We start from the raw sequence: 144,179 nt of genomic DNA on the forward strand, positions 1-144,179 counted from the left end.
TTTGGGACTGGCGTCTGAGGTTGGGGGCAGGGGGCAGTCTTCTGGGACTGATATCTTAACTTGTGGGCTCTGACACTACCTTCCAGGTAGATAGTGTTAGACTTGAGTTAAATTGTAGGACACCTAGCTGATGTCAGAAACTTGCTTGTTGTTTGTGGGGAAAAAACCCTTCAATATTTGGTGACTACAAGTGTCAGAAGGAAGTGTTCTCTGTGAAGGTAAAGGAGACACACAGGAAAGAAATAGTAGAGAAGAACTGGATTTCCCCCTACATTGGAAGGAAAAAGTAGAGTTTCCCCCTTTTTAGTACTAAAAAGGCTGTGAAAAAATAGAGGATTTCCCTTTCCTACCCCGCCTTACTTTCTTCACTCCTCCTCTCTAGAGGCATCTAATTTTTACTCTTTTACCTGTCTGCTCTGGCTTTTTGTGTCCTCTAGCTCTTTGCCAATAATATGCACATGCTACCTTTAGATATTACCTATCGACTTCACATTACGATAGATGAGAATTTATTCTCTTATAGTGCCACTCCCTTTCCTATTATCCTTCATCTTCCGAATATAGTTATAAGATTTGGTCAAATCAATATTTATATTGCTATATATGCAAATGTAATTTCCAGCAGAGCATCCATGTTGAAAAAGTGGAAACAGTCTACATACTAAAACTAGTGAAAATCACTCCTATGACAATAGGATATTTTAGCAGAATCTATATATATAAAAGGCTAATATGCAAAGTGTCCCTGCAGGAGTTTGACCGGGAGTTCTATCACTAGCTATGGCGTGCACTGACTACCAGGGGGCGGCATGGAACAAAGGCAGGCCCCGGTTGGCGGTTGGCGGTTGGCAGCCGGGGAAGAGAGGCCCTGGCCAGGAGCCGGAAGGAAGACCCTGGTCAGCAGCTGGAAGGCCCCAATCAGTCCTGATCACCAGCCAGGGCTAGGGACCCTACCTGTGCACGAATTTCATGCCCTGGGACTTTAGTATAGTTGTAAATTTATAGTATAATAAGTGATCACTATTGGTAAGAAGTTGATTCCTGGGTAACGGAAATGAGATTTACTACCATTTAAAATTGACAGCTGCATCTCTATAGTGGAGGTCCCCAATAACCCTTGGTTCTGGAAGAGGGTTCTTTTTAATTGGGTAGATGGAAGGCAGGTAGGGGAAGGGTGTAGCTGGACACGTTGGGAGTTGTCAATGCTGCTCTTTTCATCATGCTCTTTGGTATAAGGAGTTTGAAGTTTGCCAGAAGAAAGTCAGCCAATTTTCCCCAAAGACTAAGGAGCCCTCTGAGAAGGAAGTTATTGAAGCCTTGAGCACTTTCTTCAGGAAGGTCAGCGTTACTACATCACCTCTGATTCCCTGAAGTAACACTGAGAGCGCAGCAAAGGATACCAGGGGCTTACCCAGGAGAAATTCACCATGAAGGGGAGAGAACCTTGGTCTGCTTAACTGGGCATAACATGGCTGGCTGGGAGGACAAGGGCAGGGAATATAAATTTTACTCTAGCATCACAGGTGTGTCCCAGAAAAGAGAGGCCTTGGCATTTTTTTAAACATTGGAATTGCAGACTACCCGAGCACTTAAGTTTTAAGAGCTCCATCTTGTGAACAGGCTTGGCTATAGCAGATCTTCCGTGTTTCAACAGTGACACCTTGTGGGGCAGCGGTAGGAGAGACTGGGGTCTATGAGGGCTAGAGCAGTTTTCCATCTTTCATTTTTCCAGATATATATACCTACGTGTGTGTGTGTGTAATTGACAAGTAAAATTGTAGTTTATTTTAAGTGTACAATGTGATATTTGATATACGTATACAGTTAGATTCCCACTATTGAGTTAGTCCATCCATCATTTTGTTTTGTGAGAACACTAAAGTTCTACTCTCTCATAAATTTTCAGTTATACAATACAGTACTTGAACTATATTCACCACATTATCATTAGATCCTCAGACCTTACTCATCTTATAACTGAAAGTTTGGAATCATTTACCAACTTCCCCCTAATTTCCCTACCCCTAATCCCCTGGAAATCACCATTCTGCTCTCTGTTTAGATGAGTTAGACTTTTTTCTTTATTCCACATATAAGTGATACTATGCAGTATTTGTCTTTCTCTGTCTGGTTTTTATAACTTTGAGATAATGCTCTCCAGATTCATCTATGTTGTCAAAAATGGCAGGATTACCTTCTTTGTTGTTGTTGTTAATCCTCACCTGAGGATATTTTTTCCGTTGATTTTTAGAGAGAGTGGAAGGGGGGGAAGGGGGGGAGGGAGAGAGATGTGAGAGAGACATATCGATTAGTTGCCTTCTGCATGCTCATCAACCTGGGCAGGTATCAAACCTGCAACCTTGACCAGAAATCAAACTCGAGAGCCTCTGTGCCACGAGCCAGCACTCTAACCACTTAGTAACACCAGCCAGGGCAGGGTTACCTTTTTATGAATGCATAATATTCCATTAAATATCTATATCTATGTAAATGTAGATATATATTACATTCATCCATCAACAGACACTAAGTTGTTTCCATATCTTGGCTATTGTGAATAATCCTGCAATGAACATGGGGGTACAGATCTCTTTGAGATTATGATTTCATTACTTTAGATATATACTCAGAAGTAGGATTGCTGAATCATATAGTAGGTCTATTTTTAATTTCTTGAGGAACCTCCATAGTGTTTTTCAAAGTGGCTGTACTAGTTTACATTCCCACCAACAGTGCACAATGGTTTTTGCTCCATATCCTCACTAGCATTTGAAATCTCTCGTCTTTTTTATAATAGCCATTTTAACAGGTGTGGAACAATATCTCATTGTTTTCATTTGTACTTCTCTGATGATGAGTGAGCACTTTTTCATATACCTGTTGGCCATTTGTATGTCTTCTTTGGAAAAATGTTTATTCAGATGTATCCCCCATTTTTTAATGTTTTCTTTGGGGTGGGCTATTGAGATGTATGAATTTCTTGCAGTTTTTGGATATTAACCCCTTATTGGATATGTGGTTTGCAAATATTTTCTCCCAATCTATAGATTGCTTTTTCATTTAAAAAATATATATTTTATTGATTTCAGAGAGGAGGGGAGAGGGAGAGAGAGAGAAATATCAACAATGAGAGAGAATCATTGATTGGCTGCCTTCTGAACACCCCCTACTGGGGATGGAGCCCGCAACCTGGGCATGTGCCTTTGACTGGAATTGAACCCGGGACCCTTCAGGCTGCAGGCTGACGCTCTATCCACTGAGCCAAACCAGCTAGGGTGGTTGCCTTTTCATTCTGTTGATGGTTTCTTTTGCTGTGTTGAAGCTCTTTGGTTTGATGTAGTCCACTGGTTTATTTTTGCTTTTGTTGACTTTGCTCTGGGTGTCAAATCCAAAAAAATCACTGCAAAGACCAATGTGAAGGAGCTAACCCCTATGTTTTCTCCTAGGAGTTTTATGGTTTCAGGTATTACAGTCTTGAACCATTTTGAGTTGATGTTTGTATATGGTATAAGACAGGAGCACAGCTTCTTTTTTTTTTTTTTTTTCCTGCATGTGGACATCCAGTTTTCCCAGAACCACTTAATGAAGATACTATCCTGTTTTCCCAGCACCACTATTGAAGAAACTATTCTGTTCCATTATCTATATATCTGTCTCTATACCACACTGTTTTGATTATTATAGTTTTGTAATATATTCTGAGTGATACCTCCAGCTTTGTTTTTTCTCCAGATTTTTTTTTTTTTTTTTTTGATATTTGGGGTCTTTTGTGATTTCATACAAATATCAGGATTGTTTTTCTATTTCTGTGAAAATATCGTTGGAATTTTGATAGGGATTGTATTGAATTTATAGATGGCTCTGAGTAGTATGAACATTATTGATTTTAGAGAGAGAGAAACATTGATTTGTTGTTCCACTTATTTATGCACTCATTGGTTAATTCTTATATGTGCCCTGACCAGGGATCAAACCCACAACCTTGGCATATTGGGACAATGCTCTAACCAACTGAATTACACAGCCAGGGCCTAGAATGGACATTTTAACAACACTAACTCTTCCAATCTCGGTATCTTGTTCAATTTCTTTCATCAATGTTTTATAGTTGTTAGTATACAGATCTTTCACCTACTTGGTTAAATTTATTTCTAAGTATTTTATTGTTTTTGATGCTATGGTAAATAGCATTGTTTTCTTATTTCCTCTTTGATAGTTCATTGTTTGATAGTTCATAGAAATCCAACAGATTTTTATAAATTGGTTTTGCAGCTGTACTGAATTTGTCCATCTTTTATTCTTTTTTGTTGTTGTTAATCCTCAGCCAAGGATATTTTTCCATTGATTTCTAGAGAGTGGAAGAGAGAGGGAGAGACAGAGAGAAACATCCATATGAGAGACACACATCGATTGGTTGCCTCTTGCACACACCCCAACCAGGGTTGGGGATGTGCCTGCAACCGAGGTACATGCCCTTGACCGGAATTGAACCTGGGACCCTTCAGTCCACAGGCCAACGCTCTATCCACTGGGCCAAACCACCTAGGGCCATCTTTTACTCTTAAAGCCAGTTATAAACAGGATTTATCTTCTGCACTCTTCCTAAGCCTACATGGAAGGACACAAACACACAGTACACACGATGTACTATGTGACTTTTTCCTTAGTGTAATGGCAAAGTCCTCAAGAAATTCAAGTTCTTAATTTCTCCCCCCTAATCTTAGACACCAATCTCTCTGCAACAATGCTTCATTCTCATCTGTCAAAGGAAGCCTTCATTCATTCTTTGGAACAACCCACTCCTTCAAGATGGATTGTACTGTACTCCCAGCAGTTATTTCCTCAAATTTTGGAGACTGAACGGTATGCTTCCCATGAGTGAATACACCCTCAGTACGACTGACATTTTAGACCGAATAAGTTTTTGTTGTGGAGGAGTGTCTTATGCATTGTAGGTAGCATTCCTGGCCTCTACCCACTAGATGCCAAACTCTATTTTGAAACTCAAAGTTGTTTCCAGCAGGGTTCTGTTCTTCCAAAGAGGCAATTATTTCTATTGGTTCAATCAGTGGGGGTAAGGATGGGCCTACCAGAACTAGAGATTATCAGGGAGGAAAAATCTTTGAATTTAATATCCTCCCTAAATATTACACTGAGAATACATCCTAAGAACATAATGTATGAAGTTTTGAGTACACGGATGGAAAAGCAATGTTACCATAAGCAAGTTGGGAAGCATGAAACTCACTTTTGGAAAGTATCACTAGTGCTCCCCAATATCCAATTCTCCCTTCCTTCCAGGGCATTTAGAAGACTGGACTTCCCAGTCCCCCTGCCGTTTGGTGGGGCCGGGTGAGAGGTCTAGCCAGTGAAACGTGAGTGGATCGGAGAGGGTCGAGACAGTGAAAAGCTGCTGTGTGGTGCTATAGAGTTCCTTTTTCCTTTGAATATGGAGTCTCATGTTGAGATGGCTGAGCTAAAAGATCAATTAGTCTGGTTTATTGAGATACTGCTTAAAGTACAGTTACCCTGGACAGTTGCCTTGACTTTGTGTGAGCAAGAAACAACTCTTTATTATGTTAAGACACTGCGATTTTGCAATTGTTTATTACCAGAGCACAAGCTAGACTATTTCAATATAACATCCTCTTTCGGTCACTGGCCTATTTCCTAATTAATGAAGGTAACTGTGATTAGGGAAGGTGAGGTGTTTTGCTAGAAGAAATCTATATATTTTTTTATAAATAATAAAATAATTACTCATTCAAATATATTTACTGAGTGCTTAGAATGTGCCAGATACTGGACATATAACAGTATATCAAACAAACACAATTTTTGCCCTCATGGAGCTTATATTCTAGTAGGAAAGTCAGCAAAAAAGTAAATCAGCAAACAACATACTTGCGAGTTAGGATAAGTTTATGAAGGAAATAAACAATGGCGGAGTTAAATATTAACAAATGGGAGGTCTACTTGACTGAACCCTTTTCTTCCCTTTTCTATCCTGTTTATCAGTAAATTCTTCAATGTTTAACTCAAAAATATATCAAAGTGGTTCACTCCTGCTAATGTTAGCTTTCATGATCTCCTACCTGGATTTTTGAAATGGTCTCATGATTTGCCTCCCAGGTTCCATCTGAAAGCATTCCTCTGAAAGCATTCGCTACACAGTAGCTATTTTATTTTAACCTAGAATATTTTAATTAAAATAAAAATTTAAAAATTGTGATAAAAATAAATGTATATAGCGAAAGTAGTATGTATGCTGTAAAAATTACATAAAAAGATAGGCAATGACCTAGCGGGTGATGGCGAGAACTGTAAGCAGCATGTTGACTGTTGTCCTTGTTGCTGTGGGACTGGAACCAGGAGATGGAAAGCTGGAGACCTTAATACTGAAGCCCTGGATGTGCCGTTGCGAGGCCTCCTCCAGGGCTCCCATATATTTTTATGTTACTTATTATAGCATAGATTTACAATGTATTCATTAAAAATAGTCTTTTTTTTTTTTTAGATTTTAGGCGACATAAAAAAAAAAAGATAGGCAAAAATAAAATACACATTTCCACTTTCAAAGATTATAACTGCTAACTCCTTGGGGTATAATGCTACATCTTTTCTTTTATAGTACCTAAAAGCACTGCATTTTGTAATCAAAATGAGATATTGTAACATATAAAGGGGTGGGCAAAATAGGTTTACAGTTGTATGGGTAAGTCTATTCTTGTATTATTATTTATGAGTTATTGTATTATCTATTTGTATTACAACTGTTCTGTGGCTTGTTCGTCCCATTTAATGATCTCCACCTTCCATGGCAATGCATTTTCAGCATACACTCAGTCCATTTACATTAACATTTCCTCAAGTGTCTTGAAAAATGCATTTTATAGGTGGCCTGTTCAAACTAGAATTTAATCCAGACTCTATGTCCCTTAAAATTCTTTTCATAGAGTAGTGGCTTTATACATAACAATAAATTATTGAAGAGATGGGGCCAGTTACCCTGCAGAATGTTTCACCTTCTGGATTTGTTAGGTTACTTCCTATGGTGTCATTTACTTTGCTCCAATAGATGATATTGTGTACTTCATACTACATCTCATCAAGAGATACAATATCAGAGTGATGCAAAGGATGGCCTTTTAAAATTGCATAATGTCACTATTGCTTAAATGCCATTTATAGCTTTCTTTGCTTTATTCTACAATACAAATTCTTTAAGTTGGCATACAAGGTTCTGAAGGATTTAATGCTGGCTAATGTTAGGTCTGATTCAGCCTTTTTGCTTTATGGAATAGGGACGGAGGTCATTTCTTCCATCTGAGAGGAGATATCAAGATCATATGGGGATGGGATTTAATTGTAGTTGGCTGAAACACTGCACAGATTCCTCGTGGTTGGAATAAGGGGTTGCAATAGCATGATTTCCCCAAGACTGGTTTGGTGAAAGCTGGAAAGCGGTCCTGAAGGAAAGATGAAAAATGACGCAGAATACGTGAGCCAAAAATGAGGATGAGGAACAGGAATGTTAATGGTCCTATGAAGGGAAGTAGCCAGGTATACCCATTTATATTTTTTGGCCAGTAGTCCCATGAAGTCGATTGACGTTCCCTAATCTTTGTGGCCCTTTCTGTTAATTTTTGGGTGGCATCCCTAACTAGGCCAGACTGATTGACATCTTCCAGAAAGAGGCATAGACTCACTTTCTCCGCAGTTAGGAGGTCTAGTCCTCTCTGATTTTGGAGGGTGACAGTCGCTAGTGAGTCTATCTAATCCTGAATTTGAACTAAACTTTTGGCAATTTCTTCTAGGCTTTTCTGTAGGTCCTGAGACAGAAGTTCAAAAGTTCACAGGTAGGATCGGGCCTAAATGGGCAGTCAGACATCCCTCTCACAATCCAGGACTGCTGGCTCCCAACTGCTCGCCTGCCTGCCTTCCTGATTGCCCCTAACCGCTTCTGCCTGCCAGCCTAATCAACCCCTAACCACTCCCCTGCCAGCCTGATTGATGCCTAACTGCTCCCCTGCCAGCCTGTTTGCCCCTAACAACCCTCCCCTGCAGGCCTGGTCACCCCTAACTACCCTCCCCTGCAGGCCTTGGTCCCCCCCAACTGCCCTTCCCTGCAGGCCCGGTTACTCCCAACTTCCCTCCTCTGTCGGCCTAGTCACCCTTAACTGCCCTCCCCTGTAGGCTTGATCACTCCCAATTGCCCTCCCTTGCAGGCCTGGTCCCTCCCAACTGCCCTCCCCTGCTGGCCATCTTGTGTCCACATGGGGGCATTCATCTTGTGTGGAGTGACAGTCAATTTGCATATTATTCTTTTATTAGATAGGATTAGATAGGATAGAGGCCTGGTGCACTGGTGGGGGCTGGCTGGTTTGCCCTGAAGGGTGTCCCGGATTAGGGTGGGGGTTCCCTTGGGGCATGGGGTGGCCTGGGTGAGGGGCCTGTGGTGGTTTGCAGGCCGGTCACGGCCCCTGGTGACCCAAGCAGAGGCCCTGGTATCTGGGATTTATTTATCTTCTATAATTGAAACTTTGTAGCCTTGAGCGGAGCCAAGCCTCCTGCTTGCTGGGTAGCCACAGGCATTTTTGTTGGAATTTATTTATCTTCTATAATTGAAACTTTGTAGCCATAAGCGAAGGCCAAGGCAGGCCAGGGCAGGCAGAAAGCTTGGCTTCCTCCATTGCCGGGGAAACCCAAGCCTCCTGCTCTCTCTGTGGCCGTAGCCATCTTAGTTGGGTTAATTTGCATACCTGCTCCTGATTGGCTGGTGGGTATAGTGGAGGTATGGTCAATTTGCATATTACTCTTTTATTAGCTAGGATTATATAGGAGGATTAGGTTATTATATAGGTTTTCTGGAAAACCAGATGGGCTGAGCCCCAAAATGGCACCAGCCTACAGGGATGGGGAGGCAGAGATTTCAAAGGACTCTAAGTGGGCTTTTTCAGCTGGGAATTCTCTGGGCAGGTCTAGATCTTGCGTAAATCCGAGAGGAAAATTACTGGTCTTAGCAAATGAATGTGGTCTAAGCTAAAGGAAATGTCAGTTGCAAAATGATCTAAAAGTTAAGTTTCCCAGAGGGAGAGGGTTTCAATTTGATTATTTGATCAGACCTAACAGCTTACTCTTCCAACGTTATTTCATTCCATTCTTTACTTGCTTTTTAGGTTTTCCCCACAGTGTTGGCTTCACCTCCCTGCACCTGGGAAGTGCTACCTCCAAGGGCCTCTGCACTTGCTGCCCCTTGCTCTGGGAAGCTCTCCCTTGCCACTACTCTCCTTGCCATTTCCCCCTTCTTCCAATGTCAGGCATCTTATCAAACTGGTCATTTTACCTTTGCCTTTTCAGGAAAGCCTTCTCTAACTTATCTTGTTTAAATTAGGTTCTTCCAAGGGATCCTAATATCCCACATCCCAAGAATCCTGATTTTTGTTTCATGAAACTCTTTTTTGGTCACTTTAGCATTTGAGTCCTTACCTGAAGTGTGAATGGTAAGGACCTTGCTTCCTAGGCTTACCGTGCACTCAGTACTTGTGCACAGCAGCCGGGAATGAAGTACCATAGGTCTTGCCCAGGTCGCCGCAAACTCTAACAGGACCTCCCCGAGTTGTTTGAGTGAAGGAATGAATGGTTACTTTTACATGAAAGCGTTTGTCCACCCGTCGCGGCGACGAGGAAGCCCAGGATTCCACCCGATAAGAAAGCCAAGATTTCCTCGCGCAGCCCAGGCCCGTTTGGGCCCAGGTGAGCTGAGCCACCGCCCAGACGCCCTCACGTGACAGCGAGCGGCACGCGGACGGCGCCTGCGCGCGATCTCCCGGAAGTGGCCGGACCGAAGCGCAAGCGGAGCGCTAGTCCGTCAACCGGTGGGTCCGCCAGTCCGCCAGCCCGGTACTCGGCACTCCTCAGCCTCGTCGCTGTCCCGCAGTTTCTTTGGCCGGAACGGCGACGGAGGAGCTCGCCATGGCGACGTTCATCTCGGTACAGCTGAAAAAGACCTCGGAGGTGGACCTGGCCAAACCGCTGGTGAAGTTCATCCAGCAGACGTACCCGAGCGGCGGGGAGGAGCAGGCCCAGTACTGCCGCGCGGCCGAGGAGCTCAGCAAGCTTCGCCGCGCCGCGCTCGGCCGCCCGCTGGACAAGCACGAGGGCGCGCTGGAGACGCTCTTGAGGTGGGCCTGGGGCCGGGCTCGGGCCGTCTGCAGCCTGCCGCCCCCTCCTTCCTCCTCCTTTCCTACTTCCCTCCCTCACACCCTGGGCCCAGACCCGGCCGCCCCGCTGGCCTGTTGGGGCGCGTAGGTGTGGTCTGCATTCCTTCCTGGTGAGCAGGAGCCGCCCCACTGGCTGCCGCTGGCTCTGCCCGGGCTCGGGGGATCGGTCCTGCCGGTTCGCCGCAGCCCTCGGTCCTCCCGCCTCGGAGGATCGGATATCTCGGAGGAACCGTCTGCCGCGTACTGATCCATCTCTCTCGCTACATTTACTCAGAACTAGTTTTCTTTCCATTTTTTTTTTTGGTGGGGAGGAATGTCTTTAACTAAAGACTCTCCTCCCCCCACCCCCTTTTTTGTATTTCTTGGCCAGATTTCAATTTCAAAATAGAGGTTGCTTGAGGGTTGTAGGAGAATTGGGACACTGTGGATAAATGTCTGTTACTTATTACATTGTCCACTTGAAATGAGCCATCTTCCTAAGTTCCTCATAATCAAATGACAGATGGAAAATTCCAAAGGTTAGGAGCTACCGTTCTTTGAAATTACACGTGAGTGACATAATAGAAGGTGCAAGAGAAATAGCTTAAAATCACTTGGTTAAAAAAATAAAATCACTTTGTTCACAAGCAGGTATGCACACCATGGAGTAAATTTGTTATTTTACAAATGCTTATTGAGCTGTGCTATCTTTAATGAGAGCTCTTTTTGCAGTTAGAATAACAGAACATTTCTAGGGCACTTTAAAGTTAAAATATCTCTTTCGCCTAATCTTATTTTCTACGTGTAACACGTTCTCCTTGTTTAACAGGGCAAACACAGCTGTATTAGGTTGTAAGTACAAGCCCAGGTTAAACCAGCTGATTTGTTCTGAGAAGTCCAGTCATATTGCTTCCTTAGCTGTAGGGATCACTGGATAGCGTCTTGCCTCCATGTTGATTCCTTCGTAGCTGAGCTTTGTTCCTGTACTGGGAGAGATGGCCACCGGTGGGTCTACTGTAATTACAGAGTCATTACACTCAGGATCTTACATACGAGCGTGCCTTTTCTCCTTAGCTCTGGTGGAAGGCCCTGGGAAGCTCCTCTGTTTGGGTTGGCGTGTGCCCATTTATGATGGTGGTTAAATGCGCTAATTTAATTGCCAGTCACTCAGGGGTTTAATTTCTCCATCCCCCATGGATCAAAGCAATAGAGAATGAGGAAGACCTGGTTCCCCCAAAAGGAAGATACTGAATAGATTGCTTAGAGAGATGATGATCTCTTGGTGTCAGTTTTAAAGAGAATACTGTTGGGCTGTAATGATCATTAATTTGATATTTAATATGAGCATTAAAAAAAAAAAGTTAATGCCATAGCTGGTTTGGCTCAGTGGATAGAGCGTCGGCCTGCCGACTGAAGGGTCCCGGGTTCGATTCCAGTCAAGGGCACATGCCTGGGTTTCGGGCTCCGTCCCCAGTGGGGGGCGTTCAGGAGGCAGCGGATTGATGCTTCTCTCTCATCATTGATATTTCTATCTCTCTCTCCCTCTTCCCTTCCTCTCTGAAATGGATAAAAGTATATTTTAAAAAATTAATAAAAAAATGTTAACCTAGGAATACTTAGGCATCCTTTAGAATTAACAAACTTTAACAAAAATTTCCAAAGCAATTTTTATGTAGTCATGCAGAGCATTCAGTGCGGGTTTTCCATTAGTAATATTAAAAAAACATGGGTATAATGAACACTACGATAACAATCTTCTTGAATAGAGTGTTTATTTTGGTACCAACCCTTAAGGAGCTTGGAGTTTTCAGTGACAATTGATGCACGGATTTAAGACTAACAAGAAAGAATGAATAGTGGATTGTGGTACGGTTAGGGTTCTGGTGTGAACTTTAAACCTTCATTCATTTGTTTATCCCTTTATTCTTTTCCCAGGCATAAATGTGAAAACTGTTCCTAGGTACAGGGCTGTTGCATAAATAGCCTCCTTGAAACTAACCATGTTTCTTCAGTCTCCGTTATATTGTCCTCTCCTCGCTCATTTATTATCAACTACTTTTTTTTCCCCCCCTCTCACTTCTTACTCTTCTAGTGGGGTTAGGATAAGTTAATAGATATACTACAGGCTATTACATTTTATAATGGAGATCTGTACAAAAGTTTTTTGGGTATATATCTGTAAAAATCAAACATTTGTGAGATATGTATTCCAAACAAAATATCGTTTAATAATTATGTTGGATAATTGTGTAAATAACATTAATTTACATATTTTTAACTTAATGAACTTTTAAATACAATTTTCAGAAAGGAGGGGTTAAGCTAATTCCTAAAGAATAGAAGCTAGCTTGATTAGTACTGGTACACTGCTCTACAAATAGGCCCAGTGATGGAGCTGCCTTTTTATTATTACTCACATGGAGATATTCCAGTAAAATTTCCTAAAATACACATTTATGTGTATTATGTTGAGAATGAGTGTCATCCTGTATAAAGTGGCTTTAACTAAAAATTGATTAGAAGAGCCTTGATCAATGGTGAACTTGAGGGTGATCAGATGGGAATCCTGTATTATAATTTTTTGTGTGTGTGGGGGGGAGAGGAAGCTCCAGTGTTCATGTCTTTTGTGGTGATTAGTATTTTTAGAGAGAAAGCTTGTGGTCTCTTTCCATGAAAAAGTTTGGTTGTCAGCTTTCTGAAATTTTATTGGGGAATTGAATGTTGGGATCTCAACAATCATGTATGCAGTCTTTTATACCATCTATTTTTAGTGTGGCACTTGTATTAGCTTTGGATTCAGCTGCATGTGGTAGATCTCAAGTTATCAGGGAATTAAATTATGATTTTACTAGTGACCTGGTGCACGAAATTCGTGCACATTAAAAGGGGATTAATTAGAGGAAATAATTTAATATTGCTATTTGCCCTTTCTCTATAATAGAAGTGTCAGAGATGAAAGAAAATTAGTAAAATGTATATGAAAACCTTCCTCCTGTCAGAGTCTGGGACACATTACGGGACCCAGAGTCAAGTCCCTGCCCACCCACATGCACCTCAAAATCGTGTGAGTCCCAGACCTGGCCAGCCCCCCCCCCCCCCCCCCCGCCATTGGGCTAGATCCAGATCCCGGCCAGTCCCACCCTTGTCAAGCCCTGCCGGGCAGGGGGCGTAGTGTCAGGTCCCCTGGCCCGGCGCCAGGATGGGGGGCGTGGCCTGAAGTCTCCCAGCTCGGATGGGGGGGGGGGCGCGTGCCTTGAGCTCCTCCATCAAGCCCCGCCAGGTGGGGGACACAGCCTGAGACCCCCTGTCAAGTCCAGCTGGGTGGGGGGCATGGCCTGAGGTCCCCCGTCAAGCCCTGCTGGGTGGGGCGCGGCCTGAGTTCCCCTGACCCAGCACTGGGGGTGCACCTTGAGGTCCCCCGTCAAGCCCCGCTGGGTGGGGGGCATGGCCTGAAGTCCCCTGTCAAGGCCAGCCAGGCAGGGGGGCTCAGCCTCAGGTCTCCTGGCCCGGTAATGGGGCGGGGGGAGCTGCCTGAGGTCCCCTGTGAAACCCCGCTGGGTGGGGGGTGCAGTCTGAGGTCCCCTGGCCTGGTGCTGGGGTGGGGGGCGTGGCCTGAGGTCCCCTGTCAAGCCCCATGGGGGCGGGTGAGGGTGTAGTCTCAGGTCCCTGCTGATTGCTCGTTAAGGCTCCTTATGGGAACTTGGCCTCAGTTGTGGGTGCAGCCATCTTTGTGACGGAGTGATGGTCAATTAGCATATTCCCCTCTTTATTAGATAGGATTCCTGTGTAAACAGTTGGTAGAGAGGTAGTTCTGATAGTCCAGGGCTGGTTTAGTGATTCTGTGAAGTTCATCAGGCTCAGGCTCCATCCAGCTTTCCACTCTATACAACCTAGAATCCTTTTCCTCAGGGTCCAGACAGCAGTCATACCCAAGTTTAAGATAGCAGGAAGGGAGAAAGGAGATAGTGCGGAAACTGCCCCACAATACCCTGCTCATATGTCATTGGCCATTATGTATGTCTACATCTCATGGAAGGGTAGGATAAGAAAAGGAATTTTTATTAAAGGCAGCCGCATACCCAGCTAAAATTTGGGTTTTGTTGGTAAGGAAGGAGGAGAGAGAATGATGTTGACAGCTTTCCTAACCAAAGCTTCTCAATACCCATCCTCTCCACTTAGCTGTGCTTGATATCCCTAACATTTCCTGTAAGTCTGCTCTCCGAATAGAGGCTCTGGTAGTCAAAGGTTTCAGAGAGTTTTCCACTGCACTTTCTCTTCCCAGCCTCATTGAAATCCTGTCTTCAGTGGTACCTCATGTTTCTTAATTCAGATTCTTGTTGGCTTCTCTGACATGATTTGACTTATATTTTGTTAGCTCCCTGCCCTCCAGGCAGTTAGATTTTCAGCTTTATCTGCTTCATTCACTTTTTACCTTTTACAAAATTTCACTGAAACCTCTTGTATGCTGTTGTGCCCTTTCCCATTCTTCTTTGTGCATTTATATCTTTTTAATTTTAATTAATTTTTTAGCCCTAGCCAGTTTGACTCAATGGATAGAGTGTCGGCCTGTGGACTGAAGGGTCCCGGGTTTGATTCTGGTCAAGGGCACATGCCCAGGTTGCCAGCTCGATCCCCAGTGCGGGGCATGCAGGAGGCAGCCTATCAATGATTCTCTCTCATCATTGATGTTTCTATCTTTCTCTCCCTCTCCCTTCCTCTCTGAAATCAATAAAATATATTTAAAAAAAGAAACCACAACACTAAAAAAAATAAAAAATAAAAAATATTTAGTGGCATTTTGGGAGAGAGTGGAAAAGGGTGTTTTTTTCAGATCTCTTTGTTTAAGTGAGTAGGGTGTCTGCATTTTCAACTCTCCACAGTGGTTGCATCAATATCCATTTCCAGTAGCAGGTATATGTGAGTTTTTTATTCTTCCATGTCCATCCTAATACTCACTGGTTAATAATTCAAATTAATTGTTTTTTTTTTGCTATACTGATGGATGAGAGATGGTAGTACCTTGTTTTAGGTCGCAGTGCCCTGATTTCTCAGAGGTCCAGCATCTTATATTTACTGGTCACTTTAGTTTCTTTTTCTGTGAATTGCCTGTTTTTGTTTTTTCTCTGCTCATTTTCTAGGTTGCTAGTTTTTTCCTTACTAATTTTTAGGAGTTATTTACCTTTTCTGGCTATCCCTTCCCCTTAATGAATATTGCAAATATATCTCTGTTTCTTGTCTCTTAATTGTATTTATGTTGTCTTTAGTCACACAGAAGTTCTTGCAAAATGTTTTATTCTTCTTATAATCTGTTTTTATAATTTTTTTCTTGTTCCTAATGTTATGAATGTGTTATATATGATTTTTCCCCTTGATCAGATTTGTTAAAGGTTTGTAGCCACCTCTTTTTTTAAGAAAACATATTTTTATTGATTTCAGAGAGGAAGGGAGAGGGAGAGAGAGATAGAAACATCATTGATGAGAGAAAATCATTGATTGGCTGCCCCCTCTGCAAACCCTGTACTGGAGATCGTCTGCAACCTGGGCATGTGCCCTGACCCAGAATCAAACCACGACCTCCAGTGTGACTTCCTGGTTCACAGGTTGATGCTCAACCACTGAGCGATCTCTTTTTAAACACTAAGTCTAGTTTTATTTTAGGACTGTATGTTTTTTTCTGAGTCTGCTTTTGGCTGTATCCAGCTGGTTTTGATATATAGTACTCTCATTGATGTTTTTAATAATTTGTAATTTTTAGTTCTGTTTTCATTAACTTGAGTCATTTATATAGATTTTGTAAATTTCTAAATAGATTTGTCTGTCATCCTTTTGTGGTTTAAAATTTAGTTTTGTTGTATTATGGAAATAACTTTTCATTTGAAAAATAAAGTTGATGGAACTAGACTCACGATTTCTGAAGTTTTTTTCAAGCACTAGTGCTTTATAGATCAGGAAAGAAAATATTGCAGTTCCATTTTGCTTACATTCTGATTGTTGGTTTGGGGGTGAAGATGCTGAGATAATGTTAGCACTAATGATGTTAGTGTGTTAATCAAATAATGTGGAGGATGCAAAGATATACACACACCTTATCCCTCTTACATCTTTGTTTTTCTCCATAGTACTTACCACTACCTACTATACTATATTTTAACTTACGTTGTTTGTTTCCCACCGTCACCCCCAAAACTTTTAGAACATTCCAATTTCCTAAAACTGTGTTTGTTGCATAGTAAGCTCTTAGTATATATTTGTTGGATGAATGAATGAGGAAAGGCTTCTTTGATGACATGTCAGCCTAGATAAGAAAGGTGGGAAATTGTGATGGGAAAAGTTTCCAGGTACAGAGGGGAAAAAAAAAGTAAAAAAGTGTGTGAAAGCTTAGGGCCAAGAGAGAGCACAGACTTTAGTGACTATAATGCATAGTGAATATTCTGAGATGAGGTTGAGAGTGTTGAATGATGGCCAGGTAATGCCAGACCTTGTCACATTTTTGGATACAGTTTTAAAAATAATGGGACTTCATTATAGGTTTGAGCACTTAACACTTCAGTGTTTGTTTCCTAAGTACAAGAATACTCTCCTATATAATAACCACAGTACAACTTTCAAAATCAGGAAATTAACATTGATTGAATATTACCATTTAATTCATAGAATTCATTAAAATTTTGTTTATTCTCCCAGTAATGTTTATAGGTTCAGGATCCTGCATTGCTTTTATTTTTTATTTTATTTTTTAAAAGGAATCCACTTTTTAAAAATTTTTTATTGATTTTTTTACAGAGAGGAAGGAGAGGGATAGAGAGTTAGAAACATCGATGAGAGAGAAACATGGATCAGCTGCCTCCTGCACACTCCCCACTGGGGATGTGCCTGCAACCAAGGTACATGCCCTTGACCAGAATCGAACCTGGGACCCTTCAGTCTGCAGGCCAACGCTCTATCCATCGAGCCAAACTGGTTTCGACCCTGCATTGCTTTTAATTGTTATCTCTCTAGTTAGTTCTCTAATCTGGAACAGTTCCTCTATTTTTCCTTGTTTTTCCCAGCCTTAACATTTTTGAAGAGTGCAGGGTAGTTACTTTGTAGAACGTTGCTCAATAGGGTTTTGTCTCATATTTTTTCCTGATTCATGCATTTTGGGCAGTAGTACCACCAAAGTGATGCTGTGTTATTTTCAGTGCATATCAGGAAGAACACTATTTGATTTGTCCTGTTGCTGGTAATGTTAACTTTCATCACTTAAGATGGTATTTCCCAGGTTTCTTAACCTTACAATTAATAAGTGTGTTGTATTAATTAGTAAGTATTTTGTGGGAAGATACTTTGAGACTATGTATGCAATATCCTATTTCCATCAAACTTGTTTTAGTATCATTGATGACTCTTACCTGAATCAGGCATTGTATTCTGAAAGGTGTCAGATGATGATTTTCCTAACTCCATTATTCTACATTTATTATTTGGCATTGTACAGTAGGGTAGAGCTTTTCCTGTTCATTTGTTTATATTATATACTTCAGAATAATGATCTTATTTTCCTGAATGGGTTATGATTTGTTATTTTATTTAAATTTTTCTAGACTTGGCTAGTGGGAACCCCTTAAAGCTAGTTCCTGTGTCCTTTTGACATGTTCTCATAATTTTTTAAATACTTCTTAACTTTCTGGCATAGCAAGATGTTTTAGGCTTGAATCTTCAGTTTTCTCAGTCTCAGCCATGGAATCACTCACATGTCTAAGGAGCACTGGCTCCTTTTAATGGAGAGCATTATTTGGGCATTAGGTTTACTTATTGCTTCTGGACCCCCTCAACATACACATTTAGGAAATATACACACATACACCCCCTACACCTGTTTTTTGTATTTTTCTACTATATTAAAAAATAAGTTCACGCCGAAACTGGTTTGGCTCAGTGGATAGAGCGTCGGCCTGCGGACTGAGGGGTCCCGGGTTCGATTCCGGTCAAGGGCATGTACCTTGGTTGCGGGCACGTCCCCAATAGGGGGTGTGCAGGAGGCAGCTGATCGATGTTTCTCTCTCATCGATGTTTCTAGCTCTCTATCCCTCTCCCTTCCTCTCTGTGGAAAATCAATAAAATATATTAAAAAAAAAAAAGATTTCTTTAAAAAAAAAAAAAAATAAGTTCACATTGATACCTCCAATTCCAGTCCAAAGCCACAGAATTTATTCTCCCTTTAATAGTAACTCCTTTCTCTGATATTTAGAAGTCTGATTCCTGTTATCTTCAGTGCATTTACTTAACTGTTCAGTTCTTCCTGTTTGTAACCAAACTTATGGCTGTGCCAGCCAATAACTTGATCTCAGGCACGTTGCCCTTCCTCAAAAAACTGACCTCAGAAATAACCATTGGAAAGATAGCCCTCATGAAGGGGTGGAGGGTTAGGAGATGATAAGGGAAGGGGGAAATATTAGAGGCCCGTTAGAACGCTTACCTTTGGATACCTCCTCATCCCTTTTGCTAGCTCAAAGGTCATACTGATGAGGGGAAAGACTGCTTATGTGTATATATATGTATATATATATGTATATATATATTTTTATTGATTTCAGAGAGGAAGGGAGAGGTAGAGATAGAAACATCAATGAGGAGAGAGAATTATTGATTGGCTGCTTCCTGCATGCCTCACACTGGGCATGTGCCCTTGACCAGAATCGAACCTGGGGTACCCTTAATCGCAGGCTGAAGCTCTATCCACTGAGCCATATCAGCTAGGGCTAGACTGCTTCATATTTGAAGATCATTCTGGCTGCTCTGTAGAGAATACATTGAAAAGAATGAGGAAGGCCCTGACTCAGTTGGTTGGAGTGTTGTCTGATACACCAAAAGGTTGCAGGTTTGGTCCCCAGTTGGGGGGCACTTACAGGAGGCAACCGATCAATGTTTCTCTTTCACATCGATGTTTCTCTCTCTCTCTCTCTCTCTCTCTCTCTCTCTCTCTCTCTCACTTTCAAAAAAATCAATGAAAACATCCTTGGGTGAGGATTAAAAAAAAAAAAAAAAAAGGAAAGAATGAGAAAGGAGAAAATGAGACAGGTTGACCAGGAAACTTGGATTAGACTACCTTGAAGGGAGGTAGTAGCTTTGATGAATTTTGTGGCAGTGGTGCAGATGGACAGAAGTACGCATACCCAAAACACATTTAAATATGTATTTTTATTGATTTCAGAGAGGAAGAAAGAGGGAGAAGGAGATAGAAACAGTTATGATGAGAGAGAATCATTGATTGGCTGCCTCCTTCACGCCCCCTACTGGAAATAGAACCCGCAACCAGGGCATGTGCCCTTGACTGGAATTGAACCTGGGACCCTTCAGTCCACAGGTTGACGCTCTATCCACTGAGCCAAACCAGCTAGGGCCCCAAAACATATTTAAAAGTTGGCAAACCTGTTCTTACTGAGAAGTTTACCAGAGATGTTAATTTGCTCAATGGATATAACCAGTTATCCTAATAAGAAATAGTATTTTAAGAAATATTTTGGTTTTTCTGTTTAGATATTTGCCTATAGGTAATAATAGTTGATAAGTATTTTTCTTTGGAGGGAGGATGAGTTTTTGTTCAGTTTTTTCATTGCATGCATTTAGCTCTTGGTTTACACGTTAAAAGATTACGTTCAGAAACTTCAAAATGGCTGATTAATTTGTGGGCCACTCAAGGTAAGTGTGAATAATGTTAGTGTACTCTTTCACCAGTTGTATTTACATAAATGTGCATAATATTTAACTCTGCTAATTTTAACTTTTGCTCTGTGCTTTAGATATTATGATCAGATTTGTTCCATTGAACCTAAGTTCCCATTTTCTGAAAATCAGGTAAGTCATTTGTTTAATTTGTAAAGTTATATGATAATGGCAAGTCACCCATTTCCTCCCACTCATGGTATCATTTTATTAAAATAAATGGTACCTGTTTACTACCTTTAGGTTTTTAATACAAATTAGTTTAGGCCCATCTGATACAAATTTATGTCTTTTTGAAGAATGTTTCCTAGAATTCTATTCATGTCATTCCTCAGTAACTTCTGTATATATATTTAACTGCATTTTATGTCCACTATTGACTGATTAATCGAGTGTTCTTAACTTTGGCTTTTACAGAATTAAGAGAGAAACTATAATTCAGGAAGTATTAGTTTTAGTTTATGTACTTTAAAAAAGTATGTGTGTGTTTGGGGTGGGAGGTGGGTGGACAGGGAAAAGGGGTGGTGGTAGATCAGTGGTTGGCAAACTGTGGCTCGCGAGCCACATGCGGCTCTTTGGCCCCTTGAGTGTGGCTCTTCCACAAAATACCACAGCCTGGGCGAGTCTATTTTGAAGAAGGGGCATTAGAAGAAGTTTAAGTTTAAAAAATTTGGCTCTCAAAAGAAATTTCAATCGCTGTACTGTTGCTATTTGGCTCTGTTGACTAATGAGTTTGCCGACCACTGTGGTAGATGAACCAAAAAAGGCAAAAGGCTAAAAACTGGTGATAGGTATATTGGGGGTTCGTTATGTTATTCTCTCTTAGTTTTGTGTATATTGAAAATAACCTAGCGTTAAAAAGTTAGATTGCAACACATAATTTAAAAGAAGCTAACTTCTTTTAAATCGTCATATGCAGAATATTTTAGAAGCATGAGATGCAGTGTTTTAAAATTTATGACGGAAACTCTTTGTTCATGTATAACATGCATACAGAAAAGTGAAAGAAAATAGTGTATAGCTTGAATCTTCATAAAGTGAATATACATGTATAACAACTACCCAAATCAAGAAGTAGATTATCTTATGCCATCCACCAAAGATAAACATTCTCTTACTTTTGTCATCATGGAATAGTTTTTATTTTATCTTCTGGGAATCCATTTGACAATGAAGTTCATATTCTCTTCAATCCATTGTGTGTTTACAAAGATGAATAAGATTGTGTGTTTTGAAGAAGACAATATGTGTACAATTACTGAAGCAGAGTGACCAATTGAAATAACTTAGTGCCAGTATTTTACTTAAAAAAAAAATTATGGCCAAGAAAGGAAAAGGAGTTGGTTGGTTAGAGAAGATAATGTTTTAGATAGGTTGAAGCTTTTGTCTTTTTCCTCATTGTGAATTTTTCTCTGAAAGAGACTTAATGAGGTTCAAGAAGGTAACATATTTTTTTGTTTTCTCTTTATCAAGATCTGCTTGACATTTACCTGGAAAGATGCTTTTGATAAAGGTTCACTTTTTGGAGGGTCTGTAAAGTTGGGTATGTAATTTTTTAATAATAAATGATGGGAAACTTAGTCTAAACACTTCGTTTTAGGTTTTTAAAATTGCTCTTGTAATGATTCTTTTTAAATAAGAAACATTTCTACATTTTCTTTTTTTTTCAACATCAACTTTTAATGCAATTTAAAAAATTTTGTAGAGAGTCTATGCCTTGCCAGGCACTGTCCTAGTTATAAAAGTGAATAAGGCAGTTGTATTCACACGGATTGGGAAGAAAGTTGATCAGCCTATGAACAAAGGGGAGCATGGATGAGGAAGTTAATTCTGCCTGTTGAAAGTAAGCAATGTTTGAGTTAGCCTTTGAAGGATGAATTTGGTTTTTCCAGATAGAAAATAACATTATAGATAGAACATTTTAATCAAAGGTCAGAAGAGTGAGGCTTTTTTATCTGCTGCTCAGCATATAACCTCTCTGTGCCTTAATTTTCTCATCTGTGTGAAGTAGGAAATAGTACTGTTTATCTCATTGGGTTCTGGTGTGGATTAAATGAGTGAATTAATGTAAAGTCCTTAGAACAGTGCTCAGTAAATATGAGCTACAATGAATATTAATATTACATATAACCATATATATGTTATATATACTACATATGTATTATAGAATATATGCTATGTACTATTACATAACAGTTTTATTCACTATAAATTACATCCAATACATGTTAGTATAATACTAAACATTGTTAAGGCTTGAAACCATAGGTTGAGTTGAGGGTTATGGAGGGAGAAGACATTGGAAAGTAGATTGTGAAGTTGTAAATAGTATACTCATGAGTTTTGTACTCTTCCTTCTTACATATATTTTTTAAAAAATATATTTTTATTGATCTCAGATAGGAAGGGAGAGGGAGAGAGAGACAGAAACATCAACGATGAGAGAGAATGATTGATCGGCTGCCTCCCACACACCCCTCACTGGGGACCAAGCCACAACTGGGCATGTGCCCTTGACCGGAATCAAACCTGGGACCCTTCAGTCCGCAGACTGACGCTCTATCCACTGAGCCAAACCGGCTAGGGCTCTTCTTACATATTAATAGCTAACATTTATTGAGTACATATTCCATCCAGGCACTGAATTCCCCAGGAGCCTAATGAGGAAAGGCACTGTTATTAACAGTTGAGCAAACTAATTTAGAAAGATTAAATGACTTTCTAAGGTTATAGGGCAGGGATTTAATGAAGCCAGATATGAATCCAGAAAGCCTAACTCCTGAAACTAGGGAAAAACTGACCAGTTAAGTGTCTTGTGAGAGTCATTATGGATGAAATGCGATAAGTGTATGTGGGTCAGAGGAGAAGGGGTGGGATTGAGAGACACTTCAGAGGTGAAACTGACTGGATCTACTATTAGAGGAAAGAGTAGGAATTAAGGATGGATGCTAATTAAGATTTATAACTTGGTTTGACCTGTTAATTTATTCCTTTCAATAGATAGGTTGAGTTTGAGTTTTCTGTGTTATGTCTGGTAGAAACTTTTCTTTGGCATTTGGAAAAAATGGATTTAAAGCTCAAAAGAGGTAGATTTGGGAACAATTACCACTAAATGATAACAAATTTATCCCCTCTGGTAGAGTATAGATTGGGAAAAGTGTGAAAGCCAGAGCTAGAGAATACGACATTCAGGGGAAATAGTGGAAGAGATTCCTGAAAACGAGGCTGAGAAAAAGCTTTCAGATCTCAGGGGAAACAGGGCAGAATAGAGACATTGACCTGAATGCCAGAAGAGTTTCAACGACCATGTAGTCCAGTGGCTCCTGAACCTGGTTGCACATTAGAATTACCTGGGGGAAATATTAAAGATACAGGTATATCTTTAAAGGTAAAGTTACAGAATGCCAGATGTGATAGGAAGATATTTCAAGGTGAGGCACTGGAATCAGTATCTTTGAAATTATCTCCTGGTGACTGATGTTCATCCAGGTTGGAACATTATTGACAGTCATTATAGTAGGGGTCAAGTCATGTAAGGTTGGAGAAGTCACTGGATTTGGCAACGAAAGAAGTTTCGCTAGGGCCATGCTGCAGGAGCCAAATTGCATCAGGTTGTGAGCTGGACCAGAAGCAATGAAATGGAAACAGCAACTATGGGTTGTTTATTTCGGAAAACTTGGGGTAAAGATTTGGGAGTAAAGGGAGCATTATGCTGAGAGAGAGGCAAGGCAAAGAAGAGGATTTTTAGTGATATTGCGACAAGCAAATTAGTAGGTTGAGAATAAGGAGCAGATGGTAAGAGAACTATATGATAATTAGTAAGATAGGTTAAATGATGAACCAAGTTCCTGGAAGAAGTGGGAGGCAAAAACAAAAGCTTAAAGCAGGAAGTAGTTCATCAAGGTATTTGTAGTAGTAAATATTGGAGTTAAATGTCCTTTAGTAATGTCTTGATTAATTAAAGCATGGGCTACTCATTCATTAGAATATTGTGTAATTTTATATTCTAAGAATGATAATGTAAATATATATTTGACATTTAAAGGTATCGCCTCGGAATATTGAGTAAAAGGCCTATTACAGGTCAGAGCTGCTGCATTTTTATTAACAGTGGGTAACTCTGGGAGGTGTAACATTTGGTGATTTTTATTTTCTTTTGTAGTTTTTAAAAACTATTTTAAGTTTTAGAAAAACTATATAATCAAGCTGTTTTCATTTTGAAAGGCTTTGTGTGAAAAAGAAGAGGACAGCTTGGCCGGCGTGGCTCAGTGGTTGAGCGTCGACCTCTGAACCAGGAGGTCACGGTTAGATTCCCAGTCAGGGCAAATGCCGGGGTTGTGGGCTTGATCCCCAATAGGGGGTGTGCAGGAGGTAGTTGATCAATGATTCTCTTTCCTCATTGATGTTTTTATCTCTCTCTCCATCTTCCTTCCTCTCTGAAATCAATAAAAAAAAAAAAAATATATATATATATATATATATATATATATATATATATATATATATAAAAGAGCACAGGTTAAAATGGGGAGGAGTTGAATATTAAGAAAAAGAGCTATTTGAAGGAAGGAGAATTGAATATTTATTTAAAAAAAAATCACCTGATTTGTGTTTAGGTCTGATAGGAGAGATCATAAAGGAAAAAAGATAAGATTTAATTATAAGGAAAAAAAGTTTTCACAAAGTATTTTATACATAGGAAATCCTATATAATAAAAGGCTGATATGCAAATTGTCACCTTGGGAGTTCAACTGGGAGACAGGGAGTTCGATCGCTTTCTATGATGTGTGCTGACCACCAGGGGGTGGCATGGAACATGGCGGGCGACCAGTGGCGGCAGTGGGGTGCTGAGGAAGTGGGGGAAAGAGGAGACAGGGAGGCCAGGAGGCAGGGAGGCAGGGAACCACGTGGTGGCTGCGCAAGAGGTGGCTTCACGAGCAGGTGGTGAGGGAAGGAGGAGGCACGGAGGCGGGGAGGAGGGGAACCTGATTGGCCCTGATTGCTGGCCAGGCCTAGGGACCTACCCATGCATGAATTTCGTGCACCAGGCCTCTAGTGTCAAAATAAAAGACTACAGATTGGGGTGATAATGTTTATGGGAAATACAATAGACTGGGATATACATATATCTTGTATATAAAAGTTTATTCGTATCTGTTGCTTGGAATATATTTCATTCATCCTGAAGTTCATTGACTTTTTGTTTTGTAGTGGGACCAGTTGCTTTGTATTTAGCCATGGCTTTCCTGTATTGCCCTGTTTGTGTATATGCATGTGTGTTTTGAAGTTGCTCCACCACCATACATTTTCTGTGCTTTTATCATATTCTGGAGGTTTTTCCAAACTCTCAATCTTTTTTTTAATTTTAATTTTAATATTTTATTTTTATTGATTTTAGAGAGGAAGGGAGAGGGAGAGAGAGAGATAGAAACATCAGTGGTGAGAGAGAATCATGGATTGGCTGTCTCCTGCACCCCCCACACTGGGGATCGAGCCCGCAACCCGGGCATGTGTCCTGACCGGGAATCGAGCTGTGACTTCCTGGTTCATAGGTTGTCCCTCAGCCACTGAACCATGCCAGCCGGGCTGTTTTTTTAAATTAAAAAACAATTTTTTTTTTTATGGTAGCTTTCTAAATGGATGTGAGGCGTGTAGATTCTTGATCAAAGTTGTATTTTAAATAATTTGTTAGTCTTCTGAGAGACGTATTGGCATAACGAAATGAGGCATGGAAGGTCAGCTAGGAGGTTCTGGCATTTGCTTAGGTTTGTAGTAATGAGGAATTGGTTTAAATGTGGTGGGAAGATACACTTTTTAGAGAAGTGATGGAAAAATAGAAATAATGTATTTGAATTTAAGTGAGAAATGATGTGAAAATGACTTTTCATTTTGAACCTGACTACTAACAGTGTGGACTTACAGGGAAGGAAAGAATAATAATATTGATCTGTTGAATTTTAGATGATGGGAATATTGTTATGAAAATAAATGCCTAGCAGGGTAGCTATCAATATGGGAGCCTATGATGAGTGAGAAAACAGGTCTGGAAACTTGTTTTTGTGAGAGGCAATGGGATAGAGATTATATTTAATTTATCTTTGAAACATTAATTTTCTTTAGAAAAAATAATCTGATAAATTTTCCTTCTCAATTTTTTACAGCTCTTGCAAGCTTAGGATATGAAAAGAGCTGTGTGTTGTTCAATTGTGCAGCCTTAGCTAGCCAAATTGCAGCAGAACAGAACCTGGATAATGATGAAGGATTGAAAATCGCTGCTAAGCATTACCAGGTATGCAGAACAGTAGTTACTACATAATGATCAACACTAAGTTGGATTAAATTGAAAATAATTTGCATTTAGGTTTACAGATATTTCTTTACACACAGATATTTTCTTGAAAAGTAGTATATTTTTTAATGAGTTGATTTATATTTTTGAGGTTCTTAGATAAACTACATACTATAAACCAGCTCTCATTTTCCTCACCATTGTATACCCAGCACCTAGCACAGTGCCTGGCACATAATGGCTCAATAAATTGGGTTCAAATTATAAAATGTATGAAATAACCTCATTAAAAAATTTTGTACATTATTTTATTTTAATACTTTTTCTTATAATGAGACACTTGTAAAGTTTCACACAAGTCACAAAACTTAAGACCTCTTAGTAAGAAAAGTTTAACTTTGACGCTTGCGGAGAGGTCATATTTAAATGTGGTTTATTCAGCTTTAATTTTTTTGTTTCAATTTAAAGAACAATAAGTGATTATTGTTAAGTGGTAATATCTATAATTTTGTTTTCATGTTTTATGTTACCTTATAATTTTCAGAGTTTTTTCATATACATTATTTGACTCTCAGATAAACCATGTGAGGCATGTTATATAATGTCATTCTTATTTTACAAACAGGAAGACTAAGGGCAGAAGTGTTAATAAAGTGCATTGGAGTTTCAGGTGTCCTGATTCCAACCAAATTTAATGGAATTCCAAATGGTCCTTCCAGTGTCTCCCAGAGGTGGAGTCTGATTTTTCCCATTGTTGAAGTTTAGGGGAGAGGTGAGGAATGCTGTTTTAAAAAAGTGAGAGGAAAACATACTTAAGCAAACAATGTACTCCATATTGTTGCTTACCATACAATCAGATGATGCATATGTACCTTTTCTTTTTGAGGCCATAAATGGCAAATGTTTTAAAATGCAGTAATGAAGTAAATTTTTATTTAGTTTTCTATTAGTTGTAATTGTTAACTGGCATGTGAGATTTTAGAGGGCATTCTGAATTATTGAGGACACATTCCATTCTGTGAGTCACTTCTGTGTTTCACAGCAGGACACCTAGTGATGGAAAGATAACTAATGGTATTACAAGACCTAGATTCTTTTCTAGGCTGTTTGCCACCAAGAGTTGCATGTCCTGTCTAACTTCTTTAACTGCTGTAGGCCTCCAGTTCCATATCTGTGAATGAGAGACTGGATTCTTTGCTGTTCTAGTCTGTGATTCTGTTAGTTTACTAAGCAGAGTGAGCTGATCACTCTCTGCAGATACTCTGCTTTTATGATACTTCATGACTGCAGAAAGCATCATTTTCACGTGAAACAGTTAACCTTTTGTTATCTCTGCATAGATTATCTGTGTAACCCACAACACCTTTTAATCCCAGGCGGACTTCTTTCTTTTCACTAGTATCATTTGTTTCATGAGAGCAAAGTGATTTCAGTGTTAATCTTAGAAAAATATTATTGAGAAGAGAAATCTGATGGTTAATGTTTCACCAAGGAGCTCTGAGAGTCAAATAGAAATCATTAGCATTGGATGGTAATGCTGTTCCTCAGAGGACTAGGTATCTGTACTATTTGAGGCTTCCTTAAGTATATATGTTTAATTGTTTAAGAAATGAATTTGTTTGAGACCAAACCAAGTGCATTCAGTACTAAAAACATTTTAGTATTTTATCCCTGCCTTTATTCTCATATTAGTTTTGAGGAAGTATATCTAAAAATAAACTTATTCAATTTGTCCTGTTAATATACTTTTTTTTGTTACAATTGACTTTTTATGTCTTTGTTAAATTTCTTGTTACTCTATAGTATTTTAGAAAAAATGCCCTTATTGTCTGTAGGTCAGAGAGCTATTTTGCACAATATAAAATTTAAATAATTATTCAACTGAGTTAACATTTGGAATAATTTTGTGTCTAACAGTAGAAAATTAAGTCTTGCTGAGTTCCTATAAGTTTTAAAGAAATTCTTTTTTACCCCCCTCTAGTTCGCTAGTGGTGCCTTTTTACATATTAAAGAGACGGTTTTATCTGCCTTAAATCGGGAACCTACTGTGGACATATCTCCAGATACTGTTGGGACCCTCAGTCTTATTATGCTGGCACAGGCCCAAGAAGTCTTTTTTTTAAAGGCCACAAGAGGTAATTCCAATTTGTCATTTTGTTGCATGTGAAAGTAAGTGATAGGTTTTTAAAATTAGAAGATGATTAAAATATGACATGTTCAGTGTAGAGCATGAACTTGAAACATGCGTTATTGAAAATTTTCAGCTTCCTTTTCTGAACTTAAGGTGGTACAATGCACATTTAAGAATGTAAGTTGTATTTACAATTTTTATAAAATGGATAGTTAGCTATTGTCTTAAAACATTGAACTCTGAAATAATGTTACATAGGTTTGTAATATGTCAAAAATGTATTCACTTAGCAAGTATTTATTGAGTACTTTCTGTGTTCTAGTCCCTACTCTAAGCTCTAGGTAAATAGAATTAGAAGACAAGATTCCTTATTTCAGGAAGCTTATATTTTAGTGTTGGGGAGATAATAAATAAGAAATTAAGTGGCTCAGGTAAAGAGAGATAATGTCTTTAAAGAGAATAAGGTGGATTGTGGGATAATGGCTGGTGGTCTGGTCTGGCTGTGGAGGAAGGATGGAGGGCCAGTCATGCTAATTTTAGATTCATTAGTGAAGAAGAGTACCTTTGAGGACATCTCATTTCATTGACATCAACTGACAAGATTGAGCCTAGCAGAATCCCTGGCTCTGTGAATGAGGGAATAAGATTAATTCTTACAAGGCGTGTAATTTAGTATAACAGATTGGAATATGGGCTGAATATGTAAGTACAGAGAAATTAAAAATAAGGGACAGTCATGTGGAATCCATATGACATAGAATTCCTATACAGTAAAATTCATCCTTTTAAAATACATACTTCATTGGTTTTTAGTATAGTCAGAGTTTTGTGACCATAACCAGTCTTATTTTAAGACATTATCATTATCCCCAAAAGAAACCTCATACCCACTGGCAGTCACACTCTATTCCCTCTCCCCTAGCTCCTGGCAACCACTAAAATATTTTCTGACTCTTTGTATTTGCCTGAGAAATAATTAAATTTCATGCAGATGAATTGATTTCATCAATAAGGATTTTTTAAGACATGTACAATCATGATATATCAGATTACTTTAATTATAATGGTCAATTTCATATTTTATTACAGATAAAATGAAAGATGCCATCATAGCTAAATTGGCGAATCAGGCTGCAGATTATTTTGGTGATGCTTTCAAGCAGTGTCAGTATAAAGACACTCTCCCTAAGGTCAGTTATCATTTTTATACACACTTGGCTGTTTGCATGTAGAAATATTTGGATACTGTGTACAAGAAGCAAGTTGAAAATTATGTTTTATAAAGATTTGAAAATTTAGGAGAGGCATTTAAAGAATATATTTGTAGAAATATTTTTTTATTTAAGATGCATGAAAATTTATTTTATATTGAGGGATGCCTTTGCCTTTGCTCTTCACTAAACTTGTTTTTCCAAGCTAAATCTCTTCCTGGAAATTTTTAAATATCTGTCTCCAATAATTTTATCAAATAAGGGCATTGTGTACTTTTGATTCATTGGTGATTTGATACAAAAAGCATGAATACTTGAGCATGTTGATTATTCACACTTTTAATTATTGTCCTGTTTTCTTAAAGATGAGTCTAAAGCGCAAAAACAGACATAAAGAAAAAGGAAAAGGAAACAAATTCAGCCAATACTTTTATTAGAATTAAGTTTTGTCAACAGGAATAGAAAATTGGGCTGCTGTTGAACAGCTAAGGAAAACAACCATCTTTAAACCACATATTTATTGCAGGAAGTATTATTTTAATGTAAATTTTTCTGAAGTGGCATGTCAGTGTGATCATTTGAAAGGACAAAACAGATTATTAGACTAACAAGTAAATTTAGAATGGTTAGAAAGGGAAACTGAGATTGAGTGAAACATGGTATGATTCAGTTACTCTTTCAGAAATGTTCAAGGAATTAGTTTTGTCTGATAGCTCATGGTATTTGTCACATGGTCTCGTAGTGGAGTTTATTGATTAATAATTCAGAATTTTTTTAAAGTTATGAAGTTGCAGACAGTTTTGTGGTGGAGTAAAAAAGAGCATGTAAATTCATCAATAGAACATGTTAGTTTAGTCAGAAAATGTCCAATGTGAAGATTCCTGGAAATTTAAAATACACCAAGATATTAGTTGAAAGTTGCCCAGGACTCTTGGATATTAATAATATTACTCTTAAAAAGAGACTTGGGATCCCTTCTCACCTTTATTTCATTGGAAAGACCTCATGTTCAGCTGTACAGTGTACCGTTACATCCTGTTGGGCCATTAGTTCAGTCTTGTCATGGAGAGAAGAATGTTACCTACAAAGACTTGGAAACTACTTAGCAGCATTCCTGGTATTCCTCGAAACTCTCCTGTTTAAGTACCAAGTTGCTCCAGCCTTACCTTGAGAACTGGCATGAGTGCAGTTTGAGATTTAGGTGTCCTTTATTTTTGCCTTTTTTACTAAAAGCTCATAAGATATCTCATATTTTAATTGTAAAACTGAAATTTCTACAAATAATGATCCAGGAAGCTAGGATATTATTCATTGGGAGACAGGAAAGGACTTAGGTAATAATTCAGTTTTTCAATGTCTTTCTTATTCATTCATTCATTCATTCATTCATTTATTTATTGTCTGCACAGTGCTTGTCTAGTATATTTATTGGATTTTATATGACATGTGCTGCCTAAAAACAATAAGGTTGCAGGCTAGGATTTGACATTTTAGAAGAGCCGGTACCCATATAACTGCTTCCCTGGTTCATCTTTTTGGATCTTTTACAATTAATTTTGAATACAATTTTTTAAGGCAGATTAGGGCAGAATAATACTGAATCATATTAGTTATTAACTTAGTTCATTTGTCTGTTTGCTGTGTGTTTTTGAGTATATGATACTGAAATGTTAGTTGTTATATGATACTAAATTTTTATTTGGCTAAAAATCATCTTTATTAAAAAGTCTTAGGATGTGAGTATAAGTGGGAACTTACTTTTACTGTCTTTTGTCTCTTAAACATGATGAAACAGTCAGCTATAGAGCAATTTCATTAGTGTATGTGAGTAATCGTTTTAGTTGACTCTAAAGGCTGGAAAAGGGCTCATAAGAAAGCTTCTAAAGCCATGTGCTTGCTATTCCTTTGTCCATTCTACTTCTCTTTCTCGTGCATGCTTTCCTTTCTTCTTTGTAAACAAAATGTTGACTTCATGGCTCTATGAAAGAGAATTGTAAAAATTTTAATTGGCTTCACTTAAAAGTAAAAAACAGCAACAACCCACCCCTTCATTCATTCTAATTGAAAGAAAAAAATTGAAATGATTGAATTCAACCCATGCAAAATCATGTGGTCTTCTCTGTTTACACCTGACTAACCTATCTCTAAACCATTAATGGGGCAATTCTAATTTCTGTCTCCTTTTCCTTTTTCTTCCTGCATCCCATGTTGTCTGTGGTGGTTTGTGTGGTTGGACTCTTCCCTGGTCAGTATTTTTATTTCCAGGAGGTGTTTCCTGTCTTGGCTGCCAAGCACTGTATCATGCAGGCCAATGCTGAGTACCATCAGTCAATCCTGGCAAAACAGCAGAAGAAATTTGGCGAAGAGATTGCAAGGTTACAGGTGAGTCTCTTAGAAATAAATATTAAATAACTTGGATCTCCATTTTTCTTTTTTTATAAGGACAGTTTTTTTTAATTCTTCCATTTTAATCTCTATGGGTTTTTAAAAAAATACATTTTATTGATTTTTTACAGTGAGGAAGAGAGAGGGATAGAGAGTTAGAAACATTGATGAGAGAGAAACATCAATCAGCTCCCTCCTGCACACCCCCCTACTGGGATGTGCCCGCAACCAAGGTACATGCCCTTGACCGGAATTGAACATGGCACCCTTCAGTCTTCAGGCCGATGCTCTATCCACTGAGACAAACCAGTTAGGACCATTTTTCTTTCTTAATGAGATTCCCAAGTTTGCTCATGAAAACCATTCCTACTCATTGCCCCATCAGTGGAGACAAGTGCTTTTATAGGCTTTACCTGCTGCATGCTTTTTGAAATCTCATATTTTATTTAAATTCATGCAAAAACAAAACAACAACAAATAAACCCCAAAAAATTGAATGCAAATTTTTTTTTAATTTAACCATATTTATTTTAATATAAAATATTCTAAATTACCAGACTCCAGAAAGGATTGCACAGTGCCTAGCCTTGGTTTAAATTGGAGCATATAAGTTTAGCTTGAGAAGGACAGTGGTAATATAAGTACATCTGTAAAAAGCAGAGTACTTTCTATGCAGTTGTATCTATATGGTAGGCATTGGGGTTGTCAGAAACTTGCTGTGACATCTGGGGCAACTTTTCAGCAGGAATAAGGGCTGTTTATTAGTTGTTTATATTTTTGAGTATTGGTAAGCAGAGGGTAGGAAGATAACTGTTAAAGAAATTTTAATATGGCCTAGATATTAGAAGGTACTATGCGAGTATCATTTAGGAAGTTTACACAAATTAGTCTTTTCATGAAAAAAGAAACCCAGACTTATAAAAAATAAAATGTATGCTGGTATTATAACCCACAGTGACATAATCAGAGAAAAGCATACGTTTTTACAAAACTGAGATTAACAAACGTATCTCATGTGTCTATGAATTCACTTTGATCATAATAACTTAGATTCTTATATGAAAGGGGTTTCTGTGGGAAAGATTTTTTTTAAGGCTAGCATATTTAAAGTATTAAAAATGTAGTTTCTTTATTTTCTGGGAATTCTGGGGCTATTAGATTCAAGCAGGCCGTTATTTAGTCTCTAAACCAGTCAGAGAAGAGCTCCTTTTGAAATTTTAATGCAGTTTTAAAAATGCACTCTGGAGGAAGGAAACTACTTCAGACTCACAGTGAAAAGTGAGGATTTTTTTCAATTATAGACACTTGAGGGTTTGTAGCTTTAGTTTTATAGCTTTATTATTCATAGGTCAAAAGTTAACATAGATCATAAACACCTAGAGATTGCCTGCTTGATTCCCATCAGGGCACATGACCGGGTTTTGGCCTGGATCCCCAGTGCAGGAGGCAGCCAATTGATGTTTCTCTTTTTCTCTCTCTAAAGTCAATAATAATAATAAAAAATCTTTAAAAGTAAAGGAACTGTGTATTTTTTTAAAAATATATTTTATTGATTTTTTACAGAGAGGAAGGAAGAGGGATAGAGAGTTAGAAACATCGATGAGAGAGAAACATTGATCAGCTGCCTCCTGCACACCCCCTACTGGGGATGTGCCCGCAACCAAGGTACATGCCCCTGACCGGAATCAAACCTGGGACCCTTGAGTCCGCTGCTCTATCCACTGAGCCAAACCGGTTAGGGCAGAACTGTGTATTTATTTCTGTTTCACGAGTAAATATTTTAAAAAATCGAGAACGAATATTGAATTTTATCAAATGCTTTTTAATATCGGAGATAATTTGATTTTTTAAAAACAAATCTATTAAGGTTGAAGAATTAGATAAGTAGATCTTCTAATATTAACAATTTTTATATTTCTGTAATTTTGGTGTTTTAGATTTGCTTTGTCTCCTGATGTGATCACTTTATATAGATATTCTCTAAATGCCTGCGAATATTATGTATTCTCTAATAGTGGAGTTCAGGGTTTTCCATGACTGGTGAATAAAATTGTAATCTTAAAAATTTTATTTACTTGGTCCATTCCATCACAGAGACAGAGGTGTTAAAATCTTCCATTCTGATTATTGGTAGATGTATCAATTTCTCAGTTTATATAGGTAGAAACTATTAAATGCAAAATTTAAGAAGTTTTATATCTTTCTGGCAAATTGGCAAATGTTAAACATTATGTACTGAATTAATATTGAATAATGCTTTTGGCTTTATTGCCTATATTATCTGATGTTACTATTTCTAATACCATCTAAGTAAGAAAATGTGGACTCTTGGTTTATATGAGGCATCTGCTCATCTTATGAATTCTAATGGCAAACCATTTTTTAAAAAATAATTTTTATTGATTTTTAGAGAGAGAGGAAGGGAGAGGGAGGGGCAAAGAGAGAAAGAGAAACATTGATGTGAGAGCACAACATAGATCGGCTGCCTCCTGCACACCCCGTACAGGGGATGGAGCTCAAAACCTGGACATGTGCCCTGACCAGGAATCGAACCAGCAATCTCTCGGTGCATTGGACGATACCCAACCGAGTCACACTGGCCAGGGCACAAACCTTTTTTTAAAACAAATTTTATATTGATGCTGAGACATCTTGTTTCTTTGTTGAAAAAGATATGTTGCTGGATAATATTTTTCTGATTTACTCTTTCATTGTGGGTGTAGTCCTTTGAAGTTCCTGCCTTCATGTGAGGTAGTGAAGGGGATGTTGCTCAGTTCTCTGTCTTTTTGTAGTTTCAAGATCCTGTCTCAGGTTTCCTGAGGGTTTTTAAATCATTTTAATTGATAGTCCTTTGGGTTATTGAAACACCAGACATCCAGTCTTCCTCAATGCCAGTTTATACTTATTGGCCCTTGGGTTTCCTTTATTTTCTTGGTAATTCACACATCTGCTATGTATTCTTAAATTTTAGGGTAATTTGTGAAGAGAGAATTTCTAGGTTAATATGTTGTCTACATTGCTAAAAATTCAAAATCTCAAATTAGGTTTTTTTCCTTTATTTAAAAAAGAAACCAATGCTTGGTTGAGAAAAAGAAACATCATTATTATTTTTTAACATTTTCTTTTTAGCATGCAGCAGAATTGATTAAAACAGTGGCATCTCGCTATGATGAATATGTCAACGTGAAGGATTTTTCAGACAAAATCAACCGTGCCCTTACTGCAGCAAAGAAGGATAATGACTTCATATATCATGATCGAGTTCCAGACCTCAAAGATCTAGACCCTATTGGCAAAGCCACACTTGTGAAATCTACCCCAGTCAATGTACCCATTAGCCAGAAATTCACTGGTATGTCAAGTATTCAGTTGTAGTTTAATCTTACTCATCTTTTCTCCAGTTTAATCTGTTTTTTTTTTAGTAGCCTAAAATCACAGTTGCTATTGTATGCTCTGAATATACTTTGCATTCATATTGTTCAAAATGAATATGAGAATAAAAATTGTTCTATCTACAGTGCAATTTTTAAATGGAAAAGATGTCAGTAAAGGATATGTAAAGTATACAAGAGTCAGAAAACTTGAAACTGCATTTGAGTAATGATAAAAACTTTAAGCAGTTGTCATTTTAACATTGGTTATATTATTGAAGATTCTGCCACTAAAAATAAATATTCATAAATAAAACTTCAAACCTATCAAATTCTGGAGTCATGATTGTATCAGATAAATACGTTACAATATGCTTGGGTATTGTAGGTATATGCAATGTTTGGTAGCTGAGATCCTAAAGATAATTAATATTCTAAGTTATTGGGAAAGGGTGATTATTTTACTTTTATTTTAACAAACACAAAGTGTTTACCATGTACCAAGGGACTCTTTTAAGCACTTTACAAATATTAGCTCATTTATTTTTCACAACAACGCTATGAGCTAGTTACTATTATTATCCCCACGTGACTGATGAGGATACTGATGCACAGTGATTAAGTAATTTACTTGTCCAAGGTTGCATAGTTAGAAAGAGGTAGAGCTGGAAATTGAACCATGGCACAGTAGCCCAAAACAAGTGAAGTGTTTTCTATGATTAGCTTTTCTTCATCAAAGATTCCTTAAAGTCAGTGACAGACAAACCTAAAAGGTAAGAAATTTAAGTTCAGAGAAAAAGCTGTCATTGTCATTGTCCATCATTGTACTTTCAGTAGTGATTTAGTTTTACCTTTAAGTATTTGTAGACTTTTTATATCAACATTGTAAAGGAAATACAAACAGTCACTATATAATTTGAGTTTTGTCTCGAAACTTTGTTGACATTTCCATTTTTAATTGTAGATCTGTTTGAGAAGATGGTTCCTGTGTCAGTGCAACAGGCTTTGGCTGCCTATAACCAGAGGAAAGCTGATTTAGTTAACAGATCAATTGCTCAAATGAGAGAAGCAACCAATTTGGCAAATGGGTAGGTAGAGCTTATCTTTCATAAATTTATATCTAAAGTTCTAATGTTTTCTGTTTGATTGTTCTTTAACTAAATAGTTTATGAACATTTTACTTTCTGACCTTGGAACTGAATGTGAAAGATAAGTGAAATAGCAAATAAGCACATAACACGCACAAACACACATTTCTTGGGGACACTATATTTATTAAGCCCTACCAAATATAGTTGGAAGTAATTTAATTACTGAAACAAAGTGAAAATGTTTGACCACTAATTTGTATTTATTTGAGGGAAATGAGAAGTAAAAATGAATTTTTTAAGTTAAGATACATGGTATATTGAATATTCTGAACCTGTTTTGTTTCTGGTAGATTCATTGGTTTTAAAAAAAATCTTAAGTATAATTTTAATTCAGTGAAGTACATCCATTTTAAATGTATAGTTCATTTTTATTGATTAATGTGAATACCCTTGTAACCACCACCATCTCCACGATCAAGAGAGAGAACATTTCCTTCACCCTAAAATACACCCTCATGCCTCTTTCTTTCCCTTCGTTTCTCTTCCCCTGACCCCTAGCCACTGTCTGTAGTGCTCCCTGTCACTATAATTTTTCTTTTTATACAATTTAATGTAAATGTAATCATTATAACATGTGGAGTATGCATATTATAGTACATAGTGTAGTCCAGTATTGTTACATATGTAATACCTACAGTATAGATAAGCACCTATAGTATATACTCAAAATGTGTGTTGGGTATCTTGCACTTAGCATAATGTTTTTGAGATTCATATATGTTGTGGGTATCACTTTGATTCTTTTTATTTCTGAACAGTATTTCATTTTATGGTCAAATGTCAGTCTATTCTTTCACCTGTTGATGGACATTTCAGATTGTTGATGCGGTAAACATCAACAGATCTTTGTGTTGACATCTTTTATTTCTCTTGGGTAAATAACTAGGATTAAAATAGATTAATTGTATGTTAGTGTATGTTTAACTTCATATGAAACGGATCGATTGTTTTCCAAAGTGGTTGTTCCAGTTTATATTCCCACCTGCACTGTTTGAGAAATGTTGTTGCTCTGTATCCTCATCAGCACTTGGTATTGTCAGTCTTTTTTTTTTTTTTTGAATATTTTTAATTTTAGACATTTTAGTTTGTGTACCAGTGTCTCGTGACTTTGCATTCTCCTGATTAATAAAGACGTTGAGCAACTTTTTATGTGTTTACTAGCCATTCATAATAACTTTTGTGACGTGTCCGTTGACATCTTTTGCTAATTTTTAAGACTTTTTTCTTCTTATTAATCTATGATGAACTCTACATATTTTACAAGCAAGTCCTTTGTCAGATGTATGTAATTGAGAATATTTTCTCCTAGTTCAGTTTGCTTTTTCATGTTTTTAATTTTAATGAATGTATGGATTTTGACCTCATTTTTCTTTTTCTAGCAAGAAAGAAACATAAGTTTAACATTCCCTTTATTATATAAATGAAATAACAGAGTAATTATTACTGTGTTACACACTGAGAACAGATGAAAATTCTATAATTAATACTTAGATCAACTCTGTTCTCTTTACATTTTTCCTAGGTGATATGAAATTATAACTGTTATGTATTCTGATTTGTCAGTGACAGCATAACAATCAGGAGTATAATAAAAAGATTATAGTTTTTAAGATAGACTTTTTGACTTATAATTACTTAGACTGAAAGAAGCTAAGTTAGAACCAAAGGTATTCAGTATATTTTAATGTATATATCTTACTTTTTGGCTTTTAATTGCTAACTGAATTTAAGTAATTCTTTATTTTTTAATTTTCTCAATCACTTATTTTTTTTCTTTTCCTTTATTTTTCTGTTGATAAGGCTTACCTACTTTTGGGATGGTAACTCCATTGCTTTTGACTTGGATATAGGAGATTAATGTTTTAAGGTGGTTTAGACCTCTATGTAACATAGTATTTCATTTTTTCAGGGTGTTAGCATCTCTTAATCTTCCAGCAGCAATTGAAGATGTATCTGGAGATACCGTACCTCAGTCTATATTGACTAAGTCCATGTCTGTGATTGAACAGGGTGGCATCCAGACTGTAGATCAGTTGATCAAAGAGCTACCTGAACTACTACAAAGAAATAGAGAAATCCTAGATGAGGTATGTTTTGAGATTTGCCTTTCAGATAAAATAGTTTGACTCCTTGGTGTCCAGCAAGGATTAGTACTGGAGGCTTTTTCCTGTTTGGTTTCACAGGGAGGTGCTCATCATCGTGGTGAATTTAATGTGGGCCAGAGCTTGACCTTCAGCCTCAAAAAGAATTTCAGTTGAGTGAGAATAGGTTCATTCATGTCTGTAAGGGTATGTAAATGGACATTAAGGAAACATACGTCCATTGTTTAATATTAGTATACTATGAGAAGTTACTATCACACAGATTGTTCAAAGTCTTCATAATTAATGATTTTTTAATATTAAAGACTAGAGACCCGGTGCACGAAATTCGTGCACAGGTAGGGTCCCTAGGCCTGGCCAGTGATCAGGGCCGATCGGGGGCTGCCGGCTGCCGGCCAGGGCCTTTGTTCTGCGCCATCCTCTGGTGGTCAGCGCATGTCATAGTGAACAATAGAACTCCTGGTCTCCCGGTTGAACTCCCGCGGGGACACTTTGCATATTAGCCTTTTATATAGACTAGAGGCCCGGTGCACAAAATTTGTGCATGGGGGTGTGTGTCCCTCAGCCCAGCCTGCACCCTCTCCAATCTGGGACCCCTCAAGGGATGTCCGACTGCCCGTTTAGGCCCGATCCTACCAGTCACAATCCAGGACTGCTGGCTCCCAACTGCTCGCCTGCCTGCCTTCCTGATTGCCCCTAACCGCTTCTGCCTGCCAGCCTGATCACCCCCGAACCACTCCCCTGCCAGCCTGATTGATGCCTAACTGCTCCCTGACAGCCTGTTTGCCCCTAACTCCCCTCCCCTGCAGGCCTGGTCACCCCTAACTGCCCTCCCCTGCAGGCCTGGTCACCCCTAACTGCACTCCCCTGCAGGCCTGGTCCTTCCCAACTGCCCTTCCCTGCAGGCCCGGTCGCCCCCAACTTCCCTCCTCTGCTGGCCTGGTCACCCCTAACTGCCCTTCCCTGCAGGCTTCATCGCCCCCAACTGCCCTCCCTTGCAGGCTTGGTCCCTCCCAACTGCCCTCCCCTGCTGGCCATCTCGTGTCCACATTGGGGCATTCATCTTTGACCACATGGGGGCAGCCATCTTGTGTGTTGGAGTGTTGGTCAATTTGCATATTACTCTTTTGTTAGATAGGATAGAGGCCTGATGCACGGGTGGTGGCTGGCTGGTTTGCCCTGAAGCGTGTCCCGGATCAGGGTGGGGGTTCCCTTGGGGCGTGGGGCGGCCTGGGTGAGGGGCCTGTGGTGGTTTGCAGGCTGGCCACACCCCCCGGTGACCCAAGCGGAGGACCTGGTATCTGGGATTTATTTATCTTCTATAATTGAAACTTTTTAGCCTTGAGTGGAGTCAAGCCTCCTGCTCTCTCCGTGGCCACAGCCATTTTTGTTGGGATTTATTTATCTTCTATAATTGAAACTTTGTAGCCTTAAGCGGAGACCAAGTCAAGCCAGGGCTGCGGAAACTTGGCTTCCTCCATCGCCAAGGGCAACTCAAGCCTCCTGCTCTCTCCAGCTCCGTGGCTGCTGCCATTTTTGTTGGGATTTATTTATCTTCTATAATTGAAACTTTGTAGCCTTGAGTGGAGGCCTGGGCCCGCCATTGCCGGGGAAACCCAAGCCTCCTGCTCTCTCCATGGCTGCAGCCATCTTGGTTGGGTTAATTTGCATACTCGCTCCTGATTGGCTGGTGGGAGTGGCTTGTGGGTGTAGCGGAGGTATGGTCAATTTGCATATCACTCTTTTATTAGATAGGATTGGGTTTCTTAGTGAACATGGAGTCAAACAAAGGAAGTTAGGCCATCAAATGTTTTATAAGTCCACTGTATCCATTTTCCAGTAGAGAGGGCATTTTATCAATAGGAATGGAACACAAGTTTTTTGGCTAAAGCCAACAGTTTGCCAATGTTATTCTCCCTTTATTGTGCCTTTAACTCTTTAATTGATAAATTTCTTTCTTCAGCTATAATTATATTCAAGCTGGTTATATTGGCTTTTCCTAGTTTAGGAGTCACATCTTTCTTACATGACTTTTGTTATCAATGCTTTCATCCCTGATGTTCTGATTTTTCAGTTAACTTTCAGAGGATATTGTATTTTCATCATTTCCAAGTACTTTTGGGCAGGGCCAAAGTACTTAAGTACTTACGATGGTGTGAACCTTGGGCATGAGAATATTGACTTCGTAGGCTTATTTGAAAGCGGAGCTAAACTAAAACAGTGAAATGCCTAGGCTATGGGACACACAATATATATGTGCTTAATAAATTATAGCTATTTCTACTATTATATTATTATGGTGATAATAATATAAGTGATATAAATAATATTGAACAAGAAAAGGAAGAGGGAGAGAGAGAGAGAAATATCAGTGATGAGAGAGACTCATTGACCAGCTGCCTCTTGCATGCCCCACACTGGGGATCAAGCTCACACACTGGGCATATGCTCTGACTGGGCATCAGACCCTGACCTCCTGGTTCATAGGTTGATGCTCAACCATTGAGCCATGCCGGGTCTTCACTGATGTTTCTTGTGTCTACTCGTGTTCTGTTAAATTCACACTCTAAGCCAGTAGTGAACTATGTTGTTGGCAAACTAAGGATAGTGGCTAATTTAGGCTTGTATGTTTTGTATGGTTTACTAATGAAGGATGATTTTTTACCATTTTAAGAGGGTTGCAGAAAAAGAAAAAGAAGAATATGGGACAGAGACTGTGGCCCCCAAAGCCTAAAGTATTTACTGTAGTGTTTGACAGAAGAGTTTGCAGACCTCTGCTCTAAGCTGTCAGGGATTAGCAGATGCCATTGGCTCTAACACTTGTTTCCACTGGTAAATTAGTATCTTGTATTTCTGGCACTTTACTATCTTGTCTTTTCAGCTATGCATTAAAAAGGCATTTTTTACATGTTAGTATTCAGTGTGTGGTATTGGGATAGAAGTCTAAATCTTATTTCATACAGGTAATCAGTTTTCTCTTTGTTTTGTTTATGGCTTCTAAGGTCCAAAAGCTTTCTGTTTATTTTTATCTTAAAAACAGTCTTTGTTTAAAGTAGTCTTGGTATATGGATGTACAAAAATTCTTACTTATTCTTCCTTTTTAATTTTACCGAGTAAAGTAATGGCTCACCTAGCCCTTTTATAAGATTTTTTTTGTTAAATACATTGTAACATGAATTTCTGCAACAAAGATTGTTGTGCCAATTTATATTGTACCCAGTAATGTAAGAGTAGTCCCATTTCACTAATTTTCATGTACTTGGAGTATGATCATTTAAAAAATATTTTAATTTTTTACACCAGAAATGACATCCATTGTTGCTTTGCTTTCTTTTAAAAGTCATTAAGATTGTTGGATGAAGAAGAAGCAACTGACAATGATTTAAGAGCAAAATTCAAGGAACGCTGGCAAAGGACAGCATCCAACGAACTCTATAAGCCTTTAAGAGCAGGTAAAAATGTGCATAAATGATCTTCAAATTAATAAAATCTCGATTTGGATCCACATTTTTGCTTGATTAATTAGGTTCAATTGTAAGCCTGTTTTTACTGCAACTGTTGCTATTATAGCCCAGGTGTTTTTCTTCAGTGATAAAAAATATAGCAAAGATAATCCATATTCATTATAAGAAGTTCAGATTCTTGATAAGGGTATAAAGTGAAAATTAAAATGTTCCTATAACCTTTCCTATTCCAGCCATGTGTATATTTTATTAACATAAATGAGATCATATTATATGTATTGTTTTATAATTTCACTAGAGGCCTGGTGAATGAAAATTCATGCACTGGAGGGGGGTTCCCTCAGCCTGGCCTGCCCCCTGTCACAGTCTGGGAGCCCTCAGGTGTGGAAGGCAACCCGGTGATCAGGGGAAGGCAACGCCCCCATCACACCTCTGCTGCTGCCACTGCTGGCAGCACAACCCTCAGCTGGCCCTGGTTACCTGAGCCTTGGGCGGCCCTGGGTGGCTGGGCAGCTGCCATCTGAGGCTTGCCTGTGCTTCAGGCCGGCCCTGGGCAGCTGGGGGGCTGAGGGGACTGGGGCACTCTGGAGACAGGCGCGTGGAGCAGTTGGACCTGCCTGGGAACAGGCCCGGCCGTGCCGTGTGCCTGCGGCCCTGGTGGGGGTTAGGGGATTGGGCATCGCCATCTTTGAGGGCGTGGCAGCAATTAGCATATTCCCTCCTTATTGGCTGTGGGTGCCGCCATCTTTGTGAGGGTGTGACAGTCAATTAGCATATTTCCTCTTTATTAGATAGGATTTTACTTGAATCCTGGATGGTAAAAGGTGATTTTTTAACAGTTAATTTGAAGCCAAGTTATTATTTTGAAAACTTTAATTGTTTTGAAAACTTCTTGTTAAGATAAATGATGTCTTCATGGTAGCTAGAGAATTGTTTTATTTATCTTTGTAAAAGGAATTACTGCTATTGAGATTTCTCTAAAAATATATCTGCTATTATGTAAGTCAAGTTGAAGCAGTGATCCTTTGAAAGAGAATACTTTTTAAATACGTTGTAACAATTTTGGGGATGAATGATGTTTTTCTGTATTCATGAGTTGTGGGAAAAGATTAGTCAAATAGCTTTTTATTTGGTGGACATTGATCACAAATGTATTTAAGGTATAACTGTGCTTTTGCTTTATAGTTGGTTTTTCAAAAATAAAAATGCAAACACTTGACAGGAACTGACTTTCCATTATTGAGTGAATTGGTGCCTATAAAAGGGAGAAAAGGTAATAATCCTCTTAAGAGAGGAGCTCCAAAATGCTGAAATTTAACTCAAAGAATTGGGGCCTGTAGAAGGAGAACAGAACTAAAAATACAACCAACCCATAAACATTACTATTGAAATCAGTATGATTACATTTTTTTTCCCACAGAGGGAGCCAACTTCAGAGCAGTTTTGGATAAAGCTTTGCAAGCAGATGGGAAAGTGAAAGAACGGTATCAATCGTACCGTGACTCCATTGCACTTTTGTGTAAGCCAGAGCCTGAGCTGAATGCTGCCATCCCTTCTGCTAACCCAGCAAAGACCATGCAGGGCAGCGAGGTAAGAAGATGCATTTTGATGTGGCTGGTCATCTGTTTATGAATACGATGTTCAAGCGATTATAAACAACAAATTGCTGATTTCTTTCTTATTGGCATCTTTCTAAAAATGCAGATGTTAATTGTGGCTGTTATATTTAAAGTAGCATGATATGTACATTGAGTAATAGGTAATTATAGTAATAACATTATAATCCTGTAATAATAATTTTCATTTATTGATGCTTCCTGAGAGCTGGGTACTCTATTCTAGATACTCCATATGTTCACAGTATTTAATTAAGGTTTTATAAAAGGGAGAAAATTTCCCGAAGTGGAAGGACTGGGTTTGGCTAGACACTCTCTGACCACACATTCCTTGCTGCATACATTACTCTCTACTGTCTTCCACCATTCCACCATATTCCACTGGGCCTACCTCTGAAAGGAAAATTGACAAGGTGTGCATATTAATAAATGGGTAACATCATTATGGCCTTTCTATTGGTGATAGGAAGGAGAAAATTAATAATGGGGCATTGGACTCAGAAAGTCCCAAAAGAGGAGAAAGTGCAAGTATGATGTCTGATGAGGTAATGTAGGATAAGATAGAGGCCCCGAAGTACACAGGAAAATAAGCCAAAGCGCAACAAGTACTGCTGAAAACTTGAAAAAGATGAATTTCCTGAGACCGTAGATCTCAAAAGTTATCAGTGTTGTTCCTTATTTGTCTTTCCACAGAAGCATTTCATGTTTTTACTCAACCAAGACCTATTAGGTATCTAATCTATGTAAGGCACTATGCTAGGTGCTTTGAAAAATTAACAAATGAATCAAAAAGAGCCTTTACCCTCCATTTACAGTCCAGTGTCAAAGATTAGGTATACACAAGGATAACTGCAATATGGGATAGTAACTTACGTGTTGTAGTCACAGAAATATGCTGTGGGGATTTAGATGACACAGTACTTAAATTCCAGCATGTTGGAGCTTCTCTCTCTCTCTCTGTTGTTGTTGTTAATCCTCACCTGAGGATTTTCCTCCATTGATTTTGAGAGAGAGTGGAAGGAAGGGGGGAGAGACAGAGAGAAAGAAAAATTGATGTGAGAGAGACACATCGATTGGTTGTCTCCTGCATGCACCCCACCTGGGGCTGGGGATCGAGCCTGCATCTGAGGTACGTGCCCTTGCTAGAATTGGACCTGCAGTCCACAGGCCAATATTCTAACCACTCAGCAAACTGGCTAGGGCTGGAGCTCCTCTCTTAAGAGACTTCTTAAGAAGTTGGCACATTATGAGAACAGAGTAAAAGGGCAGAAAAAGTGAACCCATATAGGATCCAAGGATTGAGTGAGTAGGTGTGGCCAGAGAAGCTACTAGAGGTTCAGTGGAAACCAGCCCCCAAAGTAAAGAGAAGACTGCATAGTTGAATGTACAGAACCTGGATCTCTAAAGGGGGTCAGGGGACCTAATGGAACAAAGAATACTAATTACAATAGTCCCCCTTATCCAAGGGGGATAATGAGGCCTCATATATATGTTATGTTTTCCCCTCTACATCTATACCAGTGATAAAGTTTAATTTATAAATTGGGTACAGTAGTATATTAACAACAATAATAAAGGAGAACAATTATAATAATATATTGTGATAAAAGTTATGTGAATGTGATCTCTTTTAAAATACCTTAATGTACAGTGCTCACCTTTTCACTTAAAGGGAGCACTTTATGGCTTCTTTTGGTATATCCAAATTGCCAGCATCATTCCTCTTGATTTTGAAGTCACTATTAAGTAAAATAAGTGTTATTTGAACAAAGGCACTAATACCACAACAGCCTGCTACTAAATGACAGCAGGCAGGTAGCATGTACAATGTGGATACGCAGGACAAAGGGATGATTGCCCTCTGAAGAGGAAGTTGTATCCATGTGAATCATGCCTGTCCTCTCACAATACTTCTAGCTAACTTGGGGGTATTATCACCACAATTTTGGCCCACTATTTGATGAGAGACCTTAGTTTCTATACTATATAAGGACATGTAGTCTGTTTCAAAATAATACTATTATAGTGTTCCTGACTCTCACCCTGAGGCTAATTTTTAAATCAGTTCTGTATATTCCTTTTTCTAGTTTTTGTTGGACATAACTTACAGAGAGAGTAAAATGACATCTCTTATTTTCCTATTAGCTAAATAGACTTTATAGGGTAAACGCTTCAGTCAGAGTCATGGTTCAGGTTCCATTATCGGTTTAAATGCACCAACAGATAATAGTTGCAACCTTTAAAATGTATATTCTATTACACCCTCCCAAAACAAACTGTGTCACATAATTACAAAAATAGTTATACTTCAACAGAATAAAGGATGCTTTAATTCTTAATCTTTTCCTCTATCCCTGTCTGAATGTGCATGCCTAAGCTTCTTTAGTCAATAATGTGCCCAAAGTATAGAGTTAAACCATAAAACCTAACTACCAGTTAATAGTAATTTCTTACACAATTAAACACTTACCCTTTCTTAGAAATTATCTTGTGCACTTTATGTAGATTAGTTCAGGCTTCACAACAGTCCTGAGATAGATACTATTATTATTCTCGTTTTGCAGGTGAGAAAATTGAGTTTTCCAGGTAGTAAACTGACCTTGGTTAAGTTTATTACGTCCACTAAGGGAGTATAGTCAGAGTTGAAATATTTTTTTTTGGAATTATGTTTTACTTAGATGGACAGTTCATTTGTTTCTGTATTCAAGTTTTGATTTAATTTTAATTTTGAATGTGAAAAATGTTTATGATTCAAAAGAGAAATCTCATTCCTTTTCTTTCCACTTTGTTCCCATCCACTTTCTATAAGTTATCATATTCACTAGTTTCTGGTTTGTCCTTAGTGCTTTTCTTTTTTGCAGAAAATACAAATGCATACATATGTACATAATATACCATGTGTATGTATATCTTTATATTCAGATTTCTTTTCTCTCTTTCTCAAAATTCAGCATCACACACACACACACGCACGCACGCACTTCTGCACCTTTTTTCTCCATTTAACAATATGTTGTGGGAGTCATTTGGAAGTAAGATTTTTATCCACATTGTCTAACATCTGATTCCACTAGATCTCTTAAACAGACTTTGTCATGTCCATCCAGGTATGACACATTCTCTTCTTCCTTTAGTGTGTCTATGATTTGATGCTTCTTGGACCTCAAGGAGTCATATTTCTTTCTACTGCCTACACCCTCATTTTCTTTCTCTTTTTTTTCATATATTTTTATTCATTTCAGAGAGGAAGGCAGAGGGAAAGAGAGATAGAAACATTAATGACGTGAGAGAATCATTGTTCGGCTAACTCGTGCACACCCCACATTGGTGGATTGAGTCCATAACCCAGGCTTCTGGTTTCTTTTGTAATTAAACTAAGGTTTTCTTTCTTTATTTTTTCTTTTAAGGTTGTAAATGTATTAAAATCCTTATTGACAAATCTTGATGAAGTAAAGAAGGAAAGAGAGGGTCTAGAGAATGACCTGAAATCAGTGAATTTTGATATGACAAGCAGATTTTTGACTGCTTTGGCTCAAGATGGTGTTATAAATGAAGAAGCTCTTTCTGTTACTGAGCTGGATCGAATCTATGGAGGTCTTACGACTAAAGTCCAAGAATCTCTAAAGAAACAGGAAGGACTTCTTAAGAATATTCAGGTGTACTTCATATACTTTAATAAGATTTATGTTTTAGAAAAAATTAAAGAAAGGATAAGCTTATTCTAAATCTATGTTCATTTAGGATTATCTTTTTTTGCAAGTGTACATGTTAATAGTAATCTATAATCATTATTTATGGTTTTATCATACACTGAATTTGTGATGTTTTTACTTAAGGAAAGATTTAAAGCACAGTGCTACCCCAAAATAAATATTTGTTAAATTTCTAGTAATTACTGCATGTAATATATGATTTTCATAGTTAGAAAAGTATCAATAAAAATGTTAGGAGCTGTGTTAGTTTGATAAATAAATGTAAATACATAAATTTTTCTTTTAACAAGGTTTCACACCAGGAATTTTCAAAAATGAAACAATCTAACAATGAAGCTAACTTAAGAGAAGAAGTTTTAAAGAATTTAGCTGCTGCATATGACAACTTTGTTGAACTTGTAGCTAATTTGAAGGAAGGCACAAAGGTATGGTGTACTAAAGAAATAATAGCTATCCAGTATAGAAGTGAATATGTAATTTGGGAAGTTAATTGTATGTGTTTTTTTTTTTTTCCAGTTGGATCTTTTTTTTTTTTTTTTTTTTTTTTGCGCCTTGAATTTGTTAGTTTTAATGACTTTTGCCTCTGAGAAGTTTGTTATAAGATCTTAATGAAAGTGGCAACATTTCATGGGAACTTTGATGAATTGTGTATTTCACGAGGCAGAAAGTGGTTTAAGATTTGATGTAAGAGGAATTAGCTCAGAGATATCAAAAGCCAACGACACCTTTTTTTTTGTGGGGGGTGGGGGAGGGGTGGAAAGTTGACCAATTTGAATGACTTATGAGGAAACAGCTGATCTGTGGTGGGAAGGTGTGTGGGAGGATATGGCTTTTATATTCTGTGCTTTATATTGGATGATGATAGACTTGTGATCTGTCTGAGTCTCAAGACTGCTTAATATGTTTTCAGTATTTTATTGCCTATTTAAAGAGTTTAGGGCAGTGGTCGACAAACTCATTAGTCAACAGAGCCAAATATCAACAGTACAACGATTGAAATTTCTTTTGAGAGCCAATTTTTTTAAAGTTAAACTTCTTCTAACGCCACTTCTTCAAAATAGACTCGCCCAGGCTGTGGTATTTTGTGGAAGAGCCACACTCAAGGGGCCAAAGAGCTGCATGTGGCTCTCGAGCCGCAGTTTGCCGACCACTGGTTTAGGGAAATGCTTGTATTTTTACCAATTACTTTGCTTATGAGGGAACAAGTGATTTTTAAGTTTTCTGACACTTCACTCCTTTGGTACTTTAATTCCATTATGATGATTGGATAAAGTTATCTTGATGAAAATACAGTAGATATCATGTAAAACCTTATAAAGAGTGGGTAGAAATACTGCAGAGCCTTTCAAAATAGAGAGGATAGCAAAATATTTTAATTTTGTTTAATAAAATGCTTTGTTGAAATAGACAAGTGGGAATTCTTCTAAGGGCTTCTGAAATGATGCTGCATTTCTGAAGTGAATGTGCAGATCTAGTCCTTCCAATGAAATAGGGCTAGTGTGTTAGGAAATGGGAAAAAGTACAAAACATGGGCATGAAACTTTTAACTTGTTACCATTTAATTTTTAGTGACATTGTTCTGAAAAAGCAATTTTATTTTTTATTTTCTTTAGGAGTCTTATCTCACATTTAATATTAAGTTAGATTTAAGTAGTATGACTGTGTCTAATGTAGAAAATTTTAGTTTTTCACTTTTAACTGTTTTGACAATTGAGCTTTAGGTTGTGTTCCTCCTCAGATTAAAAATTGTTCTGGTTTATTGTATTTGTTGTTTGCTTATAGTTTTACAACGAGCTGACCGAAATCCTAGTCCGGTTCCAGAACAAGTGCAGTGATATAGTGTTTGCACGGAAAACAGAAAGAGATGAACTCTTAAAGTAAGTTTGTTTTCTATATTAAATTGTACTTAAAGTATTTTTGTTTAAAAAAACCAACATTGTGGAGACTTTTGGGGTAAACTTGACAGTGTAAGATAGCAATTTCTTTCCTTTGCTCCTGGGTATTTTATAAAACAAGTAAGCAAAAATCTGCATGGTCCAGAAACAAAAAGATAGAAAAGAGCAGAAGCTCTACATGTAGGAAGTACAGTGATGTCACAGAAATGATAATAAAGCAGCTCAGGGTGGCAGATCTCAGGAAATGTTGATAAACGTAAGTAGTTTACTTTGTGGTGGCAAATAGGTTCCTTACATAAACTAGAGGTACAGAACCCGGGGAAGACGGCGAAATCACTTTGAAGGAGACTACTGAGAGAGCTGGGCCAGTAACAGGACTCAATAGAGAGTTGACACAGCATTGATACGAAGAGACTATATTTATTAAGGTGAAAAAATGGACAAAATGTAACAAAACCTATAGATGAAGAACATTCACCAAAATAATATTGTCACAGGACAGGTGAAAATTCTGAGCTAACATTTTACTATGGAAAAAAAGGGTTAAGAAGCAATCTTTCTAAGACACATCACAAACAAATGCCAGAACTCGAGATGGTGAGTAAACAGGTGATAAAACGTGGTGTCAGAATTCATGAAAGAGAAGAGAGAAACAAACCATCACATATCTAAGATGAAATGGAAGGAGCACAAAAGGAGGACATAGACAGTGAAGAAAACACAGGAACACAGAGTAGAAATGTGTAAGAAAAAAAAAAAATGAAACCAAAGTAAAGATAGAATTAGAGATGGGCAAAGAAAAACCAAGATTGAATTATTATGTCAAAAGCCTGATTACCTAATTTATAAAGAACTCCTAGATAGTCAAGAGGAGGAAAAACCCAATGGAAAAGTGAGAAAGGATGCCAACAAATATAAGTGGTTCTTAAGCATAAGAACCACGTTCAGAAGAAAATGCACACATTGAAATTACTCAGAAATAACACTTTTCAGGTTGGCAAAAATCTGGAAGTTGTTTAACATGCTTCATTAGCACACGGGGAATAGGTCCCAGGCATTGCTGTGAGAGTGCACATTGGTGCAGTGCTTGTGTGGAGCACTTCAGCTACCAAGGTCAGGATTACAAATCCATATATCCTTTAAGACACTTCCTCTGTTTTTGAGAATTTATTCTGAGGATATATTAGCATATACTAGAAGTGACATATTTATGAGCTAATTCATTTCTACATTGCTTGTAGCGGTAAAAGAATAGAAACAAATCAAACATCCAGGGCTGGTGAAATGAATGAAGCTACAGCTAGCTGTACACTGAAATACTATTTAGCTATTTACAAAAAGAGAATGTTTTCTGTTCGCTGATATGGAAGGTTCGCTACGATAGTTAATGTACAGAAAAGGTTAGGTACAGAACAGTTTGTAAAGTATGTTGTTTTTTTTGTGTGAAAAGGGAGAAAATATATGCTTTGAATTGTTTTATTTATGCATAAGGAAACTCAGGATGGGCTCCTAAGAAAGAATAGTGGGTATCTGTCTGGGGAGTGAATGGTGGCGTGGGAACTGGCAGGCAGGGGTCTTTCACTTTTTAAAGTTTTGAGTCATGTGAAAGGATATATAATCTTTTCAGATAATTACATTAATCTAAATAATGGGATTTCATGTTTTTATAGTCAAAACCAAGTATTCTGATTTTTTAAAAAAAATATATTGATATTTTACAGAGAGGAAGGGAGAGGGATAGAGAGCTAGAAACATCTATGAGAGAGAAACATCGATCAGCTGCCTCCTGCACACCTCCCACTGGGAATGTGCCCGCAACCAAGGTACATGCCCTTGACCGGAATCGAACCCGGGACCCTTCAGTCCGCAGGCCGACGCTCTATCCACTGAGCCAAACCGGTTTCGGCCCAAGTATTCTGATTTTAACTTTTTGGATTGTGTTCATCCACCCCCTCCACTTTTTATTTTTTGAGCTGTAGAACCTTTTGCTCAAACTCTGTCTTACAGAGAATCTGTTTGTAAAATAGATAAAATGGATCTTAGCTCAGATCCAGGGTGCAGGCCTTGTAGCGGGACCTTTGTTAAAATCACTGTTATGCTCAGGTCCTAAATTCTTTAGAACATTCTTACTGAATGTCAAATAAAAGCAAGAAAAGTCTATATAGATGTATATCTTGTTGAATTTTCACAAACAGCACACCCCTGCACAGAGCACTTTTAAGCACCCCAGAAGCATAGCTAATGCATCCACCCAGTCATTACCCACTCCCCCATGGCAACCACTGTCTCGACTGAGAGTATAGACTGGTTTCTACACTATGTACTCTTGTGATTGGCTTTCAGTCAATATTATATTAGTGAGATTCATCAGTATGATGTTCCTATATATATTTCATCATATGAATATACTACAGTCTTATTTGTCAGTACTATTATTGAGTATTTGAGTAGATTTTAGTTTTGGGCTATTGTAAATAGTGTGGGCATGAAGGTTCTAAAACACACTGTTCAATATTACTGTTAGCAGTAAAAGAATAGAAACAAATCAGATGTCTAGGGCTGGTAAAATAAATAAAGGTACATCTGTATGGTGATACTATGCAGTCACATGTACAACTTAAAATTTAAAATCACTAGTAGCCACATTAAAAAAAGCTAAAAGAAACAGGCAAAGTAAAATTCAGTAATACATTTTGTTTAACCCAGTATGTCCAAAGTAGCATCATTTCAAAATATAATCAATGCAAAAATTATGAATGAGATAGTTTATTCCTCTCTCCCCCACACTAAATCTTAGAAATCTGGTATGTAATTTATGCTTATAGTACTTCTGTTTTATTTGAGATTTTGGGATGGATTTCAATTTATCTTCGTAGAGGGGATTTAAAGATGTTTTTCTGTTTTTTTTAATACTGTATTTTAATGATCTTTTCAACTATATGAATTTACCTTAGTAATATATTTTGAGGTATCTTTTAACATGAAATATCTCAGTGCCATAAATATTTCATGTTAAATATTTCACTTTTTTGAATATCTTTAGAAAGTTTATTAAAAAATTTACAAAATGGTTTGAATAGGTTAGCTTTCTCACCTGTTGTTATGGTTTCTATAAATAGTGATTAAAATACTAGCGAGATGACTATGAGGTGACTATGAGCTGTTGTAATTTTCTGGTTATTATGTTAGGAGTTTCTCATCTAGAGGATGACCTCTTATTAAGACTGGGCAGTCGCCCTAGCTGGTTTGGCTCAGTGGATAGAGCATCAGCCTGTGAACTGAAGGGTCCTGGGTTTGATTCTGATCAAGGGCACATGACCGGGTCTCAGGCTTGATCCCCAGTTGGGGGCATGCAGGAGGCACCCAATCAATGATTCTCTCTTATTAATGTTTCTATCTCTCTATCCCTTTCCCCCTTCCTCTCTGATATTAATAAAAATATATTGGAAAAAAAAAAAGAGTGGGCAGTCATTTAGGACCACTTGCCCAGTTTGACATGTTCCTTACTCTAGCTGTAACTGTGATCTCTGAAAGTTTACCTTTTTTCCTAGGCTTCAGAAGTAGCATAAGAACTAATTTCATTTTATTAAATAGTAGGGAGAAAAGATTTAAGGTAGTTCTAGTCAAGAACAGAAATGTAGCATGTTTTAAAATACCATCATTGTTTTGAATCTATTTTCTGTGTTTCATGTATGAAGAAAAAAAAACACCGGACATTTTCTATGTGTTGGGTTTTCTTTTATTGTGTTAATTTCTAACACTTGTCTTTAATAAGGGACTTGCAACAAAGCATTGCCAGAGAACCTAGTGCTCCTTCAATTCCTACACCTGCCTATCAGTCCTCGCCAGCAGGAGGACCTGCCCCCACTCCTCCAACTCCAGCGCCAAGAACCATTGCGGTCAGTAAGCAAACATTTGTACATGGAAGTTTACATTAGTGACAGCTTGCTTGCTGTAAAGGATGGAACAGACTTCACGATGGATAAATCTGGTGTCACCATTTTGATCAGGTGACCAACGTGATGTTTTGCAGTGTGAAGAATTCTTGCCAAAAATTCTTTAACTTGAATCTAATCAAGTCTTTAGAACCAACTTTCAGTTTATAGAAAATAAAGTGATGAAACAAGAAGTTAAATTGTGCCAGTAGGAAACAATTGGACAAATCTAGAACTGGGACATTTTGTGAGATACCTGGCTTGATCTTTTCTAAAAGGGGATGTCATAGAAAGGAAAACATAGGCTTGTTTAAGGCTAAAAGAGTGGAAAGATTAATAATAACCAAGCACAATACATGAATCTTGATTGGATCCATAAAAATACTTGTCAGAGCTTCTTTTGGTGATAAGTAGGGAAACTTAAATGTGGAGTGGATACTTGATGGTGTTAGGGAATAAGAGTTAATTTTCTTAGGGTGAAGTGGTCCTTTGATTATGTAGGAGAATATTAGAACTTATATGTATATTATACTATTCTTTTAAGTGTTCTGGTCTTTAAAAAATTTCATAATATGTTGGGATCAGGATGAGATTGCAGTAATAAACTGTACCTGACCCGCTCCTTCCTCCCACCTCAGTTGTCTAATCATTGGTGGGAGAAGCAGTGAGCAGTAAATGATTAAATATTGGGCATCAGGAAAAGAGCAGTGGCTACCGAGGATCCACAAATCAGAGAATTAGCCCTAGCCGGTTTGGCTCAGTGAATAGAGCGTCAGCCTGCGGACGGAAGGGTCCCAGGTTTGATTCTGGGCACGTATATCGGTTGCAGGCTTCTCCCCAGCCCGGGCCCTGGTTGGGGCTTGGGCAGGAGGCAATCAATTGGTGTGTTTCTCTCACATCGACATTTCTGTTTTTCCCTCTCTCTAAAAACAAACAAACAAAAAAACCCAATGGAAAAATGTCCTCAGATGAGGATTAAATAAACAACAAATTGGAGAATTATTCCTCAACTGTGATACATTTCTAGAGTAATAAGCCAACATTTAAGAATGGGAATTAGAAGTATATCTAGTTGGAGTCTGTAGAGTTTCTCTCCTGCCCCCTCATTTATTTTATTTGATAGCAATTTGAAAGAAACATGAAACATTTTGTAGTTACTGCTGACTTTTCCTTATAGCCTAGTAAGCCTCAGCCCCCAGCCCGGCCTCCACCTCCTACATTTCCAGCAAATCGAGCGCCTGCTGCTGCTGCCTCAGCTCCCGCAGTGACTGGAACTCCTGCACCTGCTGCATCCCAGACTCCTGGCTCAGCTCCCCTTCCACAGGCCCAGGGCCCCCCCTACCCCACCTATCCAGGATATCCCGGGTAAGGCGGAAACTTTGTTTATCCCAGTGCATCAGCTAATGTTCTGCTCTGGTTAACCTGTTAAAAACAGGGTTGTCGCTGCTCTGAATGGATGTGTCATAAATGAATAAGTACATTGTCAGGCTCACAGAAGTAAAAATAATGCTATAGTCACTTATTTGAGTAGTTGGGATAGCTATTTCCCAAGCATATTTATGTTTTTGGTTTTTACATATTGGGTTTATATCAAATAAATTTCTTCTGTATGGAATTCAGAATATGTTTCCTTGATCCTATTTATTTAGGTGATAAACACGTGCCTTTTCTGAGCTTAGCATGAGCCAGACTGATACGGCCTTATTTATATTCCTGTACTTTGAAATCTTCGCATTCTGATAAACTGTTGAGCAGAAATTTATGTAATTATGGAATGTATTTTCTTAAAGATCTGCTTTCTTTGTGATAATTAGTTAAAAATCAAGACATTTGACTATTTTTAAAGTGTGTTTCAAACTTTACTAAGTCCATTCTGTCTTTCCACTGTTAAGAATTTTATAAACAGTAAATTTATATGCATTACAGTGAACTTGATGTTCTTTCATTTCAATTAATAACAGGATTAGGAACACTTTTCTCTAATAGGTACCTTGAAACAGCTGTTTTCTTCTCTCCACTGTTTTCTAATAGAAATGGAGACAAATGGCTTTCTTGAAAAAACTGGTATTAGAATAACTACAATGTTTCGTTTTTTTCGTATTTGATTTATCAATCCAATTTTTTTCTTCTTCCCATCAGGTATTGCCAAATGCCCATGCCCATGGGCTATAACCCTTATGCGTACGGCCAGTACAATATGCCATATCCGCCAGTATATCATCAGAACCCTGGACAGGCTCCGTTCCCAGGACCCCAGCAGCCTTCGTACCCCTTCCCTCAGCCCCCACAGCAGCCTTACTATCCACAGCAGTAATATGTCAGCTCAGAAGCTCAGCTGGTTCAGTTCAAAGGGAAGTTCTGCAATAAGTGTACTAAACTCCACGCTCTGGTTAATGTAATGCACTCTCCTCTGAATGCAGTGTATACTTTTGTCTGCGGCTACAAACTGAAAGCTGTGCCCCAGTTCCACATTTGATTGCACATGTGAGATTTGCTGCTGTTGCAGTATAAACACTAGGTATAATAGGATTTGAAATAAATTATATTATAGTTCATAAAAGTTGAAAATAAGAAATTAAACCCACAAGAGAAACCTTTGAAATAAATATACTTATGTCTACATAAGCTATGATTGGGATTTCAGATACTTACAGTGATGGTTTAAATACTGATATTCAAGAAAACCAAGTTTTCTTTTGGTTTATTGATTTGGTTTAATTTCCATTATGCTATTTTGCATAATCAAAGCATTGTAATCTTATAATTTAAAAATAAATTACTTAAGAACAGTTTTTATTGTTATGTTTTGTCATTGATTCTCATTACTGTCTAATTTCTTTGTAGTATTAGTCTCATTTTATATGTACGTGAGTTAGATACTGTGTTTAAGTGCATGATTAGTGCAGGTTTATAGTCAGGTTCAAGTACATTTTATAGGAAAACGAAAAGTATCATAGTTTATCTTTTATGTGATTAGTATATTAATTTTGAAATTTATTTTGAAAAGTCCTATAATGTGGAAGGAACACAATTGGTACCAAAGATTCTTCAAATAAATATACAAAAAAATATGTATATTTAATGTTATATTAGTTTCTCCAAGAAATTGGTACAAATCCTGGTAATTATTTTTTTTATAACCTGGTTAAAATACATTATTGACAATACTGTCTAATATAATGGGATTGTTTAAAGAAAATTTACTGTACCCTTCTTTTTTCCACCTTACTGTCTTAACTTAGTAACATTTAATGCACAATGTATGTGAGTAGATTTAAACCCTTTCATTTTTATGCTCCTAAAGATTAGACTATTTTATAATTCAGGAAGCACACAAAACAGTTGTTGGGAGCATATGCCAATTCTGGAATAGGCTGTTTATTTAATATTAATCTCTGCTGTTAAGATAACTAATCACTGTCTAAACCTCAGTATCATGGAATGAGAAAATGAGAAAGGAATGAATTGTTTGATATCACAGTGGGATCTGTTCTGCGTGAAATTCATTTCTGAACACATCAGGCATATGAGCAGTTTTCCAGTGGATTGGGTTATGTTTATTTTTTAAGTTTGAATGCCTACATTTTCTTGCATTATTGTTTCATTTAAATGGTACTGTCACTTGGTCCACTGTTGTTTTCATTGGCAGTTTGGGTTTATATTTTAAATGTTGGACTGAAGGTGTGATTGTAAAAGAGAGTGAATTGGTTTTAAAATATATGTATATTTCAAAGTCTTTGTTGTATGTAGAAAACATGAAGGCATGTTACTGCAATATAAATGAGCTTTACATGGAATATTACGATTGGTTTAAAGTCCAGTAGTTAAGACCTTGGCAAAAGATAGGTTTTTACGTATCAAAGCTAAGTTTTATTCATGTGGAATCATCACGTGTGACATGGCTTGTTTGACTCTTGTGTAAATGACATTTAAGTTCTACATTCTTAATACTCAAGGTGTCATATACTAACAATAAGATACTCCGTGAGAGGGGTATTCCAAATTGCTAGTTTATAACTCTTACTAATGCAGAAAAAAAAAAAAAAGTTGGCCTGAATATTCTCTTGGGGAAAGATGGTGCTAAAGAAAGAGTAAGTGCATCCAAAGGCCAAAAGAGAAGTTTTAAGGCCGTTAGCCCATTTCCCGTGCTAAGCTAGGCCTGCTCCCAGAGCGCCACGGGAAGATGGTTAAAACATTCTAGGAGAGGAGGCTCAGCCTGGTGACAGCCTCTTCCAGCATGCCCGAGCCACTCGCAGCCCAGAACCGTTCCTCTGTCCGTTCACTCACCCTTAGATCATCGAGGATGCTTGCTTTTGGCCATCTGTGTCTAGGTGCCGACGACCAAGGGTCTGTGTTTATAGGCCTGTCTACTTCCATCCTGATGGCTAATGGGAAGACGTTTCTCTCAAGTCCATTTTGCATTCTAGCAAACAAGAATGAAGCCTTCACTGGGCTCATTTTTATCAAACATTTTTATCCTTTGCTTAGCTTCCAATACCCTACAAAATAACCCTAAAAACGGTGTTCTGGATAATGCTGTTTTAGAGATAGGAGAGTGTCACTCTAATTCAGATATGTTAATACCCGTGTTTATAATTAGGCTTTTTGATCATCTTCTGGGACACAATTCCCAGACCATTTAGGTTCGACTTTGGAACACTGTCTCAGAATGGATTGTACTTCCTTCCAGTGATGGAGCTCTGGATAGAGAGCCACTAAACACTAACTTCTTATTTCTTTTTCTTAGTTGCAGACGGATGGTCTGACTTCTCAGTCTGTTCCTCTGCCCCTTGCTCTTTATTCTCAGTTAAGGAAAATACTCATACATCACTGCAAACCATTCAGTCCTTGTGAGATAACCATGTTCCTGTACCCCCAGCTTGCAATGTATAATCTCCCCTCCCCAAATCTAAATGTTACAGAACAAAGACCAAGCCTTCTGTCCCTGACCTTCTATCCCAGTGTTGAACTAGCCTTTCTAGTCCAACACAGATTTTGTAAAAAGTTTTCCATGAGAGCTTTACAGTTTGCAAAAGTGCTTTGTACAATGCAACTTGTTAAGTAGGTTTTAGTTTGCTAGTGGGAATTTTTTTTATCAGTATATCTTGAAGAATCTTGCTATTAACCTAGTGGCATCTCTCTCTTTTTTTTTTTTTAAACTGCAATTCTTAGTTGATTCACAGAACAGGATACAAAGTAGGAAAAAACAGTGCTATAGAATTATTACTACTAGTTTAAATGTAGACTTTAAAACTAAATGGTGATTATACGATTTACATGGAAGAGCAAAGAAGGAAAAATTCTATTTTTAAAGAAAAAGAGAATATTCAGGCTTTATTTCTGGTATGAAGTTTATATTTTTAAAAAAATCCTATATTATCACACCAGAGATTTTAGATTCTTTTCTGGTTACAAACATTGCTGGTAGTTGGATTATATTTTTATTGTATTCATTTCTCTTAGGGGGAAAATTGTAAAGAAACAAAGAGGTTCCAGATGAATGTATCCTGGAAATAAAAGTTGAAAGATTCTTACTTCCTTGGAGTATGAATTCTTATTTAAAGTGCTTATCCTTCAGCTCTATAGTTTCTGTAATTATTTTTTTAATTAGGAAATATTGGGGGCCAGGTGGGAGCCCAACTCAAGGGGAAGGACTCTACCCTGCTCTGGCCTTGCTATCCCTTTTATTAAGACTATGGGATACACCCATAGACTTTAGGCAGGCAATTCCAATAATAGTCAATCAGCAAGAATTTACATAAAACTGAAAGTTGGAAGTTGCTTCAGCTACCATTGTCTCAACCAAACAGTGGGTGGTTGGCTCTGACCTTTCAGAGCTTCAAGGTTGACCAGCCTTCGGGGTTCCTTGTCCACACCTCTCTGCTAGTGAAGGTTCCAACATCTCCCCGTTTTTTTTCCTTAAAAAATCTTGCATCTGCAAACTAGAAATAAACATAACAAAAATGAGATAAGCAACAGTGGTTATGCTGAGAGGCAAATGAATCAGTCTGTAGTAAGTTTCTTTCCGGGCCAACAGTTTTTTGAGTCCCAATTTCAATGTCAAACATTTCCTTATGTGTACATGTCAGCAATGATACTTCAGTTCTGGATGGTGGACAAACGGTGGCAATGCAGGTCCGACACTCTGGTTTGGTCCTGGGCAACCTGCAGCGATGCACAGCTGCTGACTGCTAGCATAGCAAGGCGGCTTCAGTGTCTTCCATCTCTGGACTGTTTCTCCTCTTGTCTTCATGGCTGGAGCAGTTCTGTCAGTTTCTCTCTGGGATCCGCTGTTGCAGCAATCCACATGGTCTTGGGATTGTTTTAGATCGCGACTTCTGCAGCTGATCATGGGCTTTGCGTGCAGTGTATTTCCCTCACCTATATGGTGATCTTTTCCCCACCTTTTCGGTGTAATCTTCCTTTCTTTGCTCTAGGTGAAAGTATCTCCTCCAGAGGTCCCACGTTGAAGGCGCCAGTTGTGAGTGTCCCCACCATGTCCTGCGTGGTTCAGGGTTCAGGTTCAGGGTTCAGGTTCAGGGTTCGGGCTCTGGCGGAGGCCGCTCGCAAATGAAAGAGACTAGAAAATATTAATTTGGAAATATTGGGGGCCAGGTGGGAGCCCAACTCAAGGGGAAGGACTCCCTGTAATTTCTTTAACAAATGGTGGGTTGGGAAATAAAAAATTATAGCCACTTTGACTAGATACATGAGACTATAAAAGGAAGACAATGTTTAAATGTTTTCCTAATAGCTGTCCACCCTATGATTTATCATGGATGGACCATTTTTTTTATTTTATTTTTAAAGTATAACTTTTATTTATTTTTTTATTATTATTTTTTACAACCCAATAAAACTTTAATTACATTAGTATGGGTCTCCAATCCCAGATATATGGGCAAGCATGTGGAAAAAATATACTTTTAAAAGGCAGTGAAGAAAGCAGTATCTACAGTTATAATTTCTACCTATATAAACATAAATAGATTATGCTTAGAAACTGGATAGAAAAGATCATTAATTTTTTTTATTTTTTATTTTTTGAATTTTTTATTAAGGTATTATATGTGTACATATCTTACCATTGCCCCTCCCCACCCCACTCCCATACATACCTTCACCCCCCAATGTTTTGTATCCGTTGGCTATTCTTATATGCATGCATATAAGTCCTTCGGTTGATCTCTTATTTCCACCCCCCCCCCCCCACAACCTTCCCACTGTAATTTGACAGTCTGTTTGATGCTTTACTGCCTCCATATCTATCTTTTTGTTCATCAGTTTATAATGTTTTTTATTATCCACAAATGAGTGAGATCATGTATTTTTCTTTCATTGACTGGCTTATTTCACTTAGCATAATGTTCATTTTCTTCCTCATTCTTCCATGTGCTAAGGTCAGCTGCAACTGTTTTATTATGTAGCTCAGAATACACAATTTGTCTTAAATTGTTGATTTTGTATCCCTTTCAACAGTTCAAGGTGAATAAGCTAGCTCCAAGAATGAAGTCCAAATTCTTATGTATATTTTAAATATAGAAAAATTGGGCATAAATTATTTAAAAAAATTGTCACTCAAGGATATGTTTATACTGATTTTAGAGAGAGAGAGAGAGAAACATTGATGTGAGAGAGCAACATTGACCAGTTGCTCCCAGCCGTTCTCCACCCCCCAGGCTCCAAACTGCTCCTACATGCGCTCTCAAGGAATTTATATTCCAGGAAAGAAAACAATTGAATTAGCAGTTGGTTTGAAGGTGATATTATATTAAGATGTGAATTTGTGGCAGGGAGTTCTCCATGTTTTTCTCCCCTTTTCAGCTCTGGCTCTAGACCCTGTGCATGTTCCTGCCCCAGGTGGTGGTGTGGGCTGGGGGAGCAGAATCTGGAGTCTGGGGCCAGGGCTTGAAGGAAGTGACAAAATCTTGGAGGGGATAGCTTTTCGGTATAGAGGGATGGTGGCACGCTCCCAACAAGGTGAGGCTTCCATAGCTGAAGGAACCATAAGGCTGGGCAGCATGAAACAGTGACTCAGGACCTGGCGTGGGGAGCCAGCAATGTGTGAGTCTGAGTTTATTTTATTAAATATATATATATTTTATTATTACAACTGTTCCTCTTTTTCCCCCACAGCTCCCCTCCACCTGGTTCCCACCCCAACCTCTGCCCTTACGCCCTCCCCACACTGTCCTCATCCATAGGTGTACGATTTTTGTCCAGTCTCTTCCCACACCTCCACACCCCTTTCCCCCCGAGAATTGTCAGTCCACTCCCTTTCTATGCCCCTGATTCTATTATATTCACCAGTTATTCTATTTTTTTACTCACTTGATTTTTAGATTCACTTGTTGATAGATATGTATTCGTAGGTCATAATTTTTATCTTTACCTTTTTCTTCTTCCTCTTCTTAAAGAATACCTTTCAGCATTTCATATAATACTGGTTTGGTGGTGATGAACTCCTTTAGCTTTTTCTTATCTGTGAAGCTCTTTATCTGCCCTTCAATTCTGAATGATAGCTTTGCTGGGTAGAGTAATCTTGGTTGTAGGTTCTTGCTATTCATCACTTTGAATATTTCTTACCACTCCCGTCTGGCCTGCATAGTTTCTGTTGAGAAATCAGCTGACAGTCGTATGGGTGCTCCCTTGTAGGTAGCTAACTGTTTTTCTCTTGCTGCTTTTAATATTCTTTGTCTTTTGCTCTTGGCATTTTAATTATGATATGTCTTGGTGTGGTCCTCTTTGAGTTCCTTTTGTTTGGGGTTCTCTGCGCTTCCTGGACTTGTAAGCCTATTTCTTTCACCAGGTGGGGGAAGTTTTCGGTCATTATTTCTTCAAATAGGTTTTCAGTACTTTGCTCTCTCTTCTTCTGGCACCCCCATAATTCTGATGTTCGTATGCTTGAAGTTGTCCCAGAGGCTCCTTACACTATCTTCATATTTTTGGATTCTTTTTTCTTTTCTGGTTGAGTGTTTTTTGCTTCTTTGTATTTCAAATCTTTGACTTGATTCTTGCGATCCTCTAGTCTGCTGTTAGATCTCTGTATAATACTTTTTATTTCAGTCAGTGTATGCTTAATTTCTAGTTGGTCCTTTTTCATATCCTTGAGGGTCTCGCTAAATTTATCGGCCTTTTCTAGAAAATTCTTGAAAAACCTTATAACTGTGGTTTTGAACTCTATTTCCAGTCATTTGCTTTCCACCATTTCTTTCATTTGTGATCTGTTTCTTTGCCTCCGCATTTTGGCTGCTTTCCTGAGTTGATAGAGTAGCTTTGTGTGCTAGGTGTCCTATAGGGCCCAGTGGCTCATCCTCCCCAGTTACCTGAGGTGGACACTCTTGGTGCACCCCTTTGTGGGTTGTGTGCACAGTCTTGTTGTAGTTAAGCCTTGATTGTTGTTGGTATCACTGGGAGGAATTGACTTCCAGGCCAATTGGCTGTGAGGATCAGCTGTGTCTATGCTGGGAGAACTTCTGTGCTGAAGATACACTTATGAGACAAGACTTGCAAAAGCCTGTGTGCTCAGCTTGGATGGGGCGGAGTCTCAGGGCAGAGCAGACAGCCTTGGCTTCCCGTCAGCCCTGCCCTAATAGGCCCCTGTGTCTCAGTGTTCCGTGGTAATTGCTGCAAGCACCTCTGAGAGAAAGCCGCCCTCGAGTTCTGCCTGCTACCAGACAGTCCAGTTTCTCCCCAAATGAGTCTTGGTCCCCAGAGTCTCGCCTGGAACTGGAGTTCAGCTTAGTCGGGAGCTTTTGTCTCCCTCCCACTTGAGAAAGCCAGCTGCGTACTCAGTTTCCTGCCCTCTCCGCACGTGCGTCTCAGTACCTCTGCCTTCCACAGCTCCTCTGAGTCTCAGTGTGCTTTTCTCTTTCCTTCTAGTTGTAGAACTTCCACTCAGCCAGCCTTCCTGTGGTTCTGGATGATGTCCGTTTTGTCTTTTAGTTGTAGTTTTGAAATTGTTGTGGGAGGCAGCAGTTTAGGTATTTGCCTATGCCGGCATCTTGGTTTCTCTCCTATTAAATAAATTTCTATTGATTTCAGAGAGGAAGAGAGAGGGGGAGAGAGAGAGAGAAACATCAATGAGAGAGAACCACTGATTGGCTGCCTCCTGCACATCCCCACTGGGGACTGAGCCTGCAGCCTGGGTGTGTGCTCTGACCTGGAATTGAACGTGTTCTGTGTTCTGTCCTGGGAATCAACCACTGAACCACGCCGGCTGGGCAAGTCTGAGTTTTTTATCACCCTGTGTGGGATGGGCTTTAGCGTCAGAAACAAATGACCGCAATAAGTAAAGAAATGGATATTGCTTGTGTGCGTGGGTTGGTTAGCTTCAATTCACAGCCACCTGCTGCACGTGGGCCGTCTCTGGGATAGCGCAGAATGTTAATGCTGTGCACATCTGCATGTGCGGCCTGATGGCAGCGCTGCATTCATGTTCTCTTAATCTGTGCCTTCTCTTATGTGTGCCTATAGTTCTGTGGCATCCGCCCTCATGGAAATGAAACCTTTTGCTGATTAATGCTTAGGGCATGTTGTGGAAGAGGGGGACTGAAAGCCACTCACAAGGGATGGCCTGTTAGAGGAAGTCAGTGAGAGGACCTGACCACTTACCAGGGACTTCATCCAGGGAATTAGAGCCTCCCCCCCCCTCCCACTCCCCTGTCCTTGGAATGTCTTGCGACCCAACATTCTCACTAGTAACCAGTTTCAAGGTCGGAACCTTGAAAAGTAGGTGTTGAGACTCTCTGGACCAGATACTTGACCGAACCACGTTAAGGCCTCTGTATAAACTTTTTAGATTCTGGCAGGCAGTGCGGAGACCTACTCATCTTTAGTGGGTTGTTAGAGCCAGCCTGACCTGGGCCCCAGTTCTGGCCTCGGCCCCGAGCAGCTGTGTGATTCTGAGCAAGACATGCCCGCTATCCACCTCCATAGCCTCATTGGTGAAACAGGTAACAATCCGTCGCCCCCCCCGCCACCCCAGGTGCTTAAACACGAATGGAATTGGCTCTCTGTAAAATACACAGGCTCTACTTGATTGCCAATGTGGTTCACAGCACAAAAAGTTCTATTAACCTCCAGTTTTGGTAACGAAAACTTTCTGGGTAAGAGTGGCAATTTCCAGTTAGACCACAAGAGGGCACTATTTCCCAACGGATGTTTTCAAAGATCACAGCAGGGCCTTTTCTTATTCCCTCTGAACGCTTGTTCTAAAATTGGTTCAAGTTTTCTTTTTTACCCTTAGCAATGTAATTGGGGCCCTGTGAGGAGGCTCTGTATCTGATTCCCTGCCAAGAGCTGAAGCATCCTTGCATTGTGAATCGAGGAAGCTGTGAAACAAAAAAGTGAGTCTCGGGTGTGAGAGAACTCTTAGGGCCCACCACGTTTCCTGTCCCCTCCAAACCCCCAAACAAAAGCATACCTTGTAAAGCAGAGAGTACACTCAGTTTGATATTCTGATAGGAACACTCTCTTTTAGGGTGGAAACCTGGCTGAAGGTTTTCCCTTAATTAAAGGCTGTGAGAAGAAAGTGTGTTTGTGAGTGGGAAAGGGGAGGAGGGCGGAGAGTAGAACTTTATAGGCAGAGAAAAGATGTGATCCCATAATGAAAACCCGAGGACCCAGCCAGGCCTGCACTTGGTTCTGCCGTGTTTGTCCCCGGGGCTGATTTTAATGGGAACCATTTCACATGTTCCTTGTCCTTTGGCCACATCAGCACACAGGTCACTATATATTTAAGGACTCAGAATAGAGGTCTCAGAGTGTCTAATTGCTAAAGGCAGCAGCCATTTTTACAAGTCAGCATCAAACCGAGGCCCGGCTCTGCAAACCTCAGCTCGCCCTGAAGTAGGTCAGGCGGCAGGAAGGGCAGGGAAATGCTGTGTGGGAGGGGTCACTTCCACTGGGTATCCAGTGCTGGGTTCAGCCCTTACCCACTGACTCTCCAATTAACATCTGTTACCCTGTCTGCTTCTCTGACCTTTAATGATCGTTGCTGTTGTTTTTGCGATTTTAATTATGAGTAACACTGTCCTTTTTTTTTCTTTCCCTCCCTCCCTCCCTCCCTCCCTCCTTCCTTCCTTCCTTCCTTCCTTCCTTCCTTCCTTCCTTCCTTCCTTCCTTCCTTCTTTCCTTCCTTCCTTCCTTCCTTCCCCCCTCCCTCCTTCCTTCCTTCCCTCTCTTCCTGCCCCGTTCACTCTCTGTCTTTCATTCACTCATTCCTTCACTCATGCATGAATGCCTCACAGAATGCTTGGCGCATGTTGCATAAACATGACTACCCTGCATAGGGTCTTTTGGGGTATGTCTACTGCATGACCATCAGGCAAGTTGTTGATCAAGCAAGCTGAGTGTCAGTTTCCTCATATATAAAACAGGCGTCACATTCCCTACCTCATGAAATTATTGTGGGGATTCAGAAAGCAAAGCGTGTACACAGTTAGCACCGTTCCTGGCTATTGCTGTTGAGGATCCTAGCATTGCTCCTTGAGCCTGTGGTGTCCACGGGGCAGGCAGTTATCCGCAGCCAAGTTCACCGATACCCTGGTGAACGTCATGCTCTTCATTAAAGTGCCGCAGATTTATTTCGTGAGGTGACAGTGTGACAAACTCGGGATGGCCTGGGCGAAGTCCCAGATCTGACACCTAATGGCTTGCAAGACCTGAAGCTAATTACGTAGCCCCTCTGTGCTTCAGCGTCCCCATATTTAGAAAAGGCGCAGGACGGCACTTTCTGCGTGAGGTTATTAGGAGTTAATACAGAAAGAGCGTTTAGCATGGCCCCTGGTACACAGGAAGCTCTCAAAAGGCTGAGCTTGTATTACTGCTGCGATCGCCTGAGGCAACTTGTAAAGTGTGCTCTGTTGACAAACCTAAGTCTGCTAGTCCGTCTAGACCAGTGCGCTCCTGTCCCTGGACCCTGTCCCCTCAACATGCTATGGTGAGAATGGGAGGGGGGGCAGTGGTGGTGACGGGGTGTTGGGGGAAGTCACTGAGAGCATGTGACTGTCTGTTAGTCCTCGAGGAGCTGGGCCCTGGCAGCTGCAGGCTCCTCACCCCTTCCTTGTGCTCCAATGAACCTTCTGCCCACCGGGCCCGCAGTGGGAGTCGGGTTCAAGGACTCAGCCTGGAGGGAGTCCCGTGCTGGTGAGACCTCGGTGCGGAGTACGTGACCAGGCCCAGTTCAAGCCTCTACCTAAGCTTTAAGATCCTGGTGGATGGTGTGGCGATCCACTCGTCTGTGGCCACCCCAGACAACCCTCTGGAGTAAGTCCCCTTGCTGCTGAAACCTACCAACCTGGAGTGGCCGACTCTCTCCTCGACCTCTCCCTGACCTCTGTGTATCGGCCCAGTTTTCCGACCAACATGGGGCCGAGGGGGTGGTGGGATTGTGGTGGGGGAGGTGGTAGGCGTCGTTGGAGATGGCGATGCGTGTTGGTGGAGTGATGGTGGGTAGTTGCTGGCAGGCTGGGTGCGGGAATGGCGATGGAGGCATTGGAGATGTGATGGGCCCAGGGAGGCAGCGGCAGGGGTGGGGGAGGAGGACTGGCCCTCCTCTGACGCCTGGGAGGCCACCGCGCTGTGACCAGCTTCAGGAGCGAGGTGTGCCCCCCGATTGCAGGGGGGAGGGTCGGGGCGCAGAGCTCGGCAGGACTCCTGACGGCGCCCCTCAGCCGGGGTCTGTCCCGGGCCTGACGCTGCAGGCTCAGCTTCAGCATGTGGGCTAGGAACTTGCCTCATTCATTTTTGGACATGCCGACACTTTTTTTTTTTTTTTTAAATATATTTTTTTTATTGATTTTTTACAGAGAGGAAGGGAGAGGGATAGAGAGTTAGAAACATCGATGAGAGAGAAACATCGACCAGCTGCCTCCTGCACACCTCCCACTGAAGATGTGCCCGCAACCAAGGTACATGCCCCCGACCGGAATCGAACCCGGGACCCTTCAGTCCGCAGGCCGACGCTCTATCCACTGAGCCAAACCGGTTTCGGCCCGACACTTCTTATAGGCTCACCTCACAGGACATTCTCTCTCTCTCTCTCTGAGAAACCACAAGCACTTTAAAGATATCGTGTCTCATGCCATCCCTTTGATGGTGGGGTCAGATAAAAGCAGCCTGCGTGATGGGCGACAAAATTGAGGTGATGCTTCAGGTCACATGTTTCATAAACTACCGAAACCCTCCCTGTGGCTGGCAGAAATAATTTTTGATGAAAAAAGGGGCCATTTTGTTATATTTCAACCTCAACCTCAACTGTGGAAAAAGAGACGGCAAGAAAGGCTCTGTCTTGTCTCTTTCAGGGGGCCGGGCGGGCGCTGTCTCTCCTGGGGGTTGTCTGTGACCCTAATTCCTCTCTGAGGAGAGCCAGGGGCTGGGGTGGGGCTGGTGCTGCAGGAGTGAGCCAGGAGACGGGAGGAGAAGAGGCAGTTTGTGTTTTTAAACATTTTTTATTGATGAGAGAGAGAGAGAGAGAGAGAGAGAGAGAGAGAGAGAGAGAGAGATTTGTTGTTTCACTTAGGCATTCATTGGTTGCTTCTTATACATACCGTGACCAGGTATCGAGCCCATAACCTCGGTGTATCACGACGACGCTCTAACCATTGAGGTACCCGGCCTGGGTGAAGTTTGCATTTTAAACTAGTGAGTGAGTGGTATTTGCACGGCCCTTGTCATCCAGGGAACCATTTTAGAGAGAGGGAAAAAGCCAACCTGTCGTTTCGACCACTTGGAAAACTACTGGCTCCACATTCAGCGAGGCTGAGAGAAATCACGCTCCTGGGTTAGAGCTGCTGCAGGTGCTTCCGGACGCCCTGGAGGATGGGCCGCTGGGGCCGGTCCAGGCGGAGTGGAGCTCAGGGTGCCCGGGCCGGGACAGAGCCCCCCGGATGCGGCTCACCTGGAGGAGAAACAAGGGGACCCTCCAGGCCACGCTCATCCCCATGGGGCTGCTCCCTAAAGCTGCTCACTGCGCAGTGAACCAGGACCCAGCCGGCTCCTGCTTGCAGGTGGTTGTGGAGGTGATTGAAACCTGAGGACTCTGCCTTCCCTCCCGCTGGGGGAGGTTCTGATGTTACCAACTCATCAACCCGCGTTCCCGTGATTGGCCTGCAGTTGCAGGCATCCGCGTGCCATAAAGCGGCTGAGCACTGCCAGGGGACGCCAGTGCCACCGAGGTGGCCTCCTGGATGAGCCGCAGGGATGGCAACTGAGCCCATTTCTGAGCAGCTCATCGGGCAACCGTGAGAAGTGGTATCGGAAGTGCTGATGAAAAGCCACTTTCTAAGAGTCGCTTCCTGTGGCTCCCCTGAGACCTGGGCTGGAGGGAGGGAGGGAGGGAGGGAGGGAGAGTTAGGGACGGCGGGGTGCTTGCTATGGAGACGCACCGAGGCCTACCCAGGCTGCTGCGTGGTGTGGCGTTTTGGGGTATTTATTCCACAGACATCCTAGGGCCGGACTTGCTGCTGAGGTGAAGGACATGACCCCTGCCACCAGGGAATCAACCGTCTTATGGGGAGAGGGTGAGGGGCCCTTGTATCAAGAGGTACAATAGAGAGGAAGCAATGTGGCCCCAGAGTGTTGTTCCAAATGGGATTCAAGGAAGCTGGACGGTTGCCCAGGTAACGTGGAAACACGCGAGAGAGAAGCTTTGCTCTGCGGGATTGGAGAAAGTCAGAGCGAAAGAAACCCCCAAGGACCACCCGCTCAAGGCCACCGGGAACGTGCAGGTGGTTCCACTTGGGTGTGTAACTTGTTGCACGAAAGGAGACGCACACCACAGAGAAGCACGGATGGTCCAGGATGGTCCTGGGAAGAGGCACTTCTGAGGGGTTTCAGGAGGATGCGGGCTGTTTTATGGTTTGAGTACAAGGAAGTGGGGAAGGGGGTCTCTTCTGGATCAGTGTTGTTGGAAAGGGAGGCACTTGGGTAACTGGGTCTCTGAATACTTGTAATCCAGAAGGTGGGAGGGCTGGAGGGGGGTTGGAGATGTCATTAGAAGAGAAGCCACAGGGACTCATTTGAGCCGAGGGACAGCATGTTTGGTCATTCGTGTGGCTGCGCGGTGTGTTTGCGTGTATCTCTGTGCAGGGATGACTTTGGAGCGGTATTGTTGTCTTGTTGGAGTTCTCGACTGAAATTGTTTATTTCATCAGGGGAACATCAATGCCTAGCTGGTAGCAACTAGGCCACGATTTCACTATTAGCTGGAAGTTCTCAGGGGTGCTTTTGTGTTCCTCAAAATGCTTGGCTTGGGCACTGAAGGATGAGTAGGAGTTTTCCAGATCTAAAAGGGGAGGCATCCCCAGCAGGATGAAGGGATAGCTGGTGTGGAGAGAGGGAGGCATTGAAGATGACTAGAGGCTGAGGATACCGTGAGTAGCTCAAGATGCCAGAAGTGAGAGTGTGTGGGGGGAGCAAGGGGCAAAAAGGCCAGGGAGTCAGATGGGGCCAGATGAGGAGGGCTCATGGGTCTGGCCAAGGAGCATAGACTGTCCCCCTTGGCCATCTGCAGCGGAGTGCTCCGCTCAGAGCATCTGGTCCACAGATGTTTGTTGACTTGGGATGGACTTCCTTTTCCTTGCACACTCTTCTCTCTTGCACACCATATATTGCCATCAAAGCCAAAGAGGAAAGCCACCTGGCATGATGGGGGTGACGTGGCTGTCTGTACGTCATCCTTCGGAAAGCTAGCCCAGACTTTTCACATGGGTGGATGTAATTCCAAGAAAACAAGCAAAAACAGCTAAGGATTCCTGAGACCTGACCTTGGGACAGGACTAATATCTCCTCTGCTACACTTGGCCGAAGCAAGTCTCAAGGTCAGACTCAAGGACAAGGATGGGAGGTACTGCAAAACCATATTGAAAAGAGTACGGATATAGAGGTGAGAATAATTTGGACCATTTTTGCAAAAGACTACCATGTTAATGTATGCCAGAATGGCTGGCTAAAATTACCCGCTCTGTTAATAATTAAGCATCAGTATTTGCATTTTCTTTGGACATATACCGCTGATATGGACAATTCTTGATGATTTCTCCATTCTCGGCCTTAGAAAAATACGAATGGAGTGGGGTTGGAAGATCTCCACTCAGTGGGGGGCCATTCCCGTCAGCATCCTTCTGCACTAGGTGGGGGGTAGCAGAAGCAGCAGGCACATTTGCTTGGAGTCCAGCAGGGAAGATACACACCAGCGAACAACACAATGGGGAATGTGGTTTCTGCTTCGGTAGTGGTTGTGTGGAGGGATCTGAGGACATGTACAGTGGCTCAGAGGGAGGGATGTGGGTGGGAAATGTGTGTGTGTGTGTGTGTGTGTGTGTGTGTGTGTGTGTGTGTGCTCATTGTGTAAGGCAAGACAGCCCAGGGTTAATGGCTGGGTTTAGATTTGAAAAATGAGTTAGCCAGGCAATGAATGTGGTAAAGGGTGAATCCCAGGTAGCATAGGTATTTCATTCCAGATAATGAGGGTGCTCTGAGAAGGGAGCAAGCCAGAGCGAGATGGGGGTGAAAAGCACAGCAGGGTCCCACCTACCTTTAGCTGGCATTGACCTTTATGGTGGAGGCAATGCCTTTAGCCTGCCGTTGACCTTTATGGTGGAGGCAATGCCAGGCCTGCAGTTTTATTGGTACTAAAGAGCATGGCTTTGACCAGTGCAGGCTGCTTGATTCTCTGCAGTTGGGAGCAGGATCTTGTTCTAGAACTAAAGGAGGAATCACTTTTCTTGTCTGAACACACTTCGGTTCTATGTAAAATCACAATGGTAGAAATAAACTTGGCCTTACCCCACATCTTTCATCAAAGTAAGGTCCCGATGGATCAAAGCTTTAAGGATGAAAAAAGTAAAGTTATAAAGTATTAGTAGAAAATGCGAGAATTGTTTTAATCTCAAGATGGGCAAGACTTCTAAGAATGACACCAACCCAGAAGTCATAGTAAAAGAGATCAATATATTTGACTACATAAAACAAAAACAGAAATAAAAAACACCTGCATTGCAAAAAAAACCCATCATATGTAAAGTGAAAAACAAAACAAACCCATCACAACAACCTAGGGGAAAAAAAAGGAATTGGCAACCCTGTCTATCTGGTTATTTAGTTTTTCCAATATTATTTTGTTGAAAAAAAATCTTTTACTTATTCAAACATCATCTTTATCATATGTTACATGTGTATCTATTTATATATACTCACATTTACTCCTAGATCTTTTTTTGGGCTTTAAATTCTGTCCCTCTGATCTTGTTGTCCTTTCCTGTGTCAGTACCATATTATTTTAATTACTATAGTATTGTAATATCTTATTATCTGGCAGTCCTCTCACATTGTTTTTTAAAAAAGATTTTTTTAAAAAAAATTTGCTTGCCCTAACCGGTTTGGCTCAGTGGATAGAGCGTCGGCCTGTGGACTGAAAGGTCCCGGGTTCGATTCCGGTCAGGGGCATGTACCTTGGTTGCGGGCACATCCCCAGTAGGGGGTGTGCAGAAGGCAGCTGATCGATGTTTCTCTCTCATCGATGTTTCTAACTCTCTATCCCTTTCCCTTCCTCTCTGTAAAAAATTAATAAAATATATTAAAAAAAATTTGCTTGCTATTTTTTTCCATATGAGGGATTTCCTACTTAAGCATATTGTACACCTTCCCATTAACGTAAAGCCTTTTTGTGTGCATCAGGGGTAATTTGAATTTTCTTTGCGTAGATTTTGCATGTCTTACGTTTTATCCTTTTTTTGTTATTACAAATGAGTTATTTTCTTCCATGATACCTTCTAACTTACTGTTAAATTCTTTACATTAATTTTGTATCCATTCAACCTATAATGTTTTTATTGTTTGCAATGGAGTTTCATTGAGTTCTCTTGGACTTTTCTTGGTTTTTAATCATACCAACTACAAATACGGATCACTTTACCTCCACTTTTAATTTTTTCGTAATATATACATTTCTGTTTATTGTTGATTGTGTTGGTTAGTTATTTCCAGGACCCTGTTAAATAATTAGGGTGATGGTAGATATTCTTGTTTTGTTCCAGACTCTAATGGGAGTGCTTCTTGTGTTTTCCTGTTACATTGGAGGCAGGTTTGAAAAGTTGAGATCAATATACTTATCACATTAGGGAAGCATCCAGTATTGGCAACCTCTGCTATCGCTAACTCCTTTGGCTAGCCAAATAGCTGTGTGTGCCTTTCCCCTCCATACAGCACACGCATCCCTCCCCTCAAGGGCACAGAGTCCCACTGGGTCCTGCATCTGGGTCAGAGACCAGGGTCTCTGGGTGATGCGCAGTTCTGTCCATCAGATCAAGATAGGCTTCCCTTGATCTGATGGTCTTTAGACTGAAGGTAAAATGGTCTAATCACAACATAGTGGTTCTGGGGACACAGGATAATCCCAGCAGGAACTCCATCCTGAAAAGAGAAAATGGGAAATGTGGTGGACGCTGGTCCATGATAGAGGTGACACTGGGTTGGGATGGCAAATATTCCCTTTTCCGGCTGTAGGACACATTTCATGCTTCGTGCATTCGGACCTCCTGCTTTTACTGTCTGGGGACACAGCCTGTGTTCATGGTCTGCTGGAGTCCCCAGCTCTGCCTGCGAGAACTTTCCTCCTTGTCTTTCATCTTCAAGGCCATAAAAGTATCAGACTCCCAGTCAAGTGAGATTGCTGGCCACAGACAGAAAATACCGCTCCTAGCCGAATTATTTCCCCTACCATCTCTGTTTGTGGCTGGCTGGCCCCAACCGAGTTCCTCTCTCTTATAACACCGGGTGAAAGAAAAGAAAAAAGGCAGCTAATGCCCACCAAAACTTGTAATTTTTCCTAGTGCTTCACCTCCATTGGCACCTCTTGTGGAGTCTGTCACCTTCAGCCTTGTGTTAGCCTGTGTCTGTCTTTTCTTCCCTACCTGTGATAGGCTGTAGTCTTCATGTGTCCAGTCATTCCTTCATTACACCCAGCGTGACCACTCCTTCAGTGCCAGGTTGGAGATACAGGGAGGGAAGAGCCCAGTGCCATTCCTAGTCTGGAGGGGGAGAGGGTCTCCATGGATACAGATGTGTGATAACATGAGAATGGGTGTCATGGAGGAATCTACGAAGTGTTGGGGCTCAGGGACCTGGGAGATGCTTCTCTGAGGTGTTTGTGAATAAAGCTGAAGCTTGAAGCAGGTTTGGGAGCGAGCCTAGTACAGTGCCTGACAGATAGCCATTCAGTGCTCACCAGATATTTGTTAAGTGACTAACTGAAGACATGTGCTAGGTTGACAAGGCAGAGAAGGAGCAGGCTGTGAGAAGAAATGGATGAAGGGCCTGATGTTCAGGGCACAGTGAGGTCTTCTGTGTGGTTGGAACACAGAGAGTGGGGTGGAGGGGAATGAAGCTGAAAAGCTGGAGACTTTGGGTGTAGAGTGTAGGTTCCAGCTTGAGGACTGCGAGGAGTGACCAGATGCCTCTCTTTAAGATATGATCAGCCCGGCCAGCGTGGCTCCGTGGTTGAACATCGATCTATGAACCAGAAGGTCACGGTTCAATTCCCGGTCAGGGAACATGTCTAGGTTGTGGCCTTGATCCCCAGTGGGGGTGGGTGGGTGGGCAGGAGGCAGCCAATCAGTGAATCTCTCTTATCATTGATGATTCTCTCTCTCTTTCTCTCTCTCTCTCTCTCTCGCCCCCCCTCTCCCTTCCTCTCTGAAATCAATAATAATAAAAAAAGATATGATCAGATTTGAAGTCTGATTTAACCTATATTTTTCTTTTTTTATTGCGGTGCAATATACATAAAGTGTGTACAGTGCAACAATCTTAAGTGTACAGCTCAGATGAACTTTATACCCAGTGTCATCACCACCCATGTCAAGATGTAGATCATTTCCAGCTCCCAGCCGTCTCTCGTGCCCTTCCTCCTACTGTTTTAACTTCCATCACATTGGACTGGTTTTGCTTGTTCTTGAGTTTCCTATAAATAGAATCATACAGTGTGTCTTCTTTCGTGTCTGTCTTTTTTCACTCATGATATCTGGGAAATTCAACCATCTTGTTTTATTTTCTCCAGTTTGCACGTTTGTATTGTTGTATGATCTCATGTGGACTCTAAAATGCGAATACAATGCTAGTGACCCCGATATTATAAACACATAATGAAGACGAGCTGAATGAATGAATGAAATCTCTACCGACCCCTTTTGAAAGAAGCCTTTATCACTGAGACTTTATCCATATTCATGGCTGTTGTTTTTAAGGAAACATTTTGTGTGACTATTACTTGCACCATTGCTACTTGCAGAGGTAAAGTTGATGGAGATGTCCCTCTCAATGGCACCCAGCTCTCTGAGGAGCCTTGACTTTTCTGGGGTCCTCTCCTGGCTCAGCCTGATTGAAATCCTGCCTCTCAGGGCCCTGGCGTTCCCGGAGTTGTCATCAGGCACATTCTTGTGAGCCCTTTCTACGTTCACAAGGCCTCTTCCTTAAACTTACCGGATACAATGGCAGGTCCCACAGAAGAGGTGACTGCTCAGAACCTGACTGGCCTCGCTTCTAGCTCCTTTCCCAGGGGACTGGCCTACAGCCAGCCTCAGAGTCCTCAGCTTCCCTTTCAGCTGACTTAGGTCTATGAAGGTGGAGGCTGGCATGCATACACACACGCACTCACACGTGTGTGCATGGCTATGCTCACGGGTACCGGGAAAGGTTCCTGACCCCTAGAGCATGGCCTGTGGGGGACCCTGAATCCCTGCCTGAAACCACCATCTCCCTCAGCCTTTGTGTGACAGTGTCAAAGGCTCATGCTAGATAGAGCGCAGGGGTGTCGTGTCACGACAGTGATGGCAGTGAGCCGCATCCTATGCTCACCTTTATATTCGTTGTTGTCTTCATGCACTGAGAGCGGCTGCTCTCCTGGGACTCTGGGACTCCATCTGCCTTCCAGGCTTAGCTTGAGTCTACCACTGTCCTCCTTGGGCACCCATGATGTCTGTGACACAGGGCCTTTGCGTATGCCCGTTTTGCCAGCTGTTACTTTTTGTTTCTGCGTGAGGTGCATTCCATTGTTGAATGTGCAGAAGGACTCCCCGGGAATCCTGAGCCCCTGACTCAGTCCTATAGTGTGGGCCTCTTGTCCTATAGTGTGGGACGTACGCTATCACTCTGAATTTCGTGTCAGCGATTGCAGAGCATAATTAAGCTTTCACTTACTGTGATTCCTGGATTCAAATCTGGCCCCACTACCAGCATGGAAAGCCTGTCTCTCTTGTTCTCAGCTGTGAGTCTGGCAGGAATGCAGAACTCCGTATCTAGAGGGCGCTCGGTAAACTTCTAAAGAATAAAGCAATGAATGAGCAGCTCCCATTTCGTGTAAGGAGAATGGTGACCACTTTCTGCCCTCTCCCACCAAGCCCATCCATCCCTCCCTCCGTCATGCAGCAGTCCTGACAAGACCAGACAGTTAACAGGGCAGGTGGGTGGCTTCCGGCCTACCTCCTGGGGACTGTGGACATGAGGAACTTGGAATAAATGGTGGAGGGGAGCTCTGGGAGCCTTGCAGAGAGCACCGGGCGAAGGGCACAGAGCCGTTGGCGGTGCCAGGCTGTGGGGCCATTAGCACCGGGAACAGGGCCTGCTTGGAGAGACCTGACCAATTACCAGCAGTGCAGGTGGCAGGAAGGTGCGCTCAGGTCCACACGGGGCCCGGCCTGCTGGGTGTTATCTAACACGGCAGGCCCAGCGTGACCCTCCTTCCTTTCGGAGCAGGGAGATGCCACTTAGCATTTTTTTTGACTCTGGCAGAGGAGCAAACTGAGCCGAGAAATCTTTTCTTGCCAACTCATTAAGGATTGGGCCGGAGCCTCAGGAAACCTGCAAACAAGGCCACTTAGCAGGAGAGAAGTCCCAAAGGCATTGCCTTGCCAGTAGGCCCCCTCACTTCCTCATGCTCTCTTGGGGAGGGCGACAGGAGAGGCTGGAGGAAAGAGGGAAGGTGGAGGGAAGATTAATTCGTAGAACTTAAGTAGTCAATAAGGCGTGGACAAGGTTTGCTGGACTTTAAAGCCCATAGTAAGGATAAAAGTAATAGCAATAATCTCATCATAGTAGTTATCACTTAACTGCATACTTACTACGTGCCAGGCGCTATATGAAGCTGTTTCAGTTAATTCTCACCACACGTAAATCTCTTGTTTTATCACCTTCCCTCCCAGCCCCCCCCCCCCCCCGCCGCTGCCCCCAGTCACAGATGAGAAGGCTGGGGAATGGTTAAGTGACTTAGCCAGGGAGAAAAGCTCATAACTGGTAGGGCAAAGATTTGCTCCCAGGCAGCCTATGACAAAGCCGATGCTCTTAACCACTTTCCTGATCCCACTGTCCTTTCCTAGAAGGCGGAGTAAGAGAAGGTGGCTCTGGAGAGGCAAGCAGATCTTGAAGGGCCTTGTATGCGGCACACAGGTCCATGGGCTATTTCGCCGGCCAGTCTTGGGGTTGGCCCGCCCACTGCAAAGTCCCTGTGGCTGCCACAGTGGGAGGCTGCTTTGAAGAGGCAGCCCCAGGGTCTCCTCCATGGGTCCAGTGGGGTCCTTTTTCCCTGAATTCCATTTTCTCTAGTTAAACTCTCATGGTCTCTTGCGGTGGGGGCTGTGCCATCCATCTGCTTCTCTTTGGTCCCGTCAGTGGCTGCCCTGGTGTTAGGTTTACACATGAGCTGGTGATGGAATGACTGCTGGGATGGAAGAACCAACCCTCACTGCTCAGGATTCCCTGGGATGCCTAGGGCAGTGGTCGGCAAACTGCGGCTCGCGAGCCACATGCGGCTCGTGAGTCGCGGTTTGCTACTCTGTTGACTAATGAGTTTGCTGACCACTGAGATAGGGGCTTAATCACAAGGAACAACAACAGCCTGTAATTATTGGAATTGAGAGTCTAGGTCAGTGGTCGGCAAACTCATTGGTCAACAGAGCGGCCAACTGTGGCTTGCGAGTCGCATGTGGCTCGAGAGCCGCAGTTTGCCAACCACTGGCCTAGGGCATGGCCATAGCACCCTCTAACCACTGAGCCATGTGCTTCCCTGAGCTCATCACCCTTGCCCACAAGCCTACCTCCCCATTTCAGTAACTGGCAGCACCATTGTGATGGTTAATTTTATGTGCCAACTTGACTGGGCCATGAGGTGCCCAGATATTTGGTCAAACATTACCCTGGGAGTTTCTACAAGGGTGTTTTTGAATGAGATTAACATCTTAATTGGTAGAGTAAAGCAGATTGCCCTCCATAAGGTGGATTGTGGATGGGCCTCATCCAACCAGCTAAAGGTCTGACAAGAATAAAATGATGGACCCTCCCCCAAGTACAAAATTCTCTAGCATACGTCTTTGAACTTCATGTGCAGTGTCAGCTGTCTGGGTTTAGAGCCTGCAGTACACACTGCAGATTTGTACTTACCAGCCTCAATAATCATGTGAGCGAATTCCTTCTAAATCTCTTCACATCCTGTTGGTTCTGTTTTTCTGGAGAACCTCGACTAATACAATCATCCTCTCAGTTGCTTAAGTAGAACTGAGGAGTCATTACTGACATCTCCTTCTCCTTGCCCCCAGCACTGAATCGGTCACCAAGTTTTGCGGGCATCACTTCCTGAAGCACTCCCATGTCCACCCACTTCTTATCACACCCACTACCACCTCCTGGGCCAGGTGGCCATCACTTCCCCCTGGATGACAGGTATACTCACTAACTGGTCTCTGAGCTAATCTTGTCTCTTCTCCACACATTGTTCACACAGCAGCCAGAGTAATTTTTACAAAGACACGTCTCAGCCTGTTACTCAGTTGTTTAAATCCCTTCAGTAGCTTCCCATGCATCTCAGGATAAAGCCATGGTATCAGTTAGTTTTTGCTGCATAACAAACCAGATCAAAGTTAGTGGCCTAAACCAAGAAGCACTTACTGCTTATGATTGGTCACTTGGTCTGGACTCAACTGGATGGTTCTTATGGACTTATCTGGGCTTACTCATGGATCTGGGGTCAGCGGGTGGGTCATCTGGGAAAGGGCTGGATGAGGAGGGACTGAGCTTGGCTGGCTGGGCTCGGCTCCACATAGTCTCTCATGCTCCAGAATCTGGGAAGAGTGCTACGAGAGAGAGTAGAGGCTGCCAAGTAACTAGAGGCTCAGGATCACAACTGACACTTCACTTCCTTTGCAAGCAAGAAAAAAGGTCAGCTCAAATTCAAGAGATGGGGAAATGGACTCCATCTCTAGATGGGAGGAGCGGCAAAGTCACATTGCAAAGGGGGCTAGATCCAGGTAGGAGGAATAATCTACCACAGTCTCAAAATCTTACTCTGGCCTATAAAAATTTTTTGTGATTTGTTTCCTGGCTTCCTCTCCAATCTCACCTTGTGCTACCTGCCCTTTCATTCTTGGCATTCTTGTCCCAAAGGCCTTCTTTCAGTCCCTTGAAACTTCCAAGCTTTTCCTGCACTGGAGACTTCACATACACTGATTCTTTTCCCTAAAATGCTGGCTCCTTATTCAGCTGGACAATTGTTCCTCATCTTTCAGGTCTCAGCATAAAAGTTGCTTCTTTGGGAAAATCTTTGTTGCCTAACCTAGATGAACTAGATCAGGTTCTCCAGCTGTAACTTCTCAGTGCACATCGTTCTTTTTTGAGTAGCACTTGTAACAGTTGGAATTAAATCATTATTTTGAATGTTTGTTTAATATCTGTCTGCTTCTAGTCTGCAGACTCCATGGACTTCAAGTAATTAAGTCATCTATTTAAAAAATGTTTATTGAATGCCAGTTATGTGCTTGGCATTGTCCTGAGGTGCTGGGGATGTGGTGGTGATAAAAGTAGACCCAGTTCCTTTCCTCAGAGGATATAGAATCAGAGGGGAACGCCGACATTAAGAAATCATCACCAAAACAAAAGTAAAATTGCAGCAGAGGTATTCTCACCAGAGAGAGTCTCTTTAGTGGGGCAATTTGACAGAGAAATTGGGTCAGGGAAGGCTTTGTTGAGAGCTGAGATGTGGAGAGCAAATGTTAATTAGGCAAAGGCTGAGGGTGGAGTGGGTGGAGTGAGGCAGCTGTGACCAGACTCCTGTTGGGAGGGAGAATGTGGGGGTACAAAGGACTGAAAGGGGAGGCTGGAAGGCCTAGAGTGATGAGATAAACAGCATGAGGCTGAGGAGTTAGGGATAGATCATGCAGGGCATTCTCTGTCAGGTTGAGGAGTTTGAGGGGGAGGCTATCATGAATTTGTCTTTGAATATACTAAGTTGGAGATCACTTTTGAGATATTCAAAGGTTGCTCTTGAGTAGGCAGTTAGATATGAGGTTTGGAGTTGAGAGGAGGTGTCTAAGCTGAAGATACCTATGAGTGAGCTGGTGATAGCAGTCATACGTAAACCAACTAGGGAGGCAGCGCTTCATTTTTTGTGTGTGCTTTGAACTTTTTTGGGAATGCCTATGTTTTTAAATGTGTGAAATAAAATGCGTAAGATAACAATGCTTCTGCTTCTTTATTAACTGTTTAAATAACAATACCCAGGGGCAGTTCTAATAATTACTATAATTTCAAAGTAGTGATAAGCATAGATTTTGAGATCAGTGGGATTCAGATACCTGGTATTTTTATTGGGGACAAGGTTACAGGTCCTGCTAATACTGGTGTGGGTTGTTGCTTGCATTCATAATGGAATTGCTAAATTTCAGTAAGAGGTGAGTGAAAATAAAGATGCAGGTTTTTCACATCCAAGTTTACTGGACCCCAAGATGCCTGGGGATCCTTGTTTGAGACCCTTAGTCTTGAGTGAGAGGAAAAGAATGCTTAGGATGCTAACATTGTGTATTGGACCCAGCAGAGGAGGATAAGGCAATAAATAAAGGTACAGAAGAAAAATGTGAGAGGTAGGTAGGAAAAGGAGAGGTTTGTACATAAAAGCCCTGGCAAGCAAGTGATCCAAGAAAAAGATGGTCAGTTGTGTCAAATGCTATAAAGTTCCACAATAGGAAGACTGATAAATGTTTGTTGGATTTGGTGATTTTACAGGGAACTTATTTGTCTTGTATATTGCTTAATTTCTGATGCATTTCAGGCACATGGTAAGCATCCAATATCTGGGACAAATTGTTATGTTTCCTCATCAGATCCTGTGGGAGATTGCCTGGTAGAACAGTCAATGGAGCTTGCAGACTCTCCTTAAATTGATTTCTTGACTGAGGGCTATGGAAACTGTAGACACGTTAAAGATTAATGAACCCCCAGAGCTTTAGAGGCTCTAGTTTGTGTGCTGTGCCCATGGGATGGAAGTCAAAGTGATCCTTCCCTATCCAGCTCCAGGGTTCTCCTATTGGTTTACTCATACTCAAGAGTTGAATATCTCCCAGTGGAAGCGACTTTCCCTGGGGATCTTGCATTATCTTCCAGTGGCTGGCAGCAGTTGGGTGGACCCATGTACTTGAGAAGTGCTCTGTTACGTGCTGGGAGATCTGGATTAGAATTTTCTCAGTTCCTTCCTGGTAGATCTCGAGCCATTTGTCCAATCTCCTCACTCTACAGCATCCCCCTGTGAAGTGGGGTCTCCTCACTCTACAGCATCCCCCTGTGAAGTGGGGTCTCCTCACTCTACAGCATCCCCCTGTGAAGTGGGGTCTCCTCACTCTACAGCATCCCCCTGTGAAGTGGGGTCTCCTCACTCTACAGCATCCCCCTGTGAAGTGGGGTCTCCTCACTCTACAGCATCCCCCTGTGAAGTGGGGTCTCCTCACTCTACAGCACCCCCCTGTGAAGTGGGGTCTCCTCACTCTACAGCATCCCCCTGTGAAGTGGTTGTCTCTTGCCCATGCTCCAGGGCTGTGGGTTGAGGGAACTGGATCATGTGTGGTTACTCCAAGTGAAGTGACCATTTTGAGTTTTTGTCATAAAAGTTTCTCTGTTATAAGTTTGAACTGCTTAAGATAGTAGGACAGCTTATGGTCATAACTGGGCTAATAGAGGCAAGAACTTGGCAATGAGAATAACAAAGCCTGGAATCTGGCGAGGGTTTAAAATTCACTCAAGTTCAAGGGGTTTCAACCTGGGATCCAGGGATCTCAAAGACTTTCATGAGATGCCCTGGGGACTCCAGGACCGGCATGAGAGGGACCAATCAAGTGGGATTTGGGACCCACAGGGACCACTGGGGGCATTTCCATTACATATTGGAGCATCTCTTTTATATGTCAAGCACCTTTACAATATCATTTGAAGAAAGAATTATGGGGATCAAAATCTTGAAAATCATTGATTTAGTCCACTTTCTTTAGTTTACACAAGAGGCTAAAGAGATAGAAAGCTGTGCCCAAGGTCATATGATAGCCAGTGGCAGAGCTGGGACTAGAACTTGTCACATATATACTTTTTAAAATGGTTTGATTAAGCAAATATATATATATCATATATATATCACCATATTTCTACATGGATCATGGATACTTTCCTCTAATTGTATGTCCCTCTGTGAGTTTGTTTGCTCTGAATGGTTCCTGGAGAAGGGTGCTCAAGATTCTTATAATTCAAAAACTCTTTTTCACTTTTCTGGCTTAAGAAGTACAAGGTAAATTGAGCAGGCCTATGAAGATGTCAAGTGTTTTACACGTACAGGGAAATGAAACCCAAAAGAAAATGGTCCAGTGGGGTTAATAAAGGCCAGCATTGCTGGGGGAACTGGGAAAGTAATCTGCTGGCTAAAAACTCTGAGGGGTTCATGGAAATTGCAAAGCAACAGCTCTGCATATTGAAAAGTCTATAAATAGCTCAAAGTCCTGAACCACCTCCCGAAGCTGTGATATCATCCAGATTAACTTCAGTGGCTCTGTGCCAGGCTAGGATGCAGCGGAACATATTCCAGCGGAATCCAGAGAACCCCAGCAGTACCTTTCAGCCATGACCAAAGAGGCGAGGGAAATAGATGGAATGCTGACTGGTTAGGAATTGTGAGCCAGATCCCCTTGGAATGTGTGTGTGTGTGCGCGAGAGAGAGAGAGAGAGAGAGAGAGAGAGAGAGAGAGAGAGAGAGAGAGATTTCTGTGTGGCATCTCAATTTGACTAGAGCATGTAGGCCTCCTAAGGCTTAGAATCCTTTTAAACATCTTCAATATTTTTTTCTGTGAGTATTGGGATTTTGGGTAGCAGGACATGGTAGAGTTATTTATGAGCCTCAGGGCTTGTCTACTTTGAGCTCCTCATTTTTTGTGTGAGGGGCCCTGTGAGGCCCAGAGCAGGAAGGTAAGTGGCTAGGCCTCTGGCAGCCAATGAAGTGGGGACAGGCTTCTCTGATCTCCTGATGGAGTTGACTGCCCCCCTTCCTCTGTGTCTGCAGCTCCTGTCCCACTCCATTGCAGCCCATCTCACTGGTGCTTTTTTCTCCCACTAGCCTGTGACTGTCTGGATAGCAGGGATTCTGTCTTATTCAACTTTGATGCCAAGTATCTGGCTGAGGGTCTTGGCATTTTCAGGTGCCTAGGAAATTCTTGCTGATGGATTCAATGAATGAGATGTCTTAGGAGAAATCTTATAAGAGTCAAATTGTCCTGCAAAAAGTGACAGGAGATCATGGGAAGAAATTTGAACAGAAGCCAAGCACTGTTCTCCCTTCTTCAAATTAGGAAATACTGCCTTTTATTTTTATAAGATATATGATTACAAAAAAGGGTTCATTTGATCCTTCTGATAATTTGGGAGAAAGGCTGGGCAGGTGTTTGTCACCCTACTTCATGGATGAGAAAAGCTGAGGCTCTGGGAGACTGAAACCTGCGCTCTAGGCCACACAGCTGCTAAGAGGTCAGGACTCAAGTTCTCTAGCTCAGCCAGAGTTGTTCTCCTTATTCTGGGGCAGCTGTCCTGTTGGATTGTCTTTAGAAAACCTTGCAGAAAATCTCTGAGTGAGAAATCACGGTCAGGCATCTGGTCAAAGAAAACAGAGTTAGCATTTGTTAAGTGCTTTCCAGACCCTTTGCTGTGGCTTCTCATCTATCATCTTATTGGTCTCCACTGTATCTCTGAGATGTTGCTGCTATCATCACTTGTATTGCATGGACAAGGCAAGAAAATCAAAGACATTGGTTTGGCCCGGCTGGCATGGCTCAGTGGTTGAGCATCGATCTATGAACCAGGAGGTCACGGTTCAATTCCTGGTCAGAGCACATGCCCAGGTTGCAGAATCAATCCCCAGTGTGGGGCATGCAGGAGGCAGCTGATCAATGATTCCCTCTTATCATTGATGTTTCTATCTCTCTCTCCCTCTACCTTCCTCTCTAAAATCAATTAAAAAAATCTACATTAATAAAAGAGAAAGATGCAAATTGACCATACCTTTGTGACACCCACCAGCCACTCGGGAGTGAGTATGCAAATTAACCCAACAAAGATGGAGGGTTAATTTGCATACACAGGCGCTGAGCGGCCGGGGGCGGAGCGGGACACAGGCATTCCGCACCCCCTTAGCCTCTCTGGGCCTCTGGGCAGCGTGCGAAGGCAGAAAGGCAACTCCCGGCCAGAGTGAAGGCGGTGCCGGCAGCCAGGAGAAGGAAGGCCCATTCTTGCACGAATCTTCATGCATCTAGCCTCTAATATATATTATTGGTTTGCTCCTATCACCTAATTGATAAAGGATGGCATTGGAGCTGGCTCCATGTCCTTAGTCACCTGAGACCTAGCTCTAACCACTGTACCACCAGGCATCAGCCCAGAGAGACAGGTCTGAGAGCAGGAAGAAAGACCCCACGATCTAAGGAAACTGGCTCCTGTGTACAAGGTGGTGGGCATTCTTGGGCTAAAGGCTGTGCTGGAGAGAGGGCTGCTGGACAGGTTTAGAACCTGGAGGAGGGAGGGACGATGAGAGATGAAGAGTCCTGCGGAAGAGGAGAGAGCCAGCAAAACCAGAGGGACAGGAAAGAAGTCACTTTATCAGCAGAACATGGATGGGGAAAGAATGATGTAAGCTAAACAAATGTAGAGAAGCAGAACTTCTAGTTCGCCCTGTGAAATAAATGCCTTAGAGCTGCAAAATGGAAAGAGATGTTATTTTTGTATCTGTGACATTTTAGGCTTCAGCTATTTGCAATTAAAAATGAAAAAAGAAAATCCCAAATCAATCTAACTTATTTGTTACTGGGTTAAGGAAAATAACAGAGGAAGGACACAACACTTGGCTGCTAATTGCCGTTCTTAGACAACCCATGAAGGTAGCCTCAGCTTATTGAAAGTCAACACATTCTCAACTCCTCACTTCTCATCACTGACATCAATGCCCAGGGATAGGGGGTGAGAGGAGACCAGGAAAACCCATCAGGAACCATGAATCAGAGCAAGTTTAAGAATATTAACATTATCATGAAGAGAAGGCGCTGGCACAGAAAGGGCAGCATGGGGTACCCCTTTTAGGGCCAGGGGATGAGGTCACCTGGTGGGACTTCCTGACCTTTGGGTGTCCTCTGCCCGATGTCCCTTTTCTGAAGAAGGGTGGCAGGGCTCTCTCCAGATTTCTTAACAAAGAGGTTTTGTTAGAGGTTTTGATTGATCTCAGATTTAATTTTGTCTCCTGGGATTTCCTGATAAATCTCCAAACAGGAAAGAATATTATTTTTTCTTTCTCCTCAGTGAAAAGAGGGCAAGACCTTCCAATAAGTTTTCCTTGTGAGAGAGAATGAGTTGTAATGTTTGCAGGGTAGGAAGAAATAAAGGGAAGGAATGGAAATACAAGGAGCTCGGCAGGACCTGAGCATGAATCCCTAACCATAATGAGCAGTTGCTACAATCAAGTTACCCGTACCCCCAACCAAACATTTCAGCTGCATCACCACTGCCTGCTGCCCCCCCCCCCCCAAATGTTCCCAAACCTTCGAACGAATGGGTTCCAACCCAAAGTGGAACTTACATGCCATCTAATGCCATTGGATTTGTCAACATATAATTTTCAAAACGTTAAAAATACCACTCACACAAATATAGAATGGAAATGCGTCAAATATTTATTTAACTCATTCATGAGGGAATCAACAGGATGTTAAGGCTGTTCCTTAGAGGGGCTGGTGACCTTGAAGTCAAACTCTTCCTCAGTAAGGACCCTCCTTGGCTCTACCAGGCCCCACAGTGTGGCCACAGCTTTTGTCTTTTGCTGTCTTGACCCCCTGAGGAGGAGGAGGCACCTAGATGGAGGTGGAATCTCTACCTCCCCAGAATGCAAAGAGCTGCCACAGTACACAGCTTTTCTGTTGTTGGATTTAAGGAATTCTATTCACCTCACAGCTCTGTGTTGCCATGTAATAGATTTTTCCAAGGGGCGAATGAGGCTGTTCTCTTTGGAAACTAAGTTGAGTAGAATTGATTTTTAGATGGCAGCTCTTTCTCAGTCAGGTTTAAGATAAAAATGGTCAAGAGATGAGATTCTGAGCAGAAATTTTGAAGTCAGACTTGTGTACCTTGCAAAAGTGTTGGGCACATAGTAGGTGTGCAGAAACTGGCTGCCCGATGAATCATCTCAAGAATTTCCTTAAGGGAAGCGAGGACTCCTTTTCCTCAGAGGGGTGTGCTGGAAGGCTGTCATGTTCTACTGAATATCCTTCATTTCTGAGAGCAATTTCTTGCTCTCTCTCCCCCATTTCATATTCCAACTCTTTTAAGAAGATGAATTTGAGAATATGTTTTTAAGTCCTCCTCCTTTTGTGATGCTATCACTGTCACAATCCTCATGGCACTTTTTGGTGACTTACCACTGTGCTATTTTGGTGGCTGTACATTGTAGTAGATAATTATCTTCTCCCTCCCCCCTGAGCATGACACATGCCCAAATCTGGAGATTTTCAACACCACAGAGCCTTGCCAAGTAGCAACTCATTGAGCCTAGCAATGCAGGTGCGAGTTACTTATGAATGAAAGGTGGTAAGTGAAGCAGTGGGTGGAAAGATGGGCCTGGAATGAGCTGTAAGTTAGTCCTAAAAGCCATCCAAGGCTCCACTTTTCTTAGACACAAGGACTAGAGGGAAATCTGAGAAATGAAGGCTGATATCCTGAAACCAACCATGGTGTAGATGTTCCAAGTGGATTGAAATTCTCAGAATGTGTCAGTGGGACACTCTTGAGAGAGAAGGGTCTTCCAGAGCATGATGTTCTGGGGTTTAGTGATGTCCCTAAGGGGTCAGAGGGTTCCTTCCATTTCTAGAAAATCCCTCCATTTCTTCTGAGGGAGCCCAGCTCTTTCCATAGGCGGTATTCAACTGGGCTTGATAAATCAAGACTCTGGCACAAATATATTTCCCCCAACCTGCCCTGCTGCCCTTGACTCTTGGGAATAACCTTCTCTAGAGTTCACAGGGTCACTTGAAACATACCTGCTTGTGGTATATTTTTCATGATGATTTAAAATTCTTATTAAACTCATACTGCTTTGAACTTCTGTGCAGCTTCCTTTCGCTGTTTTGGTAGCTTGACTGGTGCACTAGTCCTATCATACCTAATACACTCAGATGTGTATTAAGAGGCTTTCGACATTTGGTGAGCACAGAAGACTCTTCAGTGAGTAAGGGATCACTAGAAGTTCAGCATCCAAGACCATAAGGATTTTGTCTTAGAGAGACCAAAAAATCCTGATACATCATAGAGGATGAAACCCTTTATTATTTAAATTTCCGGACATTTTTGACTTGTCTTCCACATAGGATTGTCATGCATTTTGAAACAGGGATGATGCATTACTGCTCATTGAATTCCTCGTAGCACCCAGCACAGGACTTTGCCCACAGTGAAGGCTCCATGACTACCTGATATGATCAGAGGGTTTAGGTTCCATCATGAGCCCAGGCTCACTGATTCATTCACTCATTCATTCATTCATTCCACACAGATTTATTGAGCATCTGCTATGTGCTGGGCACTCTTCTAGGACTTGGATCCAACAATCCTTGTCCTTATGGAGTTTATATTTAAGTAGAGGAGACAGAAAAAAAACCACAAGGCAAATCAGTAAAATGTATAGTACAGTAGGTAATGATAAATGCTAAGCAGGAACAATAAAGAAGGAAAGGTAGCTAAAAGGGTTGGTGGTGGTAAGGGAAGGCCTCACTGAGAAGGAGACTTTGAGTGAGACCAAGAAAGTGAAGGAGTAAGTCTTACGGATATTTGAGGAAAGAACTTTCAGAGCAGAAAGGCCCAAGGCAGGAGTGTGCCTGGCCTGTTCAGTTATCCCTGCTCTGGCCTACCAGGTCCTGGATGACTGGTTTCTAAGGCCTCATCTCTTCTCACTACCCACCCCGTTCTCTCCACACCAGCCACACTGGCCTCCTGCACGCGGGAAAGGTCTCCTCCCCTCTCACAGAAGGGCCGAGAGGAAGGCAGTAGGCCCCTGGGACCTAGCCCTTCATTGCTTAGAGCTTGGGCGCTCTCGTGCCCCTCAAGCCTCAGGAAGGGGCCACTTTTGGAGGGACAGTTGGCAGTATTCACCCGCACAGTGTCTTCAGAGGCTGTGAGTGGTGGAAGACGATATATTAGAACATGGTAGGAATAGAGCGTAAGTTCAGTGACAGGGGAGAAGGCAGAGAGGAAAGGTAGGGGAGGCTCTAGGCATCTCAGAAGCTCATCAGTAGACTACCCAGTGGCCTCTTCTTGACATGAGGTAAGATGCCTGCTCTGAGCTCACCTCAGCTAGACGTTCTGACACCGTGCAGGGAAGGACTTGCCTCAGTGTCCCCTCTGTAACCCTGAAGCCACGTGTCTCAAGGCTTTCCTGGAGACATTAGAGAATGCTCCTGGCTCCCTACAGATTTACTGCATTTAAAAAAATCATTTTTATCTAGAATCGCTATGCAAGTGTAGAAAGAAGAATGGAAAGGGCCTTGAGAAGAATTGGAACAATGCAAAGGCATTCACCTTTCAGTGCTTCTAAAGCTCCCGCCTAAGGCTGCTTCTCAGGACTGATTATGGCTCCAGATAACAAAGGGACTTGTTAAAGGGACAGAAAACACTTTCCAGCTATGAGATTGGGAAATTAGAAATAAGCTTTGTGGGGGAAAAAGTCTGTAATTTTTATTCCTTTATGTGGGAATTTTATGCAGGTTCGGCTGGTCAAATAGAGCATATATATTTTTTTTAAAATATATTTTATTGATATTTTTACAGAGAGGAAGGGAGAGGGATAGAGAGCTAGAAATATCGATGAGAGAGAAACATCGATCAGCTGCCTCCTGCACACCTCCCACTGGGGATGTGCCCGCAACCAAGGTACATGCCCTTGACCGGAATCGAACCCGGGACCCTTCAGTCCGCAGGCCGACGCTCTATCCACTGAGCCAAACCGGTTTCGGCAAATTGAGCATCTTGAATAAACAAAATAGTCAGCTCTTTGGGGCCTCAGCTGGGGAACTGAGCAGGATTGCCCATCACCCACCTCTGTCCTGGCAGCACCCACTCCCCACGGTGCCCACCTGCTGCGGTTCACCTGAGGTGATCAAAGGTGACAAATCTCCCAGGGCCGGGGCTGACTACCTGTTTCTCCCTCTGCCTCGTGTCCAGTGGGGTGGAAGCAAAAATGGGTGTGCAGAAGTAAAAGCCATCGCCATGGAGTAGAAGGATGGGAGGGGCTGTGTGTGCAAGGCCTGATGACAGCCCCCGAGCCAGGCTATCCGTTGTTGGGTTCCCTCGGAGAGCCACTTGCAACCGACAAAGCAGGTTCCGAGGCGTCAGCTGAAATCCAGAGGCAGCAGCAGTTACTACCTGTCTGCTCCTCACATTCCCCCTCTCCACCTCCCAGCTTTTCTTAATCTGAGGTCTGCTTTTCTGGCCCCCGGAAGCCCCAGTCTGGTAGAAGACTCATCATCTCTCAGAGACAAAGTAACAGTTAAGGGGCGGCAGGATAGGGAAGTTGGTACTTTCCTAACAATGAATGAGAACAATATTGAGCCACTCAGCGCCACCGGTGGGGCTAATTATTGCTTTGTATGTATTATCCCAGTAGTATTATTGTCCTCATTTAAAAAAAGGATGTTTTTATTGTTTTTAGAGAGAGAGGAAGGGAGAGGGAGAGAGAGAGATAGAAACCTTGCTCTCATCGATCGCCTACCTCATGCATGCCCCCCACTGGGGATCGAATCCACAACCCAGGCTTGTGGCCTGATGGGGAATCGAACCGTGCGTGACCTTCTAGTTCATAGGTCAATGCTCAACCACTGAGCCATGCCAGCCAGGCTGTTGTCCTCATTTTATGGAGAAGAAAACTGGGACAAAAGTGGTTCAGCATCTTTCCCAGGGCCACACTATAAGTGGTCGAGTCAGATTTTAAGCCCCAAGCGCAAGCACGTAACCACTCCCTACACTGCCCACAGGGCCAGCTTCCCTCACACTCGGAGCAGGCTGAAGCAGGGGGTGCTGTGGACTGTGGTGTGGGGGGACCGGTGTGCAGCTTAGAAACAGAGCCAGGGCTGCCTCTGAGTATCCGGCTGCTAATGAATGACAGATGAGACTCAGTGCCCCTCTGGCTCCCTGGTACTCAGTGTGGGCTCTGGACCAGCAGCCTCCGCATTGCCTGGGAGCTCGTTAGAAATGCAGAGTCTCAGGGCCCACTCCAACCACAGCACCAGGATCTGCATGTTAACAAGATCCTTTTGGGATTTGAATGCACTTGAAAATGTGAGAAGCCCTGCTCTAGGGGCGTCTTTCCCAGATGAAAAGCTCAGGGAAGCTAGTTCAGGGGGCTTCCTTCAGAATTATGCCTAGGGCAGCAGTGATACCGAGACACTCCCTGGCAGTGTGCCCCCAGGGTCAGATATCTCCCTGCAAATGCTGGCCAAAGCCAAAGCCACTCCTAGTCTTTATTTCCAGGGGAATGAGAAAAACAGCTCAAGAAAAGGCTCTCAGCCACCTCCGGAGCCAGGCCGATCTGACAGCGTGCGAACGCTAGATGGCAATGGATGGACAGGCATTGCGGAAAGCGCGTGCAGCTCTGTCACTGCCAAGGGTCAAGTCGAAATGATAAAGGCGTAGGAGTGGGGGTTGGGGGGTGGGGGCCCTGAGCACAGTTGGGTCGTGAAAAGAGATTGTTGGGATGATATTAAAGACACCGAGACTTCACCAGCAAGTCTGGGAAGGCTGTTTTGTGGAATGAGAGATTTGGGCAAGAGTAATTGCTTCTTTTTTGCCTCCAGCTATGTTAAACACACACAATCTTCCCACAGGGAGGGATGTCAGCAGCTGGGTATGGTGAAGCTGAAGGGAATTAAGTGTGGGTAAAAAGTTCCCAATCCACTTCCTTCTGCTCTCTGAGGTTAGGGGAGTCAGCGGCAGCCAGTCTGCAGCACATGGGAGTCCCAGCCAGCCCGCGGGGGAGCATCCTTTCCCACCATGCAGTGGGCTCGCTCACAGGATGTGCCCATACTGCCCAGACACTCAGCTCTGAAGGGGACAGAGCAGGGCTCGGAGAACTGCTCCACTTCCCTCCTGCGTCCAGCTATTTGGCTGAATCCAGACTGGGAGAAGAAATGCAGACTTATCTTGGCTCCTAAGGTTCTGTCTTCATTCTCCATGGGCTCCCAGGGTCTAATCCAGCCGTGGGCAAACTACGGCCCGCGGGCCGGATCCGGCCCGTTCGGCTGTTCTATCCGGCCCGCGGAGCCGAAAGAGGGAGGGTTCTCTTGCTCTCCCCTCCGCTCCTTTACTTTGAATTTATATTAGTTCACACAAACACTCCATCCATGCTTTTGTTCCGGCCCTCCGGTCCAGTTTAAGAACCCATTGTGGCCCTCGAGTCAAAAAGTTTGCCCACCCCTGGGACTCTAAACTCTAGGATGGAGCCTTGTAGCACTGACATTGGACAGGCTTGAGGATCTTGGCTTCTAAGAAAAAACAAGGCAAAGGAAAGTTTCCTAAAATCCCCCAAATTGTGAGGTCACCTGGTCTCTTTATCCGATAGTGGTTGGTTCCAATGGGGCTCTCTCATTTGGCCAGTGGACCCCAAACTTGGAGAACTTTGTTGGAAATCCATTCAAGGAACAGTCATGTTTTCCCGACTCTTTGCTGGGAGTGCCATCTTGTCAACATCTTGGGAGTTGTGTCAGGTGGTGGAGATACATTATTCTTAGACGTTTCAGCGTTTACGTTGAGAGTATGGACTTTCCAAGTTATTCTCTATCTCTAACCAAAATGTAGGCTTGGCTGGATAGCAGACCCCTGCAGAAGTCTGCATGTCTATTGGTAAGAAGGTTGTCAAATTATAGAATGGATGTTGGAGATTGTCCTGTCTCTCTCCTATCTTGTTCAGATGGGAAAAGTGAGGCCCGGAGAGTTCCATTTGGTTTATTTTAGCAAACCACCAAAGAGTGCCCACTCTGTGCCAGCACTGTGCCAGGAACGGAGGCCACACAGGAGCATGCAACAGGCGCCATCAGTTCAGGGATCAGTGCTCAGCTTATTCATCCAGTTTGTGGATCTGCTATAGCCCAGGCCACCCTGCTGGTGAGCGGTGAATACAAGTATGTGGTGTGTGTGTGTGGGCGGGGCGGGGTGCGGGGTGCGGGGGGTGAGCCCCAAAGGTCCAAATTCAAGATCAATTCGTAGCCTCATTCAAATTCATAAGAGCTTTAATAGGAGAAACTTTACATACCCAGGCAAAGCAGCTGCTTCCAGTGGTGGTGGGCTGGAAAAACCCCACACCCCTCCCAGGGCAGAGTCCCTTTTTAAAAGGGTTAATAGCAAACCATAGGGAGGATAGTCACTATATGACCACCAGACCACCAGAAAGAACAACGCATTCCTAACTGAAAAGATAACGCGAGGCAGCTGTTACACTCTGCATATTCATTAACCCCTCTCCTGGGCATGTGTCTTTGGGCAGCTTCTGGGCCTTTGCGGCAGTCAGGGCAGTCAGCCTAGCGTGAGGCTGCAGAGTCACAGAGAAGGCAGCCCTTCCAGACACTTTTGCTGTGGGAGCCACATTGCATCTCTAAAGTGAGTTCCCCTACAAGGTACTACAGAAGGATGGCTTTCTTCTCCCTCCCTCCCTGTCTCCCTTCTCCCTCCCTCCTTCCCTCCTTCCCTCCTTCCTTCCTTCCCTCCCTCCCTCCCTCCCTCCCTCCCTCCCTCCCTCCCTCCCTCCCTTCTTTAAAATATGGCATTAGTTCCCCCCTCTCTCTTTCTTCCTATTTTCCCTCTGTTTTTAAATTCTGATGATTTTTAAGCCCTAGGGGCTTTATATTTACCAGGTAGACCTGAGTAAGCAGCAATATTAGCAATTCCAAGGACGCGTTTGATCACTTTGTCCTTCCCCAAAGGCCTCATACACGACGTGCTTTCAGACAGACCCGAGGAAGCAAATTTTATTTTTTCATTTGTAGGAACTTGCCTTGAATTCTGAGAGGGGAAAAGAAACCAGGCTAGTAAAGTCAAAGGCTTTTTTGTTGTTGTTGCCTCAGGAAACACCTTCTGTGATAGCTAAACTCAAAAATACCCTCTGGACAATGCTGTCCAGCCTGGAATCCAACCACAGGTTATGGTAGGCTGCCCTATTTCTCCCAGTTCTCCCCTCTCCTTCTCTTCGGGTTATATTACTTGATAGATTTTATGGTAGAAAGACATGCTGAATTAAAAATAAAGATGTTACCTCCCTGGCTGGTGTTGCTCAGTGGTCAGAGTGTCAGCCCTCACACTGAAGGGTTGATGGTTTGATTCCCAGTCAAGGACATGTACCTGGGTTGCAGGTTCAATCCCTGGCCCCAGTTGGGGTGCATGCAGGAGGCAACCAATCAATGTCTGTCTGTCTGTCTCTGTCTCTGTCTCTCTCTCTCTCCCTTCCTCCCTTCTTTCCTTCCACTCTCTAAAAATCAATAGGAAAATATTCTAAGGTGAAAATTAACAAAACAAAAAAAAAAAAGAAAAGAAAAGAAAAGAAAAGAAAAAAAAAGATGTTATCAACCATAACTGGAAAAGTGCTAGAGACTGTAAGATTGTCTGCATATATTCTCAATGATATTAAAATCTCATGCAAATAGGCCCCTAGCCCTCCTCACTGTGGCCAAATCTGTTCAAGGCCACTGTCTGCGCCTCTGTGTCCTCGCTGACCAACAGGAAGAATTAGACGCCTGAACATCAGGCACCTGAAGTTTGCATGTAATTGAGCTTCCTGGTCTCTAAAAACCTTACATTTTATTCACAAACAAAGGCATCTGCTGCTAATTAAAGTATCAGGGTATAATTATACCCTTTCTTATTGGTAGATATGGAATCTGACAGTTGCTTAGATACAAAATAAGCAAGTGCAGATTGCGTTCTGCGCCCTTCGCCGGCTGGGGAGACGGAACAACAGAATTTTCAAACGCTCTGCATAAATGAGTCTGGGTGCCCAGAAAATGTAAAGTTCTGAATTATCATTGGTAAATTTGCCTGGGAACAGATGTTAATCCCATCACGAGTCTGTGGTTTGAGCTTTACTGTCATTCAATTATTTCCCTGTCTTGGTCCCCTCACCTCTGTACTGCACTCCAACCTCCACACGGAAAGTATCCATCTTCCCAATGGTCTAACCGACAAAGCCGCCTGAGACCTAACAGCGCTGCAGGGTGAAAGCAGACGTGGCTTCCTCAGGGATCCGAAAGCCGGAAGACACCTGTGTGGAACGGCAGGGCCGCGTGGTGGCCAGGTCAGCCTCTGGGCTAAGACAGAGGTTCCCAGGGAGCTCAGGAGTGTGGCTTTGGCATCCTGGGAGCCTCCTTGCCATTCTATGGTACCCACTCCTCCAGCTCAGATAGGTCTCCACATGATGCAGTTAAGGAAGTTCCCTGCTAACCCTTCAGCTACAGCAGTTCAGGGACCAGGTCTTTTTTGTTTGTTTGTTTTTTTCATCACCCAGGATATCTTCAGTGCCCAGCATGGCACTTGGCACTTGGAAGGTACTCAGTAACTAGTACTGAAAGAATGGATTCCATTGACTCCCTGACATGCAAGTCACCCTGGGAGAGGTGCTACTTTCTTTTTTTAAAAAAAATATTTTATTGATTTTTTACAGAGAGGAAGGGAGAGGGATAGAGAGTTAGAAACATCGATGAGAGAGAAACATCCATCAGCTGCCTCCTGCACACCCCCTACTGGGGACGTGCCCGCAACCAAGGTACATGCCCTTGACTGGAATCGAACCTGGGACCCTTCAGTCTGCAGGCCGACGCTCTATCCACTGAGCCAAACCGGTTTCAACAGAGGTGCTACTTTCAACTGTAGCCGTCATTTAATCCCCAATGTGTGTGAATTGATTAGGTCAAGACTCAGCAAACTACTGCTCCAGGGCCAAATTCTGCCTGCCAACCTGTTTTTGTGTGGCCTGTGAGCTAAGTATGGTTTTCACATTTTTAAATGGTTGGAAAAAAATTCAAAATAAGAAGAGTATTTTATAACACATGAAAATTATATGAAACCCAAATGTGTGTGTCCATAAGTAAACATGTTATTGGAACACAATTACTTCATTAATTTGCATATTGTCTTTGGTTACTTTTGCACTACAGTGGCAGAACTGAATCTTTGCCCACAGAGACGACATGACCTATAAAATCTAAAACTTTACTACCTGGTGCTTTGCAGAAAAAGTTAGCCAGCCCTCTATTAGGTCATTCCCTAGGGTTAGCTTTTTTGTTGTTGTTGTTAACCCTCACCCTATCTTTTTTTTCCATTGATTTTTGCTTTTACAGAGACTGGAAGGGAGGAGGGAAGGTGAGAGAGAGAGAGAGAGAGAGAGAAACATTGATGTGAGAGACACACATAGATTGGTTGCCTCCCGCATGCACCTTGATAGGGGCAGGATCAAACCTGCAACATGGGTATGTGCCCTTGACTGGGAATCGAACTCTTTACTCTTCAGTGTGTGGGCCGACATTGTAACCACTGGGAAACACTGGCCAGGGCTAGGGTTACTTTTGAATTTGGGAGGAGCAGGATGGAGGACAGAGAGAGGGTATAGTGCTGGCTAGGCTAAGGAGAAGACAGTGGGGGAAATATGGAGGAACACATGGTCTCTCTTCCACCTCTGCCAGCCGGTGCCCTTCCTCAGTGGAAGTTTCCAGTTTCTCATTGTAATTCTGATGAATGCCCTCAAGGAACACAGTGATAATCATTCCTTGCACTGCTGCACTGCTTGGATGCAGTATCTTTCTCTTGTTTCTTGATCGTTGTAAATCGCTTGTTCAAAATGCTCCTTCTCTGTCAAAGACATAAAATTTTGCCTCTCAGACAGTGTTTGGGTAATAAATCTGTACGTGTGAGCAAGTGTGAGCTGGAGCTCGTCTTGGGAAAGCAATTGTCTTCAGTCTTCAGACCCTGGCAGGCACCCTGTGTGTAGCTGAGCCACATTTCAGCTTCCCAGGCAGTGTTGACCCCACTGGTAGGATGCCATAAGCTTTGTTTCTAAGCTCCTAGCAAATGTGGAGCCCTACCCTTCCAGAGAAGTGCCCTTGTGATTAAGCTGGCAAGGATGCAATCAGCCTAGTTAAAGCCTTGATAATCCACTTGATCCATCCTAGCTATCCTTCTAAATCCTAGGAGGCATCTTGTCGACCTGAGGCTCATTTCTCTGGGGTTTACAGGAGCACCTCCTGGAGCACACGGCATCACACTGTTTTCTTATCAGCCATCTCAATTCCGAATTACACTCTAATTTTCTCCAAACCCACACTTGATTGGGAAAGAGGTTACCTCTCTGTGGGTTCCTGGAGCCCTGACTCATCTCTAGGTATCAAAAGTGCCCAGTGTCTTTGGATGGTGTAGTTAATTGATTGAGGGATAGATTTGCTTTCTGAGTGACAGTGATTAACACTGGTCTTGTCTACCTTAAATAAACCTGGGTTTTGAAAAATCATAGCCAATAAGAAGATTGTCATATCTTTTTTTAAGGGTTGACTAGCAAGGCTTCCTATGGGAGCACTGGCCAGTTATCTGATCTGAAAATTTTATTTTGGAAGTAATGTAGGAAATGGTTTGTGGGAATGAAATACAAGTTTCTACCTTCTGAATAACATCATTTGTTGCATCTGTTATGTACTTCATATTTTTCTCGGTGTTCTGCATGCATTTCCTCTAGTTTTTACCTACATTCTACAGAATAGATGTTATGATCTTCATTTTACAGAGAAGGAAACTGGGACTTAATAGGATGAATGAGTTGCTGGAAAGTCCATGGATAGGAAATGGCATATCTATTATTTGAACCCATGAAGTGTGACCTCAGAACACATGTACCATCACATGATACCGCCCCTCTGGAATGACGCTTCAGCCACCTCATACTTTAAGGACAGACAGAATTTTAGAAAGAACCAAAATACAAAAAAGTTAACAAACTGGACTGTTGGAAATGCAGACCCTGCCAAAATGTGGTTTTCCATCTGAGCTCCGATAAGCATCATGGGGCCCTACATTTTGTTTAGCTAAAGTTTTCATCATCTTCCTTACTACACATTTAATTTAGTGTTAAATGGCTCCAAAAGCCATAAAAGATAAGAAGGCATATAAGGAAAAGTCCATCTGTTACTCCTGGGAGATTTCTCAGAGGCCTCCTTAGAGGAAAGCAAAGGTAATATGATAGATTACAATAATGGTCACAGTTCCTCTCCCTTTATCCACAGTGATAATCATTCCTCTTTGCTCTGTGACCTTGAAGCTTCTCCCATCAGGAGGTGGGGTCTATTTCTCCATCCCTTGAATCTTGGCTTGGCCTATGATCTGCTTTGGCCAGTAGAATGTGGCGGATGTGACCGAGTTCCAGTTCTTGAGAGGGAGGCTGACACAGAACTAGCCCCAGAGAGCAGCTCCTCAGCTGAGTGATGACTCTGACTCCCGCTCCCACTTTGCCTTGGAAACTTGCTACACACCCTGCTTTTCACCAGTCTGCTTCCAGAACTCTCTGCTTTTCCCTTTTGGGGTGCAGAGGTGCCTCCTCCCTTCCTTGGCCTCATTTCAACTTTCTCACAGATGTCAATAAGCTCAAGGAAATTAGAATGAATGAGGGTGTTGGAGGTGGAAGTGGAATGCTGGATGGATCTGAGAGATATTTAGGAATTAAAATGGACTGTATTGGATGTGGGGGCGATGGAGAGGGTACTTTCTGGGCTAGTTCCCAACTTGTTTTGAGTATTAAGATGAGTGGTGGTATCGTTTTGTGAGATGGCATAACAATAGTGGGTGGCCACAACTGCCTTGAGTGACTGTCTGTCCATACATCATTAACCATCTTGATGCACTGCTTCCCAAGAATAATCACCTCAAATGGTTCTTGACAGGAACATACAGGGAAGGCTGGCAGCTCTAAGTGCTCACGAACAGGAAATAATTTGCTGCCTCTAAAGGACACCCCTGGAACGCCAAGGCTGGCTGCTGTTGCCAGCCTCCGGATGTTGAGCTCAAACCATGGAGACATCCTTGATGTGAACAAATGAAAAACACATTAACATGCTTTGGAATGAATGATTGTATCCCCTTCCGACTCGATTGCTTGTGTTTCCTGAAAACTTAATTTATTTTTAGTTTGAGTACATTGCCCTACAGCACCAATCTTCTCCAATGGCCGACGCCCCGGGGTGAGGTGCAACCCTCCAGGTTCCAGGAAGATCAGTGACGACCCATGTGTGCTTGAGCCCAAATCTCTGCACCTGAGTCCAGGCCAGCCCCTCACCAGGCTACCTAGACAGCCAGCAGCAGATAGAAACCCAGGTTCCAGGCACCTGTGGGCAGCCTGGGAGGGCACCTCTCCATAGGCAGGATCTGGCGGAAGCCCAGCATTTTCACCTTCCGTGGCCACAGGTACCGGTGTCTTGGACTGCACTTCTCAGGGCTGCCTGGTGTATATGGAGAGCGAGGTTATTAGTGCAGAAAGAACAGATTTGGGTCCTGGGAGAGAGAGAGAGGGAGAGAGAGAGAGAGGGTTTGACATACACACATTTCTCCATGTAAAGAAATTACTACCAAGAAGTGAACTATTTGTAGATAAATGTGTATTTTTTTTTAGAGTATAGTCTTAAAAGTGCCTTCTATTTTAGTTGAAAGAAATGGTTTTAAGATGTATGATGTGATTTCCACCTTTTGAAAGCAGAATACCCTAAGATCAATTCAGCCTTAAATATCTTTTTTATTATGGAAAATTTCAAGCATTTACAAAAATGGGAGAATCATGTAATAAACCCTGTGATCCCAACAGCCAGCCTCAACAATGATCAAGTCATGATCAACCTTGTTTCATCTGTATTCCTCACTTCCCTGTGCCCCAGGTTATTTAAATTCACTCTGTTTATGCTGACCTCAAGCCATCACTGTGACAGTATTTGAGTGGTACATGTGGCACATCCCCCCTTCTGTGTATTTCTGTATCCTTGGCTTTAGGAGGACTCTCTGTTTCCTATAATCTAGTCTGGAAAGGGAGGTAGCTAAGGTAGTTGAAATTCTAAGGTGTTAAGTAGGAGCACATAGGATTTGAGTGAGGCTTTCCTACCTGGATTCGAATCCTGGGTTTATCTTGGGCACTTACTGAGGTTGAGGACTTTTCATGTCTTAATAATGGGAGTGTTTTATTTTGCTGTGGCCGTGCCCCCCCTCCCCCCTCTCTCTTTCCCTTGAAAATAAAGTCATTAGTAATAGCTGCAAAGAAATTGGAAAATACTCATTTTTGGGAAAGATTTTGAGACATAAATGAGGAATTCTGAGTATACCCAATACATCATTTGTTGTATGAAAATGATGGAGTCTGTCTTATTTGAGGCTCAGCATCACTTCCTGTAGCTTCACTTAGGGGCCCCTTTGAGGAATCACAGTCAGTTTTGCACCAAATGTCTCCAGACTTAATGGTTTCCTCCCATCTTTTGCTTGCTGTTTGCTATCTTTCCTGATCCCTTGGTTGTTCACTGTCTCTGCTGTTTGCGATGCGTCTGCGTTTGTAACACAGGGAGGCACTGTACGTAGCTGGGTCAACCAGATAACCACCCCCGTTCCTATCAGTGTGTGTGAAATGGAATCCCTAAACCCCTGTTTTCTACAAAAGTGCTGAGAATGCTCTGAGATCAGATGCGCGTGCTCAGTGGCAGGCTCCGAGGACAAAGGTGCAGGCCAGATGGGGACGGCTGGGGTGTGGTGGGGTAGTTGTGTAAGTGGAATCATGAAGGTGGGAAGGGAAAAGCTTGAGGATCCTCCAGGAACGCTCAATGCCTTATAGTCAACAGGAGCCCCCCCCCCCCTCCCCACCCCGCACCTTCCAGCACCTCCTAGCACTTTCCAGCACCCTCTGCATGAGGTGTCACTCCCTGGAGGTTACGGAGGTTAAGTATGTGCATCCTAAGGAGCAGGCATTCTGGGCATTTTGGGGAGGTTTCCACCATCTCAACTTCAATGGAAGAAACTAGGATTTAGAAGCTGTTTAATTCGCCTACTTTCCCTTCTTTATTCCCTCTTAATCGCTGCCTTCAGCGGTTTCCATTTTTATGTTATCTGCCTTTCACAAATGTTTGGCAAAAACATGTCCTTCAGGATGAAATCCGGAAGGCATGCCATCAGTCCTTGAACACCGAGAGTGCTCAAAATGCCGCCCTTGTTTTATGTAATTGGCTGCAGTTCATGAAGAAAGGAGCGAGGTGAGGAGGCCTGGCAAAGGGGGTGAGCACTGCGACAAGCACCTCCCTAGAATGGCATGATTGTGAGTGCGTTCCAAGATTGGCATGGGGTGCCAAGTCGGCACCCTATTCTGCAGACAAGGAATGCGAGGTAGAGATTCAGGAGTTTGGCCTCTGCTTTTCCCATCTTAATACTTATGTTTGTGTCTCCCTTCCCTGGGCTACCCTGGGCCCCCAGACTTATATTCTGTGCCCCCTGCCCCCTCCCACCATTCCTTCCCCCCCCCTTTTTAAAAATATATTTTATTGATTTTTTACAGAGAGGAAGGGAGAGGGATAGAGAGTTAGAAACATCGATGAGAGAGAGACATCGATCAGCTGCCTCCTGCACACCCCCTACTGTGGATGTGCCCGCAACCAAGGTACATGCCCTTGACCGGAATCGAACCTGGGACCCTTCAGTCCATAGGCCGACGCTCTATCCACTGAGCCAAACCGGTTAGGGCCATTCCTTTTCCCTTTACTATCACCATCCAGACTTCCACTTCCCACGCTGGACTCAGCTTCCTGGCACAAATCTGTTGAGTGCAGCTATTTCTCTGTGTCCCTATTTCCATCTTCAGATCTCTCAGAACCCTAAACCTTCAGGTTCCAACACTATGTTTTTTTCAGGTTGAGAAGAAGGTTCCCTTCTCCCACCCCCAGGTAGGAGCCTTGGGCTGGAGAAAGAGGTGAACTTTGGCTTCTTTCTCTCTGTCTTGACTAAAATAGAATTGATCTTATCAAAGGTACTGACTGAGGGCCTGGAAGCCACCAGGTGTCCCACTACAGAGGCATCACTTTCCAGAGGCTGTGTGTGTACATGAGACCCCAAGGATGGGTGGGTGCTGGTGGGTGGGCAGGGAATGCCTCTGAGGGAGCTGACCCAATGTCTGAGAGCAGGCCTTGAACTTGGGGCTTCCCCTGGGAAGGAGAGTGAGTCTTGGGCCCCCAGTGACAGGCCAGTTAGGCATCTCTGAGTGAGAATGTGGTAAAGGCACAAAGTTTGGTGGTCACAGCAATACCTCCTTTTCTCCCTCTTTCCTGTTCTTAATCCTCTCACATGAAGGAAAAGGTAGAGGTTGATAATGAAGACCCAGGGAACCTGCTGAGCCAGCTCTGAGACTGAGGAGGGTCTTTGCGCTGCCCTTAGACGGTGATAACAAAAGAGCCCATAGAGAGGAATGATGCCTTACCTCCTGGAAGTGATATTATTGGTGGTGGTGCTGGGCTAAGAGCTGTCCTCCAAATCCTGTTGAACTTCTTATTTATCTTTGTACTAATCTGTAATGTACTTTTGAGTACTTATCATGTGCTAGGCATGGCGCTCTGGGCCTTAGAGACATTGATTCCTCAAGACAAGCCTATTGTACAGACCATTATAATGGGTACTTTATAGATGGGTAAACTGAGGCCCAAAGCCGTGCTTTCTCCTAAGTGCTACCCAGCAATTCAGCATTGTGAGCGCCAGAGCTGAGATTCTAGCATCCGGGTCCATGATCTGGAGCAGCTCTCGGCACTATCCCTGTTTGAACCCTGAGCTGGGCCAAGGATAGGCTGGCAGCTGGGATTAATGCTGAGGGTCAACTCTGATTGGCCTCTTGTTTTATTTTCTCTTTCCGGTGTCCCTGCTCTGCCAGGGTCAGTTCTCCAGTGGTCCCCTGATTCCTAAGTTCATTCTGGAGGTGAGCATCTCTTCCTGGAGCCTTCTCAGACCAGAGTGGCTGGTCCCAGATGTCCGTTTGGCTCTGTCCCTTCATCTCACCAGCTTGTGTAGGCAAAAGTGTGGTTGCATCAGCCACAAGTTGTGGATTACGTCCTCAGATCCCCTGTGGGAATATGACAAATGGGGGAAGGTGGGGCTTTTTTTTAAGGAAACAAGTGTGGGGCATGCTGTGCAGGCATTCTGTAGCGTGATCCTCAGAAGCTGTGAAACTCAGCAAGGAGTGGGGGGAGGCCCAGGGCACTAGAGGCCACCCTCCCACGGACAGCTCCAGGGTGTGCTCAGGACAAACCAGAGGTGGGGCCTTTCCAGATCCAGGGTGGGGAAGGCTTTGTGGGAAATGGTTTGCAAATTGGAGCTCTGGGGTGCAAGCTTCAGAGGTCCTCACCTAAACTCTCTGTGGGATATCCAGGTCTAGGGGACCTGCTGCAGGTGGGAGCTTTCTGGTTTCCTGTGATGTGATGGTGTGTATGTGTGTGTATTTGTGTATGTGTGCATGTATGTGTGTGCATACACGCACCTGCTTTTGTCTAGGGGGGTGGCTAAAGCTAGTTACCTAACTGATGTCAGTGCCTGCTGGCTGTGAGCCCCTGCGTATTTGCAGATAGTACCCTGCCTAGGGTAGCTTTGCAAATCCAGACAGTGGCTCAGCAGGATCAGGGTTCCGGAGGCTGAATAATCCATTATAACTTCATGGTCTGTTGGCTTAAAGAACATCTTTATTTTTGAAAGCCTAGCTGTATCCTAAATATCATAGAACCAGTACTTAGAGCGAATGGGTGGCAAATTTGGTTCAGTAATTATCTTTAAAAAACAAATACCCTTGCTCTTTCTCCGCCATCGAGGTGCGTGCGTTCGCTTCTCCTTCACCATGTCTTCCCACAAGACTTTCAGGATCAAGAGGTTCCTGGCCAAGAAACAAAAGCAGAATCGGCCCATTCCCCAGTGGATTCGGATGAAAACTGGTAATAAAATCAGGTACAACTCGAAGAGGAGACATTGGAGAAGAACCAAACTGGGCCTATGAGAAATCACACATGAGAGATGACTCACATATTTATGCTGTATCCAGGTTGCCTACACCTTTAAATGATTGAAAAGATGCTACTGTCTGGACAGTTGGGGCATTTTAATTGGAGAATTAATGGACTTGTGATTTTGCTCTGTTGATTTTTTCCCCCCTGCAATAGCAGGATGGTTCAGTAATAAATGTGTGAGACCTTTAAAAAAATAATAAAATAAAAAACAAATACCCTTATTACTTCAACACTGCTTAACATCTATCTTTTAAAATTTCCATACTTATAACCTGTTTTGTTTCTGCTCAAAGGTTTGCTTCAACATCACCCCAAAGGGTTAAAAGAACATCTCTTTCCAGCAAGGCAGTACTGCCCTCTCCCGTTTGTACCTTCCCTTAGGATCTGAGGTCCCTGTGCCCTTTCTCTCTGTGAAGTAATTAAGAATGCATTTTATAGCTAGGATTTTTTCTTGTCTCTCTGAGGAAAGAATACTTTGCATCTATTTGAAGTTAAAAGGATAAAGACTCCGAAATCTGGTACAATGCAGAGACATGAATCCTGGTGTGGGCAATGTTCAGTCTAAACAAAATACTCCCAATAATGGGGACCCAAAGATTAACTGCATTTACTCTGGAACTAGATTCTCAGATGTTAATTGCCTATAAAGTTTTCTCCCCAGTCGGCCATCTCCTTAGCTAATTTGGTGTACTTCCTGCCCATTGTAGCCATTTAGAAAATAAGAAAATCTTGAACTAAACCATTAGGCAGCAGTAACAATTTCCAAGCAACATACAAATCATTTTTGGATTAAGTTTGGATTATCCAAGTCAGTGCTTTCCGTTGATCACAGTTTATAAACATGGTTTTCTACTCCGATGAATGGAACAAGTTATGGTTTTATCACTTTGTGGACCCATTAACTTAAGTCCATCCTCTGATCACACAGCCTAACTCTGGCTGGTCATCTCCCAGCTGTTGGCACCTGTGTGTGTTGGCACCGGGGGGACCAGGTGAGGGTGAGTGGTCGACTAGGCACAGATTTGAGGTTTAACTTATGTACAGTGAAATGAAATCTGAAATGCAAGCTTGATGACTTTTTACAAGTGCATATACCCGTGTGCTCACCAGGATATTTCTATCGTCCCAGAAAATACCCTTCCAGTCAATACCCACTTCTGGAGGTAACCACAATTCCTACTTGGTACCCAATTCAGTTTTGCCTACCTTGTACTTCATAGAAAGGGTATCACACAGAATCTCAATATAACGTCTGTGAGATTCATCCTCGTTGTTATGTATGGCAGTGGCTTGTCCTGTTTTATTGAAAAGCAGTATTCCATTGTGTGAGTGTGCCACAGCTGGTTGGTCCCTTCTCCTGTTGGCGAACACTTGGGCTATTTCTAATTTTGAGCTACTTAGAATAAAGCTGCAGCGAGCATTCATGTACAGGTCTTTTTGTGACTACAAGAACTCATTTTAAAATGGATGAAACATAGGAAGACAAAGAGAGTCAACAGATTTTCAGTTATTTGATGCGATAAAACCCTTTATGGCGGAGAGAAATCCGAGCCTGACTGGATTTTGAGACAGGCTAAATGTGTCCCCTCTGAGATGCATTATCTCATTTGAATGTGTTCATCCGATGAGGTTGTGTGAGGAGATAAATTAATCATGGTGCCTTCAGCTCAGTTATAGAGTTCCCTGCAGGAAGGGGGGCTCCCAGTGGACTCCACTTTTGATTTGTTGGGGAGCCAGAGACCCCTGGGAGTAAAGTTAAGATATTTTATCATCCGTGTCAAAGAGGGAGACCACAGGCTACCCAATCGTGGTGTGTAAGGGGGGCTCGAGTTTTCCTATTGGCCCTGATTCCGGTTTCTGAGCAACAGTGAAGGTAAAGAAGTGATGTATGTGCGCCCGGCTCCCAGTAGTAGGAGTTCAAAGTCAGCAGATTTCCCAGTGCCCAAGGCTCTCCTCTCCCCGGCTGTGTGTATGTAGCAACATGGGAGGAAGGCCAGCGCCTCGTGACAGACAGCTTAACCTCACCTGCCTGCTGTGAGGTACATTCAGCATCCTAGAGAATTGTCTCTTAACACTGATACACAGCAAGGAGGAGGAAAAAGTCCTGACAAAATATTACAGCTTAATTGTATTTCTCAGCTGGGCTCAGGAAATCTGCTTCCTCCTTAGGCTCATGCTATTTAGCACGTCTCCCAGCCCCACAGTGGTTCTTTCTTTAACCCTTGGTGGGACAGCACCTCTGCACGGGGTGGGACTGCACTGTCAGGGAAGCTTAATGAGGCCCGTCCCAGGCGCTCAGGTTGGGGTTTGCCTTCATTAGGTGCATGAATCACCCTTACCGCTGGCTTCCAGCTGCGAGTGGGACAGGAGGACAGACTGCCCTGGAGAATAGAGGCTGCTGGGGGCGGGAGGGAGAGGGAGACGGGAGGGAGGAGGCTCGGCTCTCTGCTGGCCTGGTTTTCCAGTGCACAGGTGTTTGCAATTCTAAATAAATGTGCAGTGTCAGTCCTCAGCAGCTTCTCAGCTGAGACTTACAATGACGCTGAGCAGGGAAATAAGATTGGCCCGCTCTGGGCACTTGCTGTTATGTTGGATGGACCCAAATTCAGACCTCATTACAAAAAATGATAGCCTGGGAGAACTGAGTTTGGGGGGTGCAAGAGACAAAGAGGGGTGGTCCCGTGTGAAATATTGTGTGCTCTGAAAATCCCCCTCCGTGGAATCTGGAAACTCACTACTGTGGGTGTTGCTTTTTCTCTTTGAGAGGTGTCTCCATGTTTGCTGGAAAGTTATGAAAAACACTATATTTGGAATATCCGTCCAGAGAGAGAGGCCAGAAGCCCAAGGCAGCCAGAGCCTTTCCCCTTCACAGAGCAGTGACTCACAAAGGCCCATCTGGTGGTCTTGGCCAGTGAGGGCTGCTTGTTTCACCTGGGTGGCCATCCTCGCCTGCGTCTGTCTGTTTATTTGGTCACTTGTTCACTCACTTAGACTATACTCCAAGTCCTCATTGTACTGGGTTCAATAGTGTCCTCCCCAAATCGGCGTCCTTCCCTGACCCTCAGAAAATGACCTTATTTGGAACTAAGGTCATTGCAGTTATAATTAGTAAAGTGAAGATGAGGTCACACTGGGGTAGGGTGGGCCCTCACCCATTATAACTGATGTTCTTATACGGAGAGGAGAGACTCACGGAGGGACACATTCTGAGGAAACACAGCCGTGTGACGACAGAGGCAGAGACTGGAGTGATGCATCTCTAAGCCCGAGAATGCCAGGGATGCTGGCCACCCCCAGGAGCGAGGGCAGAGTCATGGAACAGATTCTCCTTCTGAGCCCTCAAGAAGGAGCCAACCCTGTAGAGCCTAAATTTTGGACTTCTGGCCTCCCAAACTGTGAAAAAAAATCAGTTTCTCATGTTTTTAAGCCTCCCAGTGTGAGGTGCTCTGTTATGGTGGCTCTAGGGAACCATCACACTCATCTCGGCTTGGGAGGCTTCTGGCTCTTTCTCCAGCCTCATTTCTCACCACTCTCCCCCTCCACTCCTCTGGCCTCCTGACTGACTGCTCATCACACATGTGGAACACACTTGGTCCTCAGGACCTTTGCACTTGCTGTCCCCTTTTCCTGGAACTTTCTTCCTAGATAGTCCCATGATATGCTCTCTTTTTTTTTCCCCCCAGCATTTTATTTTATTTTATTTTTTAAATTTAATAAATCTTTATTGTTCAGATTATTACAATTGTTCCTCTTTTTTCCCCCCCCATAGCTCCCCTCCACCCGGTTCCCACCCCAACCTCTGCCCTTACCTCTCCCGCACTGTCCACATCCATAGGTGTACGATTTTTGTCCAGTCTCTTCCTGCCCCCCCCACACCCCTTTCCACCCGAGAATTGTCAGTCCACTCCCTTTCTAGGCCCCTGATTTTATTATATTCACCAGTTTATTCTGTTCATCAGATTTTTTATTCACTTGATTTTTAGATTCACTTGTTGATAGATATGTATTTGTTGTTCATAATTTTTATCTTTACCTTTTTCTTCTTCTTCCTCTTCTTAAAGAATACCTTTCAGCATTTCATATAATACTGGTTTGGTGGTGATGAACTCCTTTAGCTTTTTCTTATCTGTGAAGCTCTTTATCTGTCTGACCTTCCATTCTGAATGATAGCTTTGCTGGGTAGAGTAATCTTGGTTGTAGGTTCTTGCTATTCATCACTTTGAATATTTCTTGCCACTCTTGTCTGGCCTGCATAGTTTCTGTTGAGAAATCAGCTGACAATTGTATGGGTGCTCCCTTGTAGGTAATTAACTGTTTTTCTCTTGCTGCTTTTAATATTCTTTGTCTTTTGCTCTTGGCATTTTAATTATGATGTGTCTTGGTGTGGTCCTCTTTGGGTTCCTTTTGTTTGGGGTTCTCTGCGCTTCCTGGACTTGTAAGACTATTTCTTTCACCAGGTGGGGGAAGTTTTCGGTCATTATTTCTTGAAATAGGTTTTCAGTATCTTGCTCTCTCTCTTCTCTGGCACCCCCACAATTCTGATGTTGGTACGCTTGAAGTTGTCCCAGAGGCTCCTTACACTATCTTCAAAAATTTGGATTCTTTTTTCTTTTTTCTTTTCTGGTTGAGTGTTTTTTGCTTCTTTGTATTTCAAATCTTTGACTTGATTCTTGCAGTCCTCTAGTCTGCTGTTAGGTCTCTGTATAATATTTTTTATTTCAGTCAGTGTATGTTTAATTTCTAGTTGGTCCTTTTTCATATCCTCGAGGGTCTCACTAAATTTATCGGCCTTTTCTAGGAAATTCTTGAAAAACCTTATAACCGTGGTTTTGAACTCTATATCCAGTCATTTGCTTTCCACCATTTCTTTCATTTGTGATCTGTTTCTTTGTCTTTGCATTTTCATTGCTTCCCTGAATTGGTAGAGTAGCTTTGTGTGCTAGGTATCCTATAGGGCCCAGTGGCTCATCCTCCCCAGTTACCTGAGGTGGACACTCTTGGTGCACCCCTTTGTGGGTTGTGTGCACAGTCTTGTTGTAGTTAAGCCTTGATTGTTGTTGGTATCACAGGGAGGAATTGACCTCCAGGCCAATTGGCTGTGAGGATCAGCTGTGTCTATGCTGGGAGAACTTCTGTGCTGAAGACACCCTTATGAGACAAGACTTGCAAAATTGCAAAAGCCTCTGTGCTCAGCTTGGACAGGGCGGAGTCGCAGGGCAGAGCAGACAGCCTTGGCTTCCCGTCAGCCCTGCCCTATGAGGCCTCTGGGTCTCAGTGTCCCTCGGTAATTGCTGCAAGCACCTCTGAGGGAAAGCCACCCTCGAGTTTCACCTGCTGCCAGACAGTCCAGTTTCTCCCCGAATGAGTCTGGGTCCCCAGAGTCTTGCCCGGAACTGGAGTTCAGCTCAGTCGGGAGCTTTTGTCTCCCTCCCAGTTGAGAAAGCCAGCTGCGTACTCAGCAGTCAGTCTTCTCCGCACACGTGTGTGCGCCTCCGCACTTCTGCCTTCCGCAGCTCCCCTGGGTCTCAGTGTGCTTTTCTCTTTTCCTGACAGTCCAGATTCCCCCCGAATGAGTCTGGGTTCCCAGAGTCTCGCCTGGAACTGGAGTTCAGTGCAGTCGGGGGCTTCCATCTCCCTCCTGCTTGAGAAAGCCAGCCGCGCACTCAGCCGCCAGTCCTCTCCATGCTCGCGTCTCCCTACCTCAGCCTTTTGCAGCTACTCTGAGTCTCAATGTGCTTTTCTCTTTCCTTCTAGTTGTAGAATTTCCACTCAGCCAGCTTTCCTGTGGTTCTAGATGATGTCTGTTTTGTCTTTTAGTTGTAGTTTTGAAATTGTTGTGCGAGGCAGCAGTTTAGGTGTTTACCTATGCTGCCATCTTGGTTTCTCCCATGACTTGCTTTTATATTGACTCCATTCTCTGCTCAAAGGTGACCTCTTCAGAGAGACCTGCTCTGAATTTCTCATTTAACAGCCTCTCTTCTGTCACTCTCAGTCTCCTTACACTGCTTTCATTTTCTTCACTGCTGGTATCACTCAGCAGCAGACATCACAATGTATGGATGTGTATTTGTAAGCTCTGTGAGGGCAGAGTCTTTGTTACTTGCTTCTAAGTATGTCAACAGTGCTTGGAAGATGGTAAGTGCGCAATAAATATTTATTGTTAACATTTCCTTGTGCTAGGTAACCACAGCCAAATCCCGTTCCTATGCTCTAGTAACTGACATACAAAGATATAAAGAACAGCTGGGCTTAAGGGAAGGCGAGTACATCTAAGTGGGATTTTTTACCTGGTTTGGGTGGCCAGGAAGGATTTCCTGAGCAAGGGATGCTTGAGATTTGACGGTAGAATTGGAGTTGCCGAGGCAGGGAGGGAGCAAAGGCCATGTGGTAGTAGGGAGTAGGGGTGTTTTTGAGAAAGTGAGAAGGCTGGTGTGGGTGAGAACAAGGGGAGAGTGAATAAAGGGCAGGGGAGCCAGAACATCCAGGGCCCTATAGGTCTTGAAAGGACTTTGGTCCTTATCTTGAGTGATGGGAAGACTTTGGAGGGGTAAAGAGTGGAAAGAGGTGGGAGGGCATAATGTGACCTGATTTATGTTTTGCAAAATTCATTCTGGCTACAGCACATTGAATACCTTAGGGACGAACAATGAGGAGATTGTTGTGATGGACTGGAGTGTTGTCTAGATATAGTGGTAAGTAGCCACTTTAAAGAGCTATTCAGGATACAAAATGTACAGGATTTGGTAATGAGTTCTGGTTAGTGTGTGAGGAGGAGAGGGTTATAGCAAGGGGGAATCTCAGGTTTCTGACATGTGCATTGGAATGGATTGTGGTACCATTCACAAAGTAAAGGAATGCTGGTGTGTGTGTGTGTGTGTGTGTGTGTGTGTGTGTGTGTGTGTGTTGGGAGAAAATCTTGTGTCCATGAAAATTTCTGCAGCATTGCTGTGTTAGTTGCCTTCCAGCAGCTTTAGTGCAAATAAGAATGAAGCCTCTCAAAGAGCTTTGGTTCTGAGAAGGCTTGTGCCCTTGTGGCAGATTGGTGTTGTCCAATGAACCACGAGTTTTGGAATGCATGCCCTTGTGCAGCACCTGCCACACTGGCCCTGGAATTGGACCTTGTGATTTGCTCTGGCCAATCGGATCCTGGCAAATATGAAGCAAGCAGAGGCTAGATAAGGGCTTGCACTTCAGGGCTTGTCCTCTGGGAAGCCTTTCTGGGAAGCTGCTGCCATGCTGTCCAGAGGCTCAGGTAGAACACCGAGTGATGAGACACTGTGCGATGAGTGACCATCTTTGAGGTTCCAGCCCCAACTGAGCTCTCACCTGAACGCAGCCTCCCGAATGACCACAGCTATACCACATGGAGCAGAGCCCGGTCTACCCTCAGAACTATGAGGAAGAACAGAGTGTTGTTTTATTTATTTTTAAAAATATACTTTTCATTGATTTCAGAAAGGAAGGGAGAGGAAGAAAGAGATAGAAACATCAATGATGAGAGAGAATCATTGATTGGCTGCCTCCTGCATGCCCCTTATTGGGGATCAAGCCCGCTAAACCTGTGCCCTTGACTGGAATCAAACCTGGGACCTTTCAGTCCCCAGGTTGATGCTCTATCCTCTGAGCCAAACCAGCTATGGCTAGAGTGTTGTTTTAAATTAAACCTTTGGTGTTGGGTGGTTTGTGATGCAGCGCTCGATAATTAAAATAGATCCTTTCAGACAGATCACAACGAGGGAATTGCACTATTGTTGGGCTCTTCTGGGTAGAGTCTCCAAAACAGACATCTGTTAGGCCCCTCTGCCTACAAAGTTTCTTTTGTCACCTCTCCCTTTACTTTGATTTCAGTTATGGCCTTGTAGAGGGCAGTGTGTCTCGGGGATGCAGGCAGGACTAGAGAGCAATGACTGATGGGATGGCCTTCTTTCTCCTTGTCTCTCTTCTGTCCCATTTCCCCCTTTACCATCCCTTCCATGGCCTGTATCTATGCCTGGTTTTCCTTGCTTCCCGCTTCTTCCTCTTCTTAGCTGTGGGGAGCCCTCAAGGCTACAGAAACTTCTGAAGCCTGGTTCAGAATATGCATCAGTGCCCACCCTCTATTCCTTTGTCCCCTATCCTAGCACTGGAGCAAAATTAGGTCCCCTTTGTCTCTTTTTAATGAACAGGTTTAGCCACTGTAAGCTGGCTATTATATTGGGCTGAAAATGCTGTTTGTGAGCCATTGTCAACCGAGACCTGGGACCAACACTGACACCTCCTTAATTATGTGCCATTAATGATGTACATACTGTAGTTAGGGGAACATTGTGGATCCATTTCCCATTTTAATTCTGTGCTGTGTTATATGAAATGCTAATGAGTCCAGAATTCTCAAAGGTCATAATCTGAATACATTTCCTTTTCTTCTTTTTTTAGGGGAATGGAGATAGAATTCAAAACAATTAAAATGAAATTTATTTCATCATTTGGCTAACAACATCCTCGACTGTACTAATTATACTGAGATATGTATTCATTTGCTGGTCATTTGGACAGATGTGAGTGTGTCTGATTTCTTGGAAGGCCTCCATCTCTGAATTCTACACAAGGTGTTGTGTGAGTGTGTGTGTGTGTGTGTGTGTGTGTGTGTGTGTGTGTGTGTTTAGCTGCTCACCTCATTGATTATGAGAAATAACCAGGAAAAAAAGTCCACCCAAACCCTTACAATACGGAAAGTGCAAATTTAGCACAGCCAGCATTGAATTTTCCAGGGAGTCATTTATCATCCTTAGAAAGTTTTGATTCTCTGCAAATAAGAAAGAGAAAGGGATGGTAATTGCTCTGCTCAGCTAATTGACAGAATTGTGTCAGAAAAAGGAGGCATTTCAACACTGCCTCCGATGATGACATTTGAAGGTTGTTCCTATTCTCTCTTTCGCTGCTAAATTAGGTAATCATTATTTCCCTGCGAATCTTATTAATCTAAGGCTTGCTTCCCCCACACTCTGTTAGATTTGAGATCCCGACAGAAATGGGAAAATGAAATGCCGAAGGTCAGATAATAGTTGGGCCAGCTCAGGTTGTACTTGCCGGTTTTGTGGTTCAGTGCATAAGTGGGAGAGGACAGGAGGGAATACGTTTAAATTGCAGTCAGGAGAATTCAAGCCATCTGTTCAAAAGGACCTTCTCATTACATGAATGGAACCCAGAAGGTTTGAAACTTCTGCTGGTGGACTTTAAGAATAGGTTAGTCCACTGCCATGCTGAGATAGTGGAGGTCAAGAAGCTGGAAAGAGCCTGGGATAATTCTGTCTTATTCTCTTTTTGGGTGGCTTCAGTTGTGGGGAGGGTGGGGCAAAAAGCTCCACTGGGTCCTCAGGGGTAATGATAATCTCCAACTTTTTTTTTTCTGTCAAAAAGAGTGCTCATCAGATGTAGGGCTTATGACATGGCTTCTGATGAGACATTCATGAGATAATGGCTGGCTTTAAAAAATTCGTGCTTGGTTTTCATTAGATATTAAACCAAAATGCAGTTTATGATGGAAACATAGACAGTCTGGGGGCAAAAGCAGCAATTCCTCAGCAGGACCAGTCAACAGCTGCCCTGATGACTCTTGGAGAATAGCTGGATATCCAATGACGATGAAGGCGATTCCAGCTGGTGGTAGCGTGTTGATTGCAAGTCTTACTTCCTGTAGTCTCTGATTGAGTTTGGGCAAGACTGCCTTAGTCTGCCTTGATGATCTTTCTGCCCCGGGGAGTGTTCTCATGCCATCCCCACTGCATGTCCTCTTGTCCCCTCCTGCCTCTTGTTCTCCACCTTCTGCCACTAACCCATGAGCATCCAAGGTGAGGTTTCCTCAGCTCAGTGCTCCTTCTGGCAGCCTCTAGGAATAGCAGCCATCCCTCGAGATGATGAGGCTGAAGATACTTGGAAAATGCATTCTAGGACATTTCCTGCTCACCTGTTCCCTCTAGCTTCCCAAATTCTATACAATTCCAAGAGAAATAGAGTAGATGGTGAGTGGGTCTCTGTAGAATCGAAACAAATTTGGAAAATACTGTTTCAAAGTAAACTACCTGGATTGACCTTTTGGATGTTCCAAATTTTCTGAACCAGACATTCTGGAAACTAAATATTTCTTTTAATATAATCAATCATCTTACTCAATGTAGTTATTAATATTTAACATTTTTAAACGAAGGCTTTCATGAAAGAGAGCCTAGCTAATTTCCACCTCCCTGGACCCAGAGGAAGAAGAATTTCATGTTTTCCTCTGGCAAGTTAGTCAGTATCAAATCCTGCATCAAAGGTTCCCGGGTCTCTGATTCCCACTTAAAGAGGAAGTGATCTATGACAGTGTCCTTGTTCAGAAACAACATAAAACGATTCATGTTTACTTGAAACAATCTAGTGAATGGCCTGGATGCTTTCTTCATCTTGTTTTATGATGTAAATAAGTCATTTTTCTCTCACAAGACATTTTCTGTTGTAACTTCAATCTTCATGGAGACGTTTAGTAAACAACGTAAAAAATATGGAAGAAAAACATCATCATTTGAAAAGTTTCATTAGTTAACCTATTGTTCCAAGAACACAGAGGCAACTAAGTTTCTTCTCTCTCTCCCTTTTTCTCCCTCCAACATTGCCTTTGTGTTCCTTGGTGTAGGTTCCAAATTTGGTGAACGACCATGACCTTCTGAAGTTATCACAGAATAAAAAGCCAGAATGAAGTGCAAAGTTGAGCAGTAGGATGGTTGTGCCGGTTGCACTTCCCTCATTCAAGAGTTATTCCATGCTCGGCTGGTGTGGCTCAGTGGTTGAGCATCGACCTATGAACCAGGAGATCACAGTTGGATTCCTGGTCAGGGCATATGCCCGAGTTGCGGGCTGGATCCCCAGTGTGGGGCATGCAGGAGGCAGCCGATCAATGATTTGCTCTCATCATTGTTTCTATCTCTCGCTCCCTCTCCCTTCCTCTCTGAAATCAATAAAAAAAAATATATATATATTTTAAAAAGAGTTATTCCATTCTTTGTTATCCCTTTGGCTGGGGAAACCTCACCTTGGTTGCTCATGGGTTAGTGGTGAGAGGTGGAGAAAAAGTTCTTGATTTCTATTTTTATTTCCTCTTGCTTCCAGTTAGTTTCACTTTCACATTTATGGACCATGCCCACTAGGGCCCTTGCATACATGAATCACAGGGTGGTCTCTTAGTGAGCACATCTGTATAGGAGCCAGCTGCCATAAAAGAAACGGATCAAATTTCAGCTCCAGGCCTTGTTTTGGTAGCCTCTGACTCACTTTCATGGCCCTAGAACTATAACGTGGTAGTTAAAACAGTGAAGTGATATTTATAGGGTAATTTTGCTCAAGCCTGTCATAATTTTCTTCCCTGGGTAAGTCTGTATGTCCTTTGTTACAGCTCTAATTACACTGACAGCTTTTCACAGGGAATGTTAGGGTAGAGGTTATTTAAATATGAGGCAAAGTTTGACATCAGTTAAGAGTGAGTGATAGTTATTTCCTAACATATATGTTAATGTAACCTAAACTTTCTGGCCTATTCTCCTCTCCGAAGACGATCATTATTTTTATTTTATTTTGTCATTTATGCTCTTTATTTTATGAGTGAGGCAGTAGGAGAACTGTGCTGGTCTCCCTTCCTCCCACCCAGACAAGCCTTCACCAGTAGTCCTCAGTTAAGATGGGAACCGATGGGGCACTGTTCCAGAAGCTCTCCTTCGTGAAGCCCTGTAGCTGCAGGTTAGGAATTTAGCAGCACTCCTCCAGTGACTTTCCTCTCGCCACATCACTCCAGGGATCTCTATTAAACTTAACACACTAAAAATAACACTGCAGGACTGCTGAATGGCTGAGGGTGACCGGCAGGGCTGAGGGACGGCTAAATATTGCTCGCATTGATCAGAATCCAGGCCCGACCCCTGGGACACCAAGCTCATTAAGAGCAATGTTTGTGTGTCTGTGGGCCGCAGAGGCCGGAGACAGGAGTGAGTTAGGCCTGAGGGCTTGAGGAAGGGGGGATGCTGTTGACATCCGCAGAGGTCTTTTCTTACACGTCTAGGCTCCCTTTTTGTCTGAATTAATGCAGCTCTTGTGTGAGTCTGGACTGGACCTGTCTTTCCTCTTGGCAAGAGTTCTTAGCTGAGAATAAAGCCAGGTCTTCATTGACTCTAATCCCAGCCACAGTTGTAAATTTTTTTTCTTGCGCAGAGTGTGATGGTCTCATCAAGTAGTAGAAGGCAGCATGTCATACTTGCTTAGGGCTAAGCAGCTGGTGGGAAACACTTAGGATTTGAAGTCTTAACTTCTGTGTGTGAGTCGTTCTACTGCCTGTTAACTGGGCTGTATTGGACTAGTTATCGAACCTCCTCCAGCCTCAGTTTCCCCATTTATAAAATACGAACATTAATTGAAATTAATATCTCTCTCACAAAGAGGGTTGGAATTCAGATGAGATAGAATTGAGTGTTTAGGGAAATATGAAGACCCATTATATTTTCCCAAATATCTGTAGTATTCATGGATGGTTATGTGTCAACTTAATGGGTTTGCATAGCTGGTAAACCTTATTTCTGGGTGTGTCTGTGGGGGTATTTCTGGTAGAGATTTCTACCATTCGAATGGGTAGACTGAGTAAAGGTCTATCACCCTCACTGATGTGGGCTGGCACCATCCAATCCTTAGAAGGTCGGAATAGAACAAAAAAGTGGGGTAGGGTGGGCTCACTCACTCTGCTGGAGCTGAGACATGTATCTTCTTGGACATCAAAGTTCCTGATTCTCAGGCCTTTAGACTAGGACTGGGATTACATCATCGGGTCACCTGTTCCTCAGGCTTTTGTGCTTGGACTGGAGCTAAATCACTGGCTTTCTGGGCCTCTAGCTCCTGTGGCAGTTCCTGGGACTTTTCAGCCTTCAGAATCACGTAAGTCAATTCCGCATAATAAATCTCTTTCCAGAGATCTCCTATTGGATCTGTTCTGGAGAATCCTGACTGACATAACTGGGTTGCACTGAATGAAAATGCCACTAGTCAACCAATTTTGTCCTATAAACACGGCTATCTCATGTGGCCAACCTAATATATTAATATGAGGTTTTGGAAAATCTCTCTTCACATCTCTGAATCATCCCTGTGAGACAGAAAGATTATAAGCAACCTCATCTTAGGGCTTAGGGAAGTCTAGGTTTCAAAGTTTACTTGCACCAAGTTGTAGAAAACCCACGAGTGGAACCCAGTCTCCCATAACTCAGTCTGTGTTTTCTTGACTTTGACCTGCTCTTTGAGGGCCTGAGCTGAAAATGAGAAGGGAGGAGTTGAGCAGAGTGTAACATGAGAGGTCACAGCCTCTATAACAAATACCAGTATAAGGAGTGGTCCTTATGTTAGGCATGCTTTCTTGAGCTACACCGGCTCTCCTACAATGGTGTCTCTTTCAGGGTCAGTGTGCACTTCTGTTGGGCCACTGCATACTGGTTACTTGTGCTTCTTGTCTATCAACAGGCATAGCTCAGGGCTGACCTGGAGATTTGAGGAGCTGAATCTCCAGTGAGAGTCTGCATCAGAGATGTACCCACTCTGAGCTTACCTGTAGCACAGGTGAGCTTTCTCCACATCAGCACTGTTTACATTTGGGGTCAGATTCTTTGTTGTGGGGAGCTGTCCTGGGCATTGTAGGATGTTAAGCAGCATCCCTGGCCTCTACCCACCTAGATGCCAGTAACACACTCTCCAGTTGTAACAACTCAAAATGTCTCCAAACATCGTCAAATGTCTCCCATGGGGTCAAAATCACCCCTCTTCCCCGTTGGGAACTCCCTGGTGCCGGGAACTTCAGAGTGGGAGTGAGAAGCTTTTCTGGGCTGGGCTGATGGTAATATATTTTAGGGCATTTACCAAATTGTCTGATGAGCTTCAATATATATGAAGGAATGATATTCCCTTTTCACCCACTTCCTTATTAAAAATGGAGATAATTAGAGATGAATCATATTTGGGGATATTGTTTCAGTTGACTATGAATAGGGCGAGAGGTGTGCATTTGCTTAGGGCCTTAGGTAGAAGCAGTCAAACAGAAGACCAGGTTCTCTTGATTTCCTGGCAAAAACATCTGTCTTCTTGTTTTGCTAGTTAATTATGGATTTTCATGAGCTCACTCAGCTAATCAAGTTTAATGACACTAGACCTAAATCACATTATTGTTATTTTTCAAGGCTGTGTGGGAACTGCGCTGCATTAACTTACCAGCAGCCTGGAGACGACGGCAGTCACTCAAACACGGGAGAAGCAATGGTTTTATTAGCAGTGCAACCAGCCCTTTCATAACATGTCACCACTGAGAGTATGAAGACAAAATAAAAGCAACAGAAAAAAGGAAATTTTCCATAAAGAACACTTGAGGAACTTTATTACAAAGCAGAAACTTTATTGCAAGGTGGGCAAGGAGACATTTGTCCTACATTTACTAGCATTGCCAATAAAACTTTTGGTTTGGAGAGAGACAGAAAAGATAAGTGTGAAGCTGCTATTGTGCCTTCATTTTCATGTCCCTGATGACAGCTTGATGCAAAGATTTCCCAACGGGTCGATTGTGACCTACCTTTGATTTTGATGCTGTTTGTGACTCTGTCGCTACCCTCTTTTTTTTGTCCTTTGGAATTCCTGGTGGAGAAGGACCAGTGCCTCCTGGCCCACACTTGCCTTCTCTTAGATGAATAAAAAATATTGTGTATATGGCAAAAAGTTGTTGCTGTTTTTGCCTTAGGACTTTACAGTGCCTGGAGAAAAATTAATGATTTTTGTCATATAGCATTTCTTTTTGTCTGGATCACAAACCTATAGTTTTTTTTGGAAGGGGCATTTAAAAAAGTAATGAAAAGAATTTTCTGGCTTATGCTGCTAAAGTGTCCTCTGTTAGATCTTTGCATTAGTTTCAACACATCAAATGGAGTGTTCACATTTCTTTTTTTTTAAAATATATTTTATTGATATTTTTTTACAGCGAGGAAGGGAGAGGGATAGAGAGTTAGAAACATCGATGAGAGAGAAACATCGATCAGCTGCCTCCTGCACACCTCCTACTGGGGATGTGCCCACAACCAAGGTACGTGCCCTTGACCGGAATCGAACCCGGGACCCCTCAGTCCGCAGGCCGACGCTCTATCCACTGAGCCAAACCGGTTTCAGCTGGAGTGTTCACATTTCATAACTCAATCACTCTCTTCTGAGGGCAGCCTATAACTCACTTCCAGGCCCCTAAAGTTGCTTTGTAGACTTGAACATAATAAACTAAAGACAAATAATTTGTTTTCTCTACAACTGAGAGACTTGTAGTTTAATAACTACAATGTTAAACAGGTTTCCATGAAATTCCTGAATATTATTGTAAAAAGGTTTGGGTTAAAGAAGATACATAAAGGCACTGGGCTTGAGTTTTGGAGTCAGATTGATCTGGATTTGAACCCTAGATCCTTCATTTACTAGCTGTGCAAATTATTTTGCCTTTTAAAACTTTAGTTTCCTTATTTGTAGAATTGATATATTAATGAATGTTTTTAAATTTAGTTTTTGTGAGGCTAGAAAGAGGTAGTGCACATAAAATACAAAGTGGTGCACTACCTCATTCTAGCCTCACAAAAACTAAATTTAAAAACGTTCATTAATATATCAATTCTACAAATAAGGAAACTAAAGTTTTAAAAGGCAAAATTGCCCAGCCAAAGTAAGTACTCATTTGATGTTAGGGGATGGGGATGGAATTATTCCTAAACTGGGATTAGTCCAGTGACATTTGCCTTACTTAGTAAATGAAGCTGCCCTCTTCAATTAGTTTCTCACTGTAACTATCATAACCTCTCCTTCAAATCATAATTCTCAGATCCCTTTGAATATGTTTAAAGATATTTCATGGCCAGATGATCTTCCACAGTCATTCTGTTGCTCATCTGCTAGGAAAGCAAAAGAAGGTTATAAATAAGCAATAAAGACAGTAAGAGCATATCGCAGAAGTGAAGAAAAATCTGTCCTGGGGGAAGTCATCTAGACTTTCCTGTAAAAGATAAGGAAGAATCAATTGGAGCTGTGGGAATAATCACGAGCTTAAAAGACCCATTGTCACTGCAGAACTATGGGAATTCATTATGGTAAAAATGGATTCCTGGTTGTGTTTGCTTAAAGATGGTGTGTGGGATCCAGAAGGAAGCAAGGCTCTGAATTTTCTTGGAAAACACACACACACACACACACTCACCCCCCTCCCCCCCAAATTCAACAAAACAAAAACATGACTCAAATGAATAGGATTCACTCATACAGAGTGGACAGACAATGATGGCTCAAGGACCAAAACAAATGGATTAGGGAACTAAATAATTGAGAGGACAGAGCAAGGATACTTTAGGGAAATCCCTGGACCATGGGAAAAGTACTGTGCTAGGCATAGGAGTCACACAGAATTGAGTAACACATAGACCTAGTTTTTAAGGAGCTTTATTCCTATGTTAGACAAAGATGGGCTCAGTGTATTCAATGTACTTACAAATCCTCACACCGGCAGTGATACAACTTTCTGCACTCAGGAAAAGGGACTTGAAAGTGTTTCCTTTTGGGGATCTACATATCTGCAGGAGCAGATGTTTTCACACAGCTTTTTGTGCCTCTGATTACATTCATCCAGAGCCATCTTGTTCTGACTCCTGAACTGATCACATGCATCTCTTCTCAGTCCTTGTTTGGTGACATCATATTGATAGTTTGTGGTTGGCCATAATGAGAGCATGAAATCAGCAAATACTACATGTCAGAGTGTTTCTTTTTCTCTTCCCTTGACTTGGCTTACTGGCACAACCCTGGGTGAATGTCACTGTAAAAACTAAGTGAAATTGAGGGCTCAGTAGTTGGTTTCTCAATGAAAGAGCGCTGTAGTTCTTGGTTTCTCAAGTCTTGGGCCAAAGCGTTGGGAACTTGCAGACAATTACTCAATGGAAGTTGTTCTTATTTCTCGGGGAAACTTTTTCATTAACATTATGATCCCATTTTTCCTCTTCTCTGATACCTCCAGTGATCAGGGATCTGAGGCCCTATAAACAATGATAAACCTTTACTTACATTTAAAAAATTATTTTTATTTATTTTATTTTTTGTTAATCCTCACCTGAGGATATTTTTTTCCGTTGCTTTTTTTTAGAGATAATGGAAGGGAGAGGGAGAGACAGAGAGAAAGAAACAGCAATTGGTTGCCTCCTGCATGCGTCCCGACGAGGCCTTGGGTTTGAGCCTGACTAGAATTGAACCCGGGACCCTTCAGTCTGTGGGCTGATGCTCTATCCACTGAGCCAAACCAGCTAGGGCCTTTACTCACATTTTGACAAATCTTAGGCTCTGTTGGATTTTCTTCATCACATGTACACCAGAGCTGGTATAAAGATTATGTAGGAATCCATCAGAGCTATTTAAAATATGGAGAATGACACTTATAATGAGCTTCTTAGTAGACAAGAGCAGTACTTTTGCTGGAGGAATTGGGTGGGTAAACATCTTCTCTTCCTGCTCAATAAGCTAAAATTTCCCTTCATCATTATCATCATTAACTCCTATGCATGTATAGTTTGGGTAATATGGATTTTTCTCTGGAGGGTTGCCTAGGAGGAGGCAGCCTGGTTAGGTAACTTGTCTCTGTAGCCTCTTTTGGGTGCACACACACACACACACACACACACACACACACACACACAGAGTGTGGGTGGTGGCAGGGACAATGTAGTGGGTCCCAGAGGCAGCATTACCTTAGTAATTTTCTGGAAACACTCAGCTCACAGACACAGAACTGCAGTTTACAGGAAGCTATCCATCTTCCTCAAAACAGTTCGAGAAAAGAATCCATTTTCTTTAATATAAATCCTCTTTGTCTTGTGATGTATAAATCATCCCTTTGAAAGAAGCCCTTTGAGGTATCAATTCAAGGCATTCTCTCAAAATATCATCCCTCACCACAGCCCTGCAATGGAAGCTAATCCTTTGTGGCTGCCCAAAGGCAAAATTTATTCCACTTTCCACTGAATTTCCCACCTATAGCTCTCTGCTGTCATCCTTGCAACGAGGGTGGAATATCAGGGTCAGAATGACCTTAGCCATGTGTAGTCCTATGAAGAACATCAGAGAGGAGACTCCATCTGATACAGTGATATCAAATTAGTGACTCTCTTAAGAACAAACCTACTTATTGAGGATCTCTTTATAGGGAAGTGAAGCGGTGGCATGCTTAAGTCATGTTGGGTCACTTGCTCATCCTGGTGTACCTTTGGAGGTGAAGGATGATGTTAAGGCCTCTCTGTGTGTAGTCTGGTGTTCAGGACACAGCAGACAATGATGGTGCCAGCTTCCCTGGGTTCCATTTTACGAGGTTGGTTCACCAATTTCCAGCTGCTGTGAGGGCTTCTGCTAATGGCTCCCAGTGGCAGTGTTCTCCTGAGCATTGCTCTTGGATCCCCCCTTGTGCTGGAGCAGCATGCACTAAGGACTGGTAGGGTTTGGGTGGCAGTTTACAAAACCCCTCTTTCTTCTCTTAAGGTAAGATGGACTCCAGGTACAATACCTGTTCTAGAGCTCTGTGTGGGACCGAGTTCAGGCTACACGCCCCTGGAAGTCTCATTCTTGCTTAGTTTCTGCCTCATCTCTATCCTGCTCTCTTACTCCCTTACAGATCTCTTTTGAAAGCACTCCCTCAATAAATCACTTAGACACAAATCCTCGTCTCAGTCTCTGCTTTTAGGAAACCCAGTTCACCAGGTTCATCTCAAACTGATTCAAAGATCTTTTAATGGAGGCTATTTGTTCTCATAGTGAAGGGACTGGAATTTATTCCATGTGGCTCTGAAGTTCAGTTTAAATGTATGCTTGAGGATAATTACAACCTGTCTGGTTTTGATGATTATTCATTTTGTGCATAATATACTTGATTGAAACGTTGGTCTAAAAACTATGGTTGTCTGCATTAAATGTGAAGCTATACTTCCCATGGGCCTCCCACACCATGATCCACTATCTCTATTTCCTGGATGGCTTTCTCAGACACAAGAAGGAATCTTGCACTCAAGAAGCCTGCTGTCTAATTGGGCAATGGGAAAAACACATCAAAATGAGGTAGCCGCAGAAACTCCCTGATGAATATGCCCACATTCTATACACCTGGTTTAGAGGCTTGAGAAATCACTTAGGGGTGAGTGTAGCAAGAAAGATGAATGGATTTGAATTGGGCTAAGGAACTGAATGGAGGACTTCAGATAAGGAGAGACTATTGTTTCAAGGCTGGAAAAGACTTTGGACCCTCTTGCCAGTAGGATTTGCTGCCACACAAGGAAATAATAAGGTGAAATTCAACATCCCCTGCATTGCAGAGGATCCACAAAGATGGGCAAAACTGAACTTTCCCACTCTCTTTGAAGTTGGCATAGCCATGTGACTTGTTTTGTCCAATGAAAAGTGAGTGACATGTGTCACTGGTGTCTGACTCTCCATCTTCCTTCCTCTTCACCATCATGGAAATACATGTGGAGATGGAGTCTCCATTTGAAACATGCCCCTCTTTTCAGAAAATACTTTGCAAGAAAATACTTATTATTTCTGGATATGTCACTTGCCCTGAGACTTACAAAATGATGATGTGATGATGTAACTACAAAGTGATGGAAATCGGGTTGCAACTCTCAGATTTTTTCCTAGCTTATTGGATTCTTTGATTAAGGGCCCACACTCAGTGAGACTCTTGTTTCTTCTTGGAAACACAAAGCAATGGGGGAGCAGAAGTGTCGTTCACTGAATGCAAACAGTTCATTGTAACATCAACAGGACAAAAACATCAATTAGAAAAATAGAGTTAAATGTCCTTTGCTTCTGTTGCAAAACTCTGAACGTTAAACACTGACTACACAGAAATGTGTCCCCCCAAAAAACAAAACAAAACACATGAATGCTCCCTGGGAACTGTGAAATGTTTTCATTAATGAATATGTTTACGGCTCAGATGAGTATTTCAGGAAAGTCAGGGGTCTTGCTTATCCCAGTGGGTGCAGTTGTGTGTTAAAGATCGTGTAAAGTTTAATTTCTTTATTTATTGTGCAGAGAAACATCTGTTGTTCAGACTTGTTTCTTTAGGGTTGTTGTGCACCGACTTCTCCAAGCCTGTTTTGCTCCCTGTCATCTCAAACCCAGCCCTAAATCCCTTTCTACTCGGTTTTGGGCATCATTAGAAGCCATTTTGTGTGTGGAAGTGCTACTTGTATGTTGAGTTCTTCTTGCTTGTATGCTGTATTTGTCATCTCCTTCTCAGCCCACCAGGAAATTACCTTCTGCTCGAATGATCCCCTTTCCTTCTCTTACTGCACATCATTTTAGTATAATTTTCTTTTTCCAGATGATCTGATGGAGTCCTTATGCTGTCTGTTCATGGCAGGGTCTTATGTCCTCATAGAAACAGAATTCTCATCTTGAGTTAAAGAAAGGGATCTTAAGTTTTCTGAAAAAAAATCTGCTATTTAATTATAGAGAACAGGCTTCTGTTTCTCAATTTATACCCAGGTTTTATAGAATTTACACTTCGGTTAACAGAGTGTTAAAATAGAACTCTTTCTATCTTAGTTTCAGTAGAAGCTGCAAAAATCTCATCACAAAATAATAGACACTACAGCTACTTTCTAAAAGGAGGTGCTAGACCATCTATGCTGGGTTGTGAAGGAGGAAATTGGGAACCAGTGTTGTGATCCTTAATCCACCCTCAATTTGAGGATGCCACATGATTGAGTTTGGAAAAGACAGAGTGAAAGAATATCTTGGAAGAAATGTGATAGAGTGCTGTGACATTTTTCTACTACATCCCCCTGGGGAAAAGGGAGAGGATGGTTATGTTCAGTGACAGGTAATTTTTTAAAAAATATTTTTTATTGATTTCAGAGAGGAAGGGAGAGGGAGAGAGAGATAGAAACATCAATGATGAGAGAGAATCATTGATGAGCTGCCTCCTGTATGCCCCTCACTGGGGACCGAGCCTGCAACCCAGGCATGCACCCTTGACTGGAATTAAACCTGGGACCCTTCAGTCCGCAGGCTGACGCTTTATCCACTGAGCCAAACCCGCTAGGGCAGTGACAGGTAATTTAAGGACATGCCTTGGAGCCTTGATATGTGTTCCCTGGAGTTTAGGGACCCCTGTGGACTGGTGGCTGACTCATGCCTGAAGGTTGGTGGACCAGCCTACCTGGCATTGAAGTTAAGATGTAGGAGGTGCTTTGAAATTTCAACCTTTTCATTTTCTTTCTACTCTTAGCATTTGTTAGCAAGATGGCATAGAGCAAATGCCTAATTCCTTATTTTACAAGTAATGCAGAGCCCTTTCCCACTGGAAGGCAAAAGTGGCTACAGTTCACTTAGGTATAACATAACATTCTTACCCTTCTGTCTGCTGGAAGCAGTGTGAGGAGGGGGTTGGATGGCTAAACTGGGACCAGACCATGAGAGCCCACAGAGGACATGACTTGAGTGATTTAAGACAACTCCAACTTTATCTTTTGGTGAGAAGTTCTCAAAATCTCCCGGTGTTAACTTTAATGACTTCATTGTAATTTTACCTAAGTATATACAACTATAAAACCATTATATACATGTCTTATGCAACTATGAAACCAAAGAAGATTTATAAATCATATTCAAATAAAACTGCAGACTAAACTGAAAATAAAAAAAATGAATTCAATGTGTCAGATCGAGTTTTTTTTTGGGAAGCAAAATTACCACTCTCAATGTGACAATGATACTGCCTGGGGAAATTAAAATAGTACTATCTGGAGCCTATGTAGGTAGCGAATAAAATGTCAGGATGGTGCTTGGTTTTAAAGTGGAAATACAGATGATCAAAATTTAATTATATTAAAAAATGTAGATATAATTGAAATGAAACAAGAAAAAATATTTTAGTAGAGATTTTGAAATTCTACATTAACATGTCTGAAGACCTTCACAGTCTTCAGCTGGGAATCCCAGTGTTATTTCAAAGATAATTCAGGTATTTAGGATACTTCAAATGACAAATTGGAAGATCATCAGGGGAAGGGATCAGACTGAAGGCAGGGAAGAGTCTGAGACAAGACGCCCTAAACACCAATGTTGACGACACTCAGGTTGGCAGGGATGATGGGGGATCTTGCTGTAGATACTGTGGTGCTCCACTCAGATCCCCTCTCAAGGCCAAGGTAGCTGCTGGGAAATTCTGGTGTTCATGGCTTAGCTGTGTCCTGTGGGCATTACCCTCAGCAATGGGGAACTGCTTTGTCTAGGGTTACACTCCTTTCTAGGGATCCACTCATGGCTAGTAACTGTCTCATGTGGGGATACGAAGACCTCTCTGTGGGACAACATTGAAGGGGCTTTCTGATCTCCAGAACTCTGTGTAGAATCAGCTGATGTCTTAGCTGTAACTGTAACGTGGGAGAGCTTCTCTGCCCAATCCTGTCATCCTGCCTCCTTTCAGGTGGATCTCCTGAGAGTTTTCCCTAATGACATTTTGACCTGCCATTTCTTATCTAAGGATCTGATTCTCGTCAGCACCATCAGAGACAGATATCCAGGGGACCTGTGGACTGAACAGATGGGAACATTCACTCTGTATCTCCAGTGCTCAGCACAGTGCCTGGCACAGAACAGGTGATCAGTAAATATTTGTTGAGTGGAAGTGATGGATTTGAAGTCAAGGATAACTACCCAATTCTGGCTTTGGATATTGATTAGGTGATGGGTCACTGGGGAAAGGATGATGAATTTAGATACTGCAAGTTCTCTGATTTATGTTTATTGCCTGATTCTATGCTTTATTCCAAGCCCTGTCCTCCTTTCCTGACTACAGATTGTATCCCTCCTCCCCTCTTTCCCCAACTTCACATTGTGTGGTTTTCTTGAGGTGGTTAGTGTTTCAGGAAGTGCCCAATAAAATATGAGACAGGATCAGTGGGAATGAGATCTGTTGACTACTCCTGACATGCCTATCTAATAGCCTATATAATTGAGATTCTAGGTCTTTTGTTTTTCTGCAGGTGTCTTTGAACTATGACACACACTCAGGAGAGATGAGTCTAGATTTAATGGGTCCCATTGCATATCATTACATCAGATGACAATAATTAGATGGGATGAGGGGAGGAAATGCTCGGTTTTTTTATTGTTCCAAATTTCATTTCATTTCTGGAGGTGTCCAGGGAGTGCTTTCCTGGTGGAGACAGGAGCATTACCATTTTAACGAGCCTCCATCTCCCAGTAGTTTATGGCTTCCTTTCGCCCACGGCAAATCTGATGGGCAATTGCTTTCCCTCTCTCTTAAGGTGGCCTTTCTGGGATCCAAGATTAGGTCAGACACTCCTCCCCACTGCTTTACAGGCAGCCTCATAAAGCTCATTCTTTTAATTGGAATTCCAGGCCATTAAGTAGTGGCCTAATTTGCTGCCATGGACTGTTTCTCATATTAACTTTGCCAATGGTAAGAAGTAAACCAGATTTGGGTGTGGGTCTTCTCCTATGCTATATTTCTTAAAGGAGCAGATTTGCATTCCTAGAAGAGAGAATAAAATACTTTGAGGGGGAGGAGCTTAAGGAGTGGAGGTGGAGATATTTCAATAAAATGTAGAATTATGGGAATGTGGAGGTGGCTGGGCCCTTATAGGGAACCAGGTATCTATCCCCTGCTCAGCACTTCATACATTATAATCCAGGGAGGTGGGTTGCTAACCTAAAGTTACAGAGGTGATTTAGGGCAGACAGGTGAGCAGAGCCTGAGCCACCTGGGGTTACCATATAGGAAGGCTTTGTAGATGTGAGGTTTCCCTTGTCATTGCATGTAATGACAGTCTCTGTTTCCTCTGGCAGTAGAACAGTTGGCCAAGGGAGCAGGGGAGCAAGTTATGCTGCTGGTTCAATTCCCTGTTTCTGATTATGGATCACTTGACCAGGGCTGTAACCTTTCCCATGCCTAGAGATGGCAGTGGATTGCATTGGCCAAACAAAATTTTATTTATTTGTTTTTTGTTAATCCTCATCCGAGGATATTTTTTCCATTGCTTTTTCAAAGAGAGTGGAAGGGAAGGAAGAGGTGAGAGAGAGAGAAAGAGAGAGAGAGAGAGAGAGAGAGAGAGAGAGAGAGAGAGAGAGAGAGATTGAGAGAGATGTAAGAGAGACACATCGATTGGTTGCCTCCCAAATACCTCAGTTGCGGTTGGGGATCGAACATGCTACTCAGGTACGTGCCCTTGACCGGTAACTGAACCCATGATCCTTAGGTGTGTGGGCCGACACTCTAACCACTGAATAACACCAGCCAGGGCTGTCAAATAAAATCTTAATCAGGAAATGGACTTCCCAGATTACAGGACTAGTTTGAAAAATGTCTTAGGCCAGTGGAATTGGAGCTTCTGATCAGATTCTGGATGAACGCTAAACTTTCCAAATATAAGAGGCTCACAGAGGACCCAGCCTACTGTAATCTATGATTGTGGTCATTATTGATGTTCAGGCTTCCCGCTGCAGGTTTCTCCCAGGAGTCGGTTTTAAGATAGCAAGAGCTCTAGATGGCATTTGGTACCAGCCACTGCCTGCAAACTGTCACTCAGTGTAAATCCCTTAGTCCTGCTGGATCTCTGGAACAAAGCTAATCTGCCATTTGACACCTGGGCTTGTCACCTTTAATTCCAGACTTCTGAGCTGCTGTCTCCAGGGAAATAAAGGGAAGGATTCCTCTTCTGCCCTCACATAGTCCTGACATCTATTATTTGACTCCTGGGCTTCTGCACCCAGGGGCACACAGCTGCACCTCTCTACTCTTCTGTTTAACAGTGGAAAGCCATTTCTGAGTTTTTGACCTGCCCACTTGGCAGTTTTAATTTTGGAGAGCAAAGGATCTCTGTGGCAACAAATAAGTTCCTTTTTAGAAGCTGTTTCTGTTAGAAAGTTTATAAACAAAGAGTGACTTTGAAAAAGAAAAGAAATCTACTTTTGCCCCACCGTTTTTCTTGTGTGTGTGTGTGTGTGCGTGCATAGCTATAGCTGTAGCTATAGGTCTTAATAAAGAACTCTCACCAGATGCAGGGGTCCTCAAACTACAGCCCGAGGGCCACATGTGGCCCGCCATCTGGCCCGCCCGGTGCCGCTGCCTGTCCTGCTTAGCAGCCCACTTGTCCTAGGCCCGCAGTGCACATAGGAATTTGTTCATAGTTTTTTTTTTAAACTATAGTCTGGCTTTCCAACGGTCTGAGGGACAGTGAACTGGCCCCCTGTTTAAAAAGTTTGAGGACCCCTGAAGCAACTGGTACTGGTTGAAAGTTAAGGCAACATGGGCCCGCCTGGCTACAGCTCAGGCCCCGCCCCTGCAAGCGTGGCCCCGCCCCTTCCGGGCCCGCCCCCTCTGCTTCTGGGGGCTCCCTGCCCCTCTGCGTGCACAGAAGATGGCGATTGCAGTGGGAAGGTTACTCCGGGTCACAGTTGCCTGCATGTGAGTGCCATTCCTTGGGGGCATCTCTGCCGCTGCAGCCCTTAGGCCTGTGCTTCTCGAAGGACATTCTTGACAAATGTATTATGGTCTGCTTCCAGTCAAGCAAAATTGGCCTTTAGCACCAGTTCCCCATATCATGCTCCTGCATCACCCAGCACGCACCCTATTTTAAGGGTACAGCCATTGTCCATGGAGAGGTCAAAGAACTAAGCCTTGATGACTTTACGGGGAAATACTTGGTGCTCTTCTTCTATCCTCTGGATGTCACCTTTGTGTGTTCCACAGAAATGATTGCTTTCAGTGACAAAGCCAGCGAGTTTCATGATGTGAACTGGGAAGTTGTCGCAGTTTCCGTGGGTTCCCACTTCAGCCATTCTCGCCTGGATCAGCACACCGAGGAAGAACGGCAGTTCGGGCCACATGAACATCGCACATTTGTCCGATTTGACGAAGCAGATTTCCCGAGACTACGGTGCGCTGTGAGAAGGTCCTGGTCTTGCACTACGAGGTCTCTTCATAATGACCCCAATGGAGTCAGCAAGCATATGAGTGTCAGTGACCTCCCAGTGGGCCGCAGCGTGGAGGAGACCCTCCGCCTGGTGAAAGCACCCCAGTTTGTGGAAGTCCATGGAGAAGTCTGCCCGGCAAATTGGACCCCGGATTCTCCTACCATCAAGCCACATCCGATTGCTTCCGAAGAATACTTGGAGAAGGTAAATCAGTAGATCATCTCACGTACACCTGCAGCTTCTCAATAGAACCACAGGTGGAGCTCGTTTTTAGCATTTCAAAGATGATTATGTATAGAAAGCAAAAATCCATTATGTTTGCATTCATAAATAATACTCTAAATGTTTTGTTTTTGTAACATTGGCCAAGGCTTTTTAAACATCGTTAGTGACTAACATGAGTCCTTTCTTGGTAACTTCTTAATGGCCAGCTAGTTTATAGACTGCCTAGTCCACCTGTTTCTTTGATCACGTCTTCAATGGGAAACTCTCTTCTTGGCCTTTCCTAGCCTCTGTGTACACCGGTGTAGGACAAATAGCGAAAGCCTCTGATCAAGAGGCCTGAAATTTTCTTTCTGAATTTCTTTGTATTAAACTGGAAAAACTTGTAAGGTAACAAAGATCATAGCTTTAAGTTTTAGTCTCAGCAGTCTTAATTTAACTCTTGGAGTGGAGATATATTTGATTGAAACAGTGTGACTCATGTATTTAAAAAACACAGTGGCAAAGTGACCTACCTGATCATGCATGCTCCTCATCCCTGAGATTTGTAGTTTCAACAGTTATTTTGCTTATTTTATTTGTTAGCTGACTTAGTGTCTGCATATAATTTTAAATATTGATTGAAGATAATTATAGAGGATAGTCATTTAATCCAGGATTTGCATTTTGAAATCATTGTAATTATATTTTCTGAAGCGCTCACTGTAAAATATAAAAAAAAGAAAGTTAAGGCAACACGAATAGTAGTGTAGGGAATTAAGTTCAAAGTCCACTTCTGGTCTTCCCAGTTGCAGAAACAAGGATTATAGCAGCTTCTCACATTTTCTTTTTTGCTCTGTTATGCGTATATATTTATCAATTAATTTACTTTTAGCCTCTTTTAAGATTTCAAAATGTCTTGTTGGTGGGTAACTAACTGACCAATGACATGCTTAGATTATAGCATACCAAGGTGGGAATGTGATAGACTAGAAGGAAAATGAAGATGAATCAGCAACAGATGGGACATTGGATCTCCCCTTTTGGGGAGAGGTGAAGTGCTTCTGTTGTATGAGAGATAGTCACTTATGTTCAGCTTTGTTGCTGTTGGTGCTTGGAAGATCAAATAGGTGTAGAAGGCTGTATTTGGATTATGAGTGCTGAGGGTTAGACTGTGGTAGGTATGGTGAATTGATACTCTCAAATGCCATTCTATTTTCCTTCCAGATGTAGAGTTTGGAAAGCTAATACACCACTTTCCCGAGACTCCTTTGCAGACAGTGTTCTGTGAATAGCGTGGGTTCTGCCGATTAGATGGGCCTCATGCAAAACTGGAAGGTGGAAGTGATTCAGAGTCCTACTGCTATTGCTCCTGGCAAGCCAGGTCGTAAAAGTGTGCACGCTTAGAAGCATCTATGGAAGCTGGGCTCAGCAGCTCAGTGTCTAGTCATCAGGTTCAAGGGTACTTCAAGGCAATTATGGCAGGAGTATGGAGGATGGCAGCAGCTTCCTGAAGCCTGGGCCACAGCTTCAGTAATTTGTCATTGAATTCAATAGTCTGTGGTATGCTTGTGCCTTCTGTTTCTCCAGCCCTTCCACAGTTTGGTGAGCACCTAGTACTTAATGTATTAAATACCTTTTAGTTTGAAATACCTAGAGTGGTTTCTATTTCTTGTTTTGTGTTCGGGTTTCAGGCACAGCTTGGAGAGTTCTTTCTGTGGAGGAATGGAGAATCAGGATGATTCACTAATTTTCATCTTCATGAGCTGAGTTCAAGGATCTGTTTCTTTCTCAAAATATACTTCATCATTCCCAGAGCCCCTCATTTTACACCTTCCAACCATATGTAGGCATTTGTTTAGGTAGGGTGCAATGCAAAGAGATTAAACTGGGATCAGAGAACCTAAGTTAGCAGGCACAAAAATTTCAGGGAAAACCTGTGAGAGCCACTTGAGCTCACCAAAAATTTCCACATCCCGAGCTATATCCACAAAGTCAGTAATGGGGAAAGGCAATGTATTTTTAGACACATAAATAATTTAGGTCAGAATATTCCAGGTAGCATTGCATTATAGCTGAAAACAAACCTCAATTTAGATGGTTATAAAATGATTTCAATAAACATCATTGCTAAAAGCATAAGCATTTTAATTAGCTCATCTGTAACTCCGCAGGGCCTGCTGAGATATAAATATACATATATATTCATAATATAGATTGTTGGAATATTTTCTTATTACTTGCATTCCTCTCTCCTCCTTTCTCATTACTGTTTTGTCATAAAATGACTTCTATCTTTGGAGTGAAAAGAGAGTTCTGTTTTCTTGTGTTCTGGGGTCATGGAAAAGTAACGTAATTACTTACTTTTCTGGAAAGGGTAGAGGGTCTAGGATATTCACATTATCTCAATTCACAAAAGCACTTTAAGTATTCCATCTAGAATTTAGACCTCCTTGTTCCCTGGTTCTAGTGAGGAGCAAATGAGTTGACTAAGTTTTGTCATGGTAGAGAGGCTAGAAATGCATTACGGATGAGCAGCTAAATGGGTACAAGGGAGAGGGGGAGAAGGGAAAGACATTCCTAGGAACTCTAGACTTAGACATAGGTACAGGTTTTCTATCCTTTTTCTTGCTGGGTCTTCTCAGGAATCCTATGAAACATGATGGGATTTCCATACTCTCTGAGCCTGGATGGGGAAACCAAGGCTCAGAGAGTAACTTTCCAAGGCCACTTGGTTGTGGCTTGAGTCCAGAACTCAGGGCTAGGGAAGAATATGGCTATATCAGGGTTCAGCAGTGCCTTTGGCCTCAAGTGATGCTTGAAGGAGCACTAGGTAGTGAGAGATCTTAACAAGAAAGATGGAAAAACAGAAGGAAATGCAAGGCAAAAATAACAATTAGAGGCAGAAATGGAATGATGTCTGTACCAGAGAGAACACTGGCAAGACACTTGGGAGTTGTAACGTTCTTTCATATTCATTGACTCTCATGATTTTGGAGGCAGTGGTGGAAAGAACTCAGGCTTTGTAAATAGACACACTCTAGTTTGAGGCCCGTTCCTGAGCCATGGCTGAGAAAGTTGCATGGCCTGAGAAATGGTCCTCGCTGATTTGGGATTGGTATTTGTTTTGTTTATCTATTGCTGTGTTACCACCCCACAACTCAGTAGTTAACAACAACCACAATTTATTTCTCATGATTCTGTGGGCTGAATAGACAATTTTCTTACTTCATGTGGTATCAGCTGGAGTGCTGAGATGACTGGTAGCTCCAAAATAGCATCATTCAAATGGTAGAGAATTGGTGCTGCCCACTGATTGAAGGCTCAGCTGGTGTTGTTGGCTGGGGGCCTTGCTTCTTCTTTATGTGGGCCTCTCCACATGGCTGCCTGAGCTTCCTCACAGCATGGTAGCTGGGTTCTAAGAAGGGGTGTTCCAGACTTCAATGTACAAATGCTTATCAAGCCTCTACTTGTGTCATGCTTGTTAATGTCCCATTGGACAAAGGTAATCACATGGCCAAGTTCAGAGACAATGTGATAGGGGACTAAACAAAGACATAAATACTTGGAGGTTTGGTTAATTAGTGGGCACCAAAGTAATAGTAACAGTAACAGTCTACTACACTCTCTAAGAATCTGCTTGGTAACCAGAGTACACAAAATATTGTCCATGGCTCAGCCCCCATCTGAAATTCATGCCCCACCACAACTTTCCTTTTGTAAAAATTGAATTTATTGGGGTGACATTGGTTAATAAAATTATATAGGATTCAGCACAACTTTTTTTGCTAAACTCTGTTAGAATGTTCCTTCTGCTACTGAGTCATAAATTGGCCTTCCTGTTTTACACACAGATCTTAGTTCACTAGTATAGGGCACTGCCAGGCATTATGAAGAACATAGAAGAAATATGAGTCTTGTTTCTGTCTTAAGAAGTCAGCTGGCCAAATGGTGACATAAAGCTATTATATGTGAGAACAAGCAAGAGCATAAAGCAAACGAGGGACAAAAATCCAGAGAAGGAAGAGATAAATGAAGACCAGAGTAGAAGGAGAGGTTGCTTTTCTCCCTTTCACCTTCCATCCCCCTTCTTCCCCTTTTTCTTTTCTTTTCTCATTTACCCAACCTCTTCTGATCCTCTACTAATCTTAGGCTGGGATCTTCCTAAGTCGATTGTGAACCAGACTCATATACTGTATTATCTATTGCTGTGTCACAAAATATCATAAAACTTTGTGGCTTAAAATATTTATGATCTTTCATAATTGAGTTGTGGCCACTCTGGGCAATTCTGGATTAGGGTCTCTCATGAGGTAGCCATCAAGATGTCATGTGGAGCCCTGGCCAGTTTGGATCAGTGGATAGAGCGTTGGCCTGCAGATGGAAGAGTTCCAGCTTTGATTTCGGTCAAGGGCACGTACCTAGGTAGCAGGCTCAATCCCTGGCCTTGGTGGGGGCACATTTGGGAGGCAACCAATCAATATGTCTCTCTTACATAGATGTTTCTCTCTCTCTCTGTCTCTCCTCTCCTTTCCAGTCTCTCCAAAAATTAATGGAAAAATATCAACAAAAAAAATGTTATGTGGAGCGGAAGTCATCCAAAGGCTTGACCCGGGCTGGAGGATCCACTTCACAGGTGGCTCACTCCATGACTGGCAAGCTGGTGCTGGCTCTTGGTGGGAGGCCACATCCTCCCCAGGCCACATCCTGCTTAGGCTGCTGAGGGTCCTCTGGCTTCTCCCAGAGCAAGCAAGTCAAGAGAGTAAGAGTCAGGTAGAAGTTATTCTTTTCATGACCCACTCTCATAAGTCACATTGCATCACTTCTTCTCCATTCTGTTTGTTAGAAGTAAAACCCCAAGTATAGCTTGCTTTTAAGTGGAGCAAGAATTAGCCTTCACCTTCTTAAGGGAGTAGTGGCAGAGAATTTGCAGACACTTGAAAGCTAGTATGTCTGTATTTCAAGGGTTCTTCTTGAGGTCACTCAGCACATTCTCTCCCCTTTCAGTAATTTCTGAGACACAGACAGTCCCCATCATGGTGATAAATAATTCCAGGGAATACAGCACACAAATGGTTTCTTAGTAACCGAGTCCTTGTTCCATTTGTAAGGAAGTTCTTTCTTCACACAGGCTACAGCTAATGCTGACCCTAGCAAGAATGAAGGATGGCTCTCAAAAACTAAAATGCTTTTGAAAGGACAAAGAAGAGCCTGGCTGGTGTGGTTCAGTGGTTGAGTGTTGACCTCTAAACCAGGAAGTCATGGCTCAATTCCTGGTCAGGGCACATACCCGGGTTGTGGGCTTCACCCCTAGCAGGGGGCATGCAGGAAGCAGCCGAACAATGATTCTCTCTCATCATTGATGTTTCTATCTCTCTCTCCCTTTCCCTTCCTCTCTGAAATCAATAAAAATATATTAAAAAAATAAAGGATGAAGAAGATTTGAGTGGTGACCACTGTTGGTCAGTCAAATCATGAATGCCAGTATTCCCATTTGTCCAGTCAGGGGACCAGGCCATTTCTAAGGTGAACTTTCTATGACTGTCCCTTGCATCCCTTGAAATGAAATGTAATTAGACTGTGCTTATGTTTTGCTTCCCCTCATGCACTCTCTGTGGAATTCATTATCCCTGATTTAGTAAAGTACATTACATACCCAAGGAGTCAGTTCAACTAATTCCAGCTTATCTGCTAACATCACTCTCCTCTCCAACTACTTCCCTTGGAAGAATCTGCAAAGATTAGATTTGACCTGCTGCTGTGAAAAATACTAAAAGGAGAAAGGTGAAAACTGGAATAAGGGGTCCTCAAGTCTTAGAAGGAATTATCAGGGCTAACAGGAATAGGTTTTGCCTTTTTTTTGGTTGTCATCACTTTTTCTGTTCAGATTTTCCACTGAGACTTTGCTTAGAGCTGGTCTCACCCAGGCTGGATTCTGCCTGACTAGCCCAGTTGTATGGAATGAGAGACTTGAGCTCAGTGTCTTGGTTTGAGTTTGGTTATAGCACTGGACACAGCACTAGGCACATAAAGGGCACTCAGATCTATGGGTTGAGTAGGTGCGAGAGAGTTTGGGAGACAGAATGAGATTTGAACTGAAGGCTGACTTGAGTCTTAGCTCTGGATTTGGTACTAAGCATCCTTGTGGTTTGACCATCTTTCCTGTGAAATGAGAGGGGCAGAGGCAGTCTGGGAACATTAGGCATTCTATGGTTCTGAGATACTGTGGTATTTTAGAGAAATTAGAAATGTAGTCACCAGATGTGGCAATATCTAGAGAGATACTTTAGCTTATGACTAGCTCTATGCTGGTGGATGGAACCACATACTCAATGAATGTTAACCATAAATCCTATTTGTCATCAGCAGCTTCTGGAGATAGATGCCCCATGTATATCTGTCTAGGGGCAGGTCACTGATCCTCTCTGGACCACACTTGACCCATCTCTAGGATAAAGAGGAGGTGGCTGTTCTTCTGGCTCTAGGTCTTCTGCTTCCCAGTGTTTCCTCCATCAGCAGCTGTATTGAGCAAGGATCCTATGAAATTACTTGGGCAGTGCCAAACACTGGTGATAGAACACACTCAGCTAGGTCCTGGGGATTCTTGGGGACCCTTGTTTCCTGAAGTGGGCTATGAAGATGGTGAGATAGAGCCTCCTCCTTTTCAGTCATGAACTCTGGAGGACTCTCCTGTAGTTTGAGAATGATCTGAATTTGGGTATTCAAGGGGCTATTGCAGCCATGGGCAAACTACGGCCCACGGGCCGGATCCCGCTGTTCTATCCGGTTCTCTTGCTCTCCCCTCCGCTCCTTTACTTTGAATTTATATTAGTTCACACAAACACTCCATCCATGCTTTTGTTCCGGCCCTCCGGTCCAGTTTAAGAACCCATTGTGGCCCTCGAGTCAAAAAGTTTGCCCACCCCTGGGCTATTGATTCAAAGTCCTTTAGAATTGGAGGCAGTCCTATATAATAAAGAGGGAATATGCTAATTGACCATCACTCTGTCACAAAGATGGCTGCATCCACAGCTGAGGCCAAGTTCCCTTAAGGAGCCTTAACGAGCAATCAGCAGAGACCTGAGGCTACATTCTCCCCCCGCCCCCATGGGACTTGACAGTGGACCTCAGGCCATGCCCCCTGCCCTGGTGTCAGGCTGGGGGACCTCAGGCCACGCCTCCTGCCTTGGCACCAGGCTGGGGGACCTCAGGCCATGCCCCCCACCCAGCGGGGCTTGATGGGGACCTCGGGCTGCTCCCCCCACCCCAGCACCAGGCCAGGGGACCTGAGGCTGCGCCCCCCTGCCAGTGGGGCTTGACGGGGGACCTGAGGCTGCGCCCCTCCCTCCCAGTGCCAGGCTGGGGGACCTGAGACTGCACCCCCCCGCCTGGTGGGGCTTGATGGGAGACCTCAGGCCATGCCCCCCACCCAGTGGGGCTTGACAGGGGATCTGAGACTGTGCACCCCCGTCAGGCGGGGCTTGATGGGGGACATCAAGGCACACCCCCTGCCCTATCTGGGGGACCTCAGGCCACGCCCCCTGTCCTGGCGCCGGGCCAAGGGACCTGAGGCTACACCCCTTGACTGGCGGGGCTTGACAAGGGTGGGACTGGCTGGGTCTGGATCTAGCCCAATGGGAAGGGGCAGCTGGGTCTGGGTCTCACTCGATTTTGAGGTGCATGTGGGTGGGCGGGGACTTGACTCTGGGTCCCCCTTTTAATGTGCATGAATTTCATGCACCGGGCCACTAGTTTTATAGATAATTGAGCACAATTCCTTCATTCTTTTCATCATCCCTAGAGAAGTGAAATGAACAACAATTTAACAAATTAATGGGTATGCTCATGACTCTGGTTACTTTTAATTGAGAGTTTCCTCCTATATTAGGTCTTCTTATGCCTTCAAGGAAAAAAACAAATCTGCCAGTATTAAGCAGAAAGTTGTCAGGAGCCTAGCACAGTAGGTACTATCACATAGTAGGTACTCAAAAAGTACTGGTCAAAAAAATGAATGTGTGGAGTACTCTGACATAACTGTTATAGGCTCTTTTAATAGTAAGGTATAGGATTTTTCTTGTGGATTCTAAGTTAGCAATCATTTCCCACACCAGATTCCTCATCTCCTATGCCTTCTCCTTTGACTTGACTCTTTCAGTGAGTAATTCAGAGATATTTTCCTTTTACTTATTTTATAGACCATATTCTTATCTCAGTCCCTTTGTATTATTATGACAAGATCTAGATACATAGATATGATGGCTCTTGTGCAAAAACTGTGTCACTTTCAAACTGATTTATGGGATTAGTCCAAGGGCAGGTATATGTAAAGTCTTGGTTCAGGATTTAAAAAGAGGTGTGTAAATAAAAACCTATGTATCTTTATTGATTTAGGAAACTGTAATATCAAAAGTTATTTATAAAAGTCTGACTCTTTTTATATTCCTAAAACCTCATTTTCACTGTTATTAATTCACTGCTCCTGTCCTCAATAAGGATATTACAAACTTAATTGATTTTGAGCTTGCTGATTTTGAAGTTAATGAAAATGTTTATTTCAGTAACTTCACTTTCATTTTTTTTTCTTCACCATTAAAGTTGGTGATATCAATCCCAAACTGATTTGCCTAACAGCAAAAGGGGCTAAAAATAAGAGACCTCAGTTCTGTGGAAGTTTTCCAGTTTTATATCCTGGATAATATACCAGCTCAAGAAGGCATTCTGGCTCTTTCTCTTGAAAGACTTTTTTTTAAAGACTCCATGTTTGTCTTAATATTTAAGAAAGACGTGAGTTTCTACTTTGCTTAAAGAACATCTGATGACTTCTCATTGCTCCCATGAGAAGCCCCAAATATTTAGAATGGGATTCTCACCTCTCGATTATTTGGCTGCTCAAGTATCTCCTTTCCATACCCCTTCTTATTGCTCCTGTCACACACTCTTTGTTCCTTTTCCCTCAAACTCTAATAATAATAGTGTATTAGTTATTTATTGCTGCATAACAAGTTACCCCAAAACTTGAGGTTATTATTCCACAAGGCTGCAGTCAAGGTGGTGCCTGCGGCTGCAATTATCTCAGAATTCAACTGAACCAGGATCTACTTCAAAGCTCACTCATGTGGTTCAGTGTCTCTTGGTCTCAGGTCTTTGTTGGCTATTGGTTTGAGATCAGCTTCAGTTACTTGTCAAGTGGTCGTCTCATCAAAGAGAGCAAGCAATGAGAGAGAGAGAGAGAGGGAGAGAAAGAAAGAGAGGGAGAGAGAGAGAGAACCAACAAGATGGAAGTTATAGTCCTTTGTAACCTAATCACAGAAGTAACATCCTCTCATTTTTGCTGTTTCTGTTGGTTAGAAGCAAGAGACTAGGACCAGCATGTCCCAAATCAGGCAGCGTGTATGCAAGGACATGACCAGGGGGTGGGGATCATTGGGAGCCATGTCAGAAGCTGCTGATGACAAATAGGATTTATGGTTAACATTCATTGAGTATGTGGCAGGCATTCTGCTAAGACCTTTCCCATACAATGCTCACAAAAATTCTTTTGAGTAGATAACGTTATTATTTCCATTCTAGGGCTTAGAAAGGTTAAGTAACTAGAGCTTAGAAAGGTTAAGTAACTAGAGGCTCAGAAAGGTTAAGTAAACAGTAAGTGACAATGGCAGAATCTGAGTCCTGGTTTTCAGGCTCCAAAGTCTTGCATCAAGAGCCAACTTTTTTTCCATCCTTAGGGCTCAGCACAGGCTCTGTGACATAGGAGCTCAGTAGGAATTGAGTAGCTGCTAAATGAATAAAGGAATAAATACAGACCTGAGTCACACTGTAGCTGCTTTTGTCCACACTCTGGTCTTAGGCCTTGATCCAATTTAAATAACACATAAATTCCCATGAGGTTCAATAAAGCGGAATTATAGCTAATCATTGAGGAGAGCTCTAATTCAAGGGCAGGATCCAGGAGAGGAGACAATATTTTGTAAAGTGTTCTCATGTAGTACAAAAACAGACTTCATTGCTACTGAGAACTCTAAAAGGTTATTCAAGAGATTAGAGTGCCAGAACCCAAGAAAAGAGATTATGGAGTTATAAGAGAGATTGCCACAGATTCGAGAAGCGTATTAGAATAGTATTTGGAAAGTGGGCCAAGTAACTGATTGTTGGCAGGGTTTTTAACCAGACTTCCTTTTCTTAAAGATGAATGGGATTAAAGCCAGCAGGCAAATGACTAGCTGAACCAGAGATAAACCGATGGTGTGCCTGTGTGAGAATGGATTAAGAGAGCATAGGCAAACTGGGACTGCGGACAAAGAGATGGCTTTCTGCATCCAGCACATCTTGACTCAATAACTCCTTTTAGCATTTCTCCACTTTCAGGATCCATTGAGGTGCTTGGGCCGATAGACCCAGATGTTATGGATAATAGACAAACCTGGCCCCATGAAAGTCAGCATTTGAGGATGTTAGTGCAGTCCATAGCTCTGGGCCATTCATAAACTGCTTTCTCATGGAATCTCCTAAAATGAATCTCGGAGGTGAACTTGTCAAGAAGACTGAACAGACCTATCACGTGACTACACCCTTCTCTCCCTATGGGAAAACCATGTGGTAATCAATTCACCTAAGGTTCCTGGATGAGAATGGACCACAATTCCAGTGTTTCATGGCATGGGGATAATAGTTGGGCAGCCAGTAGGGTGGTGGACTCTTAGGGCCAGGGTCTCCCCTTCTCGGGTTGCGGGCTCTCAACTCTTGCCTCTCTGAGTCTCACTTTTCTGCATTCCAAGTGGAGTTCCTTCCCCCTTCTGATGGACACTTCTTTTGTTGATGTTATTGTTGTTCTGAATTAATACCATTGATACAAATGAAGCTAATTTGTTTCTCTCTGCTCAGCTGGCTCAGGAAACATCTTGTCTCTGTGGTACCATTTGCACAACTGACCTCATATATTATTTATTGGTTTTATAATTTAGCCCAGCCTTTCCGATGCCTGCAGGATGTCATCTGCTCATGGGCATTATTATCTCCAGGTTATAAATAAAGGAACGAGTCTTAGAGCAGGGGATTTTCCAGGCTAGCACAGCCAGGAAGTGGAAGACTCCATGCAGGTTTTCTGATTCCAAACTCCAGGTTCTTTCCACTCCCACTCCTGCCCCAATGCTGGTTCCCCACAGAGTCATGGTCAGGTCCCATTGCTCTGCCCCCTTTATTATACAGTTACCTGTGTGTGTGCTGTGTTGTTTGGTGAGGTTGGCCATGATGAGAGGGGTAATCTAAGAGAAGCCAAATAATGAAGAGGTAAACTTCAAGAAAGAAGGGACCAAACAAAACAGGAGGGTGGAGGTGTGGTGTCCCTCTGCCCATCTTAGGGAAAAAAATGAGCAATTTAGGGATATGCAGGACTTGAAACACAGGTGCAAAAATGAAGGATGCCATGACCTGGCCTCATTCCGTGGCCAGGTCAGCCATAGCTTTGTCCATCATTTTTTCTTCACTGGATCATCTCTCTTACGAATGAATGGCTGCTTGGCTGGGTGACAGAGGCTGTTGTTCTGCCATTAACAATACTTAGCGATGAGGGGCTTGGAAGGGGCTTGGCAGGGGCTTCTAGAGGTCTGGAACCAAGTAGGAGCAACCCTCAATATGGTGTGCACCCTGATTCATTTTCAATCTAAAAATAAAGTTTGATCAAATAAAAAATGTGATTAGGAATAGTTTTATGCTATCCAGATAGAACATCCTCTGGCATGCTATCATCTCTTTCAACTTCTGCTGATGCCCCAGAGCCTTTTAGGAGTCCCCAAGCCCCTAGAGATGGCCTCTTTGGACCCACAAAGCCTTGCTCTACTGGAGTGTCCACCATCAGCTGCCATGGTCCTGGCAACTTCTCCTCTTCGCCCATTAGCCTGAGAGTAGTGAATGAATGAGTGTCACAGAACACATCGTCAGATCTCACCTTCATGGAGCAGGGAGAGGTGGGAATCATACCTGTTCTGGGCCTGGCTGGCGCACTCTGTCAATGCAACCCATTCAAACAACCACCACAACAGGTGAAATTAACTCCACAAGGCCAACCCAGATTTATAATAGACATTTGGCAAATCTTCATTGAGCCTATACCATGGTCTAGCTATTGGGCTGGGCAGGTACCATGGGGAATAAAAGTATGAAGTCAAACAGGCTCCCAATGGGGCCAGCTCCTTCCCTCCCTCCCTGATTCTGACTTTCCATGAGGGAGTCATGGGTGCATATCCTCATGGTGATAAGGTAATGGGAAAATGTCAGTGTTCCTAGCACAGGTGGTGGGAAGGAATGTTCCTACCATTAAGGGAAGGGGATAGTTAAAATCGTTCTGAAGAGACTCTGAATAATATCTCTTTACAGATTATACTATAGAAAAACATCCAGAGAGAAATGACTCTATTTCTTATTAAATTGAAAAGACTCTTTCTGGGGTTATAAATAAATTCTTCATCACTCACTGAAGTAATGAAGCTTATGAATCTTCTGCCCTGAAGTTTTGCATCCCAGCTTGCCTTTTCCTACCATCCAGCTTGTGCCAACTTCATGTTACCCACCATCAATTCATGTACATTTAAAGAATGAAAAATAATTTTAATATTTGCCAAGGTAAAATATAATTAGGCGGGTAAATCTGCTATTTAAAAGGGCATGAACAAAATCTCCAGACTAAATAGAAATTATTTCTGGATTGCCTCCTGTTTTCAATTATTTCTATTATTGATCTCTTCAATTATCATGACTAATCAGAAGTTGATAATATTTAAAAGAAAAACACAAGCCCAAACAGAGCAGAGTAAACAAAAAGCCATAACTAGGGGACAAATTAGGAGGAAAAAAATGAAAATGAACCATATAGGTGCTTTGTCAATCATCATTCCATCCATCCATCCATCATCCATCCATCCATCCATCCATCCATCCATCCATCCATCCATCCATCCAGTAGTTAGTGAGCCTATATATGCAAGGCACAATTCCAGGAGCTGCTTGACAGGGTAGAAAATCTGACAGGCTTTAGAGCCACACTGGCCTGAGTTACAATCCTAGCAACATGCCATCTGGTAATGCTATTTTTCTTACTCCTTGCAGCATCGTCCACTGGCTGCCCCATCTTTCTCTCTCATTCATGGGAGAATTCAGTACCTGGCTTACTCTTACATTCCTCTCCTTAACACTGTCAGCATGCTTAGTGTCTTTAGCGTCCATATTGATGACTCATTCAATACCATGGCCTCTCAGTTCCTGACCTCATTTTCATTCACCTTTTAATTTTCCAAATAAATTATGGGACACCAATTACTTGCTGGCCACTATTCTAGATAGAAGGGCTATAGAAGTAATGGGATAGACATGATCTTTCCCCTCGTGGAATTTATAAAGGTGGAAAGGTGCAAAGCAATAAGTAAGCAAACAAGAAAATCTTGTCTTGACGGTTGCTATTGAATGGCATAAATGACCTATTCTGGATAGAGAATAGGACTGAAGGTTTGAATTTGCACAGCATGGTGAAAGAAGTCCTCTCTGAGATGATGAAATGTTGAATAGAGACTTGAAAAATGAAAAGAGATTGACCATGCAAAGAGCCAGGAGAAACAATTTAGGAAGAAGAAACCACAAGTCCAAAAAGGCTCTGGGGGTAGTGATGAGCATTGACTGTTCAAGGAATAGACAGTTGGCTTGAGTGGCTTAGGCAGTGAGTGGAGAGGCGGGTATTGGATGACAGGAATTTGTGAGGTGTATGTGTGTGCCTTTCTTGATTTGGTTGTTTGTATCTTATGTGCACAAAATTGAATTGATCTTCATCTTAGTGTATTAGACTCTAACTTTGCTAGTCTGTGGCTGCTCTCTTTAAAATTTTTAAGTATATTATTTTCCCATTTTATCTCCAAATTTCCAATTCCCCTACCTCCCATAACTTCCATTTTTAGTATATTTATCTTTTGTATATATTTATCTTTTGTATATATTCTTCCATTCTACTTTCCACATATCCACTTACATACATGTATCCATGTGTGTTGTATTTTAAAGTACTCGAATTAATGATATTATTTAGGTTAATGTATAATTGCTGTTTATTACTATTGTTTAAAAAGTGAATGAATAGATGAATATTTTTAAATGACTCAGTTTTAATCCCTCACATGATAAATATCAGTATATGCAATTCTCATAAAATCTTTTTGGGGTCTTCAAGAATTTCAGTTCCTGTCCTGAAATGGAACATTTGAGAATGGTTGCTCTTAAGAATGGCCAGCTAAAACTGGGGAGAAATCTGAGGATTCTAACTTCTTTTTGAACATAAAGTTTATTTGCTTTTCTTCTCCTTTTTATCTCTTCCTTTCAGAGGTTCACTGACAGCAAAGCCGAGAGGCAGACAGAGCCTGTTCTCCTGAAGACATTGTTCAGCTGCTGACTCAACCAGCCCTGAAGGCCGGAGCCTAGCTCTGGAAATGCTTCCTGTTATGTAAGATCATAATTTTCTCTAATTTGAGATGGTTGTTAATTGTGGGTAAAAACAAGGAAAGCTGAGAGAGGAGAGTGTTCCAAGTATCCGGGAGCAATTGACTCTGAGATGATGAGCCCTGAAGGTTGTCCTAGAATTTGGCAACCCAAAGGCCGTAGGTGACCCTGGCAGGTCATTTTCAGTGGCGTGGTGGTGCTGCAAACCGGGTTAACGTGATGTCTGGCATACCCACGCTCCTGCCGTTGTTCCTTTGTCTTTTTGTTGTTGTTGTTGTCTCCTTTGGTTTTCTTCCATACTAGACCACAAAATGCTGGGGTTCTTCTCAGCTTAGTCTGGGTTTTCTTCTCTTTATATATATATAGTCTGGGTTTTCTTCTCTTTATATATATATATATATATGTTTTATATCATTCTTTCCCAAAGATCTAAATCTCATTTTATGTTGCTCTTGCCCCAGATTGATATTTCCAGCCCAGGTCTCTCTCTCTGCATCCAGATTCACATATCCAACTGCTCACCAGCCATCTCCAGCTGAATATTCCCTAGACATGCCTGATTTAACCTGCTCAAAGCGGATGTCCTGATCTCCCCGCCCCGCCTGCCCTTCCCTTCCCTCAGCTGTCTCTCAGTTCACACAACCCCCATGGACCCAGCTGCTTGAGCCAGAAACCTAAACGTCACTGTAGATTCCCCTCCTTCCCTCTCCCTGATTCTAACTATAAGGAAGTTTTATTAATTCAGTCTGCAACATGGAACCGAAGTCTAGTCTCTCCTTGTCTAATACCATCCCCTTGATGTTAGCTGTATCACATTTCTTGCCTGCATTATATATTACCAAAGCCTCCCAGCTGGCCCTCCTCCATTCCTGCTCTATTTCCATTCTTTCTCTCCTCC

General features: G+C 42.3%; 2 protein-coding genes and 1 pseudogene across 4 annotated transcripts; all 3 read left to right on the forward strand.

Annotated features, from left to right (window-relative positions):
• Positions 1-9,813: 9,813 nt before the first annotated feature.
• On the forward strand, positions 9,814-57,203 carry PDCD6IP (programmed cell death 6 interacting protein). Of its 2 annotated transcripts, none has more exons than XM_080675709.1 (18): positions 9,814-10,184; positions 19,985-20,039; positions 21,381-21,450; positions 26,070-26,197; positions 28,179-28,332; positions 29,418-29,518; positions 31,805-31,921; positions 35,054-35,276; positions 36,260-36,383; positions 38,356-38,533; positions 41,889-42,000; positions 43,433-43,602; positions 47,036-47,284; positions 47,632-47,766; positions 49,124-49,218; positions 53,012-53,135; positions 54,349-54,536; positions 55,311-57,203. In XM_080675709.1, the coding sequence occupies exons 1-18, from the start codon at positions 9,976-9,978 to the stop codon at positions 55,483-55,485; spliced, it is 2,607 nt and encodes an 868-aa protein (XP_080531835.1). In that variant the 5' UTR covers positions 9,814-9,975; the 3' UTR covers positions 55,486-57,203. The 2 variants fall into 2 exon arrangements, with proteins under 2 accessions (XP_080531835.1, XP_080531834.1); XM_080675708.1 differs by having other exon boundaries at positions 9,832-10,184; positions 31,790-31,921.
• A 45,199-nt stretch (positions 57,204-102,402) lies between these two features.
• LOC308250516 (large ribosomal subunit protein eL39) lies at positions 102,403-102,753 on the forward strand (the record flags this gene model as incomplete). Its single annotated transcript, XM_080673233.1, has 1 exon — positions 102,403-102,753. The coding sequence occupies one exon, from the start codon at positions 102,403-102,405 to the stop codon at positions 102,556-102,558; it is 156 nt and encodes a 51-aa protein (XP_080529359.1). The 3' UTR covers positions 102,559-102,753.
• A 25,296-nt stretch (positions 102,754-128,049) lies between these two features.
• Positions 128,050-128,821, forward strand: LOC308250951 (thioredoxin-dependent peroxide reductase, mitochondrial-like; annotated as a pseudogene). The gene has a single exon. The product of its transcript is annotated as a thioredoxin-dependent peroxide reductase, mitochondrial-like (transcript).
• The last annotated feature ends 15,358 nt before the right edge of the window (positions 128,822-144,179 follow it).

The sequence above is a fragment of the Plecotus auritus genome, assembly GCF_963455305.1.
Source record: "Plecotus auritus genome assembly, chromosome: 6".
NCBI classification, from domain to species: domain Eukaryota; kingdom Metazoa; phylum Chordata; class Mammalia; order Chiroptera; family Vespertilionidae; genus Plecotus; species Plecotus auritus.

Coding starts and splice junctions, on each gene's coding strand:
- PDCD6IP (XM_080675708.1), top strand. CDS start 9,976: ATGGCGACGTTCATCTCGGTACAGCTGAAAAAGACCTCGGAGGTGGAC. Junction 42,001..43,432: donor CTATAAGCCTTTAAGAGCAG/GTAAAAATGTGC, acceptor TTTTTCCCACAG/AGGGAGCCAACTTCAGAGCA. Junction 47,285..47,631: donor GACTTCTTAAGAATATTCAG/GTGTACTTCATA, acceptor TCTTTTAACAAG/GTTTCACACCAGGAATTTTC.